The 144179-nt window shown below is 43.1% G+C and overlaps 2 protein-coding genes across 3 annotated transcripts in view; both read left to right on the top strand.

Annotated features, from left to right (window-relative positions):
* The first annotated feature begins 15000 nt into the window (after positions 1-15000).
* Positions 15001-115418, top strand: ADD3 (adducin 3). 2 transcript variants are annotated; one of them, XM_074158961.1, is made up of 16 exons: positions 15188-15225; positions 50366-50410; positions 87841-88064; positions 101431-101569; positions 103064-103215; positions 103337-103417; positions 104491-104640; positions 105532-105675; positions 105764-105862; positions 106931-107113; positions 107915-108172; positions 109252-109371; positions 110670-110759; positions 111191-111314; positions 112232-112327; positions 113028-115402. In XM_074158961.1, the coding sequence occupies exons 3-16, from the start codon at positions 87870-87872 to the stop codon at positions 113324-113326; spliced, it is 2130 nt and encodes a 709-aa protein (XP_074015062.1). In that variant the 5' UTR covers positions 15188-15225; positions 50366-50410; positions 87841-87869; the 3' UTR covers positions 113327-115402. The 2 variants fall into 2 exon arrangements, with proteins under 2 accessions (XP_074015063.1, XP_074015062.1); XM_074158962.1 differs by lacking the exon at positions 112232-112327 and having other exon boundaries at positions 15001-15225; positions 113028-115418.
* A 20594-nt stretch (positions 115419-136012) lies between these two features.
* The window catches only part of MXI1 (MAX interactor 1, dimerization protein), a 56891-nt gene continuing 48724 nt past the window's right edge, over positions 136013-144179 (top strand). The window contains exon 1 of the mRNA XM_074158870.1: positions 136013-136359. Coding sequence (XP_074014971.1) covers positions 136200-136359 — 160 coding nt within the window. The 5' untranslated portion in view covers positions 136013-136199. The remainder of the gene's footprint in view (positions 136360-144179) is intronic.

Below are 144179 nucleotides of genomic sequence, written 5' to 3' on the forward strand. Positions count from 1 at the left end.
TCCAAGACTTCTTATTTTTCCCTTGCCTGCTCTAGCAGGAAAAAATATGGGAAAAGCTAGCCCTCATGCATGCAAAAGAGACCACGGTGGTCACTGGTGCCCTGTTAAGTGTTTTAGGAGATCATTTGTTCAGCTTGCATAAAAATTCCCGTGCTAAGGAAGTATAACCTGATGAATTGGATATTTTATGGATATTTAAATATGAAAATCATGCTTCTTGCACAACACAGGCTTTTATTGCATTCATATGATGCCATTTTTCCTCAAAGGCTTCACTAGCACAAGCCTTAACAGGGTGCAGTGACCTGCCTGTGCTTTGGCCTGACACCTGGGAAGCATTTTTATTACACAAAGTTTCCTTATCTATTTCGGCAATAAAACTAATGGAGCCAGGTGTCTTCACACGCATGGCCTGGATCCAGTGCCTCCGCTTTCCAAATCGCTGCTGGGTCCCACTCCTCTCCCTGTCCCCTTGGGGGGCAAGCGGGAGCCCTCCTGCAAGCTCCTGCCGGGGCTGGGTTAGGAGCACCTCTCCTCTGGGCAAGGCTAACCTGAGTCTCTCTCCACTATCGGTCCTGCTGCCGGGCTTGGCTGGGGATGTTTCAGGGGCTCAGGAGTCTCCATGGAAGTGGTGATGGGCAAATGGATACGGGCAACATGCCCAACTTCGTTTCCTTAGGAAGCCCGTTACCAACCAGGCACATATTTCATTTTGCGTTGCCACACCTTTGAGATGCATCTGGGATGGCCAGTGAGGGACCAGACGTGGATTTTGTTTCTAATTAACATTTGCAGTATAGAAGAGATTTATTCGTAAATATATATCAAAAGGTCACATATTACAAGCCCTGACTCCCACCCAAAGTCACCGCCTTTGTGAGCGAGGCCCCGCTCACCTGCCCAAAAATCCCTTGGGCCTGAGCGTGTTGAAACAATTTGACGTCCCGTGCTGTGCAATATATTAAAGGAATCACAGTACGAGAAACAGATGTTTATTCCAGTGGGTGCAGGAATCCAGACACAAAGTATTGGGTTACTGTCCGTCTCAGATAACGGGGCAAAGCGGAAAAAGTTGGGATTAAACATTCTACATGTGTCCCATGTAGAAACTGTAAACCTTAAAAATGTAGCCCAGGTCCCACACCTGGCCTCATGGGAGCGAGCCCCATGGTCACCGTGCGGCTGCCCCAGGCTGTGGTCGGCACTCGGGCACAAAGCTGGGCGCTGGCACGTGCCCGGCACGTTACACCGAGCTCTCAGGCTGTTCGAGGGCTTCAGTTCAGTGCCTGGCCACAGCTTTTAACTCCCGTGCCCACGGGAGAGTGATCTGTAACCCATGTCCATGAGAGCTTTGGGGCCATCTGAGACCCCATCTATGATAATTCAGGTCTTTGGGCGCTGCCACCCTGAGATCTAACTCCAGAACTGAGCCCTGGGCTTTTCAAATGAGCCGTTTTCCTTAAAACAAAGACTTATTGTGTTTGATTAGTTGCTTTTATCTGTGAAACCAAAATTCTAGGAGTCAGAAAAAAAGCTGATTTTTTTTTTTTTTTCCAAATGAAACATGAAATGTGAGGAGCTCCAGAGAAGTTCAGGGACTTGGGCGTCCCTGTCAGGTCAGCTTCTTGGCTCTTAGCAACTCAGTTCGGGGAAGCGTTTACTCAAAATTCTGCGCAGGAGAAAGCATGAGCCTGAAAAAGCAAATGAAGCAATGCAAAGGGTTCCTGTAGAAAGATGGTGCATATCCAGGGATGCTCCTTGCCTGCAACTTTCTGCCATGCACTAATTGTGTTACCATCAGCAGGAAATCATTGCCCATATGGGTCCTGTTTGGTAATCTCTGGGGATCTGGGCAGTGCTCTGTGCTCGGGGTCCTGGAGGGATCACAGCTTCTGGCCCCCAAGTGGGCAGTCACTGGGAAGCAGTGTGAGATCAGACCTCCACCCAAGTACCCCTGGTTTAAACCCACCGTTCCTGCCACCTGCGACCACTGTCCTCTGGCTGGCAGCAACTGTGGAAAGTGAAAAGCGCCATTTTTACATTTTAAGACCTGTCTAAACAAACAGACCTTTGGTCAGGCAGAGCTCTGCCTCTTCTTGCACCTCCCCAAGTGTGGTTTCACCGCGAGTGCTTCCTGGCTGCAGGAGTTGAGCTTCACTCATAAAGGAGGAAAGATCTGCTGCTTCTTTCCTGTTCCTGTTTGCATCCCTCACCACGCTTGAAATGTGCTGTATCCTGAGTTATTCTTAAACAAGCCTTCCCATTGTTCGACTGGCTGGTTATGAATTCTGTCCCTTTCAAGAAATATGACCTGCGCTATGGGAAAGTGAGAATGATGTTAAGTCGGCACGAGATACTCATGGCCATGACATACAGGAAAAGGATGAGTGCTTTGCACTGTCCGCATGAATGAAGCCACAGGAAGGAGGTGTGACAGGACAGCCGGTGAGCTGCTGGGAAACTTCCACGGTTCCTGACGCTGCGCTGGCTCAATTTACATCCTCACCCTGCATTTCCATTGACTGAAAATGTTCCTCATTAATTAAAGGGCTCCACTGGCACTGAAAGCCTTGTCTCTGCTAAGAGATTTTTTTTTTTAATACCTAATACCAGTGATTCAGACCTAATTTGTGACATTTGTGTCGTGATGACCTGTGCTGAGCAGGGCTGGATGACATGGGGACAGTCATCGGTCCCTTGCACATCTCTCCACGCTGTCACTGCGCCTTTACTCTCGTCAGTAAGGCCAGCAAGAGTGGGAGAAAACACTTGTGCCGAGAGAGACGCAAAGTGCCTCTCTGGTGGCTGCAGTCTCCTCCCGAGGATGCCGTTAGCCAGCCGTGCAGGGTGTATTTTGCTGGAGCAGGGGAAAAATCGAAATGCCGCAGCTGAAGGCCTGGCGTGGACAGGAGCTGAGCATCGCCGGCAACAGCCTGCAGTCCGGAGCCTTTGGGGTGTGCTGCTGGGGCTCTGTGCCCCGCGTTGTCCCCGCGGTCGCTCGGCCTTTTGTTCGCCCAGCCCCGCTCTCGGCACCGGCAGCGCCCATGCTCGCCCACGGCCGAGCTCCTTCCCGCGCCTCGGCGCCGGGCTCCTGGAGGCTGCGATCGTGCAAAAAGGAGGAAGAAGAAGACAAAACAAGCGCAGCCAGGCTTCACATAATATTGCCGCAGCTCCGCCAGGAAACAGACTGTAAAAGTTCCTGTATTTAAAGCTGGGAGATGAGTTTTATTGTTAGTAGTTGTTATAGCAACCCGAGGTGCCGGAGAGTAATACATGCTCGGCGCGTTGCAACAGACTCTGACAAGTTCAAGGCTGTTGCCTTCCTGCTAAATCTTGTTGCCAAGGCAATGCAACATAAGGCAAGAGCCTAGAGAAACGAATACCGCTGACAGCTCGTGCCAGCAGGCTCGATCTGGTTAAAAGGGAACTTTGGGAAGTAATGTTAACTTAAACAGCGCGGCAGCGGCAGCAGAAGGGAAAGAGGAGCACGGAGATGGAGGAGAGGATCCGGAGGAGGAGCAGTGGGTTAATGTCAAGCAACAGGTAAAGGAATGCGTTTGATTAGAAAGCAATGTGGCTGGATAGGATGTCTTAGCCTGTAATGCAAGAAACACACCACATTTTTGGAGGGAGATAAAAAAAAAAAACCCACAAAATTCTCATTTTTTACATTTGTTTAGCTTGGGCAGTACCGATATAACTTGAGTGGGAACTTCAGCTTTTTCCCAATGGTGTTGACAGCAAAAATCATTTCCTCGGTAAATTTGTCCTGCGAGGAGGGTATTGTTGCTGCTGTAGTAAATACCGTAAAGTAGCTCAGTTAATTTTCAATTTTATGTTCATTTCCAGCCTTTTTAAACATACTTCATGGCAAAATGTTAGCTGGAAAAGAGATGAGGCTGCGAGTTGATTATTCTCTCCTGACTATGATTCACTGTTAATGATGACAGTATGCTCTGAGTTGAAGGAAGAGTACTACCCCAAGGACCACAGAGTCAAAATAGATGATCGATGCTGAAGAAGTCAAGTAATTAAGTTAATTTCAACTACCAATACAATATTTTGACGTGTGCTATGGGATACTAGGGTACTAAAACGCAAGTACTGCTGAAGTGCCTCAAAAAGATACACAACAATCTCAGATGAACTTGTTGACTTGTCTGTTGATTTGTGAGTAAAAATGTAATATTTCTTAAACAGTAGCAATATTCTGATCCACTCCTACTTCCATCCCATGCATTTTACATTTTCCTGGACTATCGATAGCTAAAAATGACCTCACATTTTCCTATTCAAGGACTATTTCAGCACGTGCATCTTGCAGTAGAGCAGCAGCATACAGTAGTACACCTGAGACCACCAAATGCCCCACGGTGGAGTTTGTTCCCCGGACACCTGCTGGGGATGGTGGAAGAGTTGTCAGGTCTGCAAGTACTTTGTACTTATTAAAAATGGGAAGCTAAATCATAGGAAGTGATTTGCCAACTGTACCAGAACTTTTTTTGTGTGCAATCATAGGCAGAGCTATCTCTATTGACGTTCATAGAAGTAGGGCTTTTTATTAACTGTGAACTATTTTTGTACTAATTTGAAGTTCTTAAGCCATGGGCCGGGAAGCAGGCAGGTGACTGGTCATATGCTTGTAACCATCATTTGTTTTTCAGCAACTAAATTATATTCAAAGAAGGTAGCAATGTGTTACTTGCAACCTTACTGGCATTTTTCCACAGTCACCATAGCTAGCTGTGAGGTATTATATGAGCAGAAAGAAGAGAAAACCTGGTTCAGGCAACTGTGAAGGGAACATGACATTGCCCCAGAGGATGCTTTATTTGAAGACTGTCCATTAGATAAAGAAACACAAGAATCCTAGAACTGGGCATTAGCTTTTTTTTTTTTTTTTTAATAAGAAAGCAAAAGGAAACTCTGTTTTTAGTCTTAGTTGAATTTCCCTGCTGGTGATTCCACACATGGTGTTACTTCTTAATATATCCAAGAGGAGATTTCAAAGCCATCCAGAATATCCTTCCTTTTTCTGAAGAGATGCACACACAGAAGTCTGGCTAGTGAAAAGCCAGAACCATATGGGCAGGTCACACAGCAACATCGACACTTACTGGATCTGCAGGATCCCAGAGCATTTCCAAGACCTGGCTCTCCTCTCTGCAGGTCCCATCTGCCCTTGATGCCTGTGACGGTAGGACCCTTCTTGGAAGGCTTCTAGACCATCTTTACCACCCCGAGTGTGTTGTGTGATGTCTCCTCCAGGACAGATGGGATGCAGAGGGAAGCTCAGACCCCCCCCGGAGGAAACCACTGCTGAATCACGCTGCAGCTAAGTGCACCCTGGCACACGCTCCAAAACATGGGGGCACAACCCAAGGGCACCCCTCTCTGCTTTCTTCTGCCTCCTCCTGCCTCCTACCCCTCGGCCCTGCTGTGCACCTATTTAGTCGCTCAAGAGCCACCCCCAGAGAGCAGGGAAGCGACGTGGAGCCGGGACAGTGTGTCATCAAGATAGCTACTGATAGCAGAGTAGACAGAGCTATTTCCAGAATGATTAATGCTATTAGCACATGGTGAAGCTTAAGGCTGAACATAAGCTTTAGAGGAATGGATTTTGATGTAAAAAGTGAATAAATGAGACAACTGTCAGAACAATGAGTGGTGAACCAAGTAAAGATCCTTAGCGTAGGAGATGCAAAGCACTGCTTGCTGGCCTCTTTTTACTTGAAGCTGCTGGTAAAATTCCCCTTGCCCTTCAGGCTGGAGAAATAGTCCAGCAATGGCGTGTGGCACAGAGGCAACCAAGCTAGCAGGCAGCAAGGCTGTTTCCACAACTAATTAGCTGCATGGCATTTTAGCAGGGGCAGAGGGATGGTAACACCTCGGGAGCCAAGGCACCGCTCCCCCCCAGCCCAAACCATGCACCACCGCTCCTGGAGCCTGTTCGGGGGATCTTTGTACTGCCCTTTACTGTACATACCCTGAGTGCCGGCAGGAGCACCAGACTGAGGGCTCGTCCTGTTGCTGAATTAAAAGCACGTCTTAAAAGTGCCGTCTGATTTATACTATCTTCTCATAATCCCCACTCCGGAGGTCTCAAATGCCATAATTGAAAACCCGCTGTTCATCTTCTGAAAGTCAGGTTTCACCTCCTGTAGGCAGCTCCCAGAAGGACGGTATTTTGCATAATCAGTTACATTGCAAGGAATATGTTTAGCTTTTCTCTGTTTTTCTTCTCCTGACACTTTTCTCACAGGAGAGCAGGCAAACAAAGTACAGTCACAGCTGTGGAATATCCTCTTCCCATATTCCTTTTTTTTAACCCCAACCACCAAGGCTACTTGTTTCCCAAAGAGTATTGCACAGTATGGGCAGTATTTAATTTCCTTTTTGAAAATCTAGTCCTCTTTCTTACATGAGACATCTTGACAATAGATGTCTTGAAAGGATTCACCAAAATCTGGTGGGTTTTGTTACCTTAGATCTGTGTTTGCAAAGAAGTCACATGCTCAGGTTGTTTCTCCAAAGAAGCTAATTCAGCTTGGACCGAGCCACATGATCCCCTTCTCCACTCCTGCCTTATGGCCTCTGAGGAATGTTGCATTGGCTGCGAGGGAATTACTAGGTCTTGGCAAGACATGTTAATATCCTCGCAAAGACTTGTTAGGGACCAAGACTTCAGCCTCCAACTATTTCCTCTGATAAAGCAGAGTATTCACAGCAGTTCATTAGTCTTGAATCACCAGTTTTACTTTGTTTGAGAGAAATGAAAGTTCACCACAAACCAGGACTCTGCGAGTAAAGCTGGCTGGTGTTGCCTGCCTGCTAGCGGGCTTTGAAACAGAAGCACAAAGTATCAGATCCAACTGGAGAAATCAGTGGCTCAGAACACTTCAGTCAAGGATTGGGAAAATAAACACCGAAGTGGAAGAGAGGTTATGAATTACGGCAACACCTGCTGCACTGAGATGTGAAAGGCAATACAATACATTAAGTCCATCAGGACATCTGAAAACTTGGACTCTCAAATATGGAGATGCAAATTTGATGTTTCATCCCGAAGACCTGCCCATGTTCATACACAGTGTGTAGCAGCAACATAAGTACAGTCCCATTTTACTACATCTGTTGTGTTGTGTTGTTTTGTTTTGTTTTGTTTTTTAACACTCAGTGTTATCTTTCTGTTATCGTCCTAAATTACACTGATAATCCTTGAAAGCACCAGAGCGTGAGTATCATATCTGCAGCTGGATCTCTCTGCTAGGAAGTTAGTTACAGAGCATGGAAAGTATTTTTGCTATCTCATTTTGAATCATTGATAACAACATCACAAGTGAAGGGACCGTATTGTTCCCTCATGAGATAGGGAGGAACCACTCCCGCAGCTCCAGCACGTCCCCGTCCCGAGCGCCCGCTCGCAGGGCAGAGAGGCAAGGTCTGAGTTACATGTTTTGTAAACCAGGAGCGGCTTTCTCAAAGCGTGGGGAGCACAGCACCAGTGCGAGTGACAGAATGCGGATCACGAAACAGGTCCCTCCACGATGGCTTTCCAAAGCCATTGAGCTGACCTTCACAGGACGCCATTAACCAAGCCATTTCCCTGAGAGCTGACCCCCATCAGCAGCAGCCGGTCCCAGCCCCGGCAGCTGGAGCGCTCGATCCGAGCGAGGGTATCAGTCAGATGCTCAGAAACTCCCAGCTGACTCACGGCCCCGTTTCTTGGCTGCGTGCTGGCCTCTTTACACCTCTGGTGCTGGAAAAGGAAGTGAAACAGCCGGTTCTCATGTATACGTTCAACAGCTCTGAAAAGACCCCCGATTGTAGAAAAACGGCGCAGAGCTGCGAGGTCTGGAGCTGGTTTCCTACCCAAAAGCCAGGCAGGATGCTGGATCCGTAGCTGCAGTTTGGCTTGACAGAGTGCCAACTCCAACACCGCCGTTCTCATCTGCTTTAATGTTGGCTGATTGTTCGTGTGCCATTTTCCCATCCGGCACCATCCAAGCCTATACTAAACACTGAAGTCCCCCCCAGCTCTCCTCAGAGTGGTGGCACAAATTGCAATCTTGTCCAGTGCCATTTGCTGTCAGCCAGTTCACATTTTTGACACTGGGGTCCAAATCAGGACCCCATTTCAGCAGTTACACAAGGAACATGTCTCATTCCAGCCTCTCTTGGGCTGTGCATCTCCTTAGGCACATGTTTAAATAACTCACTACAGCCATGCTTAAGCCTTGAGAAAAAGTATCCCAGCAGAAGGACAGAGAACCAGCTCAATCAACCGTACGCAACGAGATGTGTTCAAGCCAGCTAATGGGTAATCCTGTGTGTACGTACCACAAATCCACAACATAACTCACTGTCCTGCTCGGCAGAAGAGTGTTATTGCCTCTTGGGAAACAAGCATTCCTGATCAAAGACTGTCCTTGTAGAACAAATAATCAAACCAAACTAATGTGTGTGTATGTGTATATATATAGTTCACTTGGATTTATATGACATGTTGCATATGCTAATGTCAGTCCATCCGAGGGAGTAGAGACCGATGGGGAAGTTGTAGCTACATGGAAAGAACGGGAATTTTCCCGTGAACCTCAGCACGGCAGAGAGACTGTTCTCAGAGGTCGTAAAAGACTTCTGCAGCCTGCTAATTATACACTAGCCAAATCTTATTACAAACAAGTAATAAGTGTAGGCACGTTTGTTGGTTTTGCTAATGACATTAATGTCTTTTTTGATGATTTGCAGAGCTGCAGGGGGCCAGAGACTCAATTTGTACTGATGTATCTCCCGCTCTGGTGAAGCCTAGGGAACTCTGTTATGTTTGATATCTTTTCACCATCTATCTTTAGACAATTCAAGGTCTGTTCTCTGTGCAGTAGTTTTAGCTGCTGCTTCTGCTGTGTAACACACATTCAGAACTGTACTTAGATAGTGGATCTGTGTATTATTTTCTAGTATGTAAGTGATGGTACATAGAATTACACATTACTGTTGTTAAAGGAATTTGTGCTTTTACTCCTCCACAGTTTCCTTATCTCCATTACCAAAATGGCTGTGGCACTGAAGTCTGCTGTGTAGATTCATTTATCTTTTCCCTGCGGAGTCCTAGAGTGTTCAGATACCCCAGTTAAAACCACTGACTTTGCAATTTATGGTAAGTCATCAACAAGGGAAAGAGACAGACTTGGAGCTGGTTAAAACACATTCTGAAGAATTACCAGGATTTGCCGGGCAAAGACAAGCAAAGTTTTTTCTCTCGCACACTGTCCACATACCTCTGCGACTGATTTGTTTTCAGTTTCCAGTGTCTGTTTGCACAGACCCGATCATCACTCCCCCTGCCCTTCTCCGCTTCCTGTCTGAGAACAAACCGAGACAGTCAGCAGAAGCAATCTCACGTCCCTTTACTATGAAAACCACTGAACACAGTTTGTCCCGCCAGGGAAATCAGTGCTTTAAGTATGCGAATAATCCACTGACTTCATAGGAACATCTCTGGATGGATTTTTTTAAGCGTGCTCTCGGTGGCTGGAGCGACAGGAGGACACTTGCACTCGCTTGCAGGCTGCAGTGAGCTCCGTGTAGGTGCTGCTGGCCCCGGCAGCTCTTTGGGGAGCCCTGCTGTGCTGGGGCAGCAAGCTCCTGCCCCCCGGCTTTCGATCCGGCCGTTCCTAGCATTACACATCGCTGGGAATACACTCAGAAACTACAGATGAGGTCATTCCCAAGAGTCTGCTTAGGTATTTGGGGCCCTTGACACTGAGAGGAGCTAAAATCTTATACTCTATGAATGGTTTTTAAAGGGAAAGTGGAACTGTTTTTATAGCACATTAGCTGTTTGCTAATCTTGAATTGGTAAATGATTAACTTCTCTACAATTTGTTTATCCTTATCGTTAGAGATTGCGCTAACATACGTTCTTCGATCTTACTTGCTTCAAAAGAGGCTTTGGGAGTAACAGTTACCTATGCAGAATCCAAACTCAAACATTAGTAATGAATTAATATTGTTTATGCATATTAACAATTTTGAGGCTGATTTCAACTCTGTGCTGTCCTTTCAAGTGATCCATCAAATACAAAAAGCAAGAGTTTGCCCAAAAGGCCCTGAATTTGACTATGCTCTAAACTTCAAAACTTTTGTCCAGGAAATTACGCCACATGCTCCTCTGCGGGTCCAGAGTTAGAACAACATAGAATCATAGAATCATAGAATCATCTGGGCCGGAAGGGACCTTCAAAGGTCATCTAGTCCGACCCCCCCTGCAGTCAGCGGGGACACCCCCAACTAGACCGGGTTGCCCAGGGCCTCGTCAAGCCTTACCTTGAATGTCTTCAGGGAAGGGGCCTCAACCACCTCCCTTGGCAACATATTCCAGTGCTCCACAGCACAGCATGCAAAGATACATCGCCCCTGGGGGCGGGGGGTGACTCTAGCTTTGTCCTATGTCCAATTCGTCTTGGGATAATGAAGAAGAAAGCGGTAGCTTACCCCAGAGTCCACGAGAGATACAGAAAGCCTTTTTCAGATCTACCGAATCAACACTCACATCCCCCAGCCCATGACCTTACACGACGGTACTTCCATGCTCCTCTCCCCCAGGCAGTCATACTGGGCTTCCCACCAGGTGTGGGTCAGGTGACAGAGGCGGCAGTTCAGCTCCAAGTCACCATTAGTGTGCTGACAAAGAATTCCCAACTTCTCGTTCAACCAACATAAACCTTTCGCCCAAGTGTAGATGGGGCTGAGCCGACAAACGTGGGTTTCTTGATGCAAAAGGATGTGCTGTGCTCCAAATGCATCATCAGAATCACAGATTAGAGATGTCTTTTTAAAAATGTGCTCTGAACATGAGTTTTTGCTTCCAAAAATAACTTGTATTTTGCTCATATTAGAAGAGCAGGATGTTCTTTCCTGTCCTGAAGGGATAAGGAGGAAATGAGAACTATGGGTTTTTTTTATATGATATGAGCTACTATTCTTCTGGACTAGTGCTGTGAATCTTGATTTTCTTTTTCCCCAGCCTTAGTATTTTATTCCCCATGGACATCATTTTGCTTCCATTCATGCTGATGTTACCCCAGTGAAGCTCTCTCTGATTTCAAAGCAATTCCTCCATATTTACAACCTCTCCCATCCTGAGGCAGTAGGCATTCGAAGGGAGGCAAACTACTGAAGACAGCAAATGCTGGATGTCTCAAATCCCTTTTCAAATGAGATAAAGTCAGTTGAGAGACGCGAGTGGGGGCAGAAAGCATCCTTTCCTGTCCTCTGTGTTTGAAGGAAAGAGAGGGCTGTTTGGAGGAAATGTGAACGTAATGGACTGTACATTCGTGTCCCATTGTACTGAGGTCTGACAGGAAACACTTGGGGTCCGATTCAGGAAAAAGTAAATAGTATTCCTTTATAATACTCTCATAACCCCAGTTATCCTGCAGTATATGACTACATCCCTGTCTTTAATGTATATATTCTCACTGCTCTCTCCAGAAGACCAGAAGGAAATCTGGCCACTGGGGAGCGGGGGAGGCATGGGAAGAAATAGTGCAGCATTTTCCAGCCGACGGCCCTCCTAAGTGACAGCAAAACTCTGGCAGCTCTCTCTCTTTTAAACCAAAGGGACTCCTGAGCAGCTGCCATTATTGACTGCCACCATGGCGGTTCCTTATGGGAGGAGAGCTGCAAATACTGAACTTTGGGTAATTTCTGAGCAGTCTCCATCAAGCCCGTGAGAGCACTCTTTCACCATAACGTATAGATGGCTGCGGCGAGGTCTCCCACCATGTGCACAGGGCTGCAGACTCCTCAGTGGGCACTGGGGAATCCCTTGGTTGGAGGTTCATCCTGCAGCAGCGTGGAAAAGGCTCCAGCCCTCAGCATCGAGAAAGTTTGTTCCTCCTACAGCCAGCTGAAGCTGAAGTGGTCTGTAGGATCAGTGCTGGTCCCTGGAAATGCCTTTCATGGCTCCCAAGGGAGCCTGACTCCCGGAGTGACCGGGGTCAGGGAGCTGTTACGGTCCTTTGTCTGCGGGGAACACGCGGTACCACCAGGGTTTGGCGTTTTGCTGTACGGCTCTCGAAGCTGCAAAGATTGCAAAAGAAACCAAAAACCCCCACGCATAACCCAGAAGAGCCGGATTGAGGACATAATGCCCTTGATTGAAAAAGGAGGCCCCCAGGAAACCTTGTGGTGTATATATATATATATATTTTTTTTTTTTAACTAGAGCTAAAGTAATTTGGCATGCACATCCCCTGAGCTGCTTCCTAAACCACAGCTGCATGAGGAATTATCTAGCTCTTAGCTGAAGTAACTCCTTAAAAAAAACCCCCAACATGTAGGTCATTAAAGTGCTAATAAAAAATGTTGATGAATCTCTGAGCAGTGCTCTGATTATCTCTCTGTGGGGAATGAAGAACTCATTAACATGAGCTCCATGCCACTCCCTCCTCCTTTCTCAGAGTTTGGCATAAAGCAAGGAAACAAATGTTTGTGGTTTGGCCAAGTTTCTAATGAGTAGCTCAGCTAGGTCCACTGATTAGACACATGGCTTTACGGAGGGTGAAAAGGCTGCGGTACTCTGCAAAGTGGCAAAGTATTTCTGCCGTATCGGGTCCTCAAAAAGCAAATGCTTTACCTGGTGTGTGGATTTTTGGCAATGTATTTAGCAGGAAATGTAGGGAGAGAGGCTTTTGTTTGCATGGCAGACAGGGAGCAATGCTGTGAGAACCAGAGGCAGTAACAGAGCGGCATGTATGTCTGAGGATCCACGCTCCAAAAATGCAGTGCTGTGGTAGCTTACCATGGGTTTGGTTTCACTCGCTAAGTGGTTGGTTTTTTTAAATACTAAGCTACAGACTGACCCCAAAAGAACAGTCATGGCTATTATCTGCCCTCCCTGCTCTAGATGTTACCTCTCCTACTCCACAGAAGGATGTCTACGCAGCAGCCCCCAGGCACAGCATGAGCCCGCAGGCAGGTGGCACAGGCAGAGATGTCCGTTGCTGTGTCATCTGCAGGAGCTGCAGCACGGAGACCTGTCGAACTAGAACTGGCCGAGGCCAGTGACCCTCCAGCAGGACCCAGCAGTCATTTCAAAGGAGGGAACAAAACCTCCAGAACTAATGGGAGAAGTGTCTCCCATGCAGGAAAGTTTCTTCTTGATCCTGCTTGTAATCCACATACGGCCTGAATCATGAGGACTTGTCATTTCCATAATCTTTCCAGAGCTAAAGTAAAACTCATCCACATGCCCAGGAGAAGAAAACTCACCCTACAATAAACACGAAAGGCACCTTTACATGCCTGAAAGCATTCTGCTGGGATAAACAACTGCTGCCTCTGAAATTCAAATCTCAAGGTGTGTGATCAATGTCACGCAGCACCTTAACACTCAAATCAAGCTCCTGAGACACCAAGTCTGTCCCCTCCTGTTGCAGACAATGCACCGTATAATGACTTTAATAAACTTCATCTCAAAAACAGTGAGATTTTTCCACTCCCAGTACTCCCCTTGGAAAAGGTGGAACTTGATTGCTCTGATTGTTAACAAGCCTCCTCTAATTTCTAGCTTAAATTTGTGCGTGGCCACTTCATACCCAATTGTTTTTCTGCCAGCACCATCTCCAGCTAAGCAGTTGTCTGGGCCAGAGCGCAGAAGTTTTATACTGAAGAAATATGCAAATTGGAGAAAGCCAGTTGCTTCAACCTTCATAGCGCACTCTGTATGTAGGTATATATTCTTCCTGTGCCCAAGGTAAGTTTTAATTTCCTACAACCACCAGATAGTTAGAGGTCTTGTATTACAACATCTAAATAACAGATGCTGCACCACCTCATCCCATTATTACTGGCCGGTGCCTACAGGTTCCCATAGCGCTGGTCCAGTCAGGCGGAGCCATCTCAGTGCTGGGTATAAATTTGCAAAGTTAAACTGCGTTCTGCATCCTCTCCCTATCCAAATCAAACAACCTGTGGCTGGATAGTTTGGTTCCTCAAGCAGTTTTTTCTCCTAAAACCTCTCTGTCTCTCAAGGGGCCTTGCTAGCCTTTCCGTGATGGACGTGTAGCTTCTATACTGGTATGGTGGCACCAGCCAGCAGGGCTGGAGCTTCTTTGGTGGCTTCATCAGAAGAGGGCTCCAGGCAGGCGGTGTCTTCACCCTGTCCTTGCTCCAGCCCTCCTCATTTCTCCGTGATCACAGCCCCCCAGGGGCTCTTTAAAAGCCAGCAGTACACAGAATTAAAAGGTTTTCTCCCTGAACTTACGTGAAGCCAGTTGTGCCAGTAATTTTACACCTGTAAGCAGCATTGCTGCTGTGAAAGGGAACTTTTAAGGGTTTCAAGCACATTTTAGGCAACTCCCGAGTTTTAGAAGTAATTTAAAATGCAATTAAGATATAGACTTCTTTGCATATAGAGGACAGCTATCACCCAGTGCTTCTGTAACTTCAAACGGCCGGGCAGAAGGGCTCAGAGGTGAGCAAACCAGCCCGGAAACCAAGAAACCAGTAACTTTGGGTGGGGAACCAAGACACAGATGACTTCAGCTGCAAAGCTGAACAATTACAGAAAGCCAAAAAAAAAAAAAAATAAAAAAAAAAAAAGGAGAGTTTATTGCATTTTGTGCAGGTTTTTTTTTCCTGTTTATCTACTTCTCTCCCCACGGATGGGGCGAGAGCCTTCTCCTCAGCCATCTGGAGGAGCCTTCTGCTGCCTTTCAGCCCCCAAGGCTGTTTAAATGTCTGAAAAAATTCGTCTCAAAACACGTCTTTTGGGTTTGTTTTTTTTTTTTTTTTAGTTATTGTTCCCACATACACCTCATTTTATATCACACACACCCCGACCTCAGCTGTTGCCCTGGGCATTGCAGGCTCCATCCCCTCAACAATGGAGGGCGGCAGGGGGAGGAGGACACTGGCGCTTGCTGCCGCCCCTCGGCCAAGTTGGAAGCCGGGGGAGGGCGAGGGCCCTCGCCCTCCCCCGGCTTCCAACTTGGCCGAGGGGCGAGTCCCCCCCAGCTCAGCTGCCAGATAGTGAGCCACAGTGGGCGGGCGGGCGCGGGAGGAGGAGCCCAGGTGTCCCTTCCTGCCACATAGTGCGCCGCCCCGTTTCCCCCCCCCCCCTCCACCCCCGCCCCGCCCGCCCTCCGCGGTGGTGCTGGGGCTCCCGCCGCCGGCCAGGAGGGATGGACTGAAGCACAAAGGCGCCGGCCCGCTGAGGTAACGCTCCCGCCGTGTGAGGAGAGGAGGAAGGAGAAGACGGGGGATCCTTTCCTTTTCTCCCCTGAAGGCGGTTATGGCCGAGCCGTTGGGGAAGGAGGGGCGGCTGGAGGCCTGGCTTCGGCACCCCCCCCCCCTCACCGCCGCGTCCCCTCAGCCGCCTCACGGCCCTGAGGCGAGCTCGGGCTGAGGCGGTGTGTGGGGCGAGTGTGTGTGGGGTGGGGGGGACGACACACTGCGGTCGCCGTGGGGCTGAGGCGATGTGTGGGGCGAGCAGGGGCGGGGGGGGGGGGAGGATACACACACTGCGGTCGCCGTGGGGCTGAGGGGGGAACTTCTCCGTGGGTTATACGCCAGCTCTCCGTCCGGGGGAGGTGGGGGGGGGGAGATGCTGCAGTGCTGTCTTGCTGCCTCGGAAAAGGAGCAGGAGCAAGGCTTTAAATAATGCGCCCGCTGCTCGGTAACTCTGCTAATCAAATAAAACCTTGGAAGTCATTATTATGGTTATGGACTGTCCTTGCTCCACCGCAAGGCTCCAGCGTCCCTGGGAGTCTCGAGGAACTTCTTAAAATCCGTGTTCTTCAGGCTTTTTTTGTTTGTTTGTGTTTTTTTGTGGTTTTTTGTGTTTTTCTTTTTTTTCCTGTGTGGAATCGCGCAGGGCTCCACCTTCCCCGTGGGTAGCGGTGCGGGCAGCCCGGGAATGCGGTTTCCCGGGAATGCGGTTTCCCGGTGGAGGCACCGGCATTCTGGTCACGGCGGGGCCAGCCCTGGCCGGCTTCTGGGGCGGTCGCTCCCCTTTCGGGCTTTATTGTCATTGCCCGTTTATGTCTTAGCCAGGACAAAACGCAAAGATTGTTGTCCCTGAACTTCAGGCTCCAGAAATGAGGGTGACGACGGGCCTTTGGGGACTTTGCGCCTCAGTTTTGGTCTCACCCCGAGGCGATTTTCGTCTTGCGCCGAAAAGCTTATGTAGGAATTGGGAGCGGATTTATCCATCGGTGTTCGTCCCGGACTTCAGGGCAGGCAGGCAGGGTCTGCGCAGCTGAACGGCGTGATTTTAGCTGTGAAGCCTTGGAGTGGCTCTGTGAGGAGGGTAGAGCATGCCTCAAAAGCAGAAACCGCCGCAGCCGGTCGTGGAGGTGGGTTGCTTCTGTTTCTGCCTTCTCAGCGTTGTTATGTTAAAGGTGGGTTGGGGCTGTATCTGCTGGTTTTCATCCACGGGTTCCTGGATTCGTGTCTGGAGGGTAGTGATGTGATACCAAGCAGAGGGAAAAACGTGTAGGATTAAGCCTCATCTCTGTGGTGCCACTATGTGGAGGAGTTAAGTTTTAAAACAAATAGATAAAATCAATGGCAATGAATATCTGGGCAAAAAATAATTGGCCGAGGGTTATAAAAGCATGACTGTATGAAATTGCTGAATTACTAATTGTGGGGGAGAAGTTGTTGCTTAAATCGGCTTTGGTACCAGAGGAATGAAGCTGATAAATGTGACCTCAGCCTTTAAAAAAGGTCTTTGGTGTGCTTGGGGCAGCTCCAGGCTGTCTCACCTGGTCCAGTTGCTGGTGATTGGAATAAAGCAGAGGTGTGGTGGATATACTGGCTGTGTGTGACCTGCTGGGAAGGGGCAGTGGTGGCTTTGAGCGGGGGGAAGCAGTGTGAGCCAGGGTAGTGCTGCGCGTGGCTGCTTTGGCATCAGATCTGCTGTGAAAGGCTCATTTTCGCCTCCCTGCCAGGGTTTGCCAGCACTTCTCGTGTCGCAGGGAGTTCTGTAGTCTGCACATCCCATCACGTAAGTGGCCTGGCTGAAAACGGCATGTGAACTCCTCGTTCTGAGCCTCCTTGGTGACATCCAGTACTTATAGGGAAAGATGGGAACACCATGGGCTCTTTGGCCGTTATCAGAGGAGCTCCTCAATACTACTTTGAGTAAGGAGTGCATGTGCTCCTCAGTGAAGCAAAATGATAATTGTGTGATTAATAGCATATGCCAGTTTTAACTTCAGAAATTTTCACATTAGCACTCTTAGTGATACTTGTGCTCTTTTTCAGAAGACACTATTACTTGCCTTGAGTTTTCGCTGGGAGAACGTGAAGGCCTAAGAGAGGGAGGGAGGGATGGATGGGCTTTTTAGGGGCTGAGTGATTAATGATTGAGGTTAGTGCATGATGATGATGATTAAGCATGTCCTTAATTCTTGACCAATAGATGGAGTGCTGCTACGCTTTAGGATATCTGGGGATTTAATGGTCTCTTGGTTAAATCAGTCATCATCCTTGAATCTTGCCTGAGGATTGAGGCAGCTGACACTTTTATTTAAGGAAGTGATGATTTTAGGGTGGTGCAGTCTGGCTGTCGTGGTGTGCTGTGATCATCTAACCCAAAGAGGGAGGTCCAGGTGGTGCCTCTCACACCAGAGACTTTGCATTGCTTGTAGAGTGGGTGGATTTGAGTGATCTGGGTGAATGGGGATGTTGCAGGTGTACTGCAGCTCTTCTGCCCAACCTTTGCTGGTTATGAAATGAGTGGCAGTTGTTCGACAGGGCTGGATGAACCCAGCTGGGTTAAGTGTAACTGTGCTGGAACCGGCCCTGTTGCATGTGATGTTCGAGGTGACATTGCGCGCAGGGCTGCCTGCTTTTGTTCAGCTCAACTTGTTCCAGGCCAAGGGACCTGGCGTAAGACACTATTTGCTGTGAAAATAATCAGAAATTAAGTGAAAGATACAAAAAATGAAAAATATTTTAAGACAGGCCAAGGTTAGTTTGTTTCCTTTTGTAAGTGAAATGTTTCACAGATCAAAACCTGAAATGAACGAAGGGAGAAGGCTGCTAGTTTTTCTCTTGTTAAAATCATTGTTGCTAGTTAGAACTGCAACAAATGTCCTTGCCGCACTGTGGATGGTGTTGGAATGATAATGCTTTAAAAAAAACAGTCTAATATAGAATAACTTGTGTGACTTTGAGCTGCTGCATAAAATTGCCTTTGCTGGTTTTTTTTTTTTTTTTTTAAACTGGATAAAAATTTTTGTTTCTTTAAAAAAATGTTCTATAACTTTAGCAGTCATAGCAACCTCTGGCTATTATTTCCCTTGTAAATCAATTTTGCATTTTCGTAGTGCTGCTGTTTGAAAAACTGAGTCGGTCATTGTTTTGGTATTGACTTGGAAGAACGCAATCTATATTATTTAATAATGTTGCTTCCCATTACATCACAGGGTTTCCTTCAAGCTATTTTCTGAAATGCTGGTTGCCATATGAGAGATGGTGGCAGATGATGGTGTGGCTTCTGGTAAGCTTCTTAGGGGGTAGTTGTCTTTTTTGTAGCAGTTTTTGACAGATTAAGATGAATAAAAGCTACTTGACCCTTAGGGAGTAAACAGTAATTTACTTACTGTGTGTTAATGTTAGATCTGTTTGCCACAGAGTCTATTCTGCTTCCTATATTAACTTTGAGTCACTTGGCATACAGCGGAACACTTTTTGTTTCTTTTCTGCTTTCAAGATAACACAAGTCATTGTACATAACTGCAAATGAGATTTTGTGATATTTCTTTTAAAGATATCCTAGCAAGGACGTGGCTGTTTTGTGGGTAATTTGTGGTCTGGATTATTAGTTAAGACAAACCAATTTTAATAAAAATCGGTTATATAAGAAAGTATCTTTCGTTATGGTGTGCGTTTGTGCTATGGGAAGGGTTATTGCTTCAAAATCATCAGTGAACTGGAAAATGTTTACTACTAAAAAGTTGAGATTTTCTTTGAATTCATTGCAGTTAGTGAAAGAAGGCTTGAGAGCTTCAAAGCTCGGTGTGAGTTGGTTGGGTTTTTCACACTGGATCTTCACAGTTTGGTAAATGTGATGTAGGTATCTATTTAGTTAGGACTGTGGGAGCATAGTAAATGTAGTATGGGTCTTATGGGCAGTAATATCAATTTTGCTTGGCAAGGATGCAATCAGCTGTTACAAAGTGCTAATTAGGGAAATATAATAATAGCCTCATTCATTGTTCCAATCTCTCAAAATGTTCTGGTCTTAGCTAGGCAAAGAAACTCTTTTCTTGCCTTATGTTGTTTAATGTGTTAAAATGACATCAGTGATTTAGTGACATCAAAGCAGCAGGTAGTTTTCATGTGAGTTAGCAGGTTGAGTTGAAGATCAGTAAATCGCAAACTGGTGTGAGACCTCCAGCTTGCTTTGTAGCTTTTCATGTTGTGTCTTCTTGACCTGCAGCAGCCAACAGCTGGTAAATCCCTTTTGCCTTGTGCGGTTGGTGCCTCCTGGAGTTACTTCTCCAGCTGAAGTACGTGGCCGTCTTGAATACTGTAGAGTTGAATACTTACTGCTAGCTTACTGCTGCTCTTGTCACTGTGCTGCCCTGAACAAGTAAGTACCCAGCACTGTGTTGATGTTAATAGTTCAGCTCTTGGCTGAAGTGCCGGCTACTATCTGCTGCATTTGCTGAAGAAGATTCTGTTGAATTGCTTTGAAAATCTGTGCTTGCTGTCTTCATCTATAACTGTCATAACTGGTCTCAAGATTTTTTTTTATTGTTGCATATATTTAATTATGACATGTGGGTTTGGGGGTTTTTTGGGGTTTTTTTATGACATAAAAATGACTAAATATGACATAGTATAGAGGCCAGTTGGATCTGAATCTTGTGTTTGCAGATGCACAGTAAATGTCAGTTCTGGAAGCAGGGTGCTTACCACCCAACCAAGTGTTCCTGTGCATGTCCTTCTGATGGTAAATAGAATGCAAAATAGAAAAGCTTACTTATTGGCTAAAGTTTGCTTTACCTGTTCTAATGCAATAAAAACAAGAAAGAAAACGTAACTTGAAATATTCCCCACCCTCCCACCCCATGCCCTCCCACCCCATGCCCTCCCACCCCATGCCCTCCCACCCCATGCCCTCCCACCCCATGCCCTCCCACCCCATGCCCTCCCACCCCATGCCCTCCCAAATGTGGACTGGCTTTCGTTGAAGAAATGCTTTTTTTAACAGCTCTAGAAGTCTTGACAGAATGCTGTAGAAGTGATTTGGTACTGAAGTTGTCAGTGTGATTCGAATAAATAATTTCTAGATCAATGAAAATTATGAGTTGGCTGGGTTCAGAGAGATTGCTCATATTAGCATAAGTTCTTTCATATAATCCAGTATCCTGGTACTTCTTTAGCAACCTGTATGACATTTTAGTCTTTATGGATAGATATACCAAAAAAATTGTATTTATAAAGAGCATCAGTAAGACCACAAAGTCAAGTATTTGAAAGCTGGATAGTGCTTTCCAAAGAAAATAACCTGAATTTAAAAATGAAAATTAAACTATAGTGTTGGAAAGTACACTTATGAGCCCTTGTGTCAGGAAGTGTAGAAGCATTTTGGCTCAGGTGCTTCAGATCTAGCAGACACTCAGCAGAGGCAACCTTCAGCCTGACATATGAAAAATTAGGTGAAATTGAAAATAGGATTTTGGGACAGAAACAGCAGACAGTTCTCTGTCTAGAACTGAATACAATGATACAAAAATAGTGACCTCACAAGTACCTTTGTGTTTTCCTGACTCCGATACGCAACTGTTTTGGAGTGCTAATGAACTGCTTAACAATTCCTCCAGGCTCCTGGTCAGTGCTAAAACAGGAGTAAAACACAATTTAAGCCAAACCAAAACCAAACCAAAAAACTTAATTCTTAGAACAGACACATTTTATTTGGACATTGCACGATACAGTAGCCTATGCAGTGGAAGGTAAGATTGTTTTCCCCAGTATTATCTGCCATTTCTATGATGGTGTTGAAATTCAGGGTGCAAGAAGCTGTATATGAAATTAATACCTTGCACTTCCATGTTAACTGAATACAACAGTAGCCCTACTGATGCAGTATTCCTGCCAGAACAAATGGGTAACTAGTCAAACAGATATTTCTGTTATCATGATTAAATTGTGATGGTGCCCACAAGAAGCCCATCATCCTGTTTCAGATTTTGATTCCATATGAAGCATTGTACTACATGCCCGGTTAAGGAGTAATTGTCTTTGTAATGTTCACAGTTAGTCTGTACAATTTCTGGCTTTAAATGCCTGTTTGTCTAAAGGTATATGCAAAGGCAAAACTTTTCTGGTGACTCAAATCTTTTTGGCACAGCTGTCAGGGTAGAAAGCAGATGATGTTCATGGTCTTTAATTCATTTACTAAATGAAAGCTGTTATCTCTTACAGCAAACTGTGTATTCTCACACCAAAGGTTATATAATTTTCTAATTTTTAAAATTGAGGTTGTGAAAGAATCTGTAGGTATGTGTTGATTTTTTTTTTTTTTCTTTTTTCATTCCCATTGATGGGCATAATACTGAATACAAATTAAATTTCTTACTGACGTGCTGATTGTTGTGGATTGACTATCCAGAGCTATTTGTCTTTGACGCATAGCTGACTTGGCACTCAAAGGACACGTGCATGTTCTGTGTTAAATGGCTTAAGGACTGGAGTGACACAGTTGGAGAGCTTGGCAGATATCTCTGCATGTGCATGATTTGGAACACAGAACTCCATTTTATAAGACAGAGTGTCCAAAGTAGATTGCTCAGTCACATTTTCATAAATATTTTTATTGCAAAGATTTAATCCTGAGCAGCTGAGGAAGAAAAATGAAGTTGTGATACATGCTTTAATAATGGCTGGTACAATGTTTTGTAAAGCAAAGCGTGCCTGTAATCAGCAAAGCCCTCTTTATATGTTTGGCTTGGTCCTTATCAACCTGATCAAAATCAGGGGTCTGGAATTGAGCAAAAAAATAAGAAATGTGCAGAAGAAATTGCAAATACATTGAAATCTGTGGGTTTTTAAAATAAATATTAAAAAACAAAGCCAGAAACCAAACCCAGGGGTCTGGCAGTCAGGTCCCCCCCTCCTTTTGTTTTTTTACTCTGTTTTGAACTTAGTTTAAATAGTTTTGCAGCATGCAAAGAGATTGAATACATCTGTGTAGTGCTAGTATGAGTGAGCCTGTACTGAAAACCAGGTTAGTTTTAAAACAAACAAACAAAAAGTCTTGAAATGAATCCAGGAAGCTTCCTAGTTAAAACATATCAAATAACACTAAGCATGTGAACTCCAGACAATTCAGTTTAACTATATAAAACGTTTAAGCTGTAAAACATCAGGAGGCTTTTTTTTATAGGTGCCTGGATAATTTGCCCTTAGGTGGCAGAGGAGCAGTGTGGGTTCCCTTTTTACATCAGATGTTTTCCTGTGAGCCAAGCACTTGGGGAAAAACTGAAATACTGCTTCCTCTTTAAATGGTTGTTGCAAACATGTTAAGCTCTTTGTGTGTGCTCACTTAAGCTTAGGTGTTTTTAAACAGCAGTGTCCCTAATTTTACATGCCCTAAGACAACTCCTGGTTAAAGGCTAGATTCCAAACATTGCTTAGTTCTTCTCAAGCACCGCTCCATTCAAAACGGAAATTTTTGCTGTCTGGTCAGCAGAAAATGTTATTTTTCTTGTAATTCCTGACATGAGTGTTTTATTGCGTGTCAGTGCTTCTAATCAAGTCGAGTGACTTTTAATGTATTGCCACGTGAGACCCTGTGTCCATGAAAATATCTTAAATCTGAAAGTCTCCAATTGCCTGGATCAAGACACTGTCTCTTCAGCGATGGACCCAAAGTGGCCAATGGAGATTGTTAGGTGTGGTGGGATGTCTTCTGTATCAGAGAAGTGTCATCTAGCAAGGGGATTCAACATTTTTGTCGTATGCTTTGTGAAATCTTTGCTTAGGTGTGAAGATTGCCAAATCTCTCTGCAGATGGCAAACATGTACAACATAACTTGGAGCAAAAAGGAGGGAGAGCTCTGAGTGGAGGCGCAGGATGTGGGAGCTCTCTGCTCCGTAGACAAGGTGAGCAAGAGCCCAGCTCACCCAGTGGTTCCAGTGCCAGCAGCTTTGGTTGACCTGGTCTTTTCCTATAGCTGGAAAAACAGACTAACTGGCTCGTGTATCTGCAGAGCAATGTGAATATGGGCAACCCTTTTTAAGAGCCTCACTTTCTATATGGCACTTCTCACAGACCCAAGCTTAGAGACCTGTTTCACAGGAACACACAAGACACAATAAAATATAGTGGACTTATTGTCCCAACACTTTTGTTAGGGGATCCTGTCTTTTCATTGGAAAATTTCTCTTTCCTTGTTGAAAAGGGCTGAAATTTTCTCCTTCAGGGGGTAAAAATAGTAAAAAATTTTAAAACTCAAAAGTATTGTTTCCTTTCCTATTAATATTGCCGACTATGTTGTATAAGACTCTACTGTATGTGCAGTGTTGACTAAAAAGAATTAGCTAATGGTGGGAGTAAGAATAACAATGTCATATTTATAAGAGGGGTTAGCCTTTAACAAGAAAAAATAGCTTGAGGTATACCATGTAACACTAGTGTCTGGCTACAATCAAACATTCTGCAAACGTATAGTAACAGGTATTGTGTGCAGTAAATCTATCTTTGTAGTAGAGACCTGACGTTGTTGCTGTTCCCAGGGGGTAAGTTGAATTACATTATTACTGAGGCTGAGCTAACAGAGCTTTGCTTATAGTATACATACAGACAAGATGGTTCTTCGCAGAGAGGTGACCTTTGCTGTATTTTGGTTTCAGATTTCACAGGGACCTATTTCAAAGTTTTTAGCTTCACTCCACACCCTGCTGGTAGTTCGCTATAAAAATCTCTTTGAAGAAAGTTAAAAAAAAAAAAGTCTACACTTCATTACTTTAATAAAGTTAGATAAAGGTCATTTGTTTACTCCTTTTGTAATATACACTGCAGCCGCTGTTACTTGTCAATATAACATAGTTCAAAGATGAAATTAACTGGTTACAGTTACCAGAATTACTGGTTACAATGTGCAAATGCACAGTGTAAGTAATTCTTTTTTATGACTCTTCTGTTTATTAGTTAACTTGAAGAATGTGTACTAGCATATATTTGTGCTGAGGAAACTCTTATGGTTTACATGGCATAATGTACTGTACTCCCTCCAAGGTTATTCCACCCTCTCTCTAAACTTTTTTTGGGTTTCTTTCTCTCTCTCCAAAACCAATTTAAAGAAACAAATTAAAGCCCTGTAATCCTATTTAAGAACCCAGTCAAATAAGAAGTCTGCCTGTTCCAATAAAATATAATCACCTCTTTAATACAGTGACTCCTCTCTAGGACTCTGATTTCCATCTGATTAAAATATTTTGTTTGTAGGTTACAACCCAGCTAAAGGGGATATCCTGCTCTTCCCTCCTGGCCCTGGGGTCCTGCCCCATCCTCTCTTGTGCAAGCCCTGCCGCTCGCTGAACTTTTGCAATTCACGGTGAATTGCAGCAGAATACTTCCTCTCCCCCCACCCTCATCTGCATTAACTCTCTTTTATAAGTTGAATTAGCTCAAGAGATGGTTGAGTGAGCAAGTAGAGTGGGTGTGAGGTCTCTAAGGCAGAGGTAAGAACCTGCAGAGAAAGGGGGGAACGGGGAGATGGGAGACTGTTAGAGCCGAGCTTCAGGTTGACTCCAGCCCTTAATCCTTTGGTGGTGACAGCTCTGCAGGGTCCTGCCTGCAGCACTAGGAGGCAATGCAAAAATGTAACTGGGAGGTGTTTGTGAGTTGAGCCTTCTGCACAGAGACTTGTTTGTAGGAAAGTCAGAACGAAAAGCCGTGCCTCTAGGCTTTGAGATACAATGGGGCAGCCACTAGGCTACGAGGCTCCCTCTAGCCTCCCAGTACTCTCAAAATCTGATGGTGAATGGTCATGTTTAGAGGGAGGCTTTTTGGGATAAGTTCAATGTTTTGGAGAAACTACATAGACCTTGAAATTATTTTAATTAAAATAATCTCAGCATTGTTATGTTTTAATAATGCTGGGCTGAGCTGCTCTTTGGCTCGCATGTCCCACATCCATTGAGTGATGGTCCTGGGTGTTGTGGAGATGTTGGGTGCTTGGGGTTGCTTTCTGTAACAGCCTTGTCTTGTCTCCAGAGCCTGCAGTATACGTGCACAACACAAGATGCACACCTAAATTTCCTGTTGTAAAATAAAAAGGTTCTCATTATTGAACAGCGTGTACCACTGCTGCTCTTATTTTTTGGTTCTCTTTCATAGTGAGGTATAAGAAATGGAGGTTAAATATTGCCATAGGAAAACTTCGTTGTGTCGGGTAGACCACAGGGTCCATATGTTCAGGAACATACAGAACGAATAGTTTCTTTGGTGGAAAGGATGGGATTGCATGTTACTAGAAGTAATGAATTTATGCATACGTTTACAAGACAACTTCATATATATGAAGAAGTAAGGATTACATTGAGGAAAATGTATACAAATAAGTTGTTTAGTGTAGCTCAGCCCGCCTCCCAAAACATTGTTTAACTATGACTTGCAGTATCTTACATGCCTTTGAAAATGATATTGCCTCTCTTCTCCTTCTATCCAGGTTCTCATTGGGTAAATGATGTGTAAGAAAACCTAGTGTTGCTACCAACAAATTTGGCAGAAGAATTGGTTTAGAAATGTAGTGCTGAGTTTCCAACAGCAGAAAGCTGTTTGCTGTTTAAGTTGACTGAAATCGTTCCAGTTAATTTCTGTGCAGGTGGTGAATGATATGAATTCACAGTGTGACTAGCGGTCCTGCAGATGCACTTCATGGTCTTCAGGGCTGGGTCCTCCTAGCTTTTTCTTGCACCTCTCTTTTTTCTTTTTTTCTCTTTCCTAGCTGTAATGAAGCATCGTCTTCAAAAGTTTGCATTTTCTTTGTTTGATGTGATGTGCAGGCTTCAGTGCGGATACTTAAGGAGTCTTATCAAAGTAATACTGGCTCAGTCAGAGTAAAGATGCTTTAGTTAAATAGAGTATGGCTATGTTTAAAAATAACAGCTCTGGCTGTGTCAGCGCATTGGACGACCTGATACTGACTTTCAACAGAGCTTCTGAAAATTACTTTGCCCCCGATTCCGTATTGCCCCCAGTGTGAACTTGTTTTCTGTTGGTAACAGTTCGGTGTTAGGTGAACCAAACCAGAGCCCCTGAATTTGAAATGTCATTAACCAAACGGCTTCAGAGCGAGCTGCGTGTACTGGACACCTTTTAAATGCACAAACACGAGTAGCAGCGCTTCTGCTCCTGTTCAGATTGTCAAACCAGTGGTGTCTGGGGTTGAGTGCAAACACCATCCTCATCTAAGCTCAGTAGTTTTGGGTTCTCAGCTGTTTGATTTCTGTAGGAAAAAAGTGGTTTGTGTACCCTACCAGCCCCAGCTCTGTCTGTGTGCGACTGTCACACTTGCACATGTGTAGGCTGTTGCTTTCTCGTAGTAGTAAAGCATGTGGAGGAGATTGTTAGTAATTCCCATGTAATTGTCTTGTCTCACCCCAACCCTCATTTGGCTCTGACTTCTGCTGCCTTCCTGAAGACTCATTTCAAGCACTGGTATTATTAAAAACTCTTGGTTAATGAGATATAGGCCATATCTTTAAAAAAAAAAAAAAAAAAAAAAAAAAGATTAAAACGTTTCCAAAATACTATATGTATCTGATGTTTGTTCCATGTCTTACGGTTCTTATTCTGTGTGGATTTTCTGTCCTTTTTTTTGTTTCTTGGCAAGGAAGGTAGTATTACATTCTTGTACCAAGAGGAAGGGTATTAAGCTTACTCATAAAAAAAAAAAAAAAAATTATTATCAAATGTAGTTTTTCATTTTGTCCATTGGAATTTTTTTTAAGCTCTAACTGTAGCCAGATTACTGGCTTCATTCATAAGGTTGTTGTATCAAGTTTGGATGCTGTCTTTGTTAAATTATGGCTCCTGAGGGTTTTCTGTTACAGAGATTTTTTTCAGTCAGGGGAAATGAGGGTATAATAAAGAGGATCCAAGGACCGGACATAATGGTTCTATGTAATTGAAACAAACAATGCCAGATTTGGCTGATGTTGGATTTTCCATCAAATTTTTCTGTTGGCATTTGTTCATTTTGCTTTAAGCAGAGTTTAAAACTGAGGCAGCTTGAGTGCCTGAAGTAACTGAAAGACCAATAGCAGGCGATTTGGGCAGTACTTTTAATCGCTGTATCCTATCTCCGTGCATTTATCCCGAATTCTGGCTTACTCGGGAAGTCTCCTTGATTCAAATGCCATTAGAGCAGTAAATTCAACAGGAGACATCCAGATTCACAGAAAGGACTATAACTGAAGCCAGTATAATAGACCTGGCTGTGCCCAAGGTTCCTGAAACCTTGTTCCAAGCTCATGCTCAGCAAGAAGCAGTGCAGCTTTCTGGCACAGTGAGTACTCAACCTTCATTGCTGCAACTGTCTGCTAGCTGTTAATAGTATCTTTTGCCTTCAACTACAGTTTTAAAATATTATTAATTGTAATATGCTAAAATATGGATAGAATAATCAAAGCTTACTTCAGGATGCAAGCAAATTTGCTGAGAGAGTCTATAAATAAGTGGCTGTGCGTCTTGGCCAGAAATACAATGTGAAGCAAGAAGGCAGAGTATGCTGATGGTTTTCACTCTTTCTGATGCTGAATCTGTTTCTTGCTGCCTCTGCTATGCCAGAACACTGGTCTTTCAGGGTCGAGAGTGTGCTTTACTGCAATTTTCTGAAGATACTTCTCAAGGGGAGAGGAAGAAAAAACATAGTATTAGCTTTGACATTTACAAACTAATAGATACCACAGTAAAGCTGCTGAAGTCAAAACTGTAGCCAACTTTTTAATGTCCTTTTCTTTTAGAATGTTTTGGGGTTTCTCCTCCCCTCTTCCCCCCGCCCCGCACACTTTTTATTCCAAGTAACTTTTGTGTCTTTGAGCATTGATGAAATTGGGTGCAACAATTGAATCATATCCAATACGTAAAACTGTTTCCCCATCTATTTCTTCACATGCTTTTCAACATACCTTATCCACTTCTTTATTCATGGAAATCTAGGACAAACTTTTTTAATGCTCTTTCCTTTACTCAGACTTAACTGCATAAGTGTAATTCCTTTTCTATTCTTATTTACTACCCGTGTTAGAAGCCACTCTGGTAAAAATGAAAGCCCTTACAGTGGCTAATCGTATAGCACTTTGAGAGATGAAAACTGGATTCTTCGTGGAGCAAAAAGCTGTAGATGTTTTGAGATTAGCACTTGCGGTGCATTAGCACTGTGCATTATGGTCAAATTTAATGAACACAGCTTTTTTAGTTTGTTTTTTTTTTTTGTGCCATAATATGCATGTGGTACAATAAATAGGATTCTGCTTGATAAAAAAAGAAAAGCGACAGAAGGGGTAAAACTGCATATTGCCCCGAGGATAAACTTTGGGAAATATTTCTGTGGATTACAGCAATGGGCATTACGTAAGAAATGAAAAAAGTTTGCCCTGAAGTGCCTAAATTATTAAAGCATTTGTAAAAGTAGGATTTGTCTGTCTAAAAATTTATTGCAATGTCCACTTCTGACCAGGGGCAAGATGAGTATGGATGCATGGTAAAACCGTACTCATCTACGGGGGCCTGTGGGGTTTGAGGGTTGGAAGGTTGTGTAACTTGGTGTGGAAAAGCATAACAGGTTACAGCTGACATCTTCAAATTATCTATTTATCTTGCAGTTGTGTGAAATTAAGTTTCCTGAGAGGTTTGAGTGACAGTATTCAGAATTGTAGAATACCAGGTTGGAAGGACCTCAAGGATCATCTGGTCCAACATTTCTTGTCAAAAAAGAAAAATTTAGTGTATGAGGATCTGATTTTCTTGTTGGTTGTTCCTTGCAGTAAACTGAACTAGCACAGATTTGACCAATAGTGTGCGATTGTGCAGCTTTCTAATTAATTAAAGTGCTCTCTTTAGAATATTTAATAAATTGGAGGAATTATAAAAGTAGGACTATCTTGTTTGTGAGATGCAGGGATTTCCTTGTAGCATCTTATGGGGTGGGGAGTTTGCACTGGACTCGGATCCACAGCTTCTGACACTTTCTTGAGCCGTAGCATCTTTCTTTGGCTCAGTCCACAAGGGAGAGGAAAGGCAGGAGGTATTCACACCACTTGGCTCAGCTAGCGGAGGCTCTCCCCTTAATCACATTCCTGTTTTGAATTGCTTTTTGGAGAACTGTCTATGGATGCCGGAAGCCTTAAAACAAGACAAACCCAGCTCAGGCTTGGCTGGCTAATTAAGGTGCCCTGGCAGAGTAGTGTGAATAGCATGCTTAGGTTATTAGGGCTGCATACAAATTCTTTGTTTGGTGGGGCCTGGATCTGCGGGTCCTCTGGGCTCCATGCAGATAAGACTCAGATAACAATTCTCAGATTAGTTCTCAGCTCATTATTCAGATTGCTGTCATATTTAAATATCCCATCTGCATATTGGCTTAACCTCGAGAAAGACTTGGGTTGTGTGATTTTTATTTTTTTATAAACCTTTTAACACAAGCTGCATAAATGCTGCAGTATATTATCTTTCTTCTTTTAAGCTGTTACGACAGCTACTGGTGCCCACCCTTTCTAAGGACAGTGAAACCCTTCCTGTGAAATAGTTGACACCTACTAAATGAATGAAGGTTTTGCCATTGTCACATTATTAATGTGTCCCGAAACCACCTGTTTGTTTTGGTTTCTCAAGCAGTTCAGTTTGTCTTCATTCTTAAGGAAATAAACAAATGCACAACTATCTTAATTTGTTTCTCCTACCCCCTATCCATACGTGGGCTTTGGAATCAGTCAAATAAAAAAATTGGCATTCCTTTTATATTTGAAAAAAAAGCTTTGCTAGCAGGCTTCCTGTTAAAAATAGTAGGTAAGTGCATCTACTTATCTAGGATGTTTTATCTAGGATGTTTATGTTTTAAGTGAGGCTGTAACAGTTGAAGTTTGGAAGTAATTTTTAGGCACTGCAGTGCGTGCAGAGTGTACGTGAGCCTTGGTTCTCGGACGCTCCAGCAGCCTCTCTCACTGAAATAACCTTTTCCTCATGGAGCAGAAGCAAGTGCTTTGCTCACCTCTGGGCTCAGATTGCCTTGTTTATCCATCCTCGCCAAAGTTTCATCTCTGAACAAGCCATTAGGTCTAACTGCACTTTAATGGATGCTTAAAGTTCTTGTTAAAGGTCACTTGGGACATGCTAAATAGTTGCAAAAGGATCCACATCCAATAGTTGTCCCATCTTGCTGCCTCCAGAAGCAAATAGTTATGTACCTGTTGATAAGAAATTGGCTGGTCCTGAGAGGATTTTAAAATTGAAGCTCCACTCGTGTCATCTGACGTTGTATTTCTTAGGTGAAAACAGGATTTCTTCCTGCTTTGATTTTTTTTTTTTTTTCCTTCAACTTTTTCATCATTTCATAGAACCTTTTTAATGCCTGGCTTGGAAAAGATAATCTAGATTAATCAAGTAGCTGAGCTTTATCCATAAATGTACCTGCTCTTAACTGGCAGTGTCCTCCGAAGAGTTATCTAGCTTTATTTTTCAGAAGTCCAACCAAAAGATAATATGGGGAAAGAGGTTGTCTTCTTTTCAACTGTTGACTTTAGTTAATTACCAGTGACATCACTTAACTTAGCTTCAAGTACTTTAATTCCTTTGATAAATACATTGCCAAGGCAATAACTTCAGTAACCATGAACCACTTGGGGTTTTTACTAGCTTATTTTATATGAACATGAATGTAGAGTGAGAGTAAAATGATTATGTATACAGAGAATTTTCCTTAAACATTGCATTCTCTATTCATATGAATATGAACTTGTCTGATCTAGTTCAGGAGTGCACTTTGTAAGAGAACTGTTCTTAAATACTTCAATGCTAGGATATCAAATATGGTGAAAATCTTCTGGGTTTAGATGTGGAATGATGTAGTCAGTCTTTCTGTGCTGTTTCTATCCTGTTTTGAAAAGAGTTTGAGTTTTACTCAAACTTTCTTGAGGTAGGTTGATACAATTTTATAAATCAGCAAGCGTGAAAGAACCAAGTTCTTATTTAGACCTTAATAATTTTGAATTTTAAACTTGTTATTTCTAATCATTGTGTTGATTGATTGGGGTTTTATCAAAATTAAACTAACTTTTATGCTTTAAGCAATACTAGAGCACAGAAATCTTTATCGTATATTTGAGTTACCTTACTGGGAGCTCTATAGATCCGTAAGAGATTTTAGGGATGTCAGTAGTGATCAAACACTTGGGTATGTATCAGTTCATTTCTTTATTTTCAACACAAAAAACTAAAAGTAATTGATTAGAGTGTCTTAAGTTTCTCCAGTCCTGTGAGTAGAGTTGTAGTAACTATTTTTGTACTTTAAAAATCAAATTACAAGTTGGGTGCAGTTCTAGGTAAGCATTGCTCGTAGTAAAGCTCAGTCTAGCCTTAGTTTTAACCTGCAACGTTGCCTTCTCACAGCTGGTATAATGATGAGCTGCTACAAAGCAGTGTTTTCCTCAGCAGCATGTTCAGCTTTGCTTTGATAAGGGTATGCTTGAACTATTTTTGCGTTGGAAGTGTGAAAGGGGAGAGTGTAACTTTTTTTATTTCTAGAAAACATTTTTTGTGAGTTAAGAGATTTAGAGAAAACATAGAAGATGAGTGAAATGATTATGCATAGAGAGAATTTTTCCTTAAACATTGGGTTCAAGATGTAGGCCACATCTGTAATCATGTTTTTAGAAATGAGTCCATATTAAATCAGTTCTCTGCCAACAGCATCTGGTTACACTTTATGTATGTGTTTTCTTTCATAGGGAAAGCAAACCATATGACATAACCCCAGTCAGATAAAAGTGATTGTTTATAATACTTTGTTTATTTATATAGCACCACGAGATGAAATACACCTTCATCTGAAAAACCTTACAGCAGATTACAAAGGTGAGCAGATGACATCTGCATTTCCAGATGGCTGGTCTGGGGTTCTCTGTAGTGTGGTTAATGAGCCCTGCTTAAAGTGATATTAAAGTTAGTAGCTGAATTGCAGATTGAATAGGGGCTAATAATTCCAGGTGCCTTCTTCACGGGTAGTGTTCTGCGTCCTGTAGTGGCCCCGTGACGCTGGTAGCGTTCCTGAAGCATTGTGCGGGGTCAGAAAGAGCAATACTGGGCAGTGACAAACCTCAACGGATGCGGTGCCTTTTAGGACTAGTAGCAAAGCCCTGGTAACTGCTCCCAGCCACGAGTAAAATTTGGGAGCAATTATTTGCTTTTAATAAAATAGACTGTGCAGCAGTCATTCGCATGAATTGCTCAAACTAATTTCAGCAGCTTGATCTTAATTACGCTCTTAAAAGTGGCTTCTTAGCTTACTAAACAAGGTCTCTCTGTGGTGCTGTGGAGAGGTCCAACTTGGACTCACTCTTTGGGTTCAACTTAGGAAACAACCAAAAGATAAGATTTGGAAACACCCTGCACACATCAGTGGCATGATTTTGTGTACTAAGAAGAGTATTGGGCTGTGGTGCCCTGAGAGAAGGGGAGCTACACAGGGGCTGTTGTAATCCTAAACAACAGATCTCTTCAGCGTGTCCCCACCAAGGTATTTAAGGGTGTCAGCCGTGTTTTTCCCACATGAAAGTTGGGCCACCTGCAGCTGCAGAAAAAGCAGTAGATAAAGCAGTGTTTAACTGAGCACGTATGGTGCTGTACTTCTGATCTTAAAACATTTGGAAGGAGCAATTTCCATATAGGCCAGCAGACAGTACTTTCAGAAATAGCTTTTGTGTCAAAAACTTGATGGGAGCTTTTATGGCCCTGCAAGACCTTGTGTGTCAGTGAGGGACATAACTGGGAAGGGAGGCAAATGTCATCTGCTGTAGGGTTTATTTCTTCTCTTAACAGGCTCCGATCAAACCTGCCTAAGGAAAGGATGCTTTGACACTTGGTACATAGATAAAATATCCTTGTGTGGTTAATGGTCTCATCTGAGATCCAGGGTGTCTGTCACTTTGGATTTTTTTAATTGATTATTCATACATTAAAATTGCTTAGAATATGCAGTGTTCAACAAGTAATATTATCTTTGACTCTTTCCATTTTAACTAATTAGCTCATCTGTTAACAGCATAACTATTTTTTGACTCGGTCATGAGAATGACAGTGGGTTTGAATAGATTTTTGTTGCAATACCAGAACAAAACAGGAATTTCAATACTGTGGCTATTAGACCTTTTAAAATTAGGCATCCTAATTAACAGAGCTGAACATCTTAATTACTTAATGTAATTAACAGAATACCTATTACCTTTTTAGTTGCTAGGCTAAAGGGTTTTTAGCCGAGTACAAGCTTTTGCTGTGCATGATGACCCTTTAAAGGCTTTTGGGACTCCATCCAGCTGGCAGCTTGGCATTGCTGAACAGATGTGGCTGCTCTCTGGAGAGCTGATCTGTACTGCTAGCTTTATTAATTCCTGACATTGGTATTGATATGCGGGCCCAAACAAGAGTAAAGAGTCTCACGTGGAAGTGGCATAATGTGTGAGTTCCTGTTGGTCTCTTCCTGATATGTTTTGGTAGGTCTAATATTAGACTTAGCAGTTCTTAATTGTTGTTTGTACATGTGCATGTTTTACTGTTTCTTGGCTTCGTGTTCTGTTCCTGGTGATTCATAGAGTATCAAAATGCACAGAAATTATGTTCTCAGCACTTTGGAAGACCTCTCCAGATAATTCTGGATGCTGCTTGCTCACGGGAAGCAAGTGGGCGTGCTGGAGGAGCATTCAAGTTTCCTGAAAGCGCTCATGATTACTGAGGAACTGCTCTGCAACTCTCTTCCGAGAAGGGAGTTCTTCACTTCTTCCAAATATTATTTAATAATTAAAATCTTGAGGTTGGGAGGAAGTACATTTTCCTGTAAGAAGGACAGATGGTGTTGAAAAAGCAGTTGAAAATTTGTGGTGATGTACTGGAGTTTGATTTCTCCTGGAATCTAATTTATATCCACAAAAGGCGAGCTGTAGTAAATCGGGATTAGTATGACAGTAAACTCAAATCACAAGTGACAGATTTTTCTCTTTTCTCTGGGGAAAGTTGTAGTCAGATGTTCTGCATATGGGAAGTCTTTGTGGGCCACCCATTGATGTATTATTATCAAAGTACTAAATTGAAGATTATTTCTTTTTTTAGGTTTATCAAATTTAAGAGGAAACTTGAAGTCATTTTGGAGTTTATGAATAAGAACAGTATGACCAGAAGTTGGCATGTTGGAGACACTGATCACAGGCGGTTGCAGAGAGTGTTCTGAAGGTTGTCAGTGGAGGATGCCAGTGGGCTATGAATTTCCCTCTTCAGTCACGCTTGGGCACAAATGAACATGATAATTACTGCGACAAGGGTGCTGCATTAATGCACATTACTGACCTTATCCCGAGAAACATACAGCACTAGCCAATTTCAGATATAATTTGGGGAAAACATTTGTTTAAATACTTAAATACTTAAAACAGATGTTTGGGAGGTTTTTGTGGGTATGCTAAAGTCTTAAAAAAAAATAAAAAAAATAAAAAAAAATTAAAAAGATCCTGAACTGTAATTATAATAGCTGATCATTTATACCTTTCCAGTCCTTGGTCTCTGAGGCTGTGTTTTGATAATTTCTCCAAGGAAAGCGCTTGCTGGTCAGAAAGTGGATTCAGATTGAGACCACCCAATAGGCACTGAATAGCAGTCATGGCAATATGTATGTTTTCATTTAGTATAAACATTTTGAACTTAATGACTTCCTGTTTCTAAGGATGAGAATAATGTTGCTTAAAAAAAAAATAAAAAGGAGGAGGGGGAGTATTAAAACAGGAAACTTGAGTATATGTCTGCACTTTGCTAGTAAGCCTATAGGTTGATGCAAACTCAGGAGAAAGTTCATGAGATATGATGATATTACAACTTGCAATTCCTGAGGTTTTTGTCAAGCAGTTATGGTTGTTTTCCTACAAAGATCCAAACTTGTGCATTTCGCCAAACAGAAATGGAACAAGCAACTAGAGCTTGTTGAATGGAACAGCGAATGAGGAAGGAGCGGTGGCTGGGAAGACTGTGAGGGGAGAATAGGGATGGTGTGTTAAGTAGCTTCTTGACTTAATAAAATGTTAGGCTGGATAGGATTTCTGTTTACTAGGTAACAAGCCTCTGTTTACATTTCCAAACCCAATCTGAACAGGCAAATATTGCAATAAAAAAGTAAAAAGCAAAGCTTAGATAAAACCTCAAGATTAGACTTGACTCATTAAAACATTCAACAGTTGTACTCAAGTTGAAGATGTCAATTAATTCTATCGTAGTTTTGCTCTCTTTTGTAAGTCTATTGATGTACAAGTTTTCAATGTGAGTTTTAGAAGCAGCCTGTGAAAGTGACTATTTTGTTTCTTGGGTTTCGCAGTTTTAGTAGTGGAAGCAAGTTGCAAAGATCAGTAAGGGCTTGTGTAAATTGGCCAAGGTGCAGATACTCAGGAAATAATACACTTCTGTGGTATTGTTTTATTTTAGACCTGGACTTGGATTAATTCTGGTGGCCTTCAACATATCTCATGCAGTCTCGCATCACACTACTCTGATCAGCACGTTTTCTTCCCTATTTTAAGTAATTTTTGTTGAAGGGATCAAAGTGTGTGCAATAAATGACCTTTGCCAAAGTTGAGAATCTTTTTAGAAAGGTGGCTACTGAGAGGTGAGGAGGGGGATGGCATGGTTTGATTTAATTTTGCAAGATTTAGGAGTGGGGACTTGAAACCAAATTGAGGTCTCTTTATTGAGGAGGGAACATAGAAAACAAGCATCCTTTTTACATAGCAAAAATTTACATTTGTACTGTTCTAACTGTACACTTGAGTATCACTTCAACTTACGGTTTTGAAGGAGGAAAAACAGTCCCCTCCCAAAGGGCTTTGCTAGGAGTGTGCTGGAGAGGAGCCTGTGGAAGTGAGTCAGTTTGACTAAGTTACAAATAATGTTCTGTCTCAACTGGGAAAAAAAAAAGGGGGGGGAAAACTTGATTTCTGAAGAGGAAAGAAAGGTTAACTGGTCATGTTCTTATACCTCAATAACTTCTGTTTTCAAGATTACTTGGCCTGTGTTAAATTGTAATGTTCATACTGATTTGGAGTTGGGATTATGGGATTTTGGACAATAATATGTATATTGTGAAATGAAATCTCTTCCCAAGTCAAAATGTAAAATTTTCCTTTTGCTTTTGATGGCAAAATAAGTTAAACTAATTGAGCAATCTATTGAGGCTTTGCATGGTTCAGGCATTCATCAAAGTAGGGATTTGTCTCAGAATGTAAGTGAATTTGGGTATTGTTCTTGTTTATATCTTCAATAAACTGACTGTAACACTTACATATAGTTTTAATGGTCCTGTTTTGGTTTTTGGTTTTTTGTTTAATTTTCCCTTTGGAAAACTAGAATCCCAATGGTGAATGACAAACAAGGGTTGCGTCAGTAAACTTTGTTATAGATCCTGTCAGATATTGCTGCAATAGCTACTATCTTTTGTCTCAACGTGGTGATCCAACCAGGCAAAACTGTGCAGCCCCAGTGTTTTCATTGGACTGACCTCTAAATCTATTCCAGTTATCTGTCATTTAAGAAGAGGTACACTTATTTTCCTGTATTATTTTTATAGAAGTCCTTCATACCCTAAAACTAGTCTAATCTCAACATGAAATTTAGTATCTTATGGTTTTACCTGTAAGTGGCAAAAAGTCTTGGAAGGCAAAGCCTGGGAGGTGGATCGGGGGAAGTGAAGACTGCTGTGCCAAACAGCAGATAGACGTTCCTGTTGCATTTGCACCTGAAGTAGCTATTGTCATCATGTAGCCACTGAAATTCTTTGTTGTTTTCCAACAGCCTAAATTTCTTGAGTTAGGGAACTGTGTCATTAAAAGCCTAATCTCCCTTTAATAACATTGCATTGAAATTTATTTTTCACACATGTTGAAATTTGGCTTTATAGCATGGGCAGTGGTATAAGGAGTTTCTCTAATACCAGGCACGAAGAGGATGGCAGTGGTTCCTGCTGCCTCCCTGGCATGTCTGACCTGGGCATCCTCATCTACTTCTACTTGTTCAGTTTTAGCCCTTCCTTTCATACGTCTTTAGATTTCTGCATGGTTTGTTTGCTGTGTGAGACATAGTCTGAAATGAACATCCTATTTGCTAAACACGCTAGGAGTGCATGTTAGGGACTCATTTCCATGGCAGGTGTTAGAAGGTTAGTTACTTGCTGTGGGTATGCCTTTCTCCCTCCGACATGGCAAGAGCCCCTCAGCACAAGAATTTTTGATTGCAGCCTTCCTTTATGGACGTTTTGAATACAGAAGCAATCACGCTTTGCTTGAATGACAATAATGCGATAAACAGTATTGTTGCTTCTATTGGTTTTAGTGAGGCAATAAGCGGCATCATTCTTCTGTTTGGGGAAATACTATTATTCATCTCTATTGGAGTATCCTATAGGCTACGTTTTGTAAGGAAAGGCTTTGAAACTCAACAGGAAAAAAAATGCTAAATATATATAACCCATTGAATACACAATGGTATCTTAAAGAAGTGTGTTCTTGCCAAAGACAAGATCAAAGTTATTTTACGTTTCCACATTGTGTTTACAGCTAAAGCCATCATTCTGATTTGCATTCAGTGATGCATGTGACAGGCCATTATCTGGATTATTCAATGTGTATAATTAGGCATTTACTTTCTTTCCCTTTATTCTATCTGTGCAGGGGTTTAAAAATTGGAAGTAATAATGATCTGTGCACTTTTATACAGCATTTGCATAATTAATTTGGGAGGTTGGTCAGAGGAATTTATTTTGAAGCTTTTGTGCCTAAAATAGGTTACATTGAATTATAGATAGAGATGGGTATTGACATGCAGTGGAATAGCACAGTAAAATAATATCCCGGCCTGCGGTAATGTACTGGGGGTTTCAGGCCTGTTTGAGGCTGTTACCTCTGGGCTGCTGGCCTTCACACAAACACTTCTGGAAGTAGGTTCTTAACACTGGTGTTTTGAGGTGCATTGGCATTTTCCTTGTGAAAAGTGGACACCCGTGCAATAAGAATTGTCCAAACCGGCGCAGCAGGTACACAAACCGAGGAGCATCTTCTCTGGAGCTGAAATTAGCCTCACTTGAACACCGATATTCAAGCTGCTTTAGAAAGGTTTTATTTTCAGTTTATGCTCCAGTTTTCATTGAATGCAAAGGAGACCTGAATTTAAGATAACTTCTTTTTGTTTAAAACCCTGTGTATACCCAGAAAGAAACCGTTTTGCTGTGGTGTGAGACTGATAGATAAAAGACCTGTTTTGCCTCTTGAAGACACATACACAAGCGCAATCTCCATTGCTAAGCAGTGGGTTATGTGGCTGGTTGGTAGAAGGAATGTTTCATTTCAAAGTTTTGAAAGTATACCACATACTTCTGAAGTTTTAAATTCTCCGAAGAATTCTGATTATTTTGGCCTGGAGGAATCAATCTTTTGGAGATCCCTGGTGCAGCTGCCCTTTGGGTCTGTCTGCGTCCTGAGTGTGATCCCTGCACGTAGGGCGAAGCACTGGCTGGGGAGAGCATCCAAAGCAGCCCCGTGCCATCAGCCCCGCTGGCTGGAGGCTCAGGAGGACCCTCTCCCAATTCCAGTTCTCATCATGGCAGGAAAACCCACTTGGGGTTTGTGGTGTGGAGACCCCTCCTGAAAATCAGCACCTTTTACCTAGCCCCCTTTGAGTTCTTGGAAAGAAAGAAATGTTTGCTGCTTTACTGGTTATGAATTTGCTTTCCCTCTGAAGGAGGAACCATGGGATATGAGCAGTCAGGTTTTTTTTAAAAAGTGATAGAAGAACTGCAGCACGCATGAACGAGCAGACTATATTAAGTGCCAACTGTTTGATAGGATATTTTTAGTGTCTCTTCCTGCAGTGCTGTTGAGAGGAGCGGGCTGGTACTGGTGCTGAGCGGGTGTGCATCCTGCTTGCACATCTGTACTCTCCTTCCTCGAATGGATGGGTGTGCTGCACCAGCGAGGTTGCTAGTTAAATTTCTAGTTCAGGATGCTCAAGAAACATCCAATTCCTTAATCGGTTTGGAGGGATTTTGCAGCTGATGCTGTGTTTGCCACACGAGCAGCACAAACCCAGAAATTGTGTTCCCTCAGATTCTGCCCCGTTTCCTTAGAAACTAATTTCATACTGTAGCTGCAGACCCAGAATCAAGTCACTTCACATTTTCTCTGTTAGAAACATGTAAAATCAAATTGATGCACACTAAGTGCAAATATATTGGTCCTTGCTGCTTTGCAGATTCTTCTCTGCAGTGAATCTTCTCTTACTGATCATTTTCCAGCTCGGATGCGCTAGAGAACAGAGCTCATTAGGCTGTGATTGCTATTCCTTTGATTAAGCTGCGAGGAGTTGTCATCGCTGGAAGTAAAACTTTATTTTTAGTAGCTTGCATTCAGCTTGTGTCTCAAGAAAAGGAAGTTCAGTTGCCTAATTGATTATTGTCCATATCTTCACTTCTAAAAGAAAAAAAATTACAAATTCTGGGGAAAATTTGAACAGCTTGAAATCACATAAAGGGGGGGAAAAAGTCCTTGTTAGTGGAGGTATTGCTCAACTGGTAACAGATCTCCTGGGGTTTTGTTTCCGATTAATAATTTGGCAATGCTTCCCTAAAGCAGAGATATGTCGCATCTTCACTATGCTTCAGCTAATTTTAATGACAAACTGTGTTTATTCATACTGATGGTCCTTTGTGGGTTTGGGAGATGAGGAGGAAAAAACTGGGAAGGGATAATGTTGAATCAGTCTAGAAACTGACAACTACAAATGCAAGGAAGCAGAATGTGTAGTTTTGTTAACTTTGCATGAAGTCCTCATTTTGTACATATGGAAGAGGTGAAGGTTGGCAAGGGAAGTGTTTCTGCGCTGGCTTTGTCCCCTTAATTATGCCGGTCCAAGCATTTGTGTGGCCACAGAGCTTTATGCAAAACAACTTTGCATTATTTTACATGTGGTGGTATTTTGGTAAGTTACTTCAGTAGATTTTTTTTTTTCATGTGGGCATGTTCAATTACATTTTTAATTCACTGTTACCTCTATACTGTGTGTTTCCTGCTCTAATGAATTTACTGTGGTGGTGGTATGCAGCCTCCCACACATCTGTGATTGAAATTCTACTCCTTGGTATTCCAGAAGAGCCGCTGAAGAGACAAGAAGATACTTGACATGATCATTAAAAATCATTATGCATTTGAAGGGTCACCTCTTTGAATTAAACTCAGAGGTCCAACTTGAAAATGAACAACAGGTAGTTCTCTTTAAGCAATCAACCCTCTAAAAAAGGTATTTTTCTTCTAGTACATGTGTTCTAATTTATGTTACAATATAGTTCTACATTGGCATTTTTCCCTTATCACAGGTATTAAATTAGCTCATTAAACTGAATTAATTTTTGAAATTAATCAAATGTTTGGGTCAAGCATCACAAAACATCGAGAACCTTCAATTCCTAATTAAAAAGTTAGCTGTGTGTCACGCATTGCTCATTGCTTTCATGAATTTTCTCTGGAACAAAGGGGCCAATCTGGCTCTCATTTAAACTTGATGCAGATTTCTGGAGCATGTCAAGTGGAGCACAGAAAAGCTGCAAAATAGCTTTTAATGATAAGCTATAGTTCACTACCTTTGATGGAAAGAGATAGCGGGCCTTGAAAAATAGTGTTATAAAAGGCACTAAAAAGGGAGCGTTATACAGCAGCTCAGATAAAACCAGATAAAAGTAGGTTGGTTTTAAGAACATGTGGTTGAAAGTAAGAAACAGTTTGAGGTAGTTGCTTGTCTTCTGCAGTTTGTGCTTTTTCTGCAAGTCTTTCTCGGCATCTTTGTATCCACAGTGTTGGGAGTGGGGTCGCAGCACGGGTATTTGGATGAAAAATGGAGGAACAGACATGCAGCAGCCTTGTGCTAGCAGTGGGCTACAGGGGAGCAGGACACCAAGATGGGTATGACTTCAAAAAGTAATGTTTGTCTGTGTTCCTCTTAAAATTTGTCTCTGATCTTGGTTTGGCAATAGTTCATTTTATTTGCAAAACTGTCACTTTTATTGTCTAAATAAACACCGGTAAAATTGCTACTATCCTAATTAATCATTCGTGAACTTTTTTGCTCTTTGTAAGGACTTTTGTGAAGAGACGGTGAAATCTTGGAGGGAAATAGTAATTTCTCTTTTTTTTTTTTTTTAAAAAAAAGGCAGCTCTAGAAAATGATGACTTCAGTACAGCTCACAAGAAAGATTGTGTGAGCTCCCCAGAGGGCATAATAATTTTTTTGAGAAAATAAGAACTTAAAAAATAACTGTACATTCAAGACAGGAAGATAGTAAGGAGATTTTCTTTGTTCATGAACAAATTTAACTTTCTTCTTAGTAAAGTAAATACAGTCCAGATGGCTGGAAAGTACAAGATGCTCCCAGGGGTTAGGGTGGAGGTTGGATGAATTAAGCTTTGTAGAAGTCAAAACTGAACAAGTGAGATACAGAGTTTAAAAAAAAAAAAAAAAAAAAAAAAAGAGTGTAGTTGGTTTCTGTTCTTTTTCAGGTTTGGGGGCTGGATTGAGCCTTTCATGATAGTGATTAAGTTAAAGAATATGAAGAGGCAAGTTTCTGTTTATAATATAATAAAGTAGGAAGAATCCTGATACAAATATTTTCTTCTTTCACCAGTGGAGTTGGTTAGTTTGTAAACAAATCACGATCTTCACTTCCAGCTTGTTTCAATAAATAAGGGGTTTGCTACTTTGTAGCTGAGGAAAAATATTTAGAGATCTGTATGTGCACTGATCATTATTAGTTTTGCAGCAATAGTGGCCTCATGAATCCAGCTATGGCGTTATCCATAAGTGAAATTAATACTGGAAGAAAATAGTACCATACTTTTGAAGTTTATGTTGTGAAACATCTTCTGATCATCTGTTGTCAGGCGCAGAGATTCCTCATGGGAGGTTGTGCTGTGCCTTGATGTAACTGGGCTGTTGCCTCAATCGCTATTGGAAGTGTGGGGAAAATCATCTTGAGCCCCTCAAAACTTCAGCTGCAGGGCTGCCTTTTTATTTCCATTCTTCTCCTCCCATTTTTGGGCACAATATGAGACAAGTTTGGAAAGTCTCACATAAAGGTGCAGAATGCTGGTAACCTTGCTGGAAATGCTCAGAAGTAATGATCCTGAAGTAGAGGGTAATGCTTTGGCTGAAAGAGAAAACTGTGCTAGAGCCAGGTGTAGAGGTGCTGTAGGTTTGATAGGTTAGAAATAAGAGCAGCAGAGTATTAAAGAAAATATTAGATTAGAAAAGAATCAGTGGTTGCTCAGGTGGTCAAAGCATCAAGTTAGCAAACAGCACTTCTTAGTAAGAAAACATTGAATTCGTTATTTTTTAGGAGTGAAATGACAAAGTTTGCAAAAACCATGCTCTGAAATGAAAAGTAGTGTGAGAACGTGTTAGATCTTATTGTTACTTTATATGAAGCAGTATGAAAAGATTCCCTATGAAACTTGCTGCCTTTTTTATCCTCAGGCAGACCACTATCGCTACACCAGTACTATAACTGCAAATATTCATACTTTTTATGTGTAAGTCTAACGCTAATGGCATATCAAATGCATGTACCTGAGTTATTTGGGAAGTTGGTCTTGTTTCCTCGTGTGAGAGATGGAGCCCAAGGGAGCAGAAGTCTTATTCGCTGAAGTGCCCATTCCATTATTGAAGCTTTGATGCTGTAGCAGGTGTCTTGGCCAGAGGAGGAGAGAGGTTATCTGCATACAGCATCAAGAAGTTGCTTGTGATTGCAAATTAGGTGCTTAAAAACATAAGAATATTCTCTTGTGGATGTCGAATTGAGAATAAAAAGGGCTAGATAGGCGCTAGGCTGTTTCCTAGCGGTAAACTAGTATATTTATGATTTATAAGAGGTTAGACAAAGCAATGCCTAAGGGCAGCTCTCATACCAAGAGCACTCACGGCAATGGAAGAGCAGGAATGGGCCAGAGATGAAGTTGCAAGTGCTGGGGATGGCGCTGAAAAAAAATGCAGAAGTAGGAGTGAAGCATGAAAGGAGGGAGCTGTGACAGGTGGAGGGTGGGATTTCTTACCACCATGAGCAGGCTTGGCATTTTCAAACAGTTATGTGTTGCTCAGGGTGGGATCCTCCAAGCTACTTGGTCGGTGTGGATGGTTTCTGGTGAGCAGCTGAGGGCAACTTTTAAAATGTGGAGTTAGTATGACATATTAGTAGGTGAAATCTGGTGACAGTAATGAGATTGTAGCAAAAGCTGAGGAGTTGGAGTTGATGCTATAAAAGACTGGTAGAAAATGAGAAAGACATTTAGTTTTGGGGACAAGAGAGCAGGAAACGTGTGCTAACAAAAGGTGAGAAAGGAGTCACGCTGGGCTTTCACATTTCATTTTCTTTTTAAAAAGAAATATAAGATTTATTTTTTTTCCCTCTAGTAGAAATTTAAAATCTGAAGAGTCTGAACAGCAGAATATGTGTGACATGGGGCAAGAAAAAGTAGAGGGGAAAAGAGATTAGGATGCACATTCAGGGGCATTAAATAGCATCTGGAAAATGCTAGGTGTTTTCTTGTTCACATTTACTCAAACCTTGGGCATAGCTTGAAAATGACTTTGCTTAAATGTATTGTATGTAGCTTTAACATATGCTTTTTCTTTTTTCGTAGTGAAGGCTAAAGGAGCACTGTCCCCCTCCACTTGGTAGACTTTTTGAAGCCAGCCACCACTTGTATTTTGTCTGGCTTGAAGTACCTGTCACTGAAAGAGATGCAGTATGTTAGCAAATATGAATAAATACAGCTTGACTAATGCTGATCTCAGTAGGGACTTCACCTCATTTTAAGGGGCTGAGGGGAGCAGAAGTATGTAATGCTGAAATTATTTTCCTGAGCCCAGTTAGGATGCCTGTCGCAGAACTGTACCTGGCGTCCGGATCCTTAAGGCCATTCAGATGACTTCTGAAACTGCCATTTCTCACTGCTTGGACTATATTTATGTGGAAACTTAATAATGCAGTACTTAAAATACCCTACCTTAAAATATTTTCACAGTCATGTTGAGAAACAGTAATTAGAGTAGATACCAGACAGCAGCTCTATGCTTTACAACACTGGATTGTTGAGCATTGAGCCTTTAGTACTGGGATTTTTTCAGATGACAAAGGTAAAATGGAATAACAAGTATTATTATGAACTATAAACTGTAATGTGTGAATTAGCATCTTCATTTTCATATGTATTTAGTTCAGCCAGAAGTCATAATTAAAGCTTTTCAGATATTTTTCGATAGCTTTGATTTGTAACGTTGTCTAAAATCAAAGCTTCCACTGGTTGTAGTGCCAATTCAGCTTGAGTATGAATGTTAAATAGTCTCTGCCCGTAGTTTCTTGCCATTCTGAACATGCATCTTGGTGCAGTGACTGGAGGAAAAAATAAAAATGAACAGTGCATTTTAATGAAAACCAGCAAATCATTTCTTGCGTAGCTTGATATTACTATGTTCTAATTGTGGAAATATGTGGTGTGCTCTAACTACTGCCTTGCCTTACAGGCTGCAGAGTTTGTGTAGTTCTCTATAGCATCACCAGTAAGATTAAATTGAAAAGCTTTTGGTGCATGTTTTTCTCTAGGATGCTGACAGTAATAAAAATAAAAAATAGGTTTTGAGTGTGAGTAGTCTTCTAAAGCACAGCACAGACTTGGGCCTTTCAGCTGATGTGGTTTATTTGGTTATCTACTTAAGATAATAACTGGAAAAATAATTTTTGCTGTACTACTTGTAATTAAAGCAAGATGCTTCTTTGTATAATTTATGTTTAGATCTTCAGCATCATCTAAAAAGGAAGGGAGGGTTCACATGTTTGTAACTAAAGTACTCTAAAGCTGAATTCTCAAGAGTGTGCTGTGAGAAAAGGTAAGCACTTAGAGAGTTTAATGCGCATCTCTGAAAGAAAAGATCAAGAGATGTGATAGCTCAAATAAAACCTAACTTGAAATTTTTAGCTGGCTGTTCAGTAATTCCTGGTAAATGGTTTTCTATGTGAAAATATTATGGGACACTTGCAGTGGCTGTTTTATCATTTATAATCTCAGAAGGTTAAAGTACAGCACGAACACTTCTCATTTTTGATGGTGACCTCTTCCTCCATGGTGCCATTGTGATGAGTTTGTTGTCAAAGCCCTGTGGCCCTGCTTGTCCGCACACATGGAACACCAGAGACATGTCCCATTCTGCTTTTTGAACAGCATGGAGGATTTTTCCATGTTCCCCTCCTAGATGGGGAATTCCAAAATTTGAAGTCTTGTAATTGTAAGAGTGGTTTCCTTGACTACCAGGGTAATAATCCCTCTGCCATAGATTGTAAACACCCTCCCACACAAGCAGAGTCTTTTAACAAAAAAAAAAAAAAAAAAGTCTCTATCTGAAGTTAAGACGTTTGTCTGTCCTCTCTACCATCCAAAATCCTTGACTTGTTTGGCCCACTAACTCTATAAAGCTTTGTCTTTCATGTTTTTTTTTGTTTGTTTGTTTTGGTTTTGTTTTGGTTTTTCCTTCTGAAAGCAATTTGGTCTTTTTGTAGCACATTTCAGTTTTGTTCTGTTTTTATGATTTATTCCCTTTGCTTTCCTTCAGCTGCAATGGAGAGAATTAAGTACAGTTGTAATCCTGATTAAAATCTTGGCTTAATTGAGCTGCAAATTTGCAATGACAGATATTTGTCAGGGTGCCGATGATTAGTACCTTTTAGCATTCCTGGTGCCTTCCTGAATTCTGATGATACTCTCAATACTCTCTGTTTTTACTGTTACTTATGTTCATTTCTTCTCATTTTCTTCTCAGCAAGAAGCTGGGCACAGGGTGTAAATTGCTTTCTCTGTGATAGTGACTTGTTAATTAGCTGTCAAGAAAATTAAGTCCCTTTGTAAGGCCTGTCTTGCTTTTCCCTTGGGGTATCTCTTGACACTTGGTCTCCTCATGCAGGATCCGAAGACTGGTACATGAGTACTGAGTGCCATTGCCTGTACAGATACAGCAAAGTTTCCAGCTTCCTTTGGGGGAATTCATAGTATCAGTTGACATTAGTCAAATAATAATCTGAAATGGAGACGTTATGGAGGAAATCTATTCATTAGATCAACATGGAGCATATTGTATAAGGTATACTGCCTTATATATGTATAAGGGGTATACTGCCAGTAGTACTGCCTTTTCTTCCTCTTGGAAAGTTGAGGAACAATCCCTGTTTTTCTGCCAGCGCTCCTTGATAGCGTCACCTGTCTTACTCTCAGGGAATGCTGCAGGATCGAGTATTGTTACTGATATACTGAGTTATGATTGCGGCTAGGGGCCTATTTCTGGTTGCTAGGGATGCTAACAGTATTCTGGGAAAATCCAATAAGGAATAGAAATCGCAGGAGAAAAATTAATTTTGCTTAAACAAAGATGCTCAGTAATTAAACGTAAGTTCTCTCTGTAATCCTCAGGAAATATATTCTTGTAAAGACTCTCAGGTGCTGAGTTTGTAGTAAAGACACCTTTTGGGCCTGGTATGACACTTCTGCATCCTATTATATCATCTGTTTTGTATGCTGAGCGCTGAGAGTGGAAAAGATGGAAACACAGTTAGATTGTCAGTTGTTTCCAATGAAGAAATCTCTGTTTGGTGGAACTGTTTGCATTCCTGTGGTCAGTGGTATAAGGAAATACCATGTTATGAAAAATTCCCAATTGTTTCCTTAAGGGCTCTTAGAGTTGCACAATCATTTGATGGCTTTATTTGTTAAAAAAAGAAATTAGTTACGAGCTCTTCAGTTTGGAACTCAAAATTCTCTTAAATGTTTACTGGGGCTTTGCTTTTTCTACTCAAGTTTTGGATTCAAACCAGAACTGTGTTTTCCTAATATATTCTGATCAGCTATTATAATATGAGTAGTTGAAGAAGACTATATTTTCATTGCAGGAGGTATTTTTTGGGGATATCCCATCCGTTTCTTGACTATCCGTCATTGTGATTACTCATAGTTTCTGGATGCAGGTCTAAAATGTTGCTTCTCTGAGGAGGGAAGAGCTAGCACTCAAATAACCAAGTGGCTTTTGCACTTTAATTCTCAAGAAGAGACATGGTATCTCTGACACACAAATCCTTTTGTCTTACAGGTTGAAGCCCTTATTTAACATCTAATTTGTACTTGTATTTTTAATATCCTATTTGGATTTATGTAATATGTCTGATTTCTGACTATGCATTAATTCAGATGTATTCCAAATTTTTTTGAAGCTGCTCATATTCAATATTTGTCTTGCTGCTGTCATATTTTGAGTTAAAATCTATCTCTCTTCCTAATTTATTCATCCACAAATGCCTTTCAGTTATTATTTTCCCTGATCTGAGAGCTGGCATTGAGTTCTTTCTTTACTGTGTAACACTTACTCCTTTTCAGATTTTCTTTTTCCCATCCTTGATACAATCTACGTCCTTTGCTACTGGATGTATAATTTGATTTTGACCATAGAGGCATTTAATTCATGAGTAAGGGCTAAGAATATGGCCTGAACAGTGCTGAGTGCAGCGAAGACAACTGCTGGCCCGTGCCTACCTCAAAGAGTTTCTTGCCCATACTCGAGGGGTGGGTAGAGTGGGATGAAAAGACCCCGATGGATTAAGCAGAGTCAATAAGGTCATGGCACCAGATGTCATAGTAACTTCACGATTGTCGAGGGTTTTTTTCTTGTGGTTTTTTTTTTTTTTTTAATAATGTGGATATTAAATTGGGGAGGGAAGAAGAACTTGTGAAAGTGCATTGAAGTATTCTGTGATACTGGGGAGAAAGATGTGAAGAAGAAAGGGATTATAGCGAAGAGCTTGTGACAAAGGGCAGAAAAAAAATCTGCTCAAAAGCGTATGATGTTTTTTGAGTGTCATGGTTCCTGGCTTCAGCTGTATTGCCTGCTGCCTCCTGCTGAGAGTTGTGAGGTCTCCAACTTCTCCAGCGCCCAGCGGTGGGGACACAGCCGAGCAAGCCGGCCATTGTTTACCTGGGGCTGCCGGCCCCCATAGGAGTGAGGGATACTGTGCAACTCCGGAGGGGGATAGAGTAGTGTTAAACACCACCATAAATAGACACCTCTGGTCCTGCCAACCAGTGCGATTGGACCCAGAGCTGAAAAAAGTGGGGAGAATATTAAATTTTCATGTCTGAGAGTGATCTACCAATGCCCTCTAGAAACAGTAGCTGGTAGCCTGCAAGGCGGGTTCTCTTCTTGTGGGTGATGGTTACGCCTAAAATAACGTATCAGGAATTGCATAGAAATAGCATTCCCTTATCTCTAGCAGTGTGAAGTAGATGAAAAATAAATCGTACTCGTGCCAAGACTAAAGAGTCACGTTAAAGTGTTTAAATTCCTGACGCTGTGGAGGGCTCCTGCTCTAACATGACATTTTGGTGCCAATACACTTCCTCCTCTTTCCCCAGTCACTGCCATTGCTTTGTGTGCTCTGCCAGGGAGCGGTTGGCAGGACAGCAAAATAAGCAAATATACCCAAGCCCCACGCAGAGCACCTGGCTAGAGCCAATTCTGTTCCCTAAATCTGTATTCCCATCAGGTCTAAAAGTAGACGAGATAGTTTTGTGGCTGTTTACCTGTATTAATACTGAGTATAAATACATTGTTCATTCCTAAATAGGAACTTGCTGAAAATAATGTCATATTTATTGCAACGTTTGTTTTTCAAGTGACCAAGGAAAGGACTTTCTGTAACACAGTAATTCAGGGAAAATAGACAATTTGAGCACACATGAAATAAAATTTTAACCGTGATTCTCTTGAACTTTTGGGGGTTTGCTTCAGAGTATCTTTTGACAATAATGTCTTATGTTAATTTTATATAATTCTACTTGTCTTCTTTTTGGGCACGTTGCTTCTTTGGAAGTTAATTTTTTACAGCTGAAATTCATAGAGAATGTTGAATAATCCACCTTTAGTGATGATGGGGAGTGGGACAGCCAGCCTGCTGAAATGTTGAAACTGGTGAAGTAGTTGTATTACAATGTACTGAGACTGTACTGTACAATGTACATTACAGTGTACAATTACTAAAGAAAAATGCTTGAGGGTACTGTACTGAAGTCAAGGAAGAGTAACAAGGAAAAGCTGGTGATGGTTGAAAGAGGCCGTTACAATCTGATGAGTAAAAATGGGTTAACAGGTTGGTGAGAAGTACCGCCTGTGCCTGATGGTAGGCTCAGCTCAGTGTTTTCACAATGCATAAAATGTCTAATTTGCAATGTATGGATCTTAAAAAAGAAAATGTAGCATATGTTTTGTATGCGTGTATGAAATCAAGGAGTCTGGCCCCTGTCCCCTAGGAAATCACTGTTTTTCCTTGGAGGACTGGTTGAGGGGAAAAAGGAAGATGATGGGAATAAATTTGTCAGGTTTGTTTGAAGATGACTTGTGCTCAGAGACTGAGAAGACAACAGATGTTAGTACCAAACAATTGCTATTTAATTTACCCATTTTACTTTCATGTTAGAAGATGATGGCAGGACGAGCACCCATAGCTGCTGAGTGGTGGGAAGGGGTCAGAGCAAAGCAGTTGTTTCCTTATGAACTTTGCACATCAGGAGTTGCCAGCCTTCAAAGAGCCCTGTTGTGTTCCTTTCCCCAGCTCCCCACCCCACCAGAGCCTGTCCGCTCGGCAGCGGAGCGGCTGGTCGAGAGTTCCACTTCTGCGGGGCTACGAAAGGAATTGTGGAGTCTGGCTGTTATGCTGTATTTTAGAAATGCAGCAGGTAGACTGGATTTTACTTTCCGATTTGTAACCCAGTGTGCATGAGGCAAAGTGGCAAGATTCCCAACCAGGTGCTCTTAAATGAGGCTTCCCTTTGAGATTTTTTTTTAATATGAAAAATGCATTATATGGTAACAAAGTAAAATGTAATTCAGTGAAATATTCTGACAAAGAGCTTAAGAAATTAAGTGCTGTGATAATGCTTTCTTAAGTGTACAGTATATTCCAGTAATATTGAAATGCCTACTAGGAGTCAGTAATCTCTTTCTTCTGTTTTACAGGTCAACTACATTACTAGAGCAAGGAGAGCTGTGGAAAAAATCAAGGTACCTAAAACATTTTACTGTCTGAACTCTTGGCTGTGTTCTTGCTTGTCATTTAGTCTAATGATTTTAAGGGAGAGGAGGGGAAATGAATCCACAAACTGCCACTTTCAAGTGGTTTTATTAAAAAGCACAGACAAAAAAAAACCCACAATAACTTTAATCTCATTAATGTTGTGCAAAATACTTTTGTGGGATGAAACTGTAGCTTAGGTTTGGTGTGAGTGCAAGAGTCTGAACAGTACTGCATAACACTTGCTCTAAATGTGTGATGAAACTTCTTACGTGTAAGAATATCAAGGTGTCCTCCAAGTTCCAACCACAGTGAGGTGGATGTCACCTATTTGTACGGCTGGTCGCAGTGACCAGCTGGTGATAAGTATCGTCAAAAATGAGTGAATGTGGTGCTTGCTGAAGTCTGCTAATTCCTCACAGTAATTAGCAGACTTCAGCACATTATTTAACCATTACATGTACAGTTTGTAAAGATGCAGATGGAGGAGTATGAAGACAGCAAAACCTGAGCAGTAGCCTATATTTTACAAATGAGGGACTGGGGTTTTTTTATACCTTTTTCAGACACTTCTGACTACTATGTCTTACAAGTGTTTACTGTAGTATAGTGAGCATATATTGTGTTGTGGTCTTCATTTTTATAATAATGGGCAGCAATCTTTTAGGGATTTTAGAATCTCTTATCTGAAGTACTGTTTTTTTTCTACCAGTGTTTTCCACAGCTCCCCAGTCCTTGATTAAAATAAGACAGCATTACAATTTACGTTTTTGCCTGCTATGGAATTTAAAAGACTATTAGATTAATCCTGTAGCTAACACGTGTCTGGGATTCTTTTGGGGTAATTTTTTCGAGTTAGAGAGTTGGTTTTTTTTCTCCTTTTATTTGCTGTGAAATACTACCTGTGGAATGCTACTTGTATCTTGCAATTGCAACACTGAGGCAGAAGCAAGGAAGGAGTCAAAACATTATCACTTTATCAAAATGTAAAGACAATGGCTTTTGTTAATAAAAGCTTATGCATACTTCTGTGCACTTCAAATTGAATAGTGCTGAGCTATCTTCCTCCACTAAGAGTGCACGAAATTGTTCCTTATGAGTGATGATGTAGTGAACTCCGGAGCTCTCTGTCCTGATGAGAAGTTAAATGCTAAATTGCATATTTTCAGCTGTGCAGGTTGCTCATGCAACACATGCAAAAACAGTTTGCTGTAGATAAGAGTACAGTTTATATAGAAATAATCTGTCAAATTTCTCCTTTAAACACAACTTCTAGAGACTGGTTATGTCAAGCATTTGTTTTATGTTTGTGATTGAGGAAAAAAAATAGATGCTTTCTATTTGGTTGCGGTCTTCAAAAGTGTGGAAATTTAAAAGAAATGTTAGAGCAACTTAGAGTGCTGGCAAAAATGAAACGTGTCTAGTTCTTGACCTGCTGGTGGATAATTATGCTTACATTGCAGGCGGTGCAGAACTTCTCAGGTTAGTTATTCGCAAAGAATTGAAAATACAGGAGTGAAACAGCAACATTGGCAGTGACGCGTTCATCGATAATGCATTTCATTTCAAGAAGCAGAGTGATTTCTTAGTCTTTTGACTTTGCTTTAAGATTGTTCAGGTGATCACTTCCACCTTTAAATTGAGATCTTCTGTGATGCTTGGGGAGTTTAAAATGGAAGTTGTTTTCCTGGAAACTTGGGAGACTGTCTGCTGTAGATGGAGCTCCAGCATGGCTACGTTCCCTTTGGTGCTGGACTGGCCTCTCCTGCAGGCTCCTGGTAAGATGAGAAGCTGGCAAAAAGCATAAAAAGGAATTCATGTGTGGCTGGAAAAAAGATATTAAGGGAGTCTCAGACTTTTTATCTGGCGTCTCTAGTGCTGAAGGAGAGGTTTCTATCTCTTTGCCCAATTTAGACAAGAGATTTTACTCCAGACATCTTTTGCCCCTTACTGTGAAAAACCTGTCAGATCCTTTTCCTGACACTTTCTCCCCCGTCAGTCCCTCAGAAAGACTTCAAAAGAGATTTTTCCCTGTTGCAAAAGGAACCAGACATGGCCTTTCTTACTCACCCTGCATTGATAAGTAACATGTGGCTGGCTCCAAACTACAGACTTTCCCAGCCATTTGAGAAAACTCTGTTAATCGTTAAGTTTAAAAAACCATAGGATTGTTCTTTCCTTCTTTGCAATTGCTCTTTTGTGTAATATATCCTGAGAGTTTTGATTCTCTTCTGTCTGAAGCAGTCAGAATTCACTACTGTCTTTCTGATTAACACATATTGAAAAGAAATGTCAAATTTTTAAAACTTTTCCATATGGGAAGGTTTTCTTTATTCATAATATGTGTCATACTGTTGTAACTTTTTTCTTTAATGCCTTTGGATCATCACTGTTTGGAACATTTATTTCAAGAGTGCCCTAGCAGAAAGAAAAATATTATTTTTAAAACTTGAGACTGAGTAAGAGGAGCCTGGAATCAAAATCCACTGTCTTGAATGATTGTTTAAACCTGCTTTGCAGTTTGGCGAAGGTACGAACTGAGAGGTCTTTTCCATAAAATGTAGCTGGGGCTTCATCTTCAAAGACAGGGTATGCCTGAGGACAGTTTCTGATCCTTTTAATAAGAGTAGAGCTCACTTGAAAGGCAAGGCTGCAGATGAAGAAGAATGTAACCTGGGGGTTTATGAGCTCATTCAGTAACTCCAATCTGGTGCTTTGCATTATAACGATGGGAGAACATGGTAAAACAACTGCCTTTTTATTTCCTGCTCTAAGGAGCAGTCTAAAAGCAAATGTATAAAAATACAGTAAGATGAAAGATTAATCTAAATCTGTGTTCAAATTATCACCTGAATTGATTTTTCTTTAAAAGTAATACTAAAAACCCCAAGGTCTCCTGAAATACAGAGAAGCTGGCATCATTACCCCCAACTATTTAACCTGGTTAAACAAAAGTCAGTATTGGCTCTTTGCTGTTGGGGAAACTACACTCCCTTCAGCTTCTCTTCTCCACATGGTTGGTGTGAGGAGGGCTCAGACCTTGAACTGTTAAAACATTCAAGGGACCTGTTGGTACCATTTTCTCAAATCATCTCACAAAACCCTAAGGTTCAGCAAGTTTGTCAAGTTGATTTTTTTTGTGATGCTTTTTGAGAGCAGTGGGTAATGCCTTTCTTTATGAAGCACATTTTTATGTCCCAGTTAGCATTACTCATTTTGCTAGAAATTAGACTTTTAAAATCCCCTTACACATAGTACTGAGGGAGAGGTCAAGGTAGGGCACATTAGGACAGTTACCAAAGTTGTTTTACATATTACTAATGTAGAGTTGACCAAAATTTTTGTCTCTACCCTACTTAGTGTCAGTCCTTAGTGTCCCATGTGCCCCCATGCACCCACCCACCCAGTACAGGGGCATATCTCTTTTGCAGGGTGACTGTGGCAGTGCTGGTGACGGTCATGTTTCTAACCAGGCTGCTGTAGTTTTGGTACTTTTGAGCCCCTGGACTTTCTAAACTTAGAGAGAGACTAGATGTTTTTTGTGGGACTATTTTAAGCATGCTCTTTATGCTTCTGCCACCCCCTCCTCCCTCCAGTTCATCTTTCAACACATCTATTTTGCCATCACCATGTATATATCTCCACTTTCCTACTGGCCCTCACCCTTCCAGTCTAGTAAGGAGGAATTGAGATGAACATTGGCTCGAAATCCATTTAGGCACTCCCTTTCCTAGGTTTGACCAAGGGAAGCTGTTGAATAAGCTTTTACTCCTGGATATATGGCATTTCATGCAAACGTGGAAAGATTATATTCTCTGTCTTCTGTCAGTTACTAACCCTGACAGAACCATACTTTAGCATCCTAGAGGCCTAGGAGCCTCCTGCTAAATCTGCCTTTATAGTCTCCTCTGATGTGTGTGGGGGGGGGCTCAGGGTGAACTTTCTTATTTGGTCGTTTTTTTAATTGGGGCCATTTAAGTCACCCAGGTGGGGCTCTTCAAATGTCAGTGACTCTAGATAATCCTGACTGTGTGAATGATGAAGCAGAATATGTGGTACAAGTGTATTTCTGCCTTAAATGCCTGTCTCCATAAGTACTTGTGAAAAGAAGTTGGTCTCGCAGTCTGTTAACAAAACCAAAACTAAACATACGGTTGGTCTCATGCACATTTCATTAAACCCTGAAATCTGATGCCTTGTTCTCTGCAGCAATCAGTTTCAAGCTTTTTTGTTCCCAGCATGAGAAGCTTCAGTGCAGAAAAGTCTGAGTCTTTGACTTAATCTTCTCACTAAGTATTTGTAGCTACAGACAATAATATTTGTTCATACTGTATCTGCATTCTGTGTTTTTCTGGTTCAGCTTGACAAAAGATAACTACATTCATTATGAAGATACCTTTATTTTTCTGGTGGTGTTCATTTGTTGGGCTTTTTCTCTCTTGTTGAGGTGAAGAAACTTTCTGGAACACAACTCCTGTTTGCTTGGCTGGTCTCAACCCTGTCGTGTGCTGGACGTGACAATGGTGCTGTGTCTCTTCCACCTCTCCAGCTTTCCCCGCTGGTGGTAGCGCTCACTGAACTGAGCTATGCGCTGCGACCAGTTGCATCAAAGCACTGGAGCCCTGCCCAGATACTCATAAACAAATGAAATACAATGTTGAATATATATTGTGCAAGCTGAAGTAATCAAGGAGGATATTAAAAAAAAGACAAAAGGGGATTCTGTTCAATGTTTCTACAGTTGTTGCCTTTCTCCTGAAAAAGCACTTCCTCTGTGTGTAGCTCCTGTTGCTTTAGTATGCATTTTGAAAGGGTGGTGTGGTTGTCGATTGTGTTTTGGGTTTAATTGTTATTTTAAAAACACTATAATTTTCAACATAGACTGTCATTACAAAATAGAACCTGGTTCTCTGTATCCTCAGCACCAACCTGAGGATTGCCTTGTCTCAAAAGAGCCAAAACCAAGGTTTCTCTGGCATGGTCAGCTTGAGCACTTGCAGTGCTTCTCTTGCTATGATAGAAAGCCAGAGGAGGAGAGTTTGGTAGCGGAGGATGAGGAAGCTTTTAAAGTAGACCAGGAAAACATCACCCTAGGATACTTTCAGAATTAGTGCAGTATTTCTATGATCCATAGCAGTAAGGAAGACTTATCCAAATTTATGCAGTCTTTTAAAATGTGAATAAGGCACTTGAAGCGCAGATCCTGCTTCCTCAGGCATGCTGCTGAGCCTTGGGTTTGTGCAGAATTTCTGAAGATATTACTTCTGTTGTGGATTTAGGAAAAAGACATTCAGGCTTTCCCAGCTAGTGTATCTTTTGAAGGCATTATTTTCATTACGCTAAAATCCTGAATTGTTGGTGCTGCCTTTTTTTTTTTTTTTTTTTTTTCTGTTCCCACGAGTGCCTGGAACGTGTCGAAGAGTGTTGGATTGCCCGTCACCGTTTTCCTTTTCCCTTTCCGATGCCCCTATCATGGAAGCAGTTTGCTGGCAGCAGATAAGTTTTTATATCTCATTCCCTGTCAAGTTCCTCAGTCTTTGTGATAAAGCAGTTTCATGTGAGGCAGGAGGAGGAAGAGAACAACATTCATGTGAAGTCTCTGCACCAGGCGTTGGAGGAGTTTGACAGGTATCTCCAGAAGGAATTGTAGGGAGTGGACGCTGCCAAGCATGGGAGAGGTGCTGGAGCTCTGGAGTTCACCAAACAAAGAACTTGTTCTTTTTCAGTTGATATGAACAGGCTGTTATAAGTTAGCAGTGCAGATTGTGTTATCAAATCCTGTTAATTATAAATTAATGAAAAACAGCTCTGGAAAACGGAGTTGATACAATTATTCAGTAGCTTGTGACGAGATGAGCAGATTTTCAGCTCTTTCTATGTGATGCTGGAATTAAAGCTGAAAATGCAGATTCAAAATTGCAGACTGGCATATTTTAAATCAGTAAGTTTATAACTACAAGATAACAGATCTAGCTTATAATTAAATGGTGTTTCCAAAGGACAAAATAATTCTATTTTGCTAGCATTATAGCTATTAACAAAATGAGTTTAAATGTGTCACCCTGCCTCTACCAGGTTGTACTTAATTTTTTTAATTGCTCCTCAGCTTTAGGAGTAAGTCTGTGCTTAAAGGCTTAAAAATGCTGAATCTTTGTGAACATGAAAAAATGTAACTAGATGCATATCAGCTCATCACTGTGGCTTTTCAGTGGAGGTTGTTGGGTTTTTATCCAACCTATTCTGGTTTGGCTTAATTCATAAGCTGAGTGGAGTGAATGAAGAAGTAGTGTTTAAAAATTGAACATTTTCCAAAGTTGTTATAAGCCTTAAAATTCTCTTCCACTCAATACTGATTTAATAATTTCAACAACAGCCTGTGTTTTTAGCATTTTATTCCCCTTCACTCATTGAACTGTGTTCAGTAATGATGCCCTCCTTAGAAAATGTTGATATTTAGAAGGTCAGTTTAATAAACATACAGCTTTTTGTTTCCCCTCTGCTGAAGCTGGATTTACTTCTTAACAGTTCAATTGTAATAACATGAGGGTTTTCGCTGTCTGCTGATGGCCAGTGACTCTTCACAGAAAAGAATCTGTTAAGTGGAACTAGTTCTAAGATTTGGCTTAGTTGTGTACCTTGGCATGTCGGGTTAAAACAATGTCAGTTGAGTTATTTGCAGCTGACACTCCCTTAACAGCATAAGCCCTTGTGAAGGAACAGAATTAACTGAGCCTTTCCAATGCTGCAATCTCCACTTGTTATCAGCACGGAGTGCGAGGAAATGTGATCTGTATTGTGTCATCTTTAGGCTGAGGGAGAGTCTTGGTTGAAGGGGGATGGGGGTTAAAAAAAAAAAATCTCTAATGTAGCATAAGTGCAAGTCTGATTTTCTTTATGCTCTGTCTGCATTCAGGAACTGTTTTCAGTGGTGAACGGTTGCTGTTATTGCCCAGTGTCTGCACCTCAACTTAGAGAAAGATACATGGGTTTTCGCATCAAACACAGTTTGAAGTTTATCTATACAGGTAATTGGAGTAACCTATAATCAGTTCTCTTAATTTTAAGTTCAAGTTATCCATGTTTTTGGATTAACTTTAGTGCAGCTACACAAATCAGTGGCTGATCAGTGCTGAATCAAATCTGTTTATTTTCAGCTAACCGTCTTTAATAGCAGGGATGGCATTAGACTTTTTATACTTGACATGGGCTTGACGTATACTTGACATTAATTCTCCTAATAAGTTAAAGCAATCAAGCCCCCAAATGTTACAATTTAACAACAACAAAACAAACCCATTTGCAGTCTTTGAGTATGTGTTCCTTAAAAAATAAATAATGAAACCCATGGCATTATGAAACATATTGTAACTCACAAGAGTTCCAATCCTGGTTATAATACAGCAGAAATCACCTTGCCACTTTGGAGCAGTGACCTGCTACCGTGAAGGTCTGGAAGGAGGTAACTTTCAATTTTTTCAAAGCAGGAGGTCTGTTGATACCAGTCTCAAGCTTCTAGAAGGCAGTGACTTCAGAAAGCATCTGTGTCGCTTTCAGTATGGTGGCATATGGGGTCTGGGATAGCAAAGCTTGTTCTTACCTGGTTTGCAATAAGAAGTAGTTTGAACTATGGTTATGTTTGTATGGTTGAATGGAAAGTCCACTGGTAACATCTGAGCTGGGGAACTGAGCGTTGCAGTTTCCATGCCAGCTTTCTGCCTTTGCTAGTCATAAAAGTGAGAATACTTGTTACAAGGAAGCTGAAGCTTGCAGGTAATAAAGTGGCTCTTTAAACACTGTGATTTGTAAGTTGGATAAAATATATACCGTCTATCAAAGACTTGAAACTATTTTTTTTTTGTTGCAACTTCTTATTTTTAAGCAGTAAGGAGGATTTTATAGCAGAGTTAAGGAATCTCTGAGAAACAAGGAGACATCTTTCAAAAGTTGAAGCTTCCTCCAATGAAAATAGAAAGGGAAAAAAAACCCCACCACCTCTTGCAAATTAAATTTTAAAGTATAATAAGCCTGGCCAAAAGATATTCTGAGAAACAATTTGCTAAAGATATGAGAGCCTACAATAAATCATTTAAATTGAATCATTTCAAGTACATCAGAAATGGACATCCTGCCAGACAGACTGGAGAGCTGATAGATGACTGAAGTGTAAAAGAAGTGCTCGGCGAAGATAAGGCACAGAATGAAAGCTAAATCATTTGTATCCAGGTTGACTTTCCTGGTTGACTTTCCTGAGAGATTTTAATGCAGGAACTTCACTCCATAGGTGATATTTTGGGAACTGGTCTCAAATTGAAATGTTGGTAGGAAAGATTTTTAGAACCTAAAAAAAATAAAAAAGTAACAAATTGCCAGGAGTGGGTAACACTTCCCCAGGAGATATTAAGGTAACTGCATGCGACAATGCTGATCTGGCAACTGTGATCTCTTACTGAAAACTGCTGCAGGATCAGAGGCAGGAAAATAGGGAAACACAATTTCAATATATTAAAAGCATTCCAGGAATAGTCAGGGTACCACAGAGCAGCAGGTCTGGACAGGCAAGTTGGTATGTTTCATTAGGAACAAAGACCACAGAATTGGTAAACGTGTGGGCGTATATCATTTATCTTGCAATTTGAGAGAAGTGCACATGTACATTTCAAATAGATGGTCTGTAGCCTTATGGCGAGATGTGCAGTTAATTGGGTCTCTTCTTTTTCTTCCCCTTCAGCTTGCAGAATTGAAACAATCGGTGATGTCAAATGCAAAAAGCCAATCGTATATTCTGTAATCATATAACTTTGTGAAAGATATACTTAATTAATAACTAGAAACAGTATACTATACTGCAATGTAACTTTTTGTTAAATTAGATGGATTTCAATAAATAATTAGATCACAAGAAATAGTGGACTGAAATGAACTGTATGGCATCAGGGGCACTGAATGACCTGTATGTAGTCAAAATCTGAGACTGACGATTTACATCAATTTAGATGTCAATGTTTGTTCAGTTTTGGCCAAGTTCTGACCATGAGATGTAGGTGAAGCTTAGTTTGTGGTGAATGTGGCGTGGCCGGTAAGTGGACTCCTATGAAGTCGACCAAGTCTGAATTTTCTCTTGTCGTCATACGTGATTGTCACGTGTCAGTCTGGATGCCTGTGACTTCTTTTTACATTGCTGATAACACACACTTCTTGGTAAAAGGATACAAAATGAGTAAGGTATAGTGTCATCCTGGCTTTGGATACAAGGGTTCAGGAAAAAAGATTCTTTGGAGTAATAGCAGCTTCATGCAAGTTGTTCCATGGGTACAGCCTCTTTAACGTGTCTAACTTTGCATGTGGACCAAACACATTTGAAATTTCTTCAGTGTAAAAAGTTTGCATTGGAATTAAACATCGGGGTTTTTTCCTACTAGTTCATCACAAGCGTATAAATGCATGAAGTGAAAGAGGAAATGGGCGTTTTATGAACTTTCACTTTTTCTGCCAAAGAGAAAAATACCAGATTAAAAGACAGAGCCGATTGATACACTCGTTTTGATGATATCTCCCTTGAAGTAGCAAACAGTTGCACAAAGCAATAAGGCTGTGTGCTGTGAGGGGTTTTTTCAGCTACTTATCATCGTAAGGGGGAAGAACTTGCATTTCACTGATTGTGTGTAAAGTTGCTGATGACCTGTACATGTTTGAAAAGATAATTAATTGTGGAAAAAAAAAAAACCTCTTAATACCGATTTGTGTTAAAATGTTAATACCTGAATGATGGTGAAATAGCTTTAAAGTGAAACAAATTTACTAGGCCAGCCAAAATGCCCTCTGCTGCATCTCTTAGCTATTTATCAGTTTTGTACCAAGGAATCATGGAAAGAGGAAAGGTTACCAGAGAGGTCAGGTTACTTCCACTGAAACATTTTCTTTCACCAGATCTGTCCTTCTGGCTTCGGGACTGTAGATAAATTTATGCTTTTATCTTTAAAGCATAAACCACCAAGTTTTCATCATTGTTTTTTGCACACGTTGTGTCATATGGAAGAAAGCATATGTTTGTAGGTGGGTACTGATAAGGTTGCATGATTTAGAAAAGTGTTCAAAAATCCTTTCATCTTCACCATAACTTGCAATCTTCTGTGCTTGCCGTGAATCATGCCAACTCAACCCCAGATCATCTAGCTGTCGTGTAAGGAGGTGAACTAAAATTAGCTTTTACCAAATACATTTCAGTATTTGGTACTCAGTATGTTTCACCGCAATACGCCGTGCGTTGCAGTGAGTACAGCAAGGTGCGTGCAGTGGGCTGATGGATGCAAGGGGTTTGTTGTTGCTTTAACTCAACTTTCAAGACAGACTGTTAAAGGATTTCTGGTATACAGGAGTACTTTGCTTATTTACAAGTCATGTTAATGCTGAAATCTAAAAACTTTAGTACCACATTGATGTTCAGAAGTGCGAGTTGTGTAATGTGTTAACTTTTGGCTCATTTTTCTTTCTTGACAGCAATAGTAAAATACAGAAGACAGTCTTTGAGATGTATGTTAGCTTTAAGCATTTACTGGAAGTGGGAGGGGAAGCATTGTCATTGCTTCAACAATCTTTTTATGGAACTTATTAAACACCATTTTCTCTTAAACTTGTTTGCTTTATAGTGGTCTCCATAGACATACGTTTGCCTAATCAAGTAAATTTGTATTTTGATCACAAACCCATTAAAATTTAAATCTGTTATGTTTTTCTCCCCCTTCCTCCTCCCCTCAGTTTTCTTCCTGCTCTGTTCCCTCCATGTTGACTTTTTTTTTATTTATGTTTTTTAAGGAATCAGACATGTATTTTCTCTTAATGTTTGTTATGTTAGCAGCTCCTGCACTTGGTATTCTGAAAGCTTGTTTGTGCCTGGTGACATTTTTCTCACAGCAAGTTTTAGTCTACACTCACACTAGTGTTGCCAGATCTTGGTATTTGCTGGTACCACAAGGTCCTCGTTTTATACTGGGTTGTACTGCAGTGCAGAAAATTAGTATGTAATGTGGCTTGTTGACTGGAGCAATGTAAAAGACGTCTTTGCCCCTGAAGTTAGTGAGAAGAATAGAAAAAACACGTGGCAAATTGTACTACTTGTTGTGCTGTATGAATTGGAAGAATTTAATAAGTAGACTTCTATTTTTCCACGACTTGCTGGATTTTTTTCTCTCTTGGTACTTAAAATAGCCAAATGATCTCTTCTTATGTGTTTTGTTAGTCTTGCATGTAGCTTGGTAGTGTTTCAGAGCAGCATGTGTCTTGCATAACTTGAGATGTCTGCAGTATGGATGTCTACTTCTGAATTATTGGCCTCTGTTGCAATCACTGTAAGTCTACAGTGCGGCCAATGAAGTCTAAAAAATTACTCACTTCATCCTAGGGAGAGACTTTAATTAAGCAATGAATTCACGTTATGTAAATATCTAAAGTCAGGCAAAAAAAATATCGCACTAATGACCTAATGAATTCATGAACACAGATGTTGAACATGAAGATGTTAAGTTTCAGTAGTTCATGCATAATATGAAAGATAAATGAAAACTATTACTTTAGGACTTAGGAATTTTCCGTTTAGACGGGGAACTTTTAGACATTGGGCAACTTTGTTCCTGATTCAAATTCAAGAGAAAAACTTAAATCATCCCAAGTGACTCCCAAATTATTTAACAATAAAGTATGAAATGTGGTAATTCATGCACTGAACTCCTCCTGTAAGTTCAGATTGGTGCTATTTATCCTTAACCATTATGTAATGTAGGTATTTCTAGGCACTGTCAAGTACCTTCCATATTTCAGTAATTATTCCGATGTATGGGATACATATTGGCTATTCATTCATGTGGGCACTTTCTCAGCATGAGTAAATGCAACTTCCTCATTCTATGCCTGAATGTGAAGCCTAGGGATTTTCTAAACCCCTTTTAACATCCTTTTAGTGTGAAATTCTTTGCTGCGTAGCAAATCTGAGAGCTATGCACCACTTGAAACCTCACTGCTACTCACCCATAAGTCTGTTTTGGGAGGTAAGCGGTACGCAGGCCTGGAGCCCTCTCTGCATCTGAATTGTAGCCTTAGTCATTTAATTTATCTCCAGCTTGAGGCATCATGCCTGAATTTAAATGCTAAATCCTTAAGAGCAGAAGAATTGTGGTATTTATTTCTGGGACACATCTTCCATGCTTTTAAGTGATGCATAGATTTGGATAGGTTTGTTGTGCAAGAACTTTGCTTTGGAGAAGAAAAAGGAGAAAGAGAAGAGACTAGTCTGCGAGCAGTTGTGTTTGGTTAGCCATGGCATACATGCGCCTGCGAAATTCACTGGAATCACTTCTATTTGCAGTTCTCAGCTGAGTTTTATGGATGCAGGGAAATTTACTCTGTTGTCGCTTTTAACATCTAGCAATATTTTCACAGCCTTCTATCAAAATGTTACTGAAAACTGAGCCTGAAAAACAATTTTGAAATCGATAGCTATTGATTTAATACCTATTTTAATAACCATGGGTGGAGTGAGAGTCATTTCTAAGCTATGTAATTTCTTGAGAGGCGGTTTACAGCGCTGTCACCATCCCTTAGTTTGCTGAAATATCTTAGGTTTTGAGGTAGGGCTTAATAAAGCCTTTAATCCCTCTGGAATTTTTGGATTAAAAACGTCACATTGTTTTGCTGTTTAAATATGGTTTTGCCTTGTATTGCTCAATATTTAGTATACATAATATATTAAGTATTATATAAGTAAGATATATTGTTATTATTTGTATTGCAGCAATTCACGTGAAAAGAGCTAAGAGTCTTGGAAAGTTGGCCTTAAGTGCCTCGGAGGTCACAGGGTTGCTCAGTGCTACTGCTGCTGCGTGCCCTTGCTTCCACCTCCCTCTGGCTGTGCCTTCTTCCCCAATGTAAAACTGGACTGATTGCATACAGAAGCTTTCTCTGTTTCTAATACACGAGAAAGTCAGGTTTTGTTGTGGCAGACAGTAAGTAACATAAAAAACCATCCCCCGATGGATTTGCCCGATGTTGAGTAGCTAAAAGTGAAATTACGGGAAGAATGATGAGTGTTCTTCTGGTTTTCAAGCAGCAGCGGAACTATTCCTGTGACAATATAGTGAGATTCCTTGCAGTCTGAAGTGTGCTATACTTCTAATGTTAAGAAATTGTGCTGCTTCTGTTTACCCATTACTGAGTCATTGGTTCCAAGGGAGTAAAAGGAGAAGGTATCTTAAGCCATTTGTACAAATTCATACTTTCCAGTCAACCACAGGATTTAGATTTACTTTCCTTGGGGAAACTGTAAATTACTGAGAGTCCTCTACTTCTGTGTTTTCCCAGTGATAATACTGCGGGCTTGTGTAGGTGTTTCAGAGATGATACCAATCTTCCTGAAGCATAGATTTAAAATTTAGAGATCCATATTAAAAAAGGTAATGTTTAAATATTTCATGAGTCTTGTTTGATAAAGCAATATTGTTCTCCTATTTGTTTCTTTACTGTATGAACACAATATTACAGTCTTATTTCTGCAGAGTGTTTTTCTTTCTGCACAATGGTACACAAGCCTGTAGTTTTAGCAAATCCAATTTATTCAACAAAATACGTAAGATTGTACTTCAGCGTGCCTTTTTTGTAAAGGGAATAGTCCTTGGATAGTTACTTCTTACCTTAGGTAATGGACTTGAAAATTGTCAGGTGCAAATATTTTCTTGTTAGTGTTGTTCTTCTGAATACCCGTGCAGTTTGAGAGGTTGTCCCTGGTTGAGTGGTCCAGCAAATGAAAAGGTGACCTGCTGTTACTAAAGATCAAAGGAGCTCTTTCTAACTGGTGGTGTTGGAGCTAAAGCAAAAATACCGGTAATATATATTAGAAGAGTCTTGCTGTGTGTTGATTTACCCAGTAAAAAGGATTCCATATGGATAATTTGGAATTTTTAAATGGGGGCTGGCTTGTGTTAAGGGAGGGGAAAAAAATACGTTTGTTTTTTTTTTAATATGTTAGAGGGGAAAAAAAAGATGACCTGTGAATGCAGCCTGGTGAGTTTATTCCGGAGTGGGGATGAAATTTCCAGGCGCTCAGTGAGGTGGGGTTTGTAGATGTTTCCCGTAGCATCCTCCTTTTATATACTCTGTGCCTTTCCTGAAATCCCAAGGGTGGCATGAGGGGATTATATCCATAGGAAAGACTCTAAAGGGCTGAATTCTGCCTTTAGTTCTGGAGCCTCAAGGCTGCAAGCATTGGGAGGATTACTTACCAATAAGTAATAATTACCAATAAGTAGTAATAACTTACCAATAACTTTTACTCTAGTGTAGATGGAGCAAAGTCTCCAGCAATGTCATTGGAAAAGCGCTGACCCCAAGTAAAAGTGATGACTTTTATGAAGTGCTCCCATATCTACCTGTTTGGCATCAGCTAATGTAAAAGCATCTTGGCAGAGCGGATATAGAGACGCAGGTTTCTGAGACTGTCCCACCTTGTCTCGGACAGTGACAGTAGTGTCCATCCTGCATGCTGAGCCTGGCTTTGTGGCAGCTCCCCATCCCCGTCCCCCCAGCCCGCCGACATCTTCCCCAGATGACTTTATCCTCATAACACAGATACACAGAGCGCTGGTCTGGATTTCATTTCTTCTTCTTCAGCTCCTTGGGCTCTCGCGCGCATTCCTAACACGTTACCAACAGCCCGCGCCTCCGAAAGGGCCGTATCAGCTTTCGGTGGCAAAAGCTCGGAGAGGAAACAGGCAGGTTCCTCTGTGCGCAAACAGCTGGGCAGTTGTGGATGGAATTAATTGCTGATATACACTGGCTGTGTTTTTCTTCTCTTGTCATTTCCTTTGCAGCTGTGAAAGGCAAGTTATTTAGGCTTTGAAAACAGCGCAGGCCTCAGCAGTAGTGATGCAAAAGTACTGAAATATGTACACTTATTAGGATTTGTATACAAAATAAAAGTTCTCCTGAGCTGTAACAACCAGCACTGTTGATGTTGGTATTCAAATTCGAACTGCACCTTCCAAAAGTAACTTCTGGCTTCTGATTTCCAGCTTGAAAACAATCTTGTTAGGGGAGGTTTGGCTTTCTGAAAGCAACAGTCAGTATTTTCTGAAAATAGGAGTCTAAAGTTGAGCGTTGAAAGTAATATGTTCTGAAAATCGTTGTCTTCCATCTCTAGTCTTGGAGCTATAGTATCAAATGGAGTGGTGCTGCTTTAGCCAAATGTGAAACAGTCAAGTTGCTGGAAGTCATGTTCCAGGCCAGCAGTTATGGGAAATTTATCACGGGGTTGGAAAATACACGTTATCTACAGGGCTGCGTGTCTGCCTCGAGGCTTCACCCAGCCCATAACAATGCAAAAACAAACCACCCATCACAAATGAAAAAATTCTGTCAAAAGTAGATTCTGAGCGCTAGTAGCATCAGAAGCTGCAGTGTACTGCTTTGAGTTGTAAAATGAGTGGAAAAATGTGTAGTATCTATTGTTGAAGATAATATTTTTCTATCTTCCACCCTGTTAAGTCCCACAGATATTTTTCCCCTTGTTTATTAAATTGTTCTAAATGCACTTTTATTTTATGGAAATTGTTAGGCTTCCCCTACTAGCAGGCTTATGCTGCCATGTGATTTACTCAAGGGAACATCTATAAGCTCTTTTGCCAAAATAACTACAACCCTCCTAGGGATTTTACTGATACACAGTAATTGCATATTGTATATTTATAAATAGTCTGATATGTAGAATGGATTGTTTATTTAAACAAATGCTAGAGAAAGTTTTTGTTGTTTTAAGACCTGGTCCTAATAACTAAATAAATGAAGTTGTACAAATATGCTGAAAATGTCCCCACCAGCTTGTGTTGTGCAATTACTTCTACCACAAGATGAGAATTTCAAAGGTCCCACTGAAACCAGGGCCATTATTTGTGGTAAGAAAGACTGTGCAGAGTGAGGAAGGGTTGACAGACCAAGATCTTAAAAAAAAAAAAAAAAAGTGGGGGGAAAAAAAAAAAAATAAAATTAGAAGTTACACAACTCTTGAAAGGAGCCAGGCTTTTCAGTCACAGCAACCGCATCAGCCGGGCTCTTGCAGAGAGCGCTGCAGAGATTTGTGTGGCTGTCCTTGCAGCGAATACAAAGGAGCGCATCCGAGTTTCAGCCTTTCATGCAAGGGATTTCCGCTGTGAACTTGCATCTGTCATGGCTCATGGCGCGCAAGGAGACACCAGCCTGAGCCTGGCTCACATGGCGTGCAGGAAGTTCAGCTGCAGTGACTCGATTGTAAATCTGAGCCAGAGAGTCGGCGTGCTTGAACCGGGGCTGTTACTTCAAAGAATAAAGGCTGCCTCTTTGAAAGACGTCTAGTTTTTATAGCTATACAAAAGTTAACTATTACATGAGTCGTATGTTATACATATGTAGCTATGTGTGTATATATATGTTCATATTTTATTTTAAATATACATGTGTCATAGGCACCCTGTCCCGTGTATGTCACGCTAAGTACTTTTTTGGCAGGTAACAGAAGTTATGGAAACAATTAAAATTCCTGTGCAACATTGGATTACTTACTTGTTTGGAAGAGTGGGTGGTGTTTGGTGGAGGGGAAAAAAAAAAAGGCAAATCTGTACTTTAAAACCAGTGTAAAAGCATTCTGGAGTGTTTTTACCAGAAGATCTTTTTGTCAATTTGTGTTTTGACAGAAAGGGCTGAACATCATGAATACAGTTCTGGGTTTTGTCCTCTGGTGTATCTTATTAGTAAATATTTAAGAAATTACAGAGCTGCAGTTGTTTTTATGGCCAGTAACCAACTGTGTCCATGTCAAGGCACTAAACAATGTATGGGAACAGTGCTCTTAACTGCCCCATCGTGCAAGAAGTTGTTAAAGTTTAGAACCTGGTTGCTTTCTGCTCTGCTTCATGTTATTTCCTAACTCACTTTAATCTACTGCCTGTCTGTCTGAGAGATTAAAGGTGACCCAAAAAAAAAAAACCACAACCACCAACCAGTTTTTAAGAACTCATAGTAACTGGGCAATTTAATTTCAGAGAACAGTGAATGTCTTGATCCAGAGACTCTGCAGCTGCATTTTCCTATGGGTTACGTGACAGGCTGGTGGCATGATTTGCTTTGCAAACATGTAAACGAGTTCATGTTTGTGAATCTTGTAGCTGTGGTTTCTTTCTCCACCCTTTTCTCATGAATAAACTTGAAAAACATTTAGGACAAGATTTCTCTGGACTCGCCACATCTGATGATATCTTTTTCAACTATGGCCTTTGTATATATGTACTTCTGAAACAATTGGGAGGTGTGGTGCAATGTGCTTCCTTGGAGGGAGGAACACTCTTAGTAAAGACTACTATTTCTGTGAGAAGAGTCAACCACACAAAATGCTAATGCTGCAGCTGGGAGGAGTCTGTGGCTTCGGTTCTTAACTCCCTTTGGGGTTTTGCCAGTGACTCGGAGCAGAGAAGTGTTTGGTCAGTTACGGTGAAACACCAAGAAGATTTTAATCTTCCTTACAACTACACATCTCAGTATACTAATAGATTCGGTGTCTTAATTAATGACCTAACATGCTACATGAAGTAATTATATGCAATTAATAAATATTTCAGATTGTTCCACGTGTGACTTACAAGCCTTCGTTGACTAATCAAATACATTATGTGGCAGTACTAAAGCTCGAGACATCGTTGCGTGAACTTTGTGTAAGAGTGGGTTCATTCAATAAAAAATAAAAAGAGCATTTAAAGAGCCTTTTATTCCTGTCATAAAGATGCTTTGTGCTATTGCCATTGTGTATTTGACAGAACCGTTGGGGATGGATGCTGCAGAAACTTGTCTTGTATTTTGATTTTCTTCTATTTGAGACTTGTGTGATTTTTATCCTCAATGTTGTGCCATGAATGGTGAGTTACAGTTTCTGTGTTGGAATGGGGTTTTCTGGTGTAGTTAGTATCTGTGTAATCCATAAATCAGTTACTCTGTTTGCCTCACTTGTTCTGCATGTTGTAGTGGGTTTTGTAGGAAAAGTGATCTGATTTTGCTTCCACTTAGTGAAGGAGAATGCCAGCCCTGGTAGGACTGGGCTCAGAGTTTTGAGTATATTCTGGCAGCTAAAGTGAGCGCAACCACATTGGGCACGGGGCTGATTCTGCTGCGGTGTGGTACCGTGAATGGTTGTACTGGCCTGTACTGGGGTTTTAATTTTAACTCTGTGAAATAAAATAAATCAAATAAGTTTGGTTTTGGTTTGTGGTTGGGTTTGGTTTTGGTTTGTGTTTACAGCTGAGCACAAATAAGTAGGTAATCTTGATTTAATTTGGAAGATAGATTTTTAACACGTGGCTCTAAAAGGCAGCACAGCACTGGTCACACAGTTACAGCCGCTGGGGCACTGTAGTTCCCTCTCCCAGTTTATTGTATCAAAGCAGTTCAGCTTCTGTGAGTATGTGCTAATGAACTCCTATCCTGTGTGCGAGTAGTAGCAGACTAGATACTCTCCTGTATCACTCATTGCAGTGGGAGATAACAGAGAAGTCTGTTCTCATTTAAAGCTATAGCAAAATGCATGAAGCAGCCTTCATTAATGTATACTATAATAGCTTTGAAAGTCTTAGATTACGTCAGATTTCTTATGATAAACGCATGACCAACTATTTTTAAATTGCCTATGAAATTCAATTTTATGGTGTAAAAAAAAAAACAAAACCCAACCCTCAAAACAAGAAAAAAAAACTAAAACAAAAAAGGCAAAGCACCCACTTATTTTAAAATATATAAACTTGAATGGGGGGGAAAAGATGAAGAAAAAGCTTCTAATTTTTAGTTAATCGTGCTTTCAACATCTGGAATTAAGGTTTTTCTTAAATGCAGTTGAGATATGCAGTATTAATCCTGAAGTGTAGTGAGGGCAGGCAGAGCTTAGGCTGGGAGTCAGATACTCAGTTCTGGCATTAGTTTTTTGCATTGTTTCCACATTCTGGCACTCTGCTCCATTTCCTCGCCTCGCTGAGCACTGAAAGGGACATAAATTGACATAACTAGATTTTTCTGACTGGTGCAAGGGAAGCAGCCTGAAAGATAAACTTTAACCTATCATCCTGTCAACAAATTTGCATTGTTACAGAAGTAAGAATTTATATACCGTGGAGTCAAGAATAGTACGCAGGGACAATGCAATAAGATAAAGACAGTGCATATCTGAACTTACATTTTTTTTCTCAGCCTAAAAATAGGAGCTAAGCATCCCATTATGTGATTTGCTTTTCTATAATTTTGGCATACGAATAGTTCTGAGTAAGAAAGCAAGAAAAGTCTTTCTAAGCAAGAAAGTCTTAACTGCAACAAAAGTTGAACAAATTAATGGGAAAATTATGAAAGAATTTGGGCTGTCCCTGTAGTTCTGGGATGGATAACTTTTCTTAACCTATACTGGCTCTTCCGTTCAGTTACGCAACCTTGGGAAATTTCTCTCCCACTGAATACCCTCTTCATTTGTTAAGACTAATGGGAGTCATGTGTTCGTGTCAGTGGGAAAGCAGACCCCTACAAATCTTTCTGGTAGATTTGATGGAAACAGAGCTCACCTTCATTATTGCTGTGTTCTGGGCAGTTGGATGTCTCATTAGCGGGACATTAATGATGTGCAGCGTGCTTCTTTATTGGACAAGAGGGTGTGGTGAAAATATAAAATGAGTGACTTCTCGATCTTAACCATTTCCTGTATGGTTGGCTTGATTTCTGTTTGTTGTGCCCTTTCTCCCATCCCAGTACTCAAACATTATTACCTGGGACCTGGAGGATGTGACACAGTGGGTGCTGTCAGGCTATTCTGCCCTGAGCCCACACTGTGGCTCCCCTCTCCCTGGAAACTTGCGGCAGCTCAGTAGCAACCGTTATATTTTCAGTCCTTCTACAATTTAAGGGAGGGAGCAGATCATAAACTATGATCACGTACGAGCCAAATCTTAGCCATGGGACTGTCAGAGTAGTATTTTTATAGTGATGGCCACGTGCAGAGGGAGTAAACGTGGTTTTGCACGCATCCGTGGGGAAGGGCCTGTGGGCGGTGACGGGCAAGAGCCACACCACCGCTTCGCTGAGCAGATGTTCCTGCAAACCGCCGGCGAACAAAAACAAACCCTCCATCTCCCCACCGAGTCGAGCCGTGGGGTTGGGCTGGCCCCCCGTGAAGCCAAACCCTTGGCCAACGTCCTGCGAGGCACAGTGGGAATTCGCTTCCCCTCAGGAAACGCTGGCTTTCAGTGTTTTATCTCCCCGAGGCAACGGCAAGAGAACAATAGGCTATTAGAGCATTAGAACAACGAGGGCTGCGACTGAGTTCCCTCATTACTTCATTGTGGCAGGAGGCTAAAAGGAGAGGTTGGCCACCCTCGGTGCTAATTTGGGGGCCTGGGCTGGTGGTGGGTGTGAGGTGAGGGTGGCCATGAGGGAGCATGGAGGGCTGCCCCTCGGTGCTGCCCTCTGTGAAAGGGAAGGAAATAAACATAGAAACAGAGTGTTGTCAAAGTAAAAGTGTTTGGTTTGTTTGTTTTTTCTTCCTGTTACAAAATCTGTCTTCCTTCATTTGTCAGCTTTTAAGACAAAACTCTTACATCATTGATTTTTGTCACTGTGACTGTAAGAGTGGCTGGAAATGGCTGAACTGCAGGTGAAGTGCCCGGTTATAAACAAAAAGGTCCCAACCTCTCCAGTTCCACATGGAATGGGACAGGCGGGCCTTCACCTCCCATGCAGAGTCCTCAGACCTGATTTTATCTTGAATGCAGCCTTTGGAGCCATCATCCTTCCTGAGACTCTGCACATCTGTAAGCAATTAGGTAAGTTATGCCATTGATATCTCAGAAATTAGAGTCAAACTTGCTGTACTAGGAGTTTCTTGTTTCAGAGGAATAAGGATATAGGGGAATGCTTTAATCTACAAACAAGGTGCTCTCCAGCTGCGTGTGCCATTAGTCTTAAAGGTGCTTTTTCATTAGACACACTCATTTCAATGCTGGTAAAATACAGAGAGCTGAAGAGTGGACATACATTTTGAGCAAAGTCAGATGGGACACGACGTTCAGGTATTTGACAGTAGCTCCTCCTCCATGAAACAGAAACAAGTTTCTTAGTCTCTCAGCTTTCTCTTGCACGCATACCCTTAACAACAGAAAAAGAAACCAGCCCTGCTGATGACATTTCGGACTGTCTTGGGTAGAGTTTTCCTGCCTCCGTGGCTGAAGGAGCCCATCCAGTACGTGAGTTATTTGTAGATCGGCTGATCGTTCCACCATAAGAAACAACAAGGTGATGAAACTAGTTTTCTCTTTTGGACTGGTGTACCTGTCATATCCTGAGAATTTTATGTGTGGGGTTTTTTTATATAATTTGAGAAAAACACATTATAATGAAGAATTGTGCCGTTCCGTTGCTGGATAGCTGTCTACTCATTATGTAAATGTATTCCCCAGCAGCCTGACTGGAAGCCTGCTGGAAGCCTCCCAGTCAGTGCCTTCACTCTGCAGCTCTTGGGTTGCATCCGAAGGTCTAATACCAGGAGACTTTGCCATCAGTTTGACAGGGGGCAAAACGGGCTCTCCATGTGGGAAGAAATGTTTAAAAGTTAGGATGTGCACCTCTTTCTTTTTTTTTTTTTTTTTTTTTTTTTTAATTTAATTAAAAACAAGCGATGGCAGCAGCTGTGCCATGTGAGCAAGTGTGTCATGAGCCTGCTGGGCAAGGCATAGTGAAGGGCATTATTCCGCTGGGAGGTTGGCACTGGCCATGGCCCTCCAGAGTTGCCACAAAGGATTTTCTGTTCGACATCTAACGCAACAAGAACATTCATATGTTTGCAGAGGGTTTCCATGGAAACCGTGTAAACTGTGATGCTAGCAGACAGAGGCAAAGGTTATACTATTGTAGAGGCCCTTTTGTATTCTCATTAAACGTTTCGGAGCAGCTATATTTCTTAACTGATACTGTGAGCCTATGTAACAATTTGTGCAGACTTTTGTTTTGGTTTGAGCATTATTATTTCTTTTTTTTCCCCTGACCAAGCATTTGTCGTGGTTGTACTGAGGAGGTCAGATGAGCTGCAAGAATAACAATGAAAATGTGGGTTTCATTTTTATTATTTTTTTTACGTAGAATCACTTGAATGTCATGATTTGAATTGATTTATCATTTTGTTAGTGGTAATGATGCAATTGAAAATGGAACAACAGGGAATGAAAGAAAAAAATTTAAAATTTCAAGCTATTCTACCCCTACTAGTACAATTCCCAATTCTGTTGATGGCTTTTATTGCTCAGGTAGAACTGACTCTTTCAGGTCATCGTTCACTGGCACTTGTTGGGGAATTTTGAATGCTTGTCTCCTCTCAGAAGTATGAGCCTGTGGTATTTATAGATACCAGTTTTAACATTGGCTAGCCTCTAGTATGCTTTGAGAGTTCATGCTGGTTTTGAATTTATACTACAAATTTAAATTCCCAAACATAACTGTTGTTTTGTTTGTTCGTGTTCAGGAAGTACGACCGCCATGGGCACAAATGCTACTTATTGTTAAAATAAAGAGAAGTATTGGCTCTTTTATATGATTATCTGAGTTCTCCTTTGACTGTCCTTGTTTGCAAAACAGTGCTTGTTCATAGCTTCAGCTCAATTGTCATAGGAGGCTTTTTTAAATGACTGAACCTAGTTCTGCATTCATGCCTGGGCTCGTGCTGCGTGTCAGTGAGAGGTACCTGCTTGTTGTTCACCTACTGCTCTATGAAAGTGAGATCCGATCTGATCACACCTTGCACGTGTTTGCTCTGGCCACTTTGCTTTTGAACCTATTGGTTACCTTAAGCCAAACTTGGTACAAAGGTAAAAAATAATTATCTTGGCGTTACAGATGTTGATGTCTGGTTAGAAGAGAGAGATGTAGGATTTTGATGCTGAGGTTGAACAGAGGTACAAGTTGCTCATTCCGCTAGACCACTAGTCTTCTAGTCCAATATCACCCAATTACAAACAACACTTAGAATATAACATGAAAATGAACACAGGATAGACATAACAAAAACCTATCTTCAAGTTTCATAATTGTGCTCTGTAAGAGACAGGGGTTGTGCAGCAGGTAGGAGTGGTTTTCATTATGAATTCCAGCTTTCTGAATTTGAAGCCAGAAGTCTCAGGAAAGTCTGTTCATATAACACAAAACTTTGCGTGCTTTTCATCACTTCTTCCTGACTGCTTTGCAGTACAAACTCTGATTAGTTTTGATAATTTGTCACAGAGAGAGAACATAATACTGATGAGGCAGGCAGAAATCAAAATCCCGTAGCAATTTGCCAGAGAATTAAAGAGAACAAAACAAAAAACCCACAGCAACCCACGAATAACATCTTAAATCATTGTTCCAGTGCATACTGTGGAACCATCACTTGATAATTAAGATAAAAAAATAGAAATCTAGCCATCTTCCGGCCCAAAACAATGCAATAAATTAGCAAGTCAGAATAATGCATCTTAAAGAAAAAAAATAGTTAAATACTGCCCAACTCTAAAAGGAGTATCCACTGCTATTCCTCCAGAAACCTTTGAGACCAGACTCCCGAGACAAGATTCGTCCTGCAGATTCGGTTTTTTCCCTTTTGAATTAGAAAATGAGTTCAAAAAAGATGGGGTGTATCCATGTCCCCACTGTGGCTAATGCAGAGCTCTGGCTGCCCTGGGTCAGTGTCGTCCTCCGCAGCATTCCAGCGTCTCGGTGGAAGCTGTTGTGAATGAGCCTTTAGCAGGCATCTAATCGCCTATTATTCAGCACTTTATTAATCAAGTTTTGTGGTATTTTTTGGCATGTTCTTACATTAATACAGAGATCTTTAATTCCTTGAATAGTGTTTGGTTTTTACAGACATTTAAAAAAAATACCCCAATGCATAAGTCAACAAGATAACCATAGAAAGCCATAGAAAAGATGTGATTTACTTTCACTCCTCAAGCAGATGTAATCTGTATATCCTCAAATATTTTTTTGTATCATCAGTAACTTTCTTATGGTATAAATTGAAATACTATCTTCACATAGGATCATTTCCATGAGTTACTAAAATATTAAAAAAATAAGCATCACCAAAGCTCAGAACACAGTGTCATTTTTACAGCAATTGTAAACTGGTTACTTTTGATTCATAACAACATAATTCAGCGAAAAATTTGCCCTCACATCTCTCTGCACTCAGGCTCTGAACTTCAGCCCATGGAGAATATCCCTCAACAGGTAACATGTCCCATACTTGCATTCAATATAAACATAAGCAGGTTTAATTGCAAACAGGCAAACGCCGTTTTCAGGTGAGTTTTACAAATGAGCTTTGGAAATTCAAATAAAACAACTTTTATGTTATTTTATGAATTTTTGTCATAATATATTAGATTGAAATAGTTTTATCTAAGAGATAGATGCATCTAGTGTATTTGTTGGTGTCAGAATATTCTTGAAATCACAAACAAAAAAACGCAGTAGAAGTCAAAAACAGAAGAATTGTTTGGGGAAGGACTCGGGGAAGGTCTGTCATGCTACATGTGTGGCTGATCAAAGGATGCACGTGTCATCAAAATTGTAACCTAAGTCTTCCCAACTGGACTTCTGAGTCACTGGTGCTGAAACTCATTCAAGTGCCCGGTTTGTTTCTCCTCTAAGAGAAACCAAGCTTTTCTTCACTGCAAAACAACGCTTCAGTAGAAGGTAAGCATCTCCTGAAGCTGCCTGTGGTGGATGGTGTTTGTGCCACCTTGGCTGCTAGGAAATTCTGTCCCTGGTACGTTGGACCGGCTCCTCTTTAGACATGAAAATCTGCCAGTTTATTCACACTTCATGCAACTGCTCAGGACAAAAGAGAGGACAGTTTAAATCTCAAGGAGAAGTGTCAGTCTGGCTTTGCATTCTAGAAAAAACCATCGCAGATGTTCACAAGTCTCCAGGATTTTGTGCAGCATGCCAGGATGCGTCTGTGCTGGATGATACTAGAGTAGTCTGTTGTGGAATGTCTTTTATTTTATCTAGAGTTTCAGTGCTTATGAGTGATTACGAGTGATTACGAGCGAGAAGGAGAATTATGGGATAAAAGTAGATAATTGCTTGCTTGCACTGAAAAATAATAGTAACCTAATTATGAAATACTTGTATATTCTGCTTTTGACTTTTAAAAAACTAATCTTTCTACTGTGCTAAATGCTGACTCAGCATATTCCTCACTGTGTGTCCTACCAAAGCTTTCATTAGTAAATCTTCAGCGCTTGTTCAGGGCCACGCTGGCTGCTGCTCTGGGCACATCTGTTTTCTGTTCAGTGCTGTGGTTAAGTCCAAAGTGACCCTCCGGCTTCAAACTGGCTTGCTTGAAATTCAGTGGAGTAATTTTCCATTCCTGAAGGTGTAGAAGACCTTTGGCTCTCTAAATTCAATTTGCTTTCCTAGTACCATGAGCAAAGGGTGGCAGAGATGAGAAGCAGGTCAAATGCAAGCTAAGTCAGTTGAGATTAATGTACGTATTTATGTAGGTTAAGCTTTGATTGCAAATGAAACTTTTTGTGTTTACTAGTTAAATACCAACTAGTTGGTTGGGTTTTGTCATTATTTTGAAGCAAGCTGAAGACAATATTAGCAATGTGGGTAAACACAGGAATAAGTGTTACTGCACCACCATAAATCCTAGGGATTTCATTGGGAATGATAATTAAAGCAACATGCTTTGAATGCAGCTAATTAAGTAGCTGCCTTTTAAACTTTCAAGAAGGAGGCCCTGGCTGCACCCTGAACTTTCATGTGGCCCTTCTCTGCTCTGTGCTTTCCTCTGCCCTTCTCCCACAGATTATTTTTAACCCTGATCTCTTTGTGTATCCAGTTTAGACCCCGGCTTCATGGATGGGTGCACTGACACAGCTGGGGATGGCATTTTGAGAGGTGGGGAGCTGAAACACATGAGTTGGGAGGGGCAGGATTGCCTCAAGCCAACAAGGAGAACATGAAAAAGTGTAGCATAAGGTGTGCTTAAGTCCTCTAAAGATGATAGTTTTGTAGGTGTTAGGCATGTGACCATAACCTTGATCAAATTCTGCGTGTTAACTTTTTTCATGTTATGTTTTAACATACATTAACATTCATGTTTGCAAATGGACCATGGAGGGGAAAAATTGTCCCATATACTACAGCAAAACTAATGCTGCTAGCGCAGCAAAAAGCAAGATCCTTTGGAGACTGAATGAGGTGAGAAAAGACACTGTCAGCATAATTTGGGAATAGTGTTTTACAGGTTTTTGCCCTCTGTGCCATCCCATGGCTGATACATGCTGTTAAAAGTCCTACCGACAGAGCCTTTCCTCTACACCTCAATTTGTAGCTTGCTTTTTTGGAGCATTTACTAGAGTAAACGTGTAGGTTTTTTCTCGAGATGCCGAGGTTTTCTTCCATGCTTCTCATGGCCAGTCAGTGGCAATGTGCCTGCTGCACAGTCAGGCCTGGGCTCTGCTGGCATCATTTCTCTCACACCTTCATTGATCCCTAAAATTACTATTTTAAAATTACAATTGAAAACCTTAAGACAACCATAACATTCCTGCTATGCTTGTTCTTCATCTGTGAAATCAGTATATGCAATTGTGTTGTTTTGTCTAAAACATTCTTAGTTTTTGGCGATAACTATCATAAATCAGCTTTTTTGAAATGCTGTTGTTTTCTGTTTAATGTGAGAATGTATGTATAGGTCCGTAGAATGTTAAAATTCCTTTCTGAGAAGCTGGCCAATTTATTTTGACGTGGCCAAGCTGATACTGGTGTGTTAATGTGATTTATGTTATTGCTCCTTATTTAAAATTTATAGTAGAGTGATTCAGAGATCCCAAGATGAACTGGGGGGAATTGTGCAGGGTGTGGTGCATGATACAAATGAAGATACAATTTGTCCTGAAGTCTTGATGATCGAAGGCCTGGCACAATTTCATCTTTTCTTCAAGTCTCCAATTACTAATGGAGACTCTGAGATTAGCTCTGGCCGGGTTTCCCGTTCCTCACTTACAAGTTACGGAGGGCGTCGAGCTGCAATTCTGTACGGTCAATGCATGGTGATGGTCTTAAACGGGGTCTGCACGGAGTTGTCGGTGGTGGTAAAGGTCAGGATTTGATGTGAAGAGGAGGAACTCGATGGGTTTGGGCTATAAAAAGGTCTGGCTGCATGCAGCCATACACGAGATCGGTTGTTCATGTAAACATTTGTAAAATCCAGCAGTTGCCTCGTGTCGATCATCTGGGTTGCCCACCATCACAGACTCTGACCCTCCTGCAGGACCCAGGAGGCAGCTGCTTTGACCATGACATTTCTCAGCATAATCAAACTGCCATAAATCAGGAAGGCTTTTGATGTGCCCTGGGATCAATCAGAGTTTCCCCTGCTATCTAATGTCACACATTGTACCAGTGACCAAGGAGGGCTCTTGCAGATTGTCAGGAGTAGCCTTTGTTACTCCAAATGCTGCTTTCCAGGTTGGTGTAAATCAGTGGGATTTAAAAAAAAAATTTCGTTACAAACTTGGTTCTTCTACTCCATAACTCTATGTACGTCTGCATAAAGAGTGAAATTGTTTTGCATGCATCTGTGCAGTTCAGGTGAAGCCCAAGAAAAAAGTCAGCAGGAGAAGTTGGAGGCTTCTCATTGCAAGAGAGGGAGAGAATTAGTGTTGCAAAATGTGAAAAGTTTTGACTGCAATCAGAGGGGTTTTTTTCACAGATAAGTTCTTGGTTTCCAGTTAGAAGGGTTTTTTTCACAGATAAGTTCTTGGTTTATGTTGTAGAGGAAGCGAGGTTTCATCTTTTTCAAAGGATTTAGGCAGATTTTTCAGCCATTGCTTGTGTATGTGTGGGGGGGTTGTGTTTGCGTACTTTCATGGCTTAATACGGATAAGTACTAACAGAACGTAATCTTTTAATTTAGCGCTCTGTTGTCTAATGACTCGTGAAATATTTTTAGGCAACTTAGCCACAAGTGATTATGTAGATAAGCAGAGATAAGTCTTTTTTGTTTTTTGTTTTTTTGTTGGTTTTTTTTTTTAAAAAAGCACTTCTTATTGTCTTAAATACTTTGAAAGATACTACCTTACTTTTCCATTACCAACATCCCAAATATCTCTGAAACTAGATGAATTCAAAATACTGTCCCATTCCATACCCCTGTCCCTCTTGAGTTCTACTCTTGTCTCTTTGTACCATGAATAAGAGCTGGGTCATGAAAACCAAAAGTTGAAGTTGCTTTGGTGCTGTAGCATTTGCATTTCATCCGAATCCTTAAAACCAAAAAAGCCAAGTAGTTATTCCTATTGAAAACTGATATTTATGTCTTGTGTCTTTATTTCTGGTTTTAAAATAAAACCAAAATACGTATTTGGGGTTGAAGTTCCTTGACTTAAGTAAGGTCAAACACAAATAAGCTGATTTTTGCTCTGCAAGTGTAGTTTATTTGTATCCCATATTGATACTAACTCTGCAGGGTATGAGTTAGTGTCGGGAATGGATAAAGACAAGATATTAATGCCCAGTAAGTGCCGAGATCACTGATGGATTCTTTGAAATATGTAAATACTTGCTAATAATATTTACGACTTTTGTTCCGAGCATCCAAATGGGTGTGACATGGGTGGGTAAATGCTGTCATCTGTAAAAGAGAGGTAACAGGGTCAGTGAGAGCCGAAGTCTCTCCCAGTCTGGGAGAGCCCATCAGGGTTGTGCTGCTGGGATCTGCTCCGGGGTGCCTGGACCTCCCTGTGGTCCCATGGCCCGCTGGCACACTGGAGTTATGCACGTGTTTGTGTGCTTTCAGCCTCTACAACTGCTCTTTAGAGATGATTTTAATAGGTATGTTCTTATTATACTTTTTAAAGTTATTAAATTTGGATGCATAGTTAATTCTCTATGCATCGAAGCAGTCTGAGCTTCAAGGTGGCATTGGGAAAGAGTCAGTGCTCTTATCTTCATTTGGATTTGCCAAAAGAAACCATTTCCAGAGGAGGCTTAATTGAATTCTTGCAGGTCGAGCACTCCTGGTCCTGCCTGTGAGTTGGCTGAGGGTGGTCACGGGCAAATGCTGCTGCCATTGTTGTGCTCTGCCAGAGGTCTTCTGCATTCACATCCTTCTTCTTTCTAGAAGTTCTAGACGCTTTAAGGGAATAGAGCTTCAGAAAGCTGGCAACTTGAAAATCTGCAGCAATTAATACTGCTCTGGTCCTTACCAAATCCTCTGGAGCAGTGGAGGTGGGAGGGGTTTTCTGCGAGTGGCAGGTCATTTTTTTTATCCTGGAGCAAAGGGGGAATGAGCAGAAAAATGCTGAAGGGGGGGAAATAACTTCATTTCCATTGTTATCATTCAGCACATCTGTTCCTTGTGTGAGAGTAGCTTTTTGCATGTGTCATAAGGAGAGGTTTTCTTTTCCCTAGCAGCTCCTGTACGTCTCCTTGGCTTTCTGCTGCAGTGAGGACACTCTTCCCAGACAGCAGTCTCACCTTTGGACGGAAGCAGGTTATTTAAGCTGAGTGTTCATGTATTTTGGAGAGATCTCACATCCTTTGTGTGAAATTTTAACTTAATGCTGCTGTAGAAAAACAGCTTAAACCAAGAGAAACTTATATTCTCATCATAGAGCTCATTTTTACTGTGCTTTCTCATGAACTTCAGTATAACATAAAGATGAAAGAAAAACAGAGGAAAAGTGGGTGTGAGGTAGGACTGACACACTTGTCAAGTCTAGTAAGTACAGAAGCTATTTACAGTTTACCAAATAATTTAATTTATTAGCTGTTCTACTGTTTTTACTCTATTTAAAGAGGTGATTTTTTTTAAATTGTCTTGGATAGTCCTTATCCATGGACTCCATACCATTTCATAGGACCACTCACCCTGTGTACCCGAGCAGAGGTGACAACTATCAGCACTCCAGAGTGCAGATTAATGTTATTGCAAAATAGATGCATATGCTTACATATGCAAATAAAACTTACATATGAGCAAAATATAACTCAGCTTTAAAACTGTCTCTGGTAAATTGCAGTGAATAGGGTACTTGTTAAAAACAACAAATAAACAAAAGGAGGAAATACAAGTACTGCACAGAAAAATCTCTTGCAAAAGAACAAATTTAGGGAAAGGGTAAAAACAAACCAGTGTGATATATCTGTGGGTGACTGACCTCCTCTTAAAGAGGTTTTAGTGACAGAATCTATTGTGTCTCCTTAAAGTTACAAATTAATAGTTCATATTTGCTTCTGTCATACTGCTACAGATAACTGGTATGGTGAACTGTGTCCAGCAGTAAAAGAGGATTTATAGTGAATAATCAACATGTGACATGAATCCCCCTTTTCCGCTCTGACATCTCAGTGCTTTCTTGTGTTTTTCACGGTGCAGCCACCCCCTTCCTGGTGCGGTGCGGGAATACCTGCGTGCATCATTTCACCCACAAACCCTGAATTCCTCCTCTGTTAACTTCTCTGTAACCAGTTTGCTTGTGTGGGTTTGTTCTGACTTGAATGTTTGTGTAAAGAACAGTATAATCTCAAAATGCTCTTATTGTCTGCACAACCTTAACAATTTGCTAATAAAATAAGGAAACATTATTTTATGGAGTGAAGCAAAGAAGCCCCTGCACTGCTGACTGCGTACGGGTCATGCAATGCAGTGATGGAGACAGCCCTGTTACATACAGCCTTTCCTCAGTGCAGGAGGTTTGATACTGGGCAAGATGGACCTTGGATCTGAACTAGATGTTGTGCTTTTGAGAGTGGTTTTGTCTTCCATCAACGTGTCACCGCATGGTAGTAACTGGATAACTGACTCATCCAGAGTTCTTTCCATCATTAAAAACTGTCACACAACAGTGAAGGAATATCAAAATGTGAATAATTCAAGTAGTTTAGGTCTACAGGATTAAGCATACAAGTTCATTTATGAGACTTAACACATGCAAATAGCGTTTATGCCATGTGGCAGAGCATATTGGATACATCAAACCATCGTTCTAGGCTTGGGGTTCCCCCCCCCCCCACTGCTTGTGCTGCTAAGTGTTGGCAGGCAACACTGTAAATGTGGAGGTGCAGACGGCACCTGCTACAGCCTGGGTGCATTACAGGGAGCCGTCCTTAACAGAGAAAAGATGTCACATCTTCAGTTAAAGGTAAAGGTATGGCCCTCGCATTCTGGGTGGCTGTCAGCAACCCACTACGGTATCTCACTTTTTGACGGTACAAAGTAGCTGGCTCAGTTCTGGTCTACACTGAATAAAGCGCGAGTTGCACAGCTTGAATATTTATGTTGAGTTTACTATTGCACTATGTAAATGGGCAAAAGTAATGCTTTAGATTTAACACAGAAACACAAAAACAAGGTTCAAATGCATTCAAGTTCTTATTTCCTAGGAAAAATACATACTGCCGCCACAGCCTCTTTAATGTGGTGTCTGAAAGGAGGTGATGATTATTTCATTAGCTTACTCGGTTCAAAGCAGAAGGACTTAAATTAAATTAGCAGCGCTGGATTAGAATATTTGATTTGTAACCAGTTTGGGCTGTAGTATGACAAATTGTTTATGCCTGCATTGCTGCTGGAAGAAGCAGTATTAGACACCCCCGTATCATCACCGTCTTTGTTTCAGAACAAACATTTGTGTAGATATGCAGTTAACTGGCTGGGGGAACCAATACGGCTGAAAATAAATCCATTTAAAAAACCCTAAAATTAAAACAAAACAAAAACTTCAGCTCGACCAAAGAGTAGTTTCTCTTGCCTAATTCCACCATCTGACCTTACAAACATCTGCTGGCATGAATCTGAAGAGGGTGATACAGGGAGAAAGACTGAATGGCTGGGAACATTGGGAGAAGGTGTGACTGCTTTATTTTTTAATGCAAATACTACCTTGTGTCAACTCACGGGTGTAGTTTGACAGTTTGACTTGAGTGCTAGCGTACATCACTGTATGTTAGTAAAATCAGTTGATATAGTTTTGAACAAATGCTACCTATCTAGCGTAGCGAAGTATTTTCAGCTCCACAAATTGTATTTAGAAAATGCTAATGTCTGAACTTACTCATCTTACCAGTGTGTCATGTGAGACTGAGAAATGAAACCCAAACCTGTTGTAACGTTTAAAAAAAAAAAAAAAAATCTGTCAACACATTGTCAGATATTTATGGTATTTGATGTCCTGATCAGGAGAATTAAAAAATATATATATTTAATTTTCAGGTGTTTATCCAAATAATTTTTTTTTGCCCTAGAACAGATATGATTACTCAATTATATGTCATTACTAAAATTTATAGGAGGGAGGCTGGACAGTTGACTTTCTAATGCCAGAAGACAGCAATGGTGACCACCTTCTCAGTCCGTATTCTCCTGCATATTTTCCTGCCCCTCTTAACCATTCCCTCAAATTCCTTGAGCCTGTTTCCTTCTGCCAACTTATTTATGTAGCCGACAGTGTCGGATAAAGCCAGGGCTTTGATTCCGACTGGAACCTGCCTGTTTCACAGGGAGGCTGGAACCGAGATCAAGAGACACCCAGATTGCTTCCAACAAGTCTCCTGGCAGACAGGGAACCGGATGGGGAGAAGGAGGAGCAGACTGTTCCTTAAAAACAAGCAGGCGAGAAATCGCAAGAGCAGAATAACACAACGTGCTCCTTAAAAAAAAAAAAGGGAAATGCTGGGATGCGGTATGGTCTAGCCTGAGCGCTCAAGAGCTGCAATTAGCCGTACCAGGTAACGATGTGGTGCGCACACTGCTGGTTTGCAGTGCTGGAAACTCTCAAACAGATGGATTGTACTGCATAGAGAAAATGGGGATGTCTGAAACCAGCCATAAAAAATCAGCATAAAAGGTAGGTTAATGATTCGTTGCTAGGTGATTCGATCTCTTTTCTGTTGCTCTTTCTCTTGTGGTGGTATTTATTTTTATATACATTATGTATATTATGAAAGATATAAATATACAAAGTCAGTGCTTTCTGGGATGTTCTTTGGCAAGATAATTTTTCCTTGCATTTGGTGTCTTGCTCTTTTTTTTTTTTTCCCCTTTAGTATTCCTTGTTTCTCTGACCTCGTTATTATTTTTGAGCTGCTTTTGTGATTTGACATTGAAAACAGTTATTCCCACAAAAGCAGCACGGCACGTTACTTAGACTTTACAAAGTGTCAGATGGGGCTGCTCAGGACTCAGTGTTGCAGCCTGAAGTCAACAGTTCCAAGTTCCTGGAATAAATTGGAAGCTTTTGGTAAATAAAACTTACTTCTAAGTAGAGAGACGCACAGCCTCCTGACAGAGGTGGACTGTTCTACTTTCTCTCTGTAGCCCAGTTACAAGTATAAAACACAGAACAGGATATGGAGGCCAAACCCATGAGCTATATAAGGCATCAAAGCACGGGAGGACACGACCCGTTTTCTTTTGTAGCGGTATCAGAGTTCAGTTCAGCATGAACCAGGAGGGCATAACAGGACAGGGGAAGCAGAGTGAGATTAACAAGTTACCCTGTAGCAAGAGCTTTGGAGCTTCTTTGTTTCCCAGATCCCTAAAAGTATTTTCAGCAGAGATGGGGATTCTGTATAACAAAAACTTACATGTGCTGACTTGCTCTTCTTAGTTTCTTTTGCCCCCCGTTGGAGTACTTGAACCATAGGTGGGAAAACTGCTCTTCTGTAGGCTTTGAATCTCTTTTTGGCATGACAGAATGTGCATGTTAGGCCAAAATATGGGCTAAAACGTGTGTCTCAGCTGAGCGAGAGTGATGGTCTCTCACCAGGACAAAATCAGATCCTAGTTTAGGCTTGATTTTGTGTTTGTCCTTCCTGGCCAGTCTAGATATAGTGTCTTGTTGCTATAGGGGTGTACGGTCTCTCATTTCCACCTGTGCCTCTGGAACCACTTATACTTAGTCAGTATAGCATGCATAAGAAACATTAGCGGGTACCACTCAGGAAGGTGATCGCCCACTTTCTGTAATTCATGGACATCATTGAAAGCAGTGGAAACCAAAAGGAGCCTTGTGGCAAAGCTGATTTTTCTTTTAGGCAAAAGAATCTCACCAAAAAGTGGTGAGAGGGAGAGAGTCCTCTATCACAATTCATAGCTTTTGAGATCTGGATTTTCTGTAAATACTCATTTCTATGTTGTTGCCAGACCTGTGCTGAGAAGGAGGTCAATTTTTAGATCCCTAAAAGCTGAGCATGTTTTTAACAAGTGTCCCTTTAAAAAAAAAAAAAAAAAAATCAGTGTAAGATACAAAAAAATAATAAAAGAATGGCTGATTTGTTTGAAAATGTTCCAGCCGAGCAGTAGGGGTTATATGAGAGTCAGCCTGGGCCCAACAGAGCGGGCATTGAACCAGACCTAATAAGAACAACTGGACCCAACACCCGTATTATGTTCAGTAACGGAGGGGTTTTTGTAGTACAAGGATTTTAATGTTGTAATCGTAACGGCTAGAGGTAACAAACCAGTCTGAAAGGAAAGAGGAAAAAATGAAGTCCAAAGCAATTAGAAAAATCTCTTTTGTAGATTTTAGGTATTGCCAGCCACATTTGTGTCTTTTTACAGATGAATGGGCTTTTTTGTCACTGTAAGAATGAATTGTAAAGTAACGGACTTGAACTAATTATGCCCTGTAAACCTATAATAATAACAATAAAGGTTTTTTGAAGTTCAGACATGCGTGTAGTTGCTCCAACCCAGTGGATCAGCAGTTGAGCAAGTTTGCCACTTGGGGTTAACGGGAGTCAGGAGCATTTTTGGAAAAACAGTTGGACAAGGGAACTCCTGGGAAGAAGTAACCGAAGAGCAGGAGTCACAGCTGGTTGATGGTGCAAGCAAGGTTCTTGCCATCTACATTTTTCGACTGCTCTCAGTTACCAGCAGGTGCCGGAAGGTGTCTGGTCTGACTCAGATGGAGGTATTGACCCTGATGCAGAAGGAAAACAGTGTCGATTGAGAGGTCTGGTCTCAAGCTTTTCATACCTTGTGGCATTTGGAGAGTGGGCTTATGGTCTTGAGTCTTCTCATGATGCTTTATTTTCCCTTTGCTCTTAAATCCTGCCATTTTTCAGAGAGGGAGAGGGGAGGGGAGACATAATACATGGTTACGTTTATAAAGATATCTCTTCTAGCCTGAACAGAGGGAAGCTGAGCTGTGATCATGTGCCCAAACACTGTCCCAAGAGGTTCCTTCTGCCTCAATACTCCCAGCTAGAAAAGACAATAGTTCATTCTTTAGAAAAACTTAAGCTCCTTTTATACTTCCAGACATTTCCCAAACCCCCGCTTCCTTGATGCAAGCCCCTTCTCCCCAGCTTCCCCGCATTGACTTGCACGTAGGAGGCTTCCTGGTGGTCAGTCAGCAAAAGCTGAATGAACTTGGGCTGCAAGTGAGCAGCAGATGTAAAACTCACAGGTGTGCTTCCACAGCCTCCGTAACAAAGCCAGCAGAGTTCCCGGAGCTTGCCTCCAGAGTGCGAATTATATGTCCCAGAGTGTGGTACGTTTGTCCAGCGTCCCAGGTACCTCCTGGAAGCTCTGTGTGTGCAGCTGGATAAAGCTGCATCCCAGAATGTGTTTTCTCCCTCAAAAAAAAAAAAAAAAAAAAAGAGTATGTAAATAACAAAAACAATTAAAAACTTGAAGTGATTGTTTTTAAAAGGGTGTTAGTTCTATTTCATCTCAATCCTAAATTTTATCATAATCTACAATATAGAAGAAAATAATAGATGTGGGTTTTTTGTACCTTATCTGCTAATGCTCTCCCGGCTCTGTAGGTAATATCTGTCTCGTTTTCTGTCTGGAGGTTCATACTTGGTGGCAAGGCTGCGGTGCCCCAGGATTCCATCCTTCTGCTGTCCCCTGCGGTGTGCCAGCAAAGCCGTTTGGGCGACAGTGTGGGAAACTGGCTGCAAACCAATTTGCCTCCTCCTGCCAGCCTGGTCCGTGGCGTGGCTGCGCAGCGGAGGGTGCAGCGCAAGGACCAAGAGGGCTTGTCACAGGCAGGAGGAGAGCTGGGGCGGCTGAAGCTGGTTCTAACAGGGCTCCCAGACGTTTCATCTGGAAAATACGCGAGGTTATAGATGGAGGAGTTCAGATGCTCCATGTCCATTCACTGTTCACAGAATACCTCACGCAGTAGTTATGCTGACCCAAATGAGGGATGGGTGCCCTGTGCCATGGAGCAAGGACACTTTAAACCACTGAATGTCAAACCACTCTGTTTAATACTGCTCGACAACTCTCATTCCTTCATGTTTGGCTCTTTTTTCTCTGAAGATGTTAATTATTTACATACCAAATACATTTGCATGCAAATATTTTTATATTAAATGTATTATTGAGTGTAGATATTTGCATGTTAAATGTATTTTCATAATACGCTATCTCTTCCTTCAAACCTTGTTTCTCTTTGTTCCTCAAACCTGTGAAAATGTCCCTCCTCAGTACCCGTTGGAGGAACACTCTTCCTGAGTGTGTTTTTGAGCCTGATTCTTTGTATGAAAATTCAGGTGTCTGCTTTTTTGCTTTTGATCCAGTTCTGTTTGTGTTTACAAATGCTTATCAGGTTTTTTAACGAGGTTTTAAGCGTAGCTTTCTCCCTAGACATGAAAGGGTTGGGTTTTTTTTTCTGAATGTAATGAGCTTCAGTGAGAATCTTTGCATACAATTGCACACAAGAGGAGAAAAGCTAAAACTCAGCTATTTGCCGTGGATGCAGCCTCAGTCCTGTGCAACCCAACGTAGAACCTGCTCTGCTGTTTCCTCGGTGTCTCCAAGTGTCTCCTGAAAGTGCAGGCACCAGCCTGCGCTCTGTGGAGATCCCCTGGCAGTCTTCGAGCGGCACCTCGTCTTTAAGCTGGGGTTATGAGATGCTTCGGAAATGCTGTAATTGAGGAATGTCTTCATTGGAGTTGGGAGATGAGCTCTGAGCGGATGTTAAACAGAGGCCCCGTCCTCTGGGTGTGTTTGGTTGAACATGTCAGGAAGGAGAGCTATATAAAAACCTTGGGGGGGGGGGGGTGATGAGTGTGATGTAAAATGATACAGGAAAGTTTGCCATAAAATATATTATGGTCATTTCGAATGCCATAATTTTTAATTGTATGCTGTTGGTTTTTTTATTTGAACTTGAATAGAGATGGTTATGCACTGTCAGAGAACTCATTTTTAAACACTTTTCTAGAATTTTTCCTTAGTTTTCTGATTGTTAACTATTTGCTTGTTCTCCTTCCACTTTAGATGTTGTTCTGCAGAGATGAAAAATAACGTTATTTGTGTTCAGACTTGGAAGTTATATTCAGTGCCCTTCATTCTTCGCTCTTTTTTTATTTCTTTCAGGTGAAGCCTCCCAACTGCAGGGTTGAAGCATGAGTACTGATGCCAGTCAGGTGGTGATCACTACTCCTCCCCCGGCCACGATGCCTCACAAAGAGCGGTACTTCGATCGCATCAATGAGAATGACCCAGAGTATATTCGGGAGAGAAACATGTCTCCTGACCTACGACAGGACTTCAATATGATGGAGCAAAGGAAGAGGGTCACTCAGATACTGCAGAGCCCTGTGAGTAGGATTAAGGGGGGATGAGAATGAGAGAGTGTTATTTTCTGAGATTCCTGATTAACTTTTTGAGACTTAAAAAAAGAAATCTACGTCACAGCTAGCTGGAATAATTCTGGACCATCTTCTAAGAAGAATCACCGAACAGATTATCCAGCATTTTGTTTGCATAGTTTTTTGTCTGTGAACAAGCAGCCTTTATTGTGTCAGTTTTGCTCCTGATTCTTTTATATTCTTATGCTTCATTGCAGTATTACAAAAAGATCTGGCTGGCTGCAGGGTGCTTAATTAAAACTTAGGGGCTGGGAAGAGAGTGAAGGAGTCACCGGTCAAATAGGAAGAAATTAGGGCACTACATGGTGTTCTGCTTTCTGCGTTTGAATATTAACCTATCATTTGCATCAGGAATGCTTTAATTAACATTTTTAATTGTGTTAAGTTTAAAAGCCAGACTGTATGTTCTTTTCATGTCCTTGGGGGTAGTCATACCCATAGTTGGCCATATTAGCACTCATCTGCTGGTTGTGTAAGTTCAGTACTTGTGTAGGCTACATATAAAACTATTAAATTCATTGAACCGCTCTCATATTAGTTTTAATTTATATTTTAATATATGCATACTTAGAGTTTAACCTGATGAATACATTGGAAAGTAATACTGTTGCCTTGAGTATTTTGAAGCCATAGGGAGCGAGTAAGGCCTGGGCGAGGGTGAGCCTTTGGGGGTGTTGGGGTGTATGTGAGTAATGAGGATAACGGGACTGGGAAGGGGTTAAGCAGCTTTACAGATCCTTCTCTCTTCCTCTGTAAGTTGGGGTGCTTCTTCTGTAATATTTTTGAAGCTTTTCCATATGTAATGAGATTGCAAACAGCTGTTAGTAATCACCCTATTATAGTCATCCATGAATAACAGGATTGTTTGCTAAAGTGGTGTCGTGGAGTGCCTCTTGGATCTGTGTGTTGCTTGGAGTATAATATGAACCTGTTGACTAAGGAATTTATGACTTTCAAGTAAATTTGTGCAAGCTTGGTTTTGCAGCCAAGCTCTTTTATAAAGAAAATACTCTAAGGAGGTATTGCATAATGCTTTAATCATGATAATTTTATGTTAAACACTCAATTGTAAAATGTGATCCAAGCCTGCTCCTTCCTGCTAAAATATACACGTTATGAATAGCCAGGACTCACAGCAAAGACTAGATCTTTAGCCTAACATATAAAAATAAGTTAGAGACCTTGTTTGGGTTTGTATGTGTGTATTTTTTGGTCCTTTCGATGGCAGTATTGAATCTGATGAGCATAACTATTTCCTTAATGTTTTGGGGGACCTTTTGTCAAATCTACCAAATATAATAAATGTCCCTTTGCTGCAGCCTCTGTGTTTTGGTATTTTTAATAGATGCAGCGTCAGCATGCAGATTTTAGGAAAGGGGATAAAGAGGGCCAACCCCCGAGTCCAGATAACTGTTTTAGCAGAAGGCTGGAGGACAAAGAGTCGCTGGGCTGCTGTTAGTGCTCTGCCATAGGAGAAGCTGAGCCCAGCACTTTTTTGAAAGTGACTGTTTGGAGCTGGCAATAAGTTGCAAGTTTTTGTTGTGTAAGGGAACAGTTGTCCAAATAAGCCAGGGGCCTGCCGCCTGCTCGGCTCTTGGCATCTGCCAGGGAGAAACGGGGACGTGGGAGCTGGGTGTGTGATCAGGCATGAAGAGGAGATGTCTGAGCTACCAGTTCCTCTCACTTAAGTATCTCTTTTATTGTTACTTTTCTTGAAATAGAAAATTTAGAGGAACCCTCTGTTACGATTTCCTGTGTGAGGAAAAGAAAGCATTTTTAATACAATATCTGTGTCTGAATATCCATCAAGCAAATTTCATAACTGATTTGGGGATAGAAACTGCATTATCTCTTCCAGGTTCCAACTGCGATGTGCCATATCGTTCTTGAGAGTCAGGACTGAAAATAATTACCTTGTCTCCTCCTGAATATAGTATTTGTCACAAAAGGACCAGAAAGCATTTTCCTGTTACCAGTCTGCGTAACACAGGTTCAGGATTGAATTAATGAGGATTGTGCATAATGTTCTTGTTCTGTAGCTGCAGAATTACGTTGCATAGAGCTTTGTTTGCTTTTTGTTGCTTCTCTGGTTTATTCCAGTCAACAAGGAGGAAATAGTTTGAAGGTGTTTAGAAGTAGAGGAAGAGAGGTTATCAGACACATTTTAAAGAAGAGCTTGCTGGCTGGTAAATCTTCCCCCAGTCTTAGATATATGCATTCATATCTTCACCTAGTCTTGATATATGCATTTAGATCAGAGAAATAGTCACTGACTCATCTTCTGGCAAGTATTAGTAGATATGAAGTATATGTAGCAAGGATAATACCTTTCTCAAAAATAGATAAGCATTTATGGACTGGAGCTTGTCTGAGCATGCACTTTCTCTGAGCAGAGGATTATGGTGTAAAAGTAAAGGGTTAATCACCGTCATATACTAGGAAACTTAGGTACTGATTTAATCTGTTTTAAGCAAGTTTTTTTTTCTTTCTTTCAAGTAAGAAAATCTAAATCATTTAGCAAGAAGATAAATTAGAGAATATATTTCAGGAACCATGGTATATATTGTGCAAAACACGTCATTGAAAAGGGGCTACAGCCCTGACCAGACATCTTCAAACATCAAACTGCTGCATCTCTCTGATGTGCCGTTTGATGCACGTATTGATGTGCAATCTGACTATCCTCTCTGATGTGCAATTTCCCTTTCCTAAATTAAATAATTTAAAAGCTACTGAAAAGCTATTCCCATTACCTCTGATGCTTGCTAATGTCTTAGAGTCTCTTCATAATAAGTCTTAAACAAATTATAGAAGTTTTATGACTGCTGCCCACGAAGAATATCCTGACACTGTAAGTGAATTCTCAGACATGTTTGCTTAATGCTGCATGTAACCCCTGAGCATCAGACAGGAGAATCTGACAGGACCTGTGTGTTTGTTCTGCGTCTGTTAGAAAGGTGGACAGAAATTCAGATCAGCTGGGTGAGAGCAGCCTGATAGCATCCAGAGGTACTGCTGGCCAGTCTTTAAGATCAAGCTGTTTAAGTTCATTTCAGTAACGTCTGGAAGTTTAGAAGGTTCAGGTACTGCATCGTTATTTTTAAAGGAAGGGCACTGCATTTATGCAGTGGACTAATTTTATTGCTTTACATTGGGTCTGAGATACTTGACCTATAATATATCCAAAATTTGAAAAGATGGGGGATTTTTTTTAGATTTTCCAACCTAACTTTAAATTAAAAACAGTTTTGTCTTTTTACATGCTAAACAAACATATATTGCTTGTTACACAGAGTCACTACCTCTTTCAAAGAGTAACCATTTATTTGGTGTATCATCAGAACCCGTGCTTCAGTTAAGGTATGCAAGTCCTCCTGGCCTTCATTTCCTTCTGGCATTTCTCTGGTGTCCTCACCATGGCAACCAGAAGCTTCAAAAAGACTTAAAAAAAAAAAGGCAATAATTGCACAGTTATCATGTGAAGACTGAACAGTCAGTTCAGCATCGAGGAGCTGCATGAACATACAGCAGGGAGAAACTCCCTGCAGCCCTCCCGGAGCAGCCAGGGAAGGTGTCGGGTGTTTCTGTGGGTGGGCAGCAGTGCCCCCCTGCTTCCAGTGACGTGAGACCATGTGAAACAATTATCTAACTGGCAGGACAGCTAAGGACAGGCTTTAGCAAACAGTTCTGTGTGTGTAACCTGACAGGGAACTAGGACCATTGCTTAAACTGCATTGAGGTGTACCTTACATCCACTTTGTGTCACTGTAGTTGAAGAAAAGCTACAGGTCAGAGTAGAAATGGGAGAGGATACATTAGCTTATTTACTTTATACATAAGGTGTACTGTTATATGAGATATATTTCATTATTTTTACTGATGAAAGAAAAGGTTGGAGTAGTCAAACTTGCATATAAAGTGATGAGTTAAACAGATGAAATATGTAAACATAAAAATGCCCGTGTATTGGAATTTAAATGCCTGGTTTATGTTTTGAATTTGCTAGTGAAAGTTTTGTGCAGCTTGTCGAGACCCATTGAGAGTATACTTACCATTTTTACATACGAACCACCCAGTTATTTGGAGCTTGTTTGATTTTAAGTTGAGCACTCTGCTGGCAGGACCTCCTCGTGCTTTGCTTTAATTTCACGTTGGATGTAGAGAGCGCAAATTGATCCGCGTGGCTCTGCAGGGCGTGCGGGGCAATCCTGGCTCAGCGCTGCCGTTATACGAGGGCACTGGCTCAGGTCTAGCCATCTGGATTGCAAAATCAGGGGTGTTTTATGCCGAGGTTAAAAATGTACTTCTCTCCCGTGCCTCTCTTCCTTCCTGCCTTGTACACGCACACACGCCTCTGCCTCCCACGCTGGCTGGTCTTGCCCAAAAAAGTGAGGAGATAACAGGTCCTGCTCAGCAACTCCTCTATTCAGAGGTCTGCCTTGCAGCATGCAGGCAGATTTTTCTTCTCAAAAACAAGCAAACCCACGCACACTTGAAATTTTTTTTTTGTGGCTACGTTATTTTCAAACCATCAGGACAGAGATGAAGGATGGTTTGATTTATTTTTTCCCCAGCTTTTGCGGTTGTCTAGCTTACATTATTTTGTATGGAGTGAACGTGCACTATTTTCACACCACCACTCCCTTTTGGGGCAGTTTATTTTCTTAAAATATCAAAGTCCTTTCAGTTCCTCACATGTTTCAGCTGCCACTGTTTTTTCCCTACCAGTTCAAAACTCTTTCAGATCTGTCAGGAGCATCACCCCTTGGCTGGGAAGGGCTCACAACCTTATACATCCCCTGGGGACTTCCTCACTGGACTGGCCTCTCACGTTCCAGCTCCCTCTGGCTTCAGTCTTCTCTGACATCTTCAAGGCTTTCTGCTGGGGGAGTCATGACCCTCTTCTCATTGCAATGGCTTTTTTAATCGCATGCTATCGTCATACGACCTGTGCAGCATTTAATTCACAGGGGAGATGAGCTCAACTTGGCACATTGTTTAAGACATGTCAGAAAATGTCTCTTAAAGATGCCCTCTGAGCTGTGACAATATCCCACTGGGCCTGGGGCAGACCAGGAGGCCGGACAAGTTTGGTGTTTTAAATGCGGGGGAATGTGTGCTCAGGGTAATGCTGTGTTAATTCAAGGCCATCCACTAGATCTCTATGAGAAACCAAGAAATCCCATTGCCTAAATTCCATTCCTACAGCTACAACAGTGCAGGGTCAATCCATATCCGTGTTCAGACCCATACCAGCACTGCAAGTGCTATTGAGAGTTTTGTGCTATTCCCTGCTTTTTTACATTAAAAATGAAAGTTACCTTTAACTCCTCTTATTTCCATGTTGCTGCTTTCTATTTAGTTTGAACTGTGGTTTTCATTTGATATAAATACTAACAATTTCCAGATACAATTACTCCCCAACCTCCCCATCCATATTTCTGATCGTCCTGCTGGTTGCTGAACTGCTTGGGTTTGGGGTTTTGTCATCTTGGGGAGTGTCTGCAGATCCTGTTGTACTTTTGGCACCATGTTCTTTAGATTATTCAAATCATTAAACAATCAGATCTATCCTCTTTGCCTGACAACTTTCCTATGGTCCTATATGTATTTGAAGTTATTAATTGTAAATAACACTCTGAATTAATTCTGTAGGAAAGTGACGGGGAGATAGAAAATAAAATGCATTGTAAAGAAATCCACCATTTTCTTTCATTCACTGGTCTTGTAAATTCTGTACAGTAAAGGCATCAAGAGTTGGTCTGGTGAGAGCAGGAAAATGAGTTTCCATTGCAGTACGAGTAATGAGTAACATTTAAATGAACTTACTTAGATGTATTCATTTTTAAGACTAGGGTTTTTTTGTTTTGTTTTTTTTTTTTGGCTGCTAAATAATCCTTTAGGTTAGTACAGGCTCTTAACAGTGCCTGTAAAGTCATGACTGATGACTTTCCTCCCTGGCTGCAGGAGCACATGCATCCAGAAGGCCCTGCAAGAGCTCTGCCCATCGTCCATCCTGGTGCCTCGCCACCACGTGTCCTCCCACCCTCCCTGCTCCTCCGCTTACTGAAAACACAGTTAATTATGCTCAGAAACAAGTAAGACCCCTGACAAACCGTAATATGATTTCTTCCAGCATTTTAAATTTCAGTGGTTACGTTCCATCTAGCAGGATGCATATCATGGCTTTACTCCACAGGAAAACACAAGGGAGGGATCTAGACCCCCGCTCCCAGCAGCGGTTGGGTGAGCGTGGGGGTTGCTGGCGCTGGGACTCTGGGAGCTGGGTGTGCAGAGGATGGGCTTTGCAAAGGAGTTCAGTGCTTCGGGTTTTGCTTTAATCATAGGGTATCTCGAGGCTGCTTATCGCAGGAGTAAACACACGGCTTCAGCTCACGGAGGAAGGCTGGTGTGTACCAGGTCAGAGGAGCTGGAAAAACCGGCGCAGGCTGAGCTCTCTACGGGACGAACTTGCTCTCAATTGAGTCGCTGAATCCAGCCCAGATACCTGCACACTTCACTGCAAGTGAAGAATTATAACTTCACCTAATTCCCCATATTTAATATGCAGCCTATTTCTTTCTGTCTTAACACAGAAGCTTCCCGAGTTTTGTTATTTTCACGGTGTTATAACAAACACTTTCTGTGACTTATCTTCTCCCCGCCAGCCTTAACTCACTGGCGGTTTTTTCTGTGGCCAACTCCACCCTTTTCCACTTAGGGCACCGGTTGTTTGTATCTAAACTCCAGTCTTGAAACTGCCTGTGACAAAGCCGTATCGGCGGTTTCAGTGAAGGTCTTCCTCTCTGCAGGCGCCTGCGTTTACAGCACAGGACTTAAAATTAACATCTCTTCGCTCTCAAGAACAAAATACCAGTTAAGTTTTGAAACTTTTCTTCAGTGGTGGTGATTTGGCTTAAAGACTCTTTCTAGGCACATTTATATGTAGAGAAGTTGAATTGGACCCTTTTTAAAAATGGATTTAAGATATATTAACTGATCGAAAATGGGTGAAGGGGTTTCTTGTGTTGTTCCTCAGCTCTTAGGCTAACAGCGGTGCTGCTCTTAAATGTATGGACCTTACATAGGTTTTCTAGCTACTTTCCTGTAGACTGACATATCAAACTGTTTGGACCTTACTGTAATTAGTCCTGATGTGAGCCCATGCTTTCTCCTTTTAAAGGTTTGCGATGCTGTGGGGTGTTTGTAGATGACCTGTATACCATTGTTTTCTCTATTTACAGGGAAAAAAATTTTCTTGTTATTTTATTTCTACTTCTTTTGAGTGGGTAAGGAATACATGGAGAAATCAGTGGTCAACAAACAAGAAACAGCATAGAAAGATAGTCAAAATACTTAGGAGCCTGCATCCTTCTCAACATCCTCAGAGAGTTGCTTACTAAGATGAAGAGATTAATACCAAAATTTTCTAGCAACATTGGTATTCTGTGCTATATAGAGAGGTGTATACATGTAAAATAGATTAGTAAGTTGGTTATTCTAGTTTTTCTGCTTATGTTGACTGAAAAATACCAGTTGTCAACTGGTACATGCAAACGTTGCTTTGATTCTTAGAAGCCCCAGTTTGCACTGCCAGCTCACACTTAGTTCCTTCTGAAAGAAAATGGACATAGATGAGTCAGAACTAAGGCTTGTAACTTCACTCCTGAGTTTCAGTGACCTTACAGGTCAAAGTTTAAAGATATTTGCATCTAAACTGCTCGAGTTTATGATGTGTATCTGGAAGATGATTGCAAATATTTCTGGAGAAGTAATTTTATGAGATTAGGAAGACCTTGACCTAATCATGCAACTCATGGCTCTATCAAGACAAGCTGTATCTGTTCTGCAGGCTGCAGCACGTTGTAAGGTAGTCTAAGCTGGTGTAAAACAGCTGGCTGGAGTTTTAGAAACAGTTAGAAGGTTTAGAAACAGTGGAGTTTTAGGGAGAGGCTGAGCTGCCTTGTATGTTTTTACTGGTGAGTTGTGGGGAAATTCATGTCTCAGTGCAGGTAGTGGAGTGGCCATTCGGAAAGTGGGTGAGATGGAGGTGGAGCATCTGGGTACCACCAGCTCAGGGCAGTCAGGTCAGCAGCTAGCGGGCTTGGCTGTGCAGGGGATGCTTTGGTTCACGGTGTAAATGCAAAACTATGTTTTCCTCTGGTGTAACTTAGTGTACTTCAGCTCACTGAAGGTTTGGAGAACAAGCTCAGCTGGCAGTGATGAAAGGGGAGTTTGCAGCCTGCTGCATACCGAGGTCAGGATATTCGCTTGGGTGGCTGTCTGCTGCCAGGTGAATAAAAGCTCTACTCAGCATCCTCTTAGTTGTGCGTGTTGTCTGACATGTTGCTCTACCTCCTCACCAATAACTGTCGTGGGCCCTGTTTTCATACCACGGGCTGTTTTCTATGCAAACTTTCAGCAGGGTGCTTGAAGTGCTGTTCCAGCACAAACAAGGGGGGACACTGGTGCTTGGCTGGGCAGGTGAGCTCTCTGAAGGCAGAAGGATGCTTGTGCACACAGGAAGCGATTCTCAGGTACAGTGGGGTGAGTTATGCAGGCAGCAGCCTTTGCTGTAGCACCGCTGCGGGCACAGGCAGGCTGGACAAGTCCAGAGGTGGTGCAGCTGTGTCGATGGGACGACTGCATTGATGGGCAGCAATGAGGTGCTCTGCTTCTCGCTTTGGGACTCAGAACCCCGCTGTAAAAAGTCACTGCTCTTATTGTATCGTCTTATCTCCAAAGTTTTAGTGTTTTAAAACAAAAAATCCACAGGTACCCAAAGAGCTGTTTTAAATCCCAGAGCTGAAACTTTCTCTTTATTGAGCAATGCTGAGCGTACAGCTGAATAACATAATTTTTCATTCATCTGACAGTACAGTTTTTCCTTTGTCAGCATTTTCTTGTCAAATACGACATCTGAAATTACTAGTGACCTTTCTGCTTGAAAAATATCTGCTTTGTGCCAGAGCAGAGTCTTTGTCTTCTTTTTGGAAACATCTCTCTCAAACATGACTTTTACTTGGGCAGTTGTAGTGTAATGCCATATGTATATATATTAGTCTTGTGGATTAAAGAAAAAGCAAACCACTTGGTCTCCAGGCTGCAGTGAGGTTTTTCAGAAGCAGATTCCTGCTGCTGAGTGGGTCAGATCCCAAAATCGGAACTCTGCATGTTAGTGGTTTTACGAAAAACAGTGCTGTACAGTGAAAGCTCCAATATATATCATTCATTTAATAGCCAGTATCTAAGGTAAATTGTTGTCCAGAAGTAGGTGATGCCCTTCACATGAGCCCATCAGGAATGTAGGAAGGTTGTATTGGTGCATGTGGGATGGTTATCTAAGGATATACAGGTCCGAGTTTTAAAGGTCTGTAGCGGTGAATTAAAAGTATTGAAATATTCATTAATATGCCTGGAGGAATGTGCGTGACTCATGTGCATGACACTGAAGGCTGCAGTCTGCTAGAAAACATTGTTGTGCACTGGCATGTGGATAAATTGCATACCTTTATTTTATGCACTTCATCCCTATTCTCACCTCTGTTTTACAGCTCATCCCAAACTCCCATATTTGTTACTTGCCCTGGCTCTTTCCTATCTTCTGTTATTTCTGCAATTATTTTTAAGGAAAGTTTGTTGTTTGGTTTACCAAAATTGTTGGTACAACACTAAATCCTCGTTTGTAGTAGCCTCAGCAAGTATATAATATACCACTGTTAGCATCAGAGAGCAAAACTAAGCTCAGAAGAATGAAAATAGCATGATCAGAAAGCACATACACAATAAGAAAGAAACCAAAAAATCTTTCTATCAAAAATTGCCTAAAATATGTTACACTACCTTTTTTCTGCTATAGGAGTAATGTTACTCATACAGGTTTAAAAAAAAAAGTCTGAATATGACTAAGAAGAGTTTACTGTGAATGTTTTTGCAGATCCTTTTTATAGTCCTTGTTGAATTGAAGTGAGAGTGATTTAATGTTATACAGATAACTGTTTTTCTCCATCTCCTCCCAAGCAAATACTTCCATAAATTTCATGAATTCTGTCTTCCACATGGCTCCCAGGAGACTACAAATGTGCAGTTTCCTTATATACAGATTGTAAACAAGAGTGGAAGAGCATTTCAGCCTTGCAGAGTGTGAAATGGCAGAGCTTTCTTGCAGGGGCCCTCTTTCAGGAATATTTGAGAAGTAATTGAATATCTTGAAACAACAGAATTTGAAAATGAGTGTTAGTAGAGTTTGTTGATTAAATATATTGGCCAGTTGTTGTCTCTGCAACCTTAATAGATCATAGTAACAGAAGGAGAAAGTGCCATAAAACCATAGCCTCTTGGTGAACCAGTAGCAGAAAAGTGAGCTGGTGCTGGGATGGCTGGTGCTTGAAAGTCTGTTTTATGTGTTTGGGGAAGGGTCTAGGGCATGGTGGGGGAAGCCTTCTGTAATCATAGAATCATAGAATGGTTTGGGTTGGAAGGGACCTTAAAGATCATCTAGTTCCAACCCCCCTGCCATGGGCAGGGACACCTCCCATTAGAGCAGGTTGCTCGATGATGTGAGGGTTATGATGTACAAAGGGCCAAGGAAGAGTACTTCTGTTATTTTACATCTTCCGCACTTTCAAGCAGGTCGGTAGAACATAAAGTTTGGTACTTGGCTCATTTTTTCTATGTACTTGTGAGCTGTTTGACCACCAAAATGCTTTCTTTTAGTTACCTGAAAAATCCTTATGTCTTCTACAGGGGATTGTATAAATCATGTGCATCTGAACTTCATTCAAAACCACTTTGGTTATAGTGAGAGATGCTCAGATTCAGGTACTAACTAACCTCAAGCATTTAATCTGGGCTGTCGGTGTTGCTGAATCATCCTTTTCCTGGATTTTCTGGTGTATCCCCCTCGTTACCCTGAGGTACGACAGCACATTAAATTCTCAGTGCTGCACTTGAATTTTTACCAAGAGTTGTGCTTTGAGTATGTACGAAACTACTCACTGCCCAGTACTCTGCAAGTGGGGCTCACGGCTCTCAAACCGAATGGCCCAAATTGGTAGAAGCATCTGACCTCAATCTCCTCGCTGCTGTTCTGTGGAAACTGTGACAGGGCCCTGCTGCATCTTAAAGGCGTGTTTGGGGCATGAGTAAGTTAATGTTTGTGAAGCACTTGGATTTACATTAATTATCTGCGCAGATAAAATTTTGTGAGATAAATAATAATGGCCATCTCACCAGAGCATGAGTAGCACAGGGCATGTGCAAAGGGCACAGGGCCATGTGCTGAGCCATGAGAAGAGGAAAAAGTACTGAATTTCTTGTCTAGCGAGAACTAGCCAGTGTGCCAAATGAGGCATGGGGACGAGATGACTGTGGTATGCTTAAAGATTATTATCTGTGTGCAAGAGGGGCAAAGAAACATCATCTGCATGTCTGGCTTCCAGCAGTCCGGGCTTGCAGCCGTATTCGGGTTCCAGTAAGGGTGGTGCCCACATTGCCATTGGAACATGGATTCATGATGATCATGGCCATCCTTGGAGCTGAATGACATCAGGAGGAGTGGGTTTCACATCTTAAGAGAGACGAAGGATGAGAATCAGGATGTTTTCTCCAACCACTTGTGGTTTTCCACAAATCCTTGTTTGCCTTTCTGGCAATAACCTCCCCATAATTACATCCCATCAGTTTCCCTTACGGGCTCCCAGTGCTGATCCACCTCACGTACCTCCACTTCTTTTCTCCCAGACAGGTTCCGTTCCTCACTCAGTTCCCTGTTTCTTCCTTCCTTTTTCCCCATCTGCTCCCTTCCCCTGCTGCACAGATCTTACCTACAGCAGCCACTAAAGAGAAAAATCTGACTTTGCCTGTGTGTCTTCAGGCTGGCAAGATGTTATTCAGCTGTTTGGGGGATGCTGCGTGTGTAGCCTGGTCTGCACTAAGAGATCCATGTAACAGATCTCTGCAGTCAGTCCACGAGAATTTTTAGAGGCTTTACTTGTGGAAATCTGGCAAGTCTCAGGTACACACGATCCTGACAAAATTACGTTAAGAAAGAGCATGGGTGTCTCAAAACTTGGAAATTAAGGTGTAGTTATGGCTGCTGAGCTGCCCAACTGAGAGGCCATATCAAGTAGAAATCTTGAGGATGTTTTTGTGGGGTCTGGTAGTGCAACTCTCTTTTAGAGTCAAAACAGTTGATAAACTGACTGTCATGAGATTGGTGAATTGTACCCAACAAGTAGGTGTTTTGGAGGACTGAATTAAAATTCAGTGAAAAAATTACATTTGCCATACAGAACTATTTTCTTTTTTTTTAAATTGTGAGCAAACTCCACTTAAGGCAGGCAAACTGAAAGGAGCAATTCCATACAGGGAATAGCCCGGAGTTATAATAGGAGTCAGCTGCCTGGTAAAGACACCAAATGTCTTTCTGGAATGAACCAGCAAGAGCATTCGCAACACACCTCAGCTCGTGTTGTGTGCAGTTTGCATACTGCTGGGTCAGGCAAAAGGTGGAGGATGCTGCCAAGAAATAATGAGAGGCTTAGAAAATTTTACCTATAAGGGAAGTTTGAAGGAACAGAATTTACTTAGTCTAGAAATGTCAAGATTGAAGTAGTTCTGGACAGGCATTTGTTGTGGGTAGTGGTTAATCTGTCTGTCATCTAGAAGGAACAAGTTTTGTCCACAGTGCATAGTATATTAAATTTGATACTGTGAAAACCTATTTCATTATATTTTCTGCAAGAGTTTATGTTGCAGAAAAAGGGAAGGGTTTTTCCCCTTTGAGAAAAGGAAAGAAAGAGAGAGGAGATGACATCCTGGCGTTCCTCTAGTTTTTGCATGTCTGTGATACTAGTTAGGAATGGATAAGCTCCAATTTTCCAGTTGTTTATAACTTTATCAATTTGGATGGATTTTCAGAGCGATTACAGAATTAAAAAATATCTAGCACTAGAAGCAACACATCCTGATCGAATTTCAAGTACCTCTTCCAAAATACAGAGAACTCTTTAATTATTGATAATAGTGGGGTTTTGTAGCATTTACAAAAAGATATTTTATTTTGTTTTGTTCTGGAAAACAGTAAACCCTCTGTGACCAGCCTCCTTCCTCCTGCCCCCCAAATTGCCAATACTTACCATACAAAGCTTAGGTCAAATGGTTAAAGTTTGGCAAAGTTATAAGCAGCTAAAAACAAGGTCTAAGGGGAAGTGTCATGTAACATTAGTAATAGGCAAAGCTACCAGCCCCACCTATAATAATCTTATTTCTATCAAAGCCAGGTTTCCTTGATGATTCTCAAATGTTTCTACAGGCTTTTAGAGAAGATCTGGAATGCCTTATTCAAGAACAGATGAAGAAGGGCAATAACCCCTCTGGACTGCTTGCATTACAGCAGATTGCTGAATACATTACTGCAAGCTCTTTTGCAGGTTTTTCCTCATCTTCACTCAGTAAGTGAATTATGCATGTAATTGCATTTTTTCCCTTTCTTTTTTTATTATCACCAGGGCTTAGCAATGCTGGGATCTCCTCTTTGAATAAAAGTTCTGTCAGAGCTTGCTTCAGCTGTAAAGTAGTACAGATGGTGTCCTTAACTTTCCTTTTTAGGCTTCTTTCTCTCAAACTTTGATTTATATAATGATATCAAAAATGTCTGGAGTCTTCACATTCAGTTACTCTAGAATTTTCTAATAAAAGTTTAACTGAGGTGGGGAACAAAATGCTGCACCCTGTTACTATTAGCTTTTTAACATGAGCTTAAACTGAGATGTGAAATACATAACAATTTAGATTGTTTATTTTTCGGCTCTTGCATATAAATTATTATTTTTAAAAAAGGGGGGGAGGATAGCCTGGCAAACTGAATTGTCACACAAACAGCTCCCACAGTTAAAAACAGCTTGTAGTATGCACTCTAGTTATAAAGATGTCACTAGGATCTTTCAGTTAACACCCAAGTTTTTCTTTCCAAGTCATAAAGCACTGAAATGTTAAAGTCGATTTAAGTTCCGTGGGTGGACATCATATGGGAGCTTACAAGCCTGAAGTACAGTGGCAGCTGTCAGCATTCAGCATCTTTTGAGAATCGGTACCAAAATGGCTCTTCAGAGCCCATTTAACAAAACAAGTGGAAGAAGAGAATAACAGAGCGCCCAAATAATCTTATCTCCACGTCTCTGGCTGGGCAGGGAGATGGTGGGTCCAAGTGTTGTCTCTACTGCAGTTTTCCCAGGGACAGTGACAGGACAACTAATCTCAAAGAGCAGACTCTTTTTGTTGAAAACCAAAAAGACTTTTACCTCTTCTGATCTTAACTTTCCCAATCAACGAAGGCTGTAGCTCTCAAAGGGTTATCAGGCATTTGGGAAGGGGAGAAGCATGTGTTTGTGTAGTCAGAAGTCAAAGAGATAAATTGATCTTTGTGCTTTCTTTGTCAGGAGGTGATCTCTTCTGTCCAACAGTTTGAGAACTCTTGCACTAATCCTAATTTCTTCATTAGACCTAAATTAAAGTGCTCAGATTGAGACGTCAAATTAGTTCTACTGGTGTTGGAAGTCCAGCAGGAGTGTGTTCTCCTGTAATCTTCAAACATGTAGAAATAGCTCATTAGTGGCAAATGTCTTAAAGTGCAGTTCCAGTCCTATATAGGATCCTGAATCAGGAGAGAGCTCAAAATCGGAGTGGTACATCAAAGGAAATCTGTATTTCAGCTCTCTCATGTTTGAGAGAGATGAAGACTTAAATTTGGGGTATGGTTCTCGCTGTCTTAAACAGCGGTTTCAATAAAGAAACTGCTTGGAAATCCTAGTAATGCAGTTCTAGTCTAATAATTGCTATTATTGCTCTGCTGACAATTTAAATACACTGCTTCTGGAAGATCCCAGCATAGGTAGAAGTTATTTAATTGTCCGACTGGCCACTGTAATTTTTTATCTGTTTTTCAGGCCATGGAATGATTACACCCATCAATGATCTACCTGGGATAGATACCTCCTCCTTTGTTAAGGGAGAAAAACTTACCCGTTGCAAGTTAGCCAGTTTATATAGATTGATTGACTTGTTCGGGTGGGCACATTTGCCAAATGCCTATATCACAGTAAGTATTCTAGAAAATAATTTTTTTATTTGGGATCTTACCTATTCATTCAAGTTAATTTCCCCCTGAATAATGTAAATTCTGAAATAGATCAGTAATCCATTTTCTTCCTCCTTTGCAGGTAAGAGTAAGCAAAGAACATGACCATATTCTAATCATTCCAAGAGGTCTGTCCTTTTCTGAAGCTTCAGCTTCTAATTTGGTAGGTGATTCACCTGCTGTAATAACCAGCAAGGCTCAACCTGTTTTCTGAAAGACTTTTGTGGCTGCTAAAATGGACTTCTGAACTATAATCATGCTGTTATTTGTTTTTTAATGTTTACGCACCAGATGAAAAGCTGATTTAACTGGTTAACTATTTAGATACTAGCATCCTTTGTCCTCAGCATTTCTTTTTGGGTTTAGTTTTGCTTTCTGGTGCTTTGTCTTCAGCTTCAATGTGGAGCAGCAAAGTTTTGTTTTCCTGTCTGCTGGAGCTCATCAAATACCCGCAGTGTAACAGCAACCTTTTATAACCTGACAATATGGTAATACATATGAAATGACTCTGTAGGAGTCGTGTTAGTAGAGTCAGCTCTTATCTTTACAAGTGGGGAAATCAAGTTGAATAATCTTCCCCGGGCCTAACAAAAGGGCTGGGTGAAGCTACAGATTGGCATTTAGGCAATGGTAGCTGCTAAATCACGCAATTTTTGGTGCAGAACCTGCCATATGTTCTTCATGTCAGTACGTATCTGTAAAGAAATGACATCCAGTTGGAAGGGGTAGCAGATTGAGACTGATCGCATTACACCAGCACACACAGAACCAAAATACAGACATGAGAACAAGACCTGATATGACCTTGCAGTTGTCTTTTGTTGATCCTGGAATTATTATTTTAATGTTCCCATGAAATTTAGAATTCCCTATGCATTGAATTTCTTATTGGAAATTTCTCAGAGACTGAATTTTCTTCATATTTGGAATGTAGGAAATGTTAACAAAAATATTTTTGCAAGTCAGAAACAAGGAGAGTTCAGCTAGACCAAAGAGGAATATATAATGTATCAGGGTCTTATATTTACTTCTTCCATGGCTGAACTTCCAACAGCTCTCAAGGGCTTGGACAGCAGGGTGGTTTATTGACATACGGATTCATGGCTGCTCTCCTACTTTTTTTTCATACTCTGAGCCCTAAACATGTGGGGGAAATTTGGTAGCAAGGGAGGGTAGTTTGTAGATAATGTAGTTGTCGCAAACTTTTTGAATTGTTCCTTTGCTTGACTTTTCCAGGTTAAGGTAAACATCCTAGGAGATGTAGTTGACCAGGGAAGTACAACTCTAAGTATTGACAATGCAGGATTCAGTCCACATGTGGCCATCTACTCCACGCGCCCCGACGTCAGATGTGTCATACACATACACACCCCTGCAACAGCAGCTGTAAGTCTCCCTCCTTCTAGCATAAAGAGGAAAAAAAAAAACAGGTTTACTTTATGAACTTAGATCACCCTTCTGGATCTGAATCCCTGCACGCAGCAGTTTTATTTTTATTTTTAACATCAACTCTAAAAAAAGATGTGAGGTTATCAAATTAGCAGAGTAGGAGGGCTGGGCCACTGCAGTGAAATGCGTAGGAATAAACTGATGCTCAGATACAATTGTGCTCGGGTTGAGGCTCAGGCTATAAAGTATATAGTTTACACAGGCTTCATTTATAGCATCTTAAGCCATATAATATGCTTTGTACATCAGCATTTGCATTATGCAGCTCCATTTTTAAGTGGCTTAATTAGTAGTTAAATGTTCAGTTTGGATTTACCTCACTATTAAAAAGGCATAGTTAGCATAGAAGTTAAAAATGGTCTGTATAACAATGATAAAAATATAAGGAGACTTGAAAGAATTTGTTTCAGTTAAATAGATAAAATTGTATTATTTTACATATAAATGCATATATGTGCATTGCTTGACTACAGAGAAAAAAAGGAATGGCTTTTATACTAGATATTTGAAGTTATAAGTGTGGGAAAGAAGGAAAAAACATTAAGTGGGTTTATGCTGAGAATTAAACACAGAAAAAATTCACAAAAATCAACTTAGTTGGGATAATTGGGATAATGTCCCTAGGTGAGGTGGCAGCAGCTCTGTCACTATTGCATACTAGACTAGGAAAAAAAAAAAGGTATTGTTTCTCAGCTTTCACTCAGGAGAGTTTGTCTCTCTTCTAGCAAAGACAGAACGTACAGCCTGCTAAGGCTTGGATGGGTGAGATGTGGGTTTTTAAGAATTTAATTCTTTCCTAATTACCAGTACTTCATTTTCTTGAAACAGGTTTCATCTATGAAATGTGGCATCCTTCCCATATCACAAGAGGCTCTGATCCTGGGAGATGTTGCTTATTACAACTACCAGGGATCTTTTGATGAACAGGAAGAGAGAATTCAGCTTCAGAAAGTTCTTGGACCCAGTTGCAAGGTATTCAGCCTTACTCATGCTCTTCATAAACAATTTTCATGTACTGTGCCAGTTTCTACCATTTAACATTAGTGTCTTCATTTACTAGGTATTAGTCTTGAGAAACCATGGTGTGGTAGCACTAGGGGAGACACTGGAAGAAGCATTCCACTATATTTTCAATGTGCAACTGGCCTGTGAAACACAGGTGAGAGAGAATTTATCTGTATTTAATTTCAAAGGCTGATGCCGCTGAGTTATAGGCTATGTACCAGATGGGAAGATCTCTCATATTACAAAATATTTGGGGTTGTGGAATCCAGTAATAATATGCCAGATCAAAGGCAGGGAAACTGGAGTAATCAGGACGACGTAGAAGGGACAGCACAAATACTGTGTCATTCTTCCTAGAGTGAGTACCGGTGGTGTTACACTCTGAAGGGCACAGGTTTTGTTCCGTGCTGTGAAGAGCAAGCTTCAGGCAGGGCATCTGTTAGATGATGGATTCAGTGGTGCCCGCTGCATGTGGAAGTGTCTTAAGATCTCTCAAGTATCAAAGCTGAACGTTGTGGCAAGGAAAGAAGCTTCTCTGTGATCACAAAGATCTGTAAAACCAAATAAACAAAAGGTCTTTGGAGCAATGGTAGCGGGTAGCATATTTAAAAATAATGAGTCCCAAAATAAGTTGCTTCCATTTTGTCTAACTTTAGCTGCCTAGTTAGTTATCTAGGTATTACCTATATATAACCTGAGGGGAGAGGCCACTGAAAGCATCCGCACCTTCCATAACTCCTAAGCCTGTCCCCAGAAACTGCATCACTTTGCTCTTACTAGTACACCAGTGATCCTGTCCTCCCACGTAGGTGTTTGGAGGTGCAAATGACAGTCTCCCGCTCCTTTCCTCTCCTCCCTCACCTGCCAGTCATTTTGAGTTCAATCACTCATTCATTTTGAAACGTATATAAAAATGAAAAAATTTGTCTGGTGATGCAGAAGGACCTTTTTAAGGTACTCTTGAAAGCTGGTGTTTGAGTCCATGCCTTTTAAAGTGTAATTATTAGCAGATATTATAGAATCATAGAATCACAGAATCCTCCCATTATCATCCTTTCTGTAAGAATCACTTGCTATATATTTTAATACATTTTAGCACAGAAGAAAACTAGCATGAGAATTAACTGCAGCATGTGTTTAAGCGTGTTTCTCCTGTGAATTCAGAAAAGAAAAGAATCCAAAAGCTTTTCCACAAATGAAATGCACTCGTTGATGTCTCTAGGTTCACGCATTAGCTGGAGCAGGTGGGATAGACAATCTCCTACTACTGGATCTGCAGAAGTTCAAGCCTTCCACACACGCTGTGGCGGCAACGGGAGGAGGTGGGGTTAATATGGCTTCGCAACAGAAATGGAAAGTTGGGGAGCAAGAATTCGAAGCGCTCATGCGGATGCTGGACAACCTGGTGAGAGCACTTTGATGGCATTGTCCCAACAGCCTTTGTCAGCTGCTGAGTGTGGGATTAGCTTCTGTAAAGCGAATGATTTTTATTTTTTTTTTTCTTGTTTATTTGTGAGTTTGAAGATGAGGATGGGGTAGCTTTTATTGTATATGAAATCTCTTCTGCTTGATTTAGTTTTTATTACAGCAGTGTATCTGACAGTAGTATTCTGTCTTGATAAGAATTTATAATGTTTTGAACTTAAATTTTGTTCAGCCCATCTTACAAATGTATTTGCTCTTTATAGTGGTCTCATAGTAATAATAAATTTTAATCACACACCAGTAAATAGACATAGATTACCTCTATTTTACTAACAACTCTACTATTGAGAAAGAAGATGATAATAAGCTATTTGTTTGAAATGTCTCTTTCACTGCAGTATGAATTCTGGAACAGCCTTTAATACAAATAGAGTGAGGAAGGGGAGAGTGTCATGAACTAGGATGTGCTGTTGGGCAAGTCAGATAAATGTCCTCAGGAATGCTACTCGGGTCACAGCCCGAGCAGGTCATTTGGTTGAACTGACAACAGTCAATGTCAGGCTGAACTTATTGTTCAACTGCTACTGTGCAGGGCATTTTAAATGGGCCGCCTGAATATTGTGCCATTCTCTCTAGAGCGACTCAGGTCTCAGTGGACCTGTTTAATGCACATAAAACAGCACAAAACTTCCATGACTCTCTTTGAATACCTTTTTCTGATTTTTTTTTTTTTTTTTAATTTTTTTGGAACAAATTTTCTGTTGTTTTTCCTTCTTCACAGGGATACAGAACTGGCTATGCCTATAGGCAACCGTTAGTCAGGGAAAAACCCAGACATAAAAGCGATGTTGAGATCCCAGCCACTGTGACTGCCTTTTCATTCGAAGATGATACAGTCCCGCTTTCTCCCCTGAAATTCCTGGCGCAGAGGCAACAAAGGGAAAAGACAAGATGGCTGAACTCTCCAAACACATACTTGAAAGTCAATGTGCCTGAGGAGTCCTGGAACGGGGAAACCAGTCCCAGGACTAAGATCACGGTAGGTAGATACTTTAGGCAGTTGCTTAGTTTTAACACTTGAGAGAAAGTAAATTGTGCACAGGAAATCTTTAACAGGATTAGCAAATAATTTTATCAAGCAGATAAAAACAGGTTTTAGGGGGACTTAATGACATTAGTACTAAGGGTCCCCTCTGTTTGGGGCAGAGGGGGGATCACTGTTTGGAAGAGTAACAGTTTATGATAAAACTTAGCAATTATTTCCTTGTTGTTACTAGCTCTTCTGATTCCTGAAGTAGAAAACAGGTTTTCTACCATATCTTTTAATGCTGTTAATTATCCATCAAATATAGGAAGGTTTAAAATAACCCGTGGATTGTTCTCTGCACAAGGGAGACACAAGCTCTAGTTAGTCTCTAGCTGTCCCTGTTCATGAGCCTGTTAAAAAAAGATTTCAAAGAGTCTGTTCATTCTACTACTTTGAATGATGATCAAGATTTTTCCTCCTCCTTCGTCTCTCTAAGATGCTTCCACTATGTTTCCAACCTGGAGAGAGGTGGCTCTTCCAGGACTAGGAAACGTGGTATTTGCTATAGGGCTACTCCCAGTTGCACAGTACAACTGTAAATGCATCAGCTCCTCCTGCTGGCAGGCTATTGAGTTTCTAAAATTTGGGAGGAACACCTTCAGGAACAGATGTAAAACTTTAGTTACAAAGGAAAAAAACTCCAGACAAAATGTGTGGTTAGCAGAGGTGGAAGCTGATGGCATGAACAAGCGCTCTGGAGCTGGTAGATCTATATGCTTACTCGGAAGTTTGATCCTTTCTAAATATGACTTCATTAGTACACAGTTAATACTGTATTTTTCAGGAATGCATTTCAGCGTTTACAATAAGTAATCTTGATGATACTTGTTCAAGGCAACTTAAATCCTCTTGGGAAAACATACAAACTTGTAAGGAGTTGGGATTATTTTGTGCGTGTCATGTGGAATTGAGAATAAAGTCAGAAAGGCTGTTGTTTGTATCTGCTCTTTAACGGTAAGACAACACTGAGAATTGCTCTTCCGCATCAGGCTGGGGCTTTTAGCCTCTTTTCTTTTTTTTTTACCTTCAAGTGGATGAAAGCTGATGACTCCTCCAAGACCAGTGGAGGAACGCCAATCAAAATTGAAGATCCAAACCAATTTGTTCCTCTAAACACAAACCCTAGTGAAGTGTTGGAAAAGAGAAATAAGGTAAAAGAAGTGTAATGAAATTAAAATTGTAACATTTCCAAATAAAATTCTATGTTCAAGTAATTATTTAACACAGCAGTAAAATTACATTTTCTAATGTTCTGATTTTACTAAGGAGTTTCCTGAAATGTATGTGAATTTTGGCACAAAAAAGCATGTATCTGAATTTATTACATCCGTGAAGTCTGTAAATACATATAAGATATATATATATATAAAAACATTTGAATGCAATAATTTGGTGAGGGATGAGTATTAACTCTGGAAATGATAGATTGGAAATGGTAGTCCCTGCTATTTAGCGTTATACTTAGTGGATTATGAGGTGTCAACGTGAACCAAATTGCTGTGCGTCATCTACAGCGTGATTCAATCTCAGCCTGTAATCTCACTCTGTTCTCTGTTAATTCTCCTAGCACTTATTAAACTGGAGCTTCTTTGGTCTGATCTGCTTCCTAATGGCAGTAAAAAAAAAAAAATAAAAAAATGGGAGGTTGTTGTTGGACCTCTCTGTAAACACAGATGTCTGACTGCTTTTCCCTTCTAGCGCATAAGACACTGACTGTCAGACTGACAAAATACTCCACCCTAGGCATAACTATATCAACAGATATTCAAGAGACTTTCCATTTGAGTACTTTTTTTTTTTTTTTCTTTCTTTCTTTCTGGGAAAGCACCATATCAGTATCCATGGGGACTGAACTGGAGTCAAAAGCAGCAACTCCCTTCCTTAGAACTGGAAAGGCACCCTCTAATCATCTAGAGATTAATAATACAAGTCCCAGACAATGATTTTTAAATTCATATATGTCACTGTCTCATTAGACAGTTTATGTAGATTTTTTTTTTTAATCTGATTTATATTTATATCTGATCTGTCCGTCTCTTAAGCACTGATGATGTGAAGCTTGGACTGTTGGCTTGGGGAAAATAATGAGGTATTCACAGAAGGGAGAACTTTACCAACCTTTGTGTTCACACTTATTTTGGGGGGCTGGAGAGGACAGTTTGAGACACATACTGTGCCTTGGAGCTTATTTGTAAATAGTGGCTTGCATGAAGTGCGGGAGCTGGGACTAGGGCGGATATTTGGGAGTACTCGAAGGGCTAAACAACAAACAGTGTATTCAGGAGAGTTGAAGCTGGAAGGAGAGTTCTTAATATTTAGGGGCAGTAGCATAAGCTTGATCCTCCAGCCGTTCACTGCTGGCTGCGTTACTGGCTTTGCAAAGCTGATGGGCTTAGGATTTGTTAAAGAGAAATACCTGTTTCTAACCTGGTTTATTTTCTCTATATAGATAAGGGAGCAAAACCGATATGACCTAAAGACAGCAGGACCACAGTCTCAGCTGCTCGCTGGAATTGTTGTGGATAAAAAGCCGAGTCCAGTGAGTAGGACACAATTAATTGATTTACAAACTTTTTGGGTTATTTGTCTTTCAAACACCAGTTTGGGTCATTTTCTTTCTAAATGCTTTGTTAGAACTGGTTGTTTTAATTCCAGATTTTGGATGTGTGATACGTTTTATTCGTGTTTCATTTCAGAGGTTTAAAATGTTAGTTTCAAATGGAGATATGCATTGCAAGTTTCCCTGCCATTAGTATTAATGGAGTAGGACCTCTGTCTGTTCATTACTATGTGAACGCCTATTCAGTGGGGTCATTTTCATCTGGATGTATCTGTATTTTTCTTCTGTATTCCCTGCCAATCTGGTGTCACCAAACTTTGGGCCAAAGAGAGACATTAAACATGTATATCTTGCTTGCCTGCTTCTTTTTTTGTTTTAACTGTTAAATTTTGTGGGTTTCTCTTTTCCAGCCAATGCAGTTTGAAGATGACGAGCACGCGCCACCGGCACCACCCAACCCTTTCAGCCATCTCACAGAAAAGGAACTGGAAGAGTACAAGAAAACAATTGAGCGCAAGCAGCAAGGGTTGGAAGGTCAGTGGTGTGTTTTTAAACGTTGGGGTTTACATTTTAATAATGAGTTCATTATTAGTTTGAAAATATCTCCTATAAAAAATGTATGCATGTTAATCATTAGCGTATACTGTTGGCAACTACTTTAGAACTAATCATGCCTTGAGACAGTAGAATTTTTTGTTAAATGTTTCAGGTTTTTTCACTTTGGTTTGTGTTATTATTAAAGCAATGAAAGGTTTGCACAGAAATGGGGTTGACAAAAACACACTTTTAACATAATGACTGGTTTTGTCAGAATCATAAAATAACTTATGTTGGAAGAGCCCATGAAGGTCATCTTAGTCCTCCTCAAAGTTGATATCAAAGTCAGATCAAGGTGCTCAGGTCTGTGCCCAGCTGAGCAAAAGTTTACTGAGATGTTTGGTCTTGGCTTCTTGAATTTTTCTTCTGTTCTCCCAGTGTGCAAGACTCATCTACTCTCACTTTTTACATGTTCTTCCAATTCTACTATTCCATAGGGAATTACTAATTCAGAGTAAATGTTTTTTATTTTAACAATAACACTTACTATGCATTCTTCTTCATTAATATTGTGTAATAAAACAATTTTGCTATGTGCCACGTTCAGGGCGTGATAGCTTACTGTGACAGCAAACTGTGTGACTTATGGCTAGATAAAACCCTGGGGCGTGCTACTTGGAATGCAACTCTGCCACCCTTTTTAATGCTTTCTATTAAAGAACTAATATACAGTGATTGTTAGCAGATAAAACGTGTAAATACATGATTCTGTAGAGTTTAAACTGTGTATTGTAACTTCTTGGTGTTGTCAGCACGAGCAATGCAATGCTAACAGAGCTGTAAATCTTATAGCACTGACATTCTTGCTTGATTTTTGCTTTTGCTTGGCTACTAATTCCAGTCTTGTCCTGCAGATGCTGAACAGGAATTGTTCTCAGATGACGGTTCATCTGTGTCACAAATTCAGTCACAAACTCAATCCCCGCAAAATGTCCCAGAAAAATTAGAAGGTATTCCATGCAATTTCTGTACAATGCCAATGGCTCTGAGAACCTGAGCCATCTGCTCTGCTGCTGCGTTCTTACACTTGCGTGAAGTCAACTGAGCCAAAAAGAGCCCTCTTTTACCAAGTCTGGGTAGGACTCTGTCCAGAAAACTGCTTTTCCCAATTTTTTCTAATGCACAATTCTCACAAGCAGAAAACAGTACAGGGCCTACTGAAACTTAGATATTAATAAGGTAGAGGAAATAGGTATTATATTTTTATTTTACTGAAAGTGTTAAGATTAGTTTTTTCCCTAAGACTTTTCCAGCAGAGTCTAAGAAGGCGTTTTGAAAGGCTTCTTCTCCAAAGACTTCTGTACAGAATGGCTGTGCTTTCATAAGTCAGTCTCTTGTGGTAAGGCGTAATTCTGAGTGTGCTTGACAGCTGTGCAGACTGTCTTTGTATAGACCGTATACAGCTTGAGCTGTATACACACCTGGCAGAGATAAGGTTAGCTTTTTCAGCCCATTTTCCTTTAATGACACTTTCACAGTATTTTCTGCTTACAAGAAGTAAGAGTGTAGATAAAGGGGAGAAAAAAGACACATCTAATAACTTTGGGTTTCATTCTTTGGATCGCGGTCCAGACTCGCAGACTTTGTTTCAATGCGGGTCTTTTTGCATGATAGTGTACATAATAATTGCAGAATTGTCTGTTCTTTCAGAAAATCATGAAGATTTCTATACTCAGAACGCTAACCTCATATCTGTGGAGTTGCCGGTTGTGGTGGTGAACGGCAAGGAAGATGCTCATGACGTGGAGGAAGATCTCACCAAGAGGGTCAGCCAGTTAACCACTAGTACTGTGGAGAGTGTAGAGATTACAATTAAAAGCTCTGAAAAGATAGAAGAGGCCCTGTCCCCTGAAGGGTCACCTTCCAAATCCCCGTCAAAGAAGAAGAAGAAATTCCGCACCCCATCTTTCCTGAAAAAGAGTAAAAAGAAGGAGAAAGTAGAAGCGTAAGTGCAGTTGTGATGTGAGGAGACATTGCACATTTGAAACGTTTAAGTTGACCATTAACAGCGTAGTGTTAGGGGTGTGCAGTAACTGGACTTTTAACCTAAACAAAAAGGAACTGGAAGAGGTTTTGCTTTAAAAAGAAAAAACAACAAACAACCAAACAAAAAAACCGTTCGTGTTAATTGAAAGTTAATTCATCTCTCACTTAACTGTGTCCAAAATTGCTATGAGGGTTGGAAACAGTCATTAGTTTCCCGTAGAACTACACTGGCAGGTGCTCGATTCCCGTCATAGCAAGATCGAATACCACCACAGTTTGCAGCAGCAAGTTCTGCTTGGAGTATTTTGCAGACCTTAAACTTTTCAGTGCAGTTAAAGTCTTTATTAAAAGTTACTGAGGAGTGATCATACGACTTTTTAAAACTGCTGTCTCATTTGGTAACCGGATCATACATTTTTGTATTGTGATTTTGACCATATATTTTATGTTTCTGTGCCCCTGTTTGAGTGGGTGCATATTAACAGCACACCTTTAAATCTTTTTTAAGATTAGATCATATAGAAATATTATACACTGGCACATAATATTAGGGGGAAAACTGTGTAAGAGAAAGTTTATTTGGAATTATACAAAATGTCTAAAGAATTCCATTCTTCAATAACTTTTTTGCCAAATATTTCATTTTAGTGAAATATAATTTTTGAAGACTTCTTTTTTATTCTATCAGTTGGGGGAGGGGGGAAAACCCTTATTTTTCAAGAAAGGGGATTTTATACACTTAACATTGATAATTTAGTTTAACTGGCAAAACAAAAAGAAGATTTTATATGTTCAAATGTTTGTATACCATTCAGTATAAAGGTATTATAAGCATGTGAACCAAGCATTGAATAGTAGAGTGTATTTAAGAATGCTTGGTTTAGAGTATACTTAAATATAATTCAGGAATCCAGGGACTTAGGAATCAAAAGATAAAAGCATATAAAATTGAACTGGATTCGTGTTTAAAAATTACTTGTGGGTTGTTTTTTTCTCTCATGGTATTGCTAATGAATGAAGAAAAATAATCTCTTAACATAACCAAATGAAGGAAACAAAACTGTTAAAAGGGAAAGTGAAATAGTAAGAAAATAGGAGGAGACAAAGAAAGTAAAAGTCTGGTGATTATTTTTTTTAAATATATGATATGGATTGTGGGATATTTTTATTAAATCAGCAAAGTGACATTTCCATATTAGACGTTTTAAATAATTTGTATGGATTCATACAGAGTGCAACACTTTGGGTTTTTTCTTCACTTTCATTTGAATTGTAAAAGGGTCTCATGAATCTGTGTTGTCCTTTGGATGAACCCAGAGCAAATCAGAGCCTAGTGCCATGGGTAGGGGTGGTACTGCCACTTACTCATTTTTACTGATATTGTCATTTTAGTACTTTTACTGTATTGTAAATACAAACTAAACATAGAAATTAACATAGGGTTTTCTTCGCTGTGTCAAATTGTCTGTAAATCAGTCATCGCAATAGAACGTACATTCTAAAGATCCATGTGATTCCCAAATTGCCGGTTGAAATATTATACCATATATAATTGTTAAATATGGCTGGAGAGTGGTTTGGCATGCAAAAATGTTGATTATAGCATGTTCGGGGGCTGGTTAGCTTTGACCGTGTTCAGTGTGATAATGCAATGTTGGAATGGATCCTGGAAACAATTTTCTAGCTATCACTAAATACTGGAATCAGTGTTTTTAATCATAGTGGAAACTTTCAGTTGCTTACTTTGTTTTTTATGTTCTACATTATTTGTGTTGTATTACAACATATGTAGAAACAGTAACCTGTGAACTACGCTTTTCATAACTTTTTAAAAAATATATCTAAATGAATGCAATGTGCATAAATATTTTTTAAAATGCAACCGTGAACTATTTGCACCTTTTGCTAATGCCTCTATTTACTTGCTTTGGCATAAAGAATGAGCCAGCCAACTCTTGTGTCCTGTGGAAAATATATAAATGTTATCTGAAATTGCTCATAGATGTAATGCTAATTAATGTTAAATCACAAATAAACAGTATTTTAAATAGACGGATTTTGTATAGCAGCCTTTTGTTTGTGCAGCGCTCAACTGAGAGAGTTGGGGTTGTTCATCCTGGAGAAGAAAAGGCTCCAGGGAGACCTTGTAATGGCCTTCCAGTATCTGAAGGGGGCTACAGGAGAGATGGGGAGGGACTCTAGATCAGGGAGTGGAGTGGTAGGACGAGAGGTAATGGTTTTAAACTGAAAGAAGGTAGATCCAGATTAGATGCTAGAAAGAAATTCTTTACTGTGGGGATGGTGAGGCACTGGCCCAGGTTGCCCAGAGAAGCTGTGGATGCCCCATCCCTGGAGGTGTTCAAGGCCAGGTTGGATGGGGCTTTGAGCAACCTGCTCTAGTTGGAATTGTCTCTGCCCATGGCAGGGGGGTTGGAACTAGATGATCTTTAAGGTCCCTTCCAACTCTAACCATTCTATGATTCTATGATCTCTTGCTTGTAGAAATGATGCCTTGATTATGCACATTACTTCTCAAGAGTTTATTCTGAAGATGGCTTCTTGCTTGTGCTTGTTCTGAAAGCAGTGCAGGAAAATTGTCTGATCCTATTAGAGAACAGTTGTTTTCTCTGTGGCAGATCCTGGAGATGAAAGAGGACAGGCCCGTGGTAAGATACGCCGCATTGTCAGGCAGTTGTTTTGAACCCTGGTTGAGTTTGTGCTGGGGGCTTTCCGCTCCTGGGGCATGCGTCCCCGTCTTCTTGGTCTGTGTCTTCTGCTCTGCAGCGTGGGCTTACGTACGCTGGCCCAAGACTCGGGTGGTTTAAGTGCTGTGTAAGTACAGAGCAGGGAAATACCTTGGGGAAATAACTAACTTTTTTTTTTTAATTTTATTTTATTAACGAAAACAAAGGGGTTTTGTAGAGAAGGCCTTTAATGCAAAATTATTTGAAGACATCTGTGTCGTGCCCTGCCAGCATATGGGATACCTCGGAGTGTCTGAGGCTGCAGAAGTTGCAGTGTTATGTTTTTATAGCTATATTGGCTCTGGGAAATGCCTTTAAGGGCTTGGACAAATGTTTATTTTCATTGTCTTTCCACAAATAAGCCTTTTGTTTCTGTTTACAAGAAAGACAGAATCCTGCCCTCCGTATCTGGTGACAGTTTCATGAACTCAGTCCCCGTGTGGGAGGCTAATTTTGGTTCAGCATTTTAAATCAATCTTAACCAAGATTCAAGTAGCATTCTTACTATCGTTTGTCTCCAGGAGCATCCACAGTTGCTCAGAGCTGCACTAACGCGAAAGCAGACGCTGTATCAACACGGAGAACCTTACGCTGTAAGGCTGAGTGCATCTAGAGTTTTCTTCTTTGAGCTCTCTTTATTCCCAAGAGTCTACGAACCACAGCAGACCCTTTATTTTCACTTGGATATCATTCTTTCACAGCGTTACAAGAAGGATCTGAGATGCTGCAAGCCAAAGCGTGAGAATGAGGATGATGTTCATAGCAGGTGTTAGTTAAGGCTTAAGTCTTGGGAAGTAGGAGCCCTTGGAAAGACAGGCTTCAAAACGGGTCACTGACAGGATAGGAAATAAATATTGCCATTAGGATCCTTAACCCAAACGAGCAGTACAGAGAAGCAGCAGTGTGTGCTGTGAGGAATTACGTGCAAGCTGCCACCTCGGAACCTCATAAAGGGAAAACAAGGGGTTTTATAAAGTTGGCCATCTTTCTACCCTGCTTTTGTCTCTGTGCGGCCGTACTAAAATCTGTATCGTCATCCGGGTGATCACCTGCCGGTGACTTTTACAGATTCTCACCTGTTTGGAGACCAGTGTCACATAGCAAACCAGATTCTGTTTGATTTGCAAAAATGGTAAAATGAGGTGTGCTTTAGGTCAGGGTTTAGATGCTGCAAGGAGATAGGATAATGTCACAGTGAAGGCTGCAAAAGGCCACTTTCACCAGTGTTTTCCTGCCTTGCTGGTTGAGTTATTGTACACTGATTTCTCCGGTGCTCAGTAGTTGAGGATTTTCTAATTTCTGGAAGTCCAGTTTGCAAAACTGTTGAGTTTTCACTGTTTCAGCCTGGGGAAGCTTCTCAAATACGATGTACTGCTAAGTAGCCAAGGACAGGGAGAAAGGGCCACTGTGTCCTGAACCGGGCACGTGGGTCTGATGGAAACTTCTGACGTGAGCGCTGATGTTCCTCCTCTCCCTTCCTGCAAACGGGCGAAGAAATGCATCCCCTGGCCCACGGGGTTGTTGCGTGGGTTGGTATTTGCTCTTTCAGAGATATAGTGTGTTAAATGAGGTGGAGGACTCATTAAAAAGCACTAATTAGAAGCTGCCCAGTGATGTGCGTGCAGGCGGTTGGAGCGCAGTCAGCCTGTCTGGGCATTGCCATGTGCACGGCTCAAAGGCCGGGAGGGCGTTGGGTGGAGATGGGCACTTCTGATATTTTAGCTGTATAAACTCCTGTATAAACTCCTGTTTTTACAGATCTGCAGATTGACCAAACTCGCAGAGACTCTTGGAGGAACAGTAGAAAGCACATCCCTAATACAAGGGTTGTTCAGCCCTTTGCCACAACTTCTAATCTCAGTTGCAAAGCCAGCAGCAATTTAGGTTTCTAAGAGAAAAAGTTGCCAGGGTGTAATGTGGAGGAACTGCTGCAGCCTTGTTCTTTGGAAGGGTTTGATTATCTCAGCTTTACGTTTTATGGATGCCAGCAGTACCTGCAAACACCCCCAAGCAGTTTTCCTTGGACTAGCACACGGCATGGAAAGTCTCCCTCAAGTTTGATCAACAGAACAAAGCCTGGTGATGAGAACTGGAGGGCAAACCTGGTGGCACCTTGTGCCTCCAGCCCTGTCCACGCAGCCCAGCTCTGGTATGATCCATGTAGATCTTTAACCCTTTAAACACGCTCATCAGCAGCGGGAGCTACACAGGGCAGATACACTGAGCTGGGGGGAGAAAATATTTCCTTGGGTGCATTCTCAAAGTCCCTTTACAACCGGTTGCGCTTTTCTTCTTTCTGTGTCTGCAGGGAGCAATGGAAATTCAGGAGTTTGCACTGAAATTGTGGTTGAGAGTCCCGAAGTTAAATGCAGCCTTTGGAAGGTGACAATTCAAGTGGCCGTTAGATGGCATCAGACTTTCAGGTTTGCTGCCTTCGTTCCTTGCAGCCGGAAAGCCATTAACGAAGAGCTTTCAAAGAAAGTATTTTGGTGGAGATTTTGTGGGCTTTATTCCAGTTCCAGCGCAGCAAGATGAAAGCAGACATCTGGCTGTCGGACTCATTTTCTTTACTGATTCATTTCAAAATCCAGCAATGGAGTGGGCTTTGTCCAGGAGGCAAGATTCCTCCGCCGCCCTCCATCCTCTCCAGCTTTCACAACTAGCTAAGTTATTTTTATTTTATTGCACTTGTAAACTCACTCCACTGAGCAAAAAAATATCCTTATGTTCAATATTTTCTCTCCAGCAGCCTTACCCACAGACCAGAGGGCTCTCGGCAGTTCTGGGTGTTTGGGGCAGAAGTGACTGGAGTCGCTGGTGGAAGGCGTGCAGGGGGACAGAGCTTCAAATGTCCTGGGGTCAGGGCAGAGCCTTGCTGATCTCTCCCTCAGGTCTGTGAACAGAGAACCAGAAGTCGTGGCAGCTGTGTCTCTAGGAGGGTCTACAGGGAAGAAAGGTATTTTAAAGTATTAGAGAAACTTGGTGCTATGGAAGTTCAACCACACCAGTTTGGAGGATTGTACTTAATTTTCATAACTCTTTAAAAGGGAATGGCTTTGCCGCTGCCAACCTGTTTCTACCTGCTTGCTCTTCAGCAGATACAGTCTCCCAAAGGCACGCTTGGCCTTTCGGTCTCTGAACTTCACATTGTCGCAGGCTGAGGGCAAGGTCTCGGGAAGCGTCGCTGCATGCTCACCATGGTCTTATGCTTCTCTCCAAGTGCCTTCCCTTCGTCTTTGTGGGAAACAGGACATTGGGCAAATTGGACCTTCGTTCCGAGTCACTACAGTTGTTTTTCTGTGTTAGTCGGACTCGAGAAGGGAATGACTTTAGCTCTTTGTGATGTTAGCTGTTGTGCGTGGAAAATCAGAAAAAGGAGGGAGAGAGGATGGAGGTAGGTACATTATTATATATTTTTAAATATATATTATAGATACACAATATAGATATTATATACTATTATATCTCTTATTTATGGTGGTCAAAGGGACAGATGCTCTGAATTGTCTCCAAGAGAGGAAAAGACACGTTTGACTTTAAAAAAAGTGGAAAGTGTTGTCCGTGTGTTTCTTACTCGGGATCTGCCTGTAAGTGGAGCACGTGAAAGAAAAACAACGTCTGGAAGCTCTTGCAGCATGTGTTGAGCAGAACTTCCTTTTCGGTCTGCCTTGCCCTGCCTTGCCTTTCCAGTTTCTCCTTCCTATCCCTGGTCAACATTTGCACTGGATCAAACTAAGGGAAAATCAAAGGCTTGAGCTCACGAGACGGATGCAGGTGTTTTCCCCTCTAGGATCTGATCTTTAGGTGTGACACTGGTGCATCTGTTTCATGCAGATCTTCAGCTTTAAGCATCCCCACTGTTTGGAGCGATGGGAATTTGGGCCAAATCCTGCTGCTTGGGCCAGTGGCCACAGGGCCCTCCCAGCCCCAATGCTGCTGGGCTGCGCTCTGCTGTCTGATTTTTTAATAATTTTTTCTTTCCTGCCTTCTCCGGCCAAAGAAGTTAACTGAAAAACGCCTTCTCCTTTACAGCTGTGCGAGAGCAGCTGCTCATCAGCGATGCCAAAGGGGAAAAAAAACAATTAGGGGCCACACTGGCTGCTGGGGTGGGCACAACAGTTTCCCACCGCAGTTGTAGGGGGCCGGCAGCACGGTGCTTCCCCCCCCAAGTGTCTCTTCAGACTGACTCCGCTTCATTTTTTTCATCATGAAGATGCTGCTGAAGTTTCTGAGGGGGCTTCTGTGATTCAAAGCCCGGCATCGCACTCCAGGGCTGGTGCTCAGGGCCGGATCCCCCACCAGCCCACCGGAGCCCGGGCGTTCGCACTGCGGAGCGGAGAGCTGGGCTGAGCTTGGGATTCACCCGGACTCTTCCTTCGGTCTCACTGTTTAGGAGCTCCAACCTGCTCTTGCACTTAAATTTCGCTGTGGAAATGGCTGTGGTCTGCGCTGAGAGATGTCTTGCCGAACTCCCAGAGTGGAAGGAGAAGGGAAGTTCGAACTCCGTGAGGAAGGGGATGTCCCCTCCTGGCTTTGTGTCCCTGTCTCCCTGAAGAACTCTCCTTCTCCAGGAAGAGTTTCATGTCAGTCCCAGGTGGATGCTGGAGGGATGCAGAGAGTGACTGATTTGAGACATTTCATCCCAGCTGTGCTGGAGCCGCCTGGCCCCTCACCTCCACCAGCCAGAGGAGTCAGGGGCTGCTGGAGGCCCTTCCCAGGGCTCCCCATCTCTCTGGGAGGAGATATCCAGTATCCACCAGTGCCGAAGGATCCTGCACCTCTCTGTCCTGCCCGCTTCAATGCCATAATTTCCAGGTGCCTTTCGTTTTGCATTTACAGCGATCACTTGGTACGACTACGTGTCTGTAGTCCATAGCTTTTGCAAATTTTTAATTTGCAAATGTTATTTGCAGAAACAAAACTTGGGCTCCAGGATATCAGGAGGGCGAGTAGTTAAACTCTGTAAGGAATAACTGAAATGCTGTGGAGTGGCGGCGTTGTCCCGGGCACGGATCTGGGCAGGAGCCTTCTGCTCCCTGGCAGAGGCTGGTGGCTCGTGCTGGTTCTAACCTTGGGCACGTCAGCTGCTGGCTGCTCCCTGACCTCCTCGCCAGGCACGGGGCTCATCCCTTTCCTCCCAAAGCTACGGGAAGTTCAAACATCGCCTAAAACGAGGTGCTTGAATTCAGGGCCTGATTTTTGTCAAAGGGCTGAGCACACTTGCCGATGCCGGGAGAGCTGCAGAAGAACAAGTTTCTTGTTCAGCCCTCTCTGCTCGATGCATCAAGAGCCAAATAACCCCTGGGCTGCAGCAGGGGAAGCTGCCCCCAAAACCCAGCAGGGTGGTGACCGGCTCTTGTGCTTGAGGACCTCACAGGGATTGAGTTTTCCCAGTGAACATCCAGACAGCCGAGCCCTTTCCCTCTCCTCTGTGCCCCTGCAGGGATTGGGAGGGGGAGGTTGCTGTCGATGGCTGGTTTTCTGCCCCCAGGGTGTTGAGAGCAGTTAATTGACCATTAACGAAAGTACCTTCGTGTTAAGGGTCTCTGAGTTAATGACAGTGCAGGAACCTGCCCCTGCCTGTCTGTGTCTCGCAAGCTGGTGCTCGGTGCGATGGCGCTGAGGCTTGGGGACACTGAGTGCCCGTGCTGACAGCCACGGGATGCCATAAGGCGGCTGGTGGGACATCATCGCCTTGTTTTCCCCTGTCATAACAGCTGAATAGCAGCAGTTCTGCAAACTTTCAAAACTTCATTAAAGTTGTATAAACTCAGTCCCAAGCTGTTCCTGCCTGTGAACATAGCTTGCTTTTACAGTACTTTTTTTACAGAAATCTTGCTCTAACCTGAGGCACTGGGATGGACTTGCCTTGCCGCTGTGCCGTTGCCTGCGTGTCAAAGGCCATCAACGTGCCCCTCCACGTGCTGAGGTGCTGTCACTCCCTTGGACACCAAAGTCCAAAAAAGGGAAAGCTGGAAAATAAATCCATTTAATATGTGCAGTTGCACGTGCATCGGCCGCACAAGCCATTGCATGGAATCTCCCCTCAGCAAGACCGGGCGCAAGGACTAATTTTTGCCTTTCCCACACTAAAAACCTCCAGCCTGAAGCCAAGATGGGTGATGAAATAGAGGCCTTTTACCTTGCAGCTCCTTGTGTGCCACCTGCCAGCTGTTTGGATGGAGAAGGGAAGGCAGCAGGGGCAGGTAAGCCTCTCTCTCTTGGTTATCTGACAGCGTCTCCAGGCTCTGCAGCACAAGTGACCTGTGCAGAGGGTCTGCGGGCCAAGCAGGAGCCCGGCAGAGCGGGGAGGACAGACACAGCCCGGACTCTGCCTTGTCACCAGGGCAGGGAGTGCGGACGTGTTCCCAGACAGGCACTACACTGGGGCCTCAGAGATGCTCCAGAGCACCAAAGCCTCATCGCTTCCCAAGTTACATCTTCACTGGATGCCAAAAATGACCTACAGAAGAAGGAGTGAACACGCTGCAGCAGCTGTGGTTCATAGGCAGTGCTTTGCTCCTGGACAGCGGACACTTCCAGCCCCAATTCTTCTTTAGGAGGACAGACAAGACGGAGCAGTTGGCTGCCAAATCCACTCAGCAGAAGGGGAATGTGGGGCAATAACTCCCCCAAATATCAACTACCAATTTTGTATTCCATGGACTTTAAACATCCTTCCCACTCTAGCAGGTAGGAGCAAATGTTGTCAGTGCTTACTCTTTCCATCTGGCCAGACAACTCTCTCAAACACCAATACCTATAATTACATATATGATGTATATTTGTATATACATATTACACATGCTAATTCTATCGACAGAGGCATTAAATTATTTACCTTGCCTGGCTTCAAGTTCTATTTTAAAGTTGGTAAGAGTCAACGTGATTCAACCAGCATTAGGAATATGCTGTATACATAATTAGAGTTTATTTATATTTATTTAACAGTGGTTACATCTAATAAGTAATCACATTCATTTAAGCGTTGATTTCCTGGCTGGCATGTCACCTAAAAGCAACCATTCACCTTCAGCTGGAGCAGCTGATTCTTCCAGGATTTATTTAATGGGACCAGTTTTGCAGATGACCTGGAAGAGGCACGTCAGGCAGACTTTGCTCTGCCGTGGTTTTTGTAATGGGAGAATATTTGGTTATTGGAGTGATTTTTCATATAACCAGATGTTTTGGGCTGACTTACTCCATTCGGCTTGACTTCTGCCTCTCTGGTTGCTTTATGGTACTAGAGATGCCCCAAATTCCTTCTCGGGGTGAGGATAAAGGTGCTATGTCAGTGTTAGTTCGTTTCCTTCGTGCCCACCGGTCTGGCCAGGGTGCCCGTGGCACCAGCCGCTCGCTGGGGGCTGCCGAGCTTTTTACCAACACTTTAAAAAATACCAGTGTCCCATCCCCTCATTTTAAATGAGCTTTGTGTGAATGGCAGAGACAAGGAGAAATATTCTTGATGATTTTCTTATTTCTTTTCTCTTTAGGCGTAAAAGCAAGGTATACGTGCAAAAGTCTTTCCTTTTCCTCTCAGCCTCTTCCTCCTATTTAACCCACGTGGGTGCTGGTGTGAACGCCACGAGATGCACACCATCGTGTGGTGCACAGGGTAGGAGGAGGCATCAAATTCGGCTGGAGAAATCAGTGCTTGTGACGCAGGCTGAGGACTCAGCCGAGGCTCCCCCACATCCCCGGGGATGCCGAGTGGTCCAGGGATGAGATGCAGGAGCCCAGTGCCATCCCAAAGAAGCCTTCCCTCTGCAGGGTGAGGCTGAGCAGTCGGGCTCCTGCAGCGGCACACAGATCCAGACTACTTTTCCATGTCTGGGTGGGATAAAAAACGCCCACCCCATTGTTCGCGAGAGTCCTCTAGAGGTTTATAAATAAACCCCGTTTCCCTGCTGGCTTTGTGCTGTTCCCTTTTGACGCACCCTTGATTTCCTCCTGTTCCACAGAGCTTCAAACAAACGGCCCCTTTTTTTCAGTGGTTGTTTGTTTGCTCCCTCCCAGCTCGTGTCCGAGAAGGCGTCGGTGGCGTCCCCTGTTCCTGGAGCACCCCGGGTGCCGGGTACCAGGTGCCAGGATGCCGGGCGCCAGGACGGGGTTATCTGACAGTCTCCCGTAAATTACCCCAGGTTGTAGGTGTGGACGTTAATGTGCAACTCGGCGACGAAGCGGCCGGTTTCATCACGTGTGTGTGGCGTGTTAGCGAGAGGAGGAGGATGCTGAGTGGTCCGGGGATGGGATGCGGGAGCCCGGTGCCACCCCAAGCAAGTCTCCCCTCTGCAGGGTGAGGCAGAGCAGTCGGGCTCCTGCAGACCCACGCACGAAGTGGGTGACCCACGGGAGTCACTGCTGCGCAGACAGGATCACACACCCACCATCCTAATAATACTCCAGAGTGTCCAAAACCAGGTGATTCCCCAATTAATTTTAATGGCGGGATTTCATTTCTGGGCGTTTTAAAGCTCACTGTGTGCTGGAAATTCGCTGTCCTTTAGAAGTGACTCTGACTAAGAGTATAGTTTGTGTAAATATTTAAGGAACACCCCAACGCACCCATGATCTGTGGAACTGCCCTTCTCTCTGTATCAATATTGGAGATTGCCTGTTTCTATCTTTTTTTATAATACGTGGCTGTATTAGACATGGTCATAAACGCAGGTCTCTGCCCTGGGCCAGGACAAGGAAGGGTGTGTTTTGCTTTTTCAGCACTCGCATTATGAGGGCAGGCTAATTTTTAACTCTCTCCTCATTTACTTACAGCATCTGGGTGAAATCTCTCTCCCCTGGGGTGTGAGAGGAGCCGAGGAGGGCGACGATGCTCTGAGCATCGTGGTGCTTCAGAGCCGGGGTGAGAAGTTGTGGCTGCAGGATGAAGCTTTCCCTTTTTTCTTCCTGTTTTAACCTGCTTCTGCTAAAGCCAAGGCCCCGAGAAATACCGAGGGCCCACGTTGGTGTTATGGCAGCCCTTCTGCCTCCTGAATTAAAGACCTGTTGGGTTTTTAATCTCCAGATGGGAGATTAAATCTCCTAAGCGCGAGCACAGTTGCCATCTCCCGTATATGTGCTCACACCACTAAGGTTAAAAAACATCAAACAGAGAAATCCTAAAATATCTTTATACCTGAAATTTAGCAAAAAGAAAAGAAATTCCAAGGAAAGGGATGCGTTGAGCTGTAACAACACGTGGCCAGCCCCTGAGCTGACACACAGCAGTCCAGCCCCGGTGATGTTGGAGGCACCGAGGGCTTCACCCCGGCTCGCCGCAGCCCAGGCGAGTCTCTCCTGTTATTTGACATTTTCCTTCCTCCTCCCGAAGGCCGAGACGTCCGTCGCTTCACATCCCGCCCATGTCTGGAGCCACCAGCTCCAAAGCGGAGCAGAGCCAGACGGCGAAGTTTCCCCGCTCCGCTGCCTTTGTGTGCAAAACCGGGTTTATCTGTATTGTTTGACCAGCGCTGGCAAATTACACCCTGCCTAATGCGTCGTTAGGGAGAGGCAATTAAATACCAACCCAACGAGTATTGCGGCCAACGTGACTGGGGAGAAACAGCTGCAATCTGCGCGGCAGCTGGGAGAGACGGGTGGAAAATATTAACCTTTTTATTTATGTCTTTGCTCTACCCTCCGCCGTGTCTGGCTGCTCGGCTGGGTGAAACCTGCGCAGGGCAGGGTTTGGCCGGGAGCGGCCGGGGATGTTGCCTGGATCCACTGAGTTTCCACCGGTTTGACTTCAACCCAAACGGCCGACGATGTCCATCCTCCACGGTGCCGGGTCAGCTCACCGGTGGCCACGGGACTCTTTGCTTTCACCCTGCAGCCCCCGTCTTTGCCTTTCTCCGGCTGTCGAAGCCCCGTGGGCTGCTCCAGCTGGGATCGGTGCCAGTGGCCACGTCCCGTGTGCCCCCGTATGATTTAGTGCTTCAGCTCGGTTGCCCATCAAGTCAGCCCTGGTTTTCTATGGCATCTTCTTCAGCGCCCATGTGCCCCGACTCCTGGTATCAAGCTTGTGCCACTGCCGTCCTGCTGCCAGCATCCCACGCTGTCCCCAGGTGGGATTTGCCATCCCCAGGTGGGATTTGCTGTCCCCATCCTGCTTCAACTACCCCAACCGGCAGCACGTTCACATCTCCCTCCCTCAGCCTCCAACAGTGAATCACCCCAAGGGTTTTGAAGACAACAAATCCTGTTGCTAATCCCAGGCACCCCAATAAATCCCTTTTTCTGCATTCCCTGGAGGCTGTGAGTGGTCTGAGGGATGGCACCATCTCACCACTGGCTGTTTTCTGTGTTAAACAGGTAAATGCAGATAGGTTGGAACTAGGGTCTCTGGGATCAGCTTCCTGCAGGTGCCAGGAGCGTTTCTGGGTGGATTTAGAGGGGTACCTTTGCAAGCAGCATCTTTAAACACTGCCAAAGTGATGCTCGTGATGAAGAGATCTGGCAGCTGGAGCAGCGGATGGGAAAATTGGTGTCAGTCTTATCACAGCCATGGATTTAAACTGGCTGGTGTGCACCAAGTCACCTGCCAGCGAGTTCAGCTCAGTCTGAAAACCAGAGCGGATAATTTGTGTTCGTCTCTGTCGCCGGCTTTCTGAGAGTCAACACCCGCAGGTCTGTAGGGTGTTTTGTGAGTCCTGAACAAAGGGTGGCCACGAGACTGCCCGGGAAGGGAAATATCCAAGGCAGGGCAGCGAGTCAACAACACGGAGCAAAGAGGTTCCTGCTGACGGTGCTGCCTGGCCAGCCCCGCCAGGGACCCACAGTCACCCCCTCCTGTCCTGCACCTCGGGTTGGGGGCGGCGGGGCATTGCAAGGCATTTTGTTTGGTTTTACTCTGCAAGCAGTTTGCTCTTTGGGGGCTCCTACAGCATCTGAGGTTCTGGGAGAAACACCAGCCAGAGGCCTGGAGAGGACAGGGAAAGGGTTAAAAGTGCAATGAAGAGGTCACTCTGATTTTTTTTTTTCCTTTGACACCAGTGATTTTTCTAGGCCAAGCAACGCAACAGATCAAATCTCTTCTTCAGACACGCATCTGACAGCGCCATGTGAGAAGTTGTTAGTGGAACCAGAGCAGGTGAGGATTAATAAATGGGCTGCAAAGTGGGTAACGCGCTGGCCAAGGGGAGCAGAGGGACTGGGGATGTCACCCCCCGCTCCGCGGAACCGGGACCGGCAACAGTGGGTTGTGCTGCGATATGGTGGGTGTAAGATGCAGGGATCTCAGCTGATTGGAAAGAAATCAGAAGCCATCCACGTGGAACGGCTGTGGGCAGCAAACCCGGAGCCGAGATGCCGTGACTTTGCCAGCGGTGCAGTGGTCAGCCACATCTGGGGCAGAGGCGGGGACGTCAGACAGGATCAACCCGGAGGATGCACAATCCTTCTCCGTAGCTGCAGCGAGTGGGGGAAGCCCCAGGGAAATACTGGGGAGAGAGAATAGCTTTTAAACCGCAGATAACGTTGGCACATGAACAAATGGGTATTAACTGGTGGGGGCTGCCGGGAGGCTGGGAAGTTTGTGATGGGGATTATATGACGTGGCTGCTCAGAATAGCAGGAGTTGGACTAAACGACCCAGCAGATGCCCTCTGGTTTCACCCTCCCCTTACAACACGAGATGCTCTGAGTAGCAGCAGGGCCGGTCTATTTGTATTTGAATATTATGAGATCAAGCAAGTAAAGATGAGCAGAACTGTGCCCAAACGCTGCTGTGCTCTTTCTGTTCTTGGGATGTGCCAGGAATCCCTCCTGCATCAGCTCAGGGGTCAAACCCTGCTTGCCAGTGCCCCGCAGAGGCTCAGCGAGCCATGCCGCAGGCCACAGATGTTGGAGGGAGATGCTGGTGAGAAATGAAGGAAATCATTAGGCAACCCTAATTACACCACGAGACTCACGGGTTGTCTCTCAATGCGTTGGTCCCACACTAACCCAGCAGAGCCGGTGGCTGGTGGCACCGGCTGCTCCTGAGGTTCCTCCCAAAGCCAGCCTCCTCCCAAATGTCACCTCCGAGCCACACGTGCCCTTAACCCGCCAGTCTCCATCATTGCTGCCACTGTGGCTGGGGGCTGCTTTCCGCTGCCCACCACAGTCTGGCAGCAGGGCCAAGAGCAGCATCCTTGTGTCCTCCTGGTCCCCCAAGACCAACCCCAAAGCTTGTGCCCAGCAGGCTCCTCCAGTCTTTCCCTGGTCACCGACCCCTTCTCCTGGCTCCAGGTGAGCAATAACACCAGGTCTGGGCACGTATCTTAGGACACGACTGTTTTTTCTAAAATCAAATTAACTTTTAAAATTAAACCTTTATCCATCCTTTTATTCAGAATAACTCTTTGAAGGGCAGCGGGTCATTTTTCACATTTATTTTGTTGCTTCCGTTACTTGAGTCCAGTATCGGCTGTGCCCTGATGGATTTCCCCACCTTAACGCCAGCCCCAGCTATTGCAAAACCCAATTTAGCAGCAAAACCCAAGGAAAGTAACTTCTCCGTGCATATGCTGGGATCTCCTCTTCATACAGACCATGCAGTGGGACCAAGCACTGAAAACCTTGGAAAAGCAGAAATAAGGTACTGCTGAAGGGACAACCCTAGGGAGGGTGAAACGGAGCCCCTGGCCCCACCGAATGCCTGGGCATCGCTTCCGCACGCTCTGTCATCTCGTGGGACAACGGCTGGAAACCTCCCAGAATGTTTCTCCTTGCAAAGCTGCTGCCTTTCTCTTCCTATAGACTATTTTTTGCAGCCAGCTCACTGAGACATGAGACCTGGGGGGTAAAAGGGAAAAATGAGGCACCTGAGCAGCTAAAATCTGTGCATGGTCCCAGGGACATGTGGCTTCGTAGCCATCACCACCTCGGGAAGCCCGTCTTGACCTCACGCATCAACATAGAGCCGGATTGGGAAGTTATTTGCTATGAAATCAGTTAAGGCCAACTGAGGAGAGGGAGATAAGATATTCCAAAGCGAGAAGAGGCTCAAACTACCATCCGTCAGGAGTGCGGGTCCCTCTTCCCATGCTCTTCCCCTACGTGCATCCTGCAGGGCTTGTCCTAACAGCTCCTTGGGCCCGACCCAGAAAGCACAAATCTCAGCGATGTGTTGGATGTCACAGATACGGAGTTTAACATAAAAACCCAAAGTCAGAGCATGCAAAATTGCACGCTGCAAATATGACAAGTTCTTTCTGCCTAGAGTAACGTCAAACGACCTCCTCTTTATCCGCCAGCCTGGACCCGAGGGTCAATCGGTGTATTCCTAAGAGTGGTGTAAAGTTTTCAGTTCAGCAGCCGGAGAACTCTATCCTCCTCTTGGCCCATTTCACCAGGGACACGCTCTCGGGCCTTTCACCACGTACATAGAATCACAGAATGGTTTGGGTTGGAAGGGACCTTAAAGATCATCGAGTTCCAACCCCCCTGCCATGGGCAGGGACACCTCCCACCAGACCAGGCTACTCAAAGCCCCATCCAACCTGGCCTTGAACACCTCCAGGGATGGGGCATCCACAGCTTCCCTGGGCAACCTGGGCCACTGCCTCACCACCCCCACAGCAAAGAATTTCTTTATAATATCTAATCTAAATCTCCCCTCTTCCAGTTCAAAGCCATTACCCCATGTCCTATTCTCATCTATCCTCCCACCCGCCTTGGCAGATCCCATCCACCCTTAACGGAGCCACCCAGACCCGCCAGGAATATTCAGCAGTGAATCCACCCACCAAGAGATGTGCTTTTCTCTGCTGGCACAACGCAATTTTAGACCATATGTGCACTTTCCCTTAACGGTGGGCAAGAAAAAAAGTTCTTTATTATTTTTATATCAGTATCGCGTAGCAACTACTGGGAAAGGCCAAGGACAAATGGCAAAGAACTTGTAAGAGCCAAGAAGAGCTTGTGCCAACTCACACCCTGCGAGACAGAAAACCTACAATTGCAAAGACAGAGAGTGGGGAGGGCGATTAGGAGGCTGGGGGTGGGGGTGGGGGGATAAAAAAATGTTTATTGTAAAAGGAGAGATCATCGCTTAATGATCTCGCTTAATGAATGCCGGAGGAGAGCGGGAAGCACCATACAGGCAGCTTGTAAGGAGGGATTTGAAAGGAAATGGAGTAGAAGTGCTAGAAGAATAGAAGAATGAAAGAAATAAAAGAATAAAAAATAATAAAAGAAAAGAAAAAATAAAAGAAAAAGAATAAAAGAAAAAAGTGCTAGAAGAATAAAACTGTAAATAATAGCAGCACAAATGGATCTGGGATAACCAGTGGCTGGACAAGACAGGAGCAGGCAAGAGGGAGCATCAACACCATTTCTGACTGAGTTATTTCTCGCACACAAAAAACCAGAGCATCAAACAGCGGATGGCAAAGGCGACGCACCATCCCCACTGCCTGCTGTGACCGCAGCAGGGTCGGGCAGTGTGAGATCCACCCAGAGACACCGCGGTGCTTCCCAAAGCCCCAGCAAAGAGCCATCGGGACAGCTCACGAGCCCAAGGAGCAACCCCCTGCCTAAAGGCTACTGGAGCAGGCACCCCACACCCTGACAGGGGTCATTCTCCCGAGGCACCTCTAAGTCATTCTTATCTCTTTTTTAAATTTAGGGAGCAATTGGGGATGTGAAAGATGGTTTCATAACAGAGGGCTGGATGCATCTCCCCAGTCCGGGTCCGAGTGAGACTCAGGCTCTGAGAGCATCTCCGAAGAGAGACACAACCCCTGGCTGTAAACACCTACACAGGTGGATGTGTGGCCCTGCTGCAAATCCCTGTCCTGTGTCACACCTCAGGACTGGGGACAACAGGCGGCAATAGAGGGCGGCAGCCAAGGGCCCGGCAGGAGAGCCTGCAGGCGGTGCTGGGGGGAGTTGGGTTTATTAATTACTGACCGGGGAAGGATGCTCAGGAGCAGAGATACTGACAGGCCGTTAAAACGTCACCCGCAAAACTTGCCGGCTGACTCCTTGCAAAATCGGTGCGTTGAATTGGAAACTTCCATCTAAAAGTTTGAAACAAAACAGATGAATATCATAGAGGAAATGAAAATAGCAATATTCTTCTGCTTCTGCCCTTCCTCTTCCAAACGAGGATTGGTGTTTGATGGCCCATGAGGTTTATCTGCGCTTTGAAAAAGTGAAAAAATAGTCTGGCAGGAACACGAAGAAATACAAGTTCTTTAAACTGCTCCTCTTTTCTTTTTTCCTTGTCGTGAGCCTTTTTCCTGTTTCCTTTGAACAAGGGAAATACTTGACCAGTAACGTGGGATTCTTCCCCATAAATAACCCACCGACAAAACGAGTGTCATCGGGAGAGAGGGAGCGCTGGGAAGTGGCCGAGCTGGGTCCCCAACGTCTGGATAAACGCTGGTGCTTTGATGGACCATTGCACCCGGGGGGGCTCGGGAGCTGTTTTGTGGATGTGCTGTGGGGACACAGGGGACAGAGGCTGGCGGGGGAGCCCGACGCTGGCAACCACTTCTTCCCTGACCTCCAGGGTACAGCTGCTCCAGCTCTAGCCCATCACTGCAACAACAACTGTGTCCCTAAAAAATAAAATAAATAAAAAAAAAAAAAAGAGGAGATATGATAGCCCTCCAAACAATTTTTTAATAAATTGGTATCACTCTTGTGCAGTGAGAAATGTCTGCCCTTGGCAGATGGGCAGCGCAATTATCGCTTGGAAAACACGTTCATCCTTCCAAAAGGGCAGCAGCAGACTTCTAAAGGCAGGTGGGATTTTATAAAAGGATTACGATGGGATTAGCTGGCAAGGAGAGAGAGAGAGCAGGTGCCTCCAGGAGCCTTTGCAGACAGAAATCCAGAGTCGTCCTGGCCCCCACCCTCTCAAACCCTCTCCAAACCCTGCCAGGTCTTGTCCAGGGGGTGATTTGCACTGGTGCCGTCGCCGGAACAAAGGGGACAGATAACACCTGCGACGTGGGGAAATGGTGGCTGTGAGTGCGTGATACCACCACAACAATGTCAAAATACACCCGCCGCAGGGGACTCGCCATTCATGCCCAGAGCGGGGGCTGCGTTTTCCACTGCCATGGGTATCCTGTGCCTGTGTGTTGTGCCCTTGCTGGGCCTTTTAGGCCCAACACACAGGCACAAGATACCCATGGCAGAGCGGAGGGGGACACTGGCCCTCTAATCTGGGGGTTTCCGGTGGCAGCCCCCACCGCCGGCCAGCTTTGCACCCAAACCCACACCTGGCTGCGTTATGGAGCACTGTAAAACACAAGTTAACTTAACCCATCCCAAAAGGATAGGGTGGGTATTTTTTTTTCCCACTTCCACCAGTGGGAATTCAGCAGGAGCACGGCAGGCACCCGACCTCCGCCCACCCCCCTCCAGGGCCACCATCTCCTCGCCGTGCCATGCCGTTCAGAGGGCAGCGTGCGGCCACAGGCTGCTGATAAAAGGTCCAGGGATCTCCCACGTGGCCAGCGATGTCCTGCTCACCCCTTTTTTTTTTGCAATGTACCCCTCAGCCCATATCCCCTAGAAACCCCATTTCTCCTGAGCCAGTTCCCTTGGAAATCCTGCCCTTGGACCTTTCCCTTGGAAATGCTGGTATCTCCAGCTGTCACCCCCTGCTCTCCCAGGAGCAGCCAGGACAGGCGAGTGTTCTTACACCCCCCGGCATCACCCACGGGCGAGAGTCTGAGCCGTGCCTTGCCCTGGGCTGTCTCTGAGTACAAACCTAACGGGGACAAGGACCATCCCCATGGGAGGTGTCCAGGAGCAACCTCCCACACTTCTCTACCACGGACTCAGCCACGCACGGGTTGCCAGGATTCAGATGGGAGCCATGATTTGGGGCTACTACAGCAAAGCATGAGGACAGCCAGGCCAATTCAGTGTCCTGCCACTGGTGGAGAAGCATAGACGCCCAGAGAAAACATGATAGAAGAAACAGAGAGTTAAAGAGTCCGGGGCATGGTCCTCTCCCAGACAGGAGCTCTGGGGCTGGTAGCTGGGGCTCAAAGCTGGACCAGACCCAGCACGATTCTCAAGGGTATCTGGAACATGCTGCTGTCTCGGCAGAACTTCTCAAACCCTGTTTGAGGGCAAGCTGTTTGGAGAGACTTACAATTCAGATCACTTTTCTCTGTGGAAATAACTTTAAAGAAAAAAAAAAAATAAATCTCAGAATTAAGCTAGAAGGGAAGGGAATCAAAATTTTGATTATTCTGGTTTCGAACCCTGGGGATGTCACACGGGGAGAAGCAGTACCCGCTACCGATGGCTGAATCAGCACCGATTCGTACAAAGCCTTCAAGAAATCCCAGAAGGGTTGCACAGGCGCAGGAGGAGGATCAAGAAATGCAGTAGGTAGCGGAGGGTGCTGCCATTAGGCACGGGACCTACAGTCTGAACTCCAGATGACCATACGCATCCTCATCCTCCTCTGGGAGAGGGGCCGAGATTTTTAAATCCTGTGATTTTTTCAGCAATCCGATGCTGCCTGCCTCGGCTGCCTTTGATGTGTTTTCAGTGACCGCTTCTCGTACTCTAAGCTGAGGCCACGCAAAGCCTTCTCCCCGCTGGTGAGCAGGCAGAAAGGTGCCCTCAGCGCTAACGCCGAGCTGGGTGCCCAGGTTTCCAGGGGATGCAGAGCCGCGTCCCCGGCTCGATCAGAGAGCCAGAGACTTTCTGCCTGACGCTTTAATGGGAGCGTTTGCCAGTGAACACTCGTAACGCTGGGATCGTGTCTTATCTCAGCTCGTGAGTGGAGTTAATAAAAGCCAAGAACAGTTTGAGTCCGTCGCTTGCCTGGATGTACTTTATGGCTGAGCCCTGGCTCCCACCTCTCCCCCCCCCGGCTCTAGTCACCCCCTGTTCTTCCAGTCAAAATCCCACTGTCCTGGTTTGACACAGGACTAATTTCTGTTCTAATGCTAGGGAAAAGTGCCCTTTTAGAAGACTCTAGTGTCGGAATTTGTGAAAATATTTACTTTATAGCCAGCTACGGTATGCGGGTTTCAGGGTCTCAGTGTTTTCAAGCCAGACAGGGAGAGGGATGAGGAGGGGCGAGACCCGGGCACTTGACCCCAACAGGATTATTTCATACCATGAACCTCACATTCAATATAAATTAGAAAGTTTGCGGGAAAGTTTTCTCTTCCTTGATGGTGGTGGTCCAGAAAACTTCTTGCCCCGGTGCTGGACCCCTGAGCCCTTCCCTTCCTCCCGAAGCTGCAGAACCCTCAGTATCCAACATTTTCTGTCCCTGCTGGCAGCGCACAGCTTCCTGCTGGTAGAACGGGCTAAGTATAATCCTCATATATTTTATATCGAGATGAATATTGGTTCTTTAGTGTTATTAATGTTAATTATCTAGTCTTATTCTACTAAATCTATTTAAAACCCTGGGTTTCCTTGTTTTTTCCCCGATTCCCCTTCCTGGGTGGGGAGGGGTCATCAGGTGACAGAATAATTACCTAAAGGGTAATAAATTGTTGCAGGTTCCTCAAACCATAACACCTGCTCTTGCAGATGGCCAGATGCCTGCAGGTGCTGAGCCCACCCCAGCTCGGCAGCGACGTGCTGTCACACCAGGCTCTCACCTCTGCCTTCCCCACTCTTCTCCAGGCCACATCTAAATCCAGCTGATGTTTCTTGCCCTCCTACTTCCTGATATTTCAAGGACCTCCCATTTCCGGGCACTGCTGGTCCATCCTGTGCCATCCATCAGCCCATTTTGGGTGGCAGCAGGGACTCTCGGCCAAATGCGGTGATGGGACAAGTGGTGGCATCTGTGATGGTGCAGCAGCCGTGTGGTGCTGTCGGCACGGAGGTGCCACATGGCCACGGAAGAGTCTGGGCTGAGCTGGCTGGAGAGCTGGCCCGGCTCCGGCACGTGCCCTGGGAAAGGCGTGTGACCCGTGAAATCCTGCAGCTATGCTTCCCAAAAATAGCCTGCCACCCGCCCCCCAGCAATTGGGAGCCGGAGGGACTTCATTGCACGCTCTGCCGTCTGCAGCATCATCCCCTCTCAGGTGATTCAGGTCCCCGTGACGCTGCGGGTGCCAGGTACCAATTAACACTTACTAATAGAGCATCTTTTAAACACCACCGCGACCTCTCTTCTCTCCTTATCTCCAGCCAGCGCTGGCCCCTGCGAGGCCGGTGAGCCCAGCGAGGCCCACGGAGCCCCATGGCAGCCGGACATTTACGGGTTCCAGAGCCCCAGCACACCTCTGGGGCGATGCTTCACCCCGGCTGCTCCCACGGGGCTCCTCGGTGGATCCAGACCGACCTGACCGGCCGGGCAGGAGCGGGAATTCACACTTGGGTGTTGCCACCGAGGGTGGAAGCGGAGCTGGGGAGGGTGTTGGAGGAACCTGGTGCCAGCGGGGTCCCCTCTCGCTGCCCCTTCAAAGCTAATGGATCTCAGATGACAGATGGCTTGGGGAAGTGTGAAGACTCACCCTCCTCTTCCTCCTCCTCACTCCAGATCAGGTCCTGCGTTCTCTCCCCCAGGGGCGGGGGGGCGCAGGCGTTTTGTTTTGTTTGCTTTTTTTTTTTTCCCCTCCGCTTTCCTGGCTACAAAACCAGGGGAAAATTCAGGATAAACCCCAGCAGCGCAGAGCCCGCTCTGCAGGGATGGAGACGGGGTGTGTGGGGGGGAGGCTTTCGTACCCCCTGCCCGCTCTCCAGCAGCTCCGATTGGCTTCGGAAAAACAACAACGACAACAACAAAAAATAATAATTAAAAATTAATTTACTAATTGCTTCCCAGAGAAGGCTTTTCTGGGGGGGAACGTTGATAAAAGGAGGAGGAATTTGATATTAAACCGGTCGGCGTTCGCACTCCGCAGGCGCGGCCGGGGCCGCCGTCGCCGTCCCGCCCCGCCCCGCGCCCCGACGGGGCGCGGGGGGGGGCGGGACGGCGACGGCGGCCCGTGGGGCGACAGAGCGGCGGCGCTAGGACCGCGGCGGCCGCCGGTCTCGCCGGCAGACGGACAGACGGACGGCCGCGCTCCGCAGCGGCGCAGAGGGAGGCGTGCGGAGCCGCGGGGAAGGAAGAAGAAGGAGGAGGAGGAGAGGAGAGGAGGGGAGGGTTGGGGGGGGGGGGGAAACGACCATGGGGAAGCGCGGGCGGCCGCGGAGGGAAGGCGGTGGGAGCCGGTGCCCCCTCGGGGATATCTGCAATAGGAGCCCGGGCATGGACACCTTCCTCTACAACGTGCAGGTGCTGCTGGAGGCCGCCAGTTACCTGGAGCGGATCGAGAAGGAGAATAAAAGTAAGTGTGGAATTTGCGGCCACGCGTGTGCGTGACGGGGGGGGGTGGGTGGTGGGGGTGTGTGTGAAAAAAAATAATAATACCCCAAACTTTTGGCTGGCTGCAGGGGACGCGGGGCACGGTGACAAAGGACGCCGGGGCCGGCTTATCCCCCCCCCCCTCCTCCTCCCCCCACTCCCTCCCGCTCCTCGCCGCGGCGGAGACACGCGTGGGATTCCCCCCCCCCCTTTTCACCTCCACGGGAAGGCGGACCCGGGGGAGGGGGGGAAAGTTTGGGATGGAGAGCGGAGCGGGACGGCGCGGAGGGGATGCACGTCTCTGCCTGTCGGGGGACCCGGAGAGGGGCCGGGGGGGGGGGGCGGGCCGGCGCGGAGCCGGAGCGGCGGGGGAGGAGGCGGTGACACGTCCCCGCTCCCCCCGCCGGGGCATGGGCAGAGTCACGTAGGCAAGCGGCAGCGCTCGCCAGGTAGCCGGCGGGGAGGGCAGGGCAGGGCAGGGTGAGCGCCCGGTGCGGGGAGGCGACCAGCCGGGCCGCCGGCCTCTTACACCGCGGGTGCGGAGGGTGCGCGTAACCCGCGCCTTTCTCCTGCGGAGCGGGTCTGCCGAGCGGGGCGGGGACTGCGAGGGACGGCGGCACCGTAGGGGGATGAGAACGCGTTGGGAACAAAGGAAGGGGCCGCCGTGCCTCCCGCTGCGCTGCGCGGCCGCGGAGCCCCACGCGCGGAGCGGACACCCGGGGCCGCCGGCGCCCCGCCCCCCGCGGCCACATGGTTCGCACATGGAGGCAGCCCGCCGCTCTCATTGGCGGCCGTCCCCCCGAGGGGCGGGGCCGCGCGGACCGCTCCGCCAATGGGGGGCGGCGGGGTCCCCCGTGTGACGTCACGCGTTGCCGAGCGGGGCCGGGGGCGCCGGTGCCGCTGTCCCCGGGGAGCCACCGGCCAGCGCCGCCCGGGGCCCCGGCTCCGCTCCCCCCGCGCCCTGCCCCGCCGTCCCTCGGGCTTCGCCGTTCTCCTTTCTTTTAGTCTTTACTTTTGTCAAACCAGGACCATTTTGATTTACTTTTTTATTTATTTAATTATATATTTTTTTAAATTTCTTTTTTTTTTAATTATTTTTTCTCTTTTATTTTTCCTCTTTCCTCCCCGATTTTCCCCTTTTCCCCCCTCCTCTTCCCCGGAGCGGCCGCTGCGTTTTGTCTTTCGTTTCACTCTACAAAGGGATCGGCGGGTCCCCCCCCCGTGCCGCGCCGCTCCATCACCCCCTCTTCCCCCCCCCACCCCCCCTATGGCAGCTATAGGTGACGCTATAGGGTGCCCTGCCTCCGCGCACACGCAGGGAAAGGGGACCCACGGCGGGGAACCCCCTCTGCCGCTAAAGCCCTGGTGGTGATGAGCCGAACCCCCTTGTTCTCCCCTCGCCCGGAACGAATCCCGGCCGCTTCTCTGGTTTTGAAAGTTGAATTAATATTGGGGTGGGTTTTTGGTTGTTTGGGGGTGGGTTGGTTTTGTTGTCGTTTTTTTTCTTCTCACGCGCTAATTGTTTGGTAATGAATCTGCAAAGCCGAGGGTCGGAGGAGCTAAAGCAGCACCGCGGCGGGCGGCTGCGAGCCGGAAAATGACAGGAGCTACCGGGAAAAATGGGGTTTGGGTGTGAAAGCGGCAGCTCCGCTGCTTTGGAAATGGAGTGGGAGACCCTGGATTTGTTCTGGGTTTGGGTTTTTTCTGAGAGTGCTCTTGGCTCGAAGGGAATCTGTCAAAATCATGTTGGTTTTTTTTTTCGAGGGGGGGGGGGGGGAGGATGGAATTTTTCTTGCTGTTGAGGTGGATGGTGTCTGATTTTTTTTCTGCGCTCCATTTCAAAATGCATCATTTTGTGCGGTTCCTTGTTTGGAAGGAGCTGGAAAAGGAGCAGGACAGCGGGATACAGGGGGGTTTATTAGTAGATTTTGAAGAGGTGTTTGCGTCCAAACAACTCCGCTCCCGAGCGCTTGTTTTCGCTGGAGCTTTCGCTAACAATCATCGCGGTCACAGTACTGAAAATCCTCACTTTTACTAGGCAATTCTCCAAAAGCTTTCAACATTTTAATTTGCAATCGGGACGTTTTAGGTTGAAAAGTCCCGTTTAACCACAGGCTCAACTATTGAACGTGCCGTTCGGAACGTGACCGTCGTAAACCAGGCGGCTCTTACGTGTTGCTCCCAAACAAAGAAAAATGCTGCTGGGATTGGAAAACGGTCTCTTGAGCGTTAAGGGCCCTGCATGAACGAAGGAATAGCTGCAGGAGCAGGAGGGTTATATCCTAATGTGTATATATATATATATAGTCTTACTGGGAAGAGATTTGCGTGCGGAGCTGAGGTTATTGCACCTAGAGGATACTGTGCCAGCGCAGGGGTGGTTGCTGAGGGCACCTCGTGCTGGCAGCCACCTTGGTGACAGCTGGTCACTCTTCGTTACAGTCTCCGACCCGGCAATTAGCAATAACAGAGGAGACCGGGGCAAAAAAAAAAAAAAAAAAAAAAAAAAAAAAAAATAGTTGAGTGATGGAGGCTGCGGCCGAACTCGGTGCTCGCCCGCTTCCTGCAGGGTGCCCAGGTCGTTAGACGGCGGTGTCACGCAGGGCAGTAATGAGCTACTTTAGTGTGACTCCCCATCAGGAAGGTGACTGAGTCACAGCCCGGTTGTGCTAGCTGCGGTGCACGTAGGGGAGTGACGGTGCCCTGCCCCAAGGAGATGCAGTCTTGAAAAAAACAGAGGTGACAGGTAGATGTTTGTCTCCTCCTGGCCAGGACGGGGACGGGGCTGGGTGAAGCGCCAGGGTGCTGGCTGGGGCCAGCATCGCAGCTGGGGGGGAGCTGAAGGGCTTCAGGAGCCAAGGGCAGGAATTTAAGGAAGGGCTGTTACAGCTGGGGGAGCTCAAGTGGTTTTCCTACTAGTTTTATGCTGTTTCTGATAAGCCGTAGTCATTCGTTCTTCCACGCCCTTGGTGGCCATACCAGGTTATTCATCTAAGACACTGTCCCAAGAAGGAGTGGATGCTGTTTGAAGGAGGAACCCCCTGAGAGGGCAGGTGACCCTGTCTCCTGTGGGTCCAAACTCTCGGATATTCCAGATGTCACGTATTGTGGTGGTAGAGGAGCAGCTACGAGACCCTTTTCAGCTTCTAAACCACACCAGTTTCTCACCTCTACCTGCAGGTCCATAGTGCAAGTTGTGTGGTGGAGCCTTCAGCGTCAAGGGCAGGACTTTCAGTTAAGGCAGGAATTTCCTACCTCCTTGGTTCCGAGGGAGAAATAAGGAGATGATTTTTTTACATGTGTAAGTCCCACATCCCATCGTCGTGGTCATGAATAATAGTAGAGGGACCGTGGGGTGGCTGGATGGTGTGGAAACAGAACCACAGGGCTTAGCACCACGGAGCAGGGTAGGAGGTACCATCAGGGCTACGGCAGTGGGAGACAACCCTTCAGCAGTGCCCTTTCAGCACCTCTGCCCAGCTGTGGAACCACCCTTTTAGTATTCACTCACCTTTAAAAAAAAATTGGAATAAAAATGATCTGTATTACGGTACAGTGACTGGGGAGACTTGAGTCCTGTTATCAGACTGCTTGGGTGAACTGGAGTATTTTAGCTAGTGAAATAGAACTGAATTATTTTTCCAGTTGCGCCTCTGGAAATGAGTAAGAGCACTGCCTGCCTGCCTGCTGGCTGCAGTTCTCATGGCAAGACCACAAAACCCAATCCCAACACACCTTGCTAACCGACACGTACAGGTTTCCAAATGACCTGTTTCTAGAAATTTAAGCTTGGTATCTAAGGAGTAGAAACGCCACATGAGAAATACTACGGTGGCTGTTTTCAGAAATGGAAGTTTGTGCCGAGGGCAGCTCTGTTGGTGTATCTGTAACCTCTGCAAATGCCATTTCATGAATAAGCATGGCTGGAAATCCGTAGCATCTGAAATGCTGGGGCTTGGAAGGTCCTGGCGGAGGCACCTGGAGTAAACTCAGCTGAGGTTCAGTACGTGCCAAGCATCCCCTTTGTGTGTGTGCACTCACGCTTTGTCAGCAGGAGTTGCGTAAACACGTGATGAATTCTTCGGATATGATGACTTATCTGTAATAGACAGGGTATGTAATATATCCTGATCTCACTACAGATACAGACGTATGTCGCCATATCCTCTTCTAAAAGCATGAAGGCCAGCAACCCACTGACTGTACCAGCAGTGTCCTTATTCACAAGTCCAGTACAGTTGTGCATACAGAGGACTTTGGCCCCTCACTGAAGATAGCTAGATCCTCTTCAAGAGCTGGCTATGTTTATTGACCTTCGGACCAGGAAAAACATATGGGTAACCTTAGATTTGTCCTTTGCTCCTGAGTAATCCTCTCTGAAGGGGAGGAAAACTGAGCCTTGAAGGTGAGTCAACAGTATCTTCATCATGTGGCTCCTTCCATTGTTTATGTGCTATTTGGGGTCTTTTTTTGAGAAGCCAAAGTACAGATGGATCAGAAACCTATAATTAGCGGAGGGCAGAAGGAGACAAGACTGCCTTCAGTCTGTGCGCAGAGCTCCCATTGAATCAATGAGAGCTGAACACGTGGCACAAGGTCACTATAGACGGTCTTGGATCTTACGGTGATGTGATACATGGAGCAGTACAAGGCTCCTTCATTTATATATTTTTCATCCAGCTCACAATAAGCCCCTTTCATTCCTCCTGGTTCGTGACCCGGCCACAGTGATTCATGTGTTAGCCACTTCCAGGTTGGGTTAGTTTGACTCACGCTGTTTGGACCTCAGCAGAAAATTCAGAAGGAAACCACAGCGGGAGAAATGATAGGGCAGAGGTAAAACCGTGGGACCGTGCCAGAAGCACTGCTGAGAACCGATCACATCCTTTGTCAGCAGAGCATCCTGAGAGCTGGTGGAGAAGCACCTTCTGCTGTTGGCTGGAGAATCCTACCTGCTTTTTATTTAGCTGAGGGATCCCATCCTGTACGTGATGTATTTTTTTTCTCACGGGAAGGCCCCTTACTTCATTTTGCTGCTGGGTCAGTCAAGTGACTTGACCGAAGTGACAGAAGTCACCGACTCGGAATAAACTGGGGCACAGCACAGGTCTGAAAACAGAGCAACGTGTCACCCACAGGAGAGAAGCAAGAAGCCCAAAGAGCCAGTGCACCTGTGGCTTTTGCCTTATTGATTGGCAGAGCTTGGTCTTTGAATCGGAGTGAGGTATACAGCATGCGCTTTATTCCTGGTCAAACTCTTGGGTATCCAGGTGGTTTGGCTCTGAGAAATGTCTGTCCTCAGCAGTGGATGGCTTCCAAGCACCAGTGGGAGTGCTGAAAGGGATTATCTGATGCCTTGCGAAAGAATGAGGCTCCCGGATGAGAAATGAGGCCACGTCCTGTAGGCAGTGTAGGTCCCTCACTGAAGGTATTGCAAGCATTGGAAAGGTGTTGAGTAGGTGGCACTTGGGATGTTCTCCAGCCCTGCTGCAAGTCCTCTGATGCTGAGCTGTTGCAGTACAAGAGCAGAGCCCTGGTTGTTAGTGTGTGCTGGTAGGTGGGATATTCAGGTGTGCCAGAGAAGTTGTTCCCCTGGCTAGAAAAAGAGGAGTTTTATGGACCTGACGTCTCCAGAAATTTGGAGAACTGGTGAACCTTTTTCACTGCTTTGAGAGCAGCAGAGAATGGTTCCTACCAGGGATCTCTGTTCACACTTTGGATGCAGGAGTGTTAAGTTTCAAGGCTTTGAAAGCAATATTAAGAATTTGCAGGGTTTGTGTGAAGGTGGGCAAAAGAAGCTCTTGCAGCTGTGCCTCCCAGAGGCTGCAAAGAGTTGGGGATAGGAAGAGTTTAGAAAAAGCCAAAGAAGGGGTGGAAAACTAGGCAGTTTAGCCAAAGGGATTGCCCTTATTGAAAATAACTTCCTCGCTGCAAAGCATTGTGTTATTTCTAAGACTTGTGTTAAAAGCAGAGGGTTGGGCATCTTGATTTGTGAGCCGTGTCCCTGTTCCACCTTTAGCTGAGGGTGTGTCTTCGCGCGAGCCATTATGCTGCTTACACCTCAGTTTCCCTTCCTACAGAGTGGAAAGAAAAGAATTGAAGTCATTGCAGGTTTGAGAAGCTTAAAACATTACTTTCTGGAAAGGTCTTAAAAGATTTCCCTGACGGAAGATGCTAGTTTAATGCAAGCGATGGCGGTGTTGGTAAAAAACAGACCACATCTGTTCTACTTGATGAAAATAGTACAGCAGCGTTTCAGATGTAAATATTAATTGATTTCTGCACTGCAGATTTCTTCTTGGATATTTAAATTGTTGCTAAGGAGGAGGGAAAGGCTATCAGGGAGATTAACAAATCCATTATTAAGGCTGGAAATGGAGGGCTGCCGAAGTGCCATTTAATAAAATGTAAAAAGCCCTTTTCTAAAGGGCGAAGCAGCAGAACACACAATGAAAGTGAATCACAGCTGCCAGAAGGGATGCCAAGCAGCAAGCACTTATAATCAGAAAACTGTACTTACAGATCATTCGGAGCCACTAAATTAAATGATCTCATTCTCCCCTAAAATACTCTTCCCTTAGCCCCTCCCCAGCGTTGCCTGTGGGTTGCTCAACCACATTTTAAATGTGACTTTTGGGGGGGGTTTTGGTCAGCAGTGGAACAGCATCGGGCCTCTTCGTGCCATTCCCTTTCCACCCACTTCTGTTTCTGTCACAGACAACTCCAGCGCTTTGCAGGCTGACCTGCCCACACGAGCACTTGCGATGGCAACTGAAAGATTGTGCCGTGGCTCCGCAGTTGGCTTGTCCTTGCCTTGTTGGGGCTCCTTCTTTGGATAGATGTCCCACAGCTCACTCTCAAATTTGTCTTTTGTTTCACACAGAATTATTTTTTTTTTCTTCTAATTGTGCATTGTTTACTTCAGAAACAAAGACTTGGAAGCTGAGCTGGTGTGTAAATGGAAGAGCTGATCCTACATCATTTCACGCAGAACTGATCCTGCTGTTACTTCATTCCTGCGCTGATTTAATCCACTGTGCGCATCAGTGTCCCCCTCCTTCATACTCTCTTATTTTGTACCTTCAGCTTTAGCTTCAGGAGGCTGGCACTTTGATATGCTCCTAAACTACCCCTCCATTTTCCAGCCGTGGCTTTCCCTATTTAAATCCTAGAGTGGCACCACGTATCTCCGAATGTGCCAATTGGAAAAGCCAGATGCTGACAAGAACCTGTCTTGCAGTGATTTTGGGGTTTCATCATGGGTTTTTTGGAGGGGTTGTGTTGGGTTTTTTAAATGTTTTGTATTCTCAATCCTGAGAGGCAAATGGCTCCCTGGCTTTGGAAGCAGGTCAGAGGAAGCACGGTTAGAGCCCAGGAATGCTCTTGCGTTAACCCCGCTGTTGCAGAGAGGTGTGTGCACCTGTGTCCTTTTCCCCTTGTGAGCAACCCAAGATCATATAAGTAGTCCCTGAGACGGCTCAAATGTGAAACTTTCCATGTGCTTTTAACACTCTGCTTTATCGGCAGCTTCCAGCGTAGAAAAAAGAGGGTGGGGAGAGAGAGAGTACCTCCTGCCCCGAGTTCTCCCCCGGACAAAAGCCAATCTTTACACACGCTGTGGTCTGGCTCGGTGCAGGTACGTGAAAGGAGCCCGTCCTGCCCGAGCGAGGGCTGGGGCTTGCTTTTCCCTGGTGCAGAATGAAGGGGGGTACGTCCCTGAAGGTGTCCCAGCTTTATTCTTCAGCTGTCCCATCTCAAGAGAAACGAAACAAATCAACCCTTTGAGATTCAGAGATGAAAAAG

This window comes from Numenius arquata, chromosome 15, assembly GCF_964106895.1.
Source record: "Numenius arquata chromosome 15, bNumArq3.hap1.1, whole genome shotgun sequence".
NCBI lineage: Eukaryota > Metazoa > Chordata > Aves > Charadriiformes > Scolopacidae > Numenius > Numenius arquata.

What these genes read in the sequence shown, in the direction of transcription:
- ADD3 (XM_074158961.1), top strand. Translation starts at nt 87,870, where the DNA reads ATGAGTACTGATGCCAGTCAGGTGGTGATCACTACTCCTCCCCCGGCC. An exon ending in AACTGGCCTGTGAAACACAG is followed by an intron (nt 105,863 to 106,930) that starts GTGAGAGAGAAT and finishes TGATGTCTCTAG; the next exon opens with GTTCACGCATTAGCTGGAGC. An exon ending in TGTCCCAGAAAAATTAGAAG is followed by an intron (nt 112,328 to 113,027) that starts GTATTCCATGCA and finishes CTGTTCTTTCAG; the next exon opens with AAAATCATGAAGATTTCTAT.